General features: G+C 35.9%; 4 protein-coding genes and 1 non-coding gene across 6 annotated transcripts; 2 read left to right on the forward strand and 3 right to left on the reverse strand.

Annotated features, from left to right (window-relative positions):
* Window positions 1-20,413: 20,413 nt before the first annotated feature.
* Window positions 20,414-21,588, reverse strand: LOC117781627 (angiopoietin-related protein 7-like). Of its 2 annotated transcripts, none has more exons than XM_034618412.1 (2): window positions 20,622-21,588; window positions 20,414-20,551 (listed from the first exon to the last, which is right to left on the reverse strand). In XM_034618412.1, exons 1-2 carry the CDS (start codon window positions 21,536-21,538, stop codon window positions 20,500-20,502), a joined length of 969 nt encoding a protein of 322 aa, XP_034474303.1. In that variant the 5' UTR covers window positions 21,539-21,588; the 3' UTR covers window positions 20,414-20,499. The 2 variants fall into 2 exon arrangements, with proteins under 2 accessions (XP_034474303.1, XP_034474304.1); XM_034618413.1 differs by having other exon boundaries at window positions 20,414-20,541; window positions 20,621-21,588.
* Window positions 21,589-21,794: 206 nt separating this feature from the next.
* On the reverse strand, window positions 21,795-22,901 carry LOC117781628 (fibrinogen C domain-containing protein 1-like). The gene is made up of 2 exons (XM_034618414.1): window positions 22,068-22,901; window positions 21,795-21,998 (listed from the first exon to the last, which is right to left on the reverse strand). Exons 1-2 carry the CDS (start codon window positions 22,826-22,828, stop codon window positions 21,836-21,838), a joined length of 924 nt encoding a protein of 307 aa, XP_034474305.1. The 5' UTR covers window positions 22,829-22,901; the 3' UTR covers window positions 21,795-21,835.
* Window positions 22,902-43,859: 20,958 nt separating this feature from the next.
* On the reverse strand, window positions 43,860-44,785 carry LOC117780773. The gene is made up of 2 exons (XM_034617422.1): window positions 44,746-44,785; window positions 43,860-44,674 (listed from the first exon to the last, which is right to left on the reverse strand). Exon 2 carries the CDS (start codon window positions 44,625-44,627, stop codon window positions 43,926-43,928), a length of 702 nt encoding a protein of 233 aa, XP_034473313.1. The 5' UTR covers window positions 44,628-44,674; window positions 44,746-44,785; the 3' UTR covers window positions 43,860-43,925.
* Window positions 44,786-60,316: 15,531 nt separating this feature from the next.
* Window positions 60,317-117,464, forward strand: LOC117781383 (protein sax-3). The gene is made up of 14 exons (XM_034618135.1): window positions 60,317-61,021; window positions 93,608-93,798; window positions 96,171-96,273; window positions 98,394-98,690; window positions 98,768-98,908; window positions 100,674-100,805; window positions 100,882-101,819; window positions 101,907-102,026; window positions 102,101-102,527; window positions 106,924-107,019; window positions 107,086-107,332; window positions 108,415-108,578; window positions 110,651-110,909; window positions 114,687-117,464. The coding sequence occupies exons 1-14, from the start codon at window positions 60,661-60,663 to the stop codon at window positions 115,840-115,842; spliced, it is 4,632 nt and encodes a 1,543-aa protein (XP_034474026.1). The 5' UTR covers window positions 60,317-60,660; the 3' UTR covers window positions 115,843-117,464.
* On the forward strand, window positions 65,926-66,018 carry Trnay-gua. The gene is made up of 2 exons: window positions 65,926-65,962; window positions 65,983-66,018. It is a non-coding gene; the product is annotated as a tRNA-Tyr (tRNA).
* Window positions 117,465-131,713: the final 14,249 nt, after the last annotated feature.

Raw genomic sequence — 131,713 nt, forward strand, 5'->3', positions numbered from 1 at the left:
AGACCTGGTAACACTGTCAACCCCATTGTTATTGGGTGCCAGCAAGGCAAATGGGAGAGCGACAACTTTTATGCCATTTGATTTTGCAGGCTCAGCTGCAAAGCTTGAAACTCACTACAAAAAAGGAAAAGAATCAAACAAAGAAAGTTTTGCTTTCTAATAAAACTTTGCTGGAGCCAATTGTTGTGAGAATCTCAACGATACAGTTGTTATGTGAGAAGAGCACCAGATGGGATTGTTCTGAGATTAAGTCAAAGAGTTAAGAGAATTGCGGGTCGGAGATGTTGAGATAGTAGGCATAGATTAAACCCAATCAACTTATACAAATAAGGTTGATTCCGAGTCTCAGCTGGGACAAAATAAAAAGTGAAAAGCAAATTATATTAAGGAATTCAATAAACCGCCATGTGAACTACTTTGGTTGATTAAAAAATTTTATTTTATATATAAAGAGTATGTATAAGATGTGTTAAGGAATAAACCCAATATAGAAGAACAAGCTTAACCACTTGAAAACCGTTTCACTCGCTCCTATTCATCATTTATTTTTAATATTTTGCATTATTATCTAGCTATATATTTTCTTAGGTATGACAAAAATAAATCAAAGTTGTACTGAAAAAGTTGTACTGAAAAAGTTTTTGAAAAACAAGGTTTGAACTTCGTTACATATAATTTTAATTTTTTTTTTAACACATAAATATTATTTAGTAATTTTATTTATATTATATAATTTGGCTTCCGTTTTTATACCCTGAGCCCATTGAAAATGGGCAAAAAAGGGTATAATGTGTTTGGCAGAATGTATGTAACAGGCAGAAGGGAGCATGGTAGACCCCCCTAAGTATATATATTCTTATTCTTGATCAGGATCAACAGCCGAGTCGATTGAGCTATGTCCGTCTGTCTGTCCGTCTGTCTGTCCGTCTGTTTGAACGCGTCGATCTCAGAGACTGTAAGTGCTAGAGACTTCAAATTTGGAATGCAGGTTTGTGAATACCATACGCAGGTCAAGTTTGTTTCCAATTTTTGATGCCACGCCCCCACGCCTTGAAAAAAATCGATTTACAGGCGCAATTTTTGACATTGCACTCCCTAACTGAACAATCAGTTGAGAAGTATGCGTATTGAACGACCCTGAAAATTTCAAAGCGATTGACCCATAAATAAAGAAGTTATTTCGGAAATTAGATTTAGTTGAATAATTACATTTGGATGGCAAATCAAACGTGCGAGCGAGACAGCATGTTCACGTTTGTATGCAAGGCGCGCACAAAGACAGAACGAATTAGTACCCATTTTTTTTTGGTACCAAATAAGAATTAAGCGATAAGCAAAAATATTATCGATATCATGTAATGAAAATGTTAATGTACAATTTATGTATATACAAATATACAATTTGATTAAAATATAATTGTGTTAATATATAAATATGTATTTTTGCATGGCAAAAATCAGCAGATGCTGATAGCTATGTATGAAATTGCACGAGAGAAATAGCGATCATTTTGCAGCACTACTCTTGCATCTTTGCCGAGCACTGAAAGCTGCAAAATAATAATTTTAATTATTACTATTTTCGATTCCTTACACATATATATAATAAGTATCTGCTTATTATCGTTGTAAAAAAAAACTTAGCATTTTCCGCTTTAAGAATCTCATAAAATTAGACATTGCCTTTTATTTCAAATTTCGCGCGCATTGCAGCAGCCTTTGGCAGGCTTGAATTTGTTGCGTAAGAGGGAGAGAGTGAGAGAGGAAAATGGGTGCTGCCAGATTGCAGGCTGAGCAAAGTTGTAGTTTGTGGCTACTCTTGACACACGCTACATCGATTGCAAGCGATTACGATTACGACTTGCATTTAATATAATAAACTTATTTAAAATTAATTAGAAATTGATAAATTGGTAAATCGCAAGTCGTAATCGTAATCGAGTGATGTATTCGTTCAGTGAGGCATTAATAACGTAGTCTGCAGTGATAAGCACAGTGACTTCAGAAAACCGAAAGTTGTTCATAGTTTCGCGTGTGTAATTTTTGATACCCTGAGCCCATTGAAAATGGGCAACAATCAACTTTTATAAAAGAGTACATGGGCTCAGGGTATCAGGGTATCGAGCGTGCTCGACTGTAGCCGCACCTCACCGCGAGCGAAGCGAGCAGGGGGCGGAGCCCCCTTGTTTAAATTTAAAAACTTGTTTAAGAAAGAGACTTGACGCTCAGATTATTTTCTGAAATTGAGGTAATTAAATGAATTGCATAGTTATATTTCATATAATCAAACTAGCAATAATAATAGCAAAATACAATACAATGAAAATGTTTCTACATGTTGCAACATAAATCGAAACTACAACTGCTTAGCCACATAGCCACATTAATTAGCTTTATGTACATTCAACAAGAGTCATATTTAACAGTCATTGCCATTGTTACAGCGAGCAACAGTAACTGTGTGGCATGCAACAAATATACCCACCTACAAGTGACACACACAGAAAACTCCCAAACAAAACCCCAATTGAACCATCAAACTGTTACACGAGTTGGCAAGCAGTAACTGTGTGTGCATGCCAACAAATACAAATACCCACCTACAAGTGACTACACACAGAAAATCCCAAACAAAACCCCACATAAACTGAAACGCACATTCAAATCCTGACATTGCACGAAATCCATCGAGTCGCTGAAATGTGCTGGTGCTATTGTTACTGTAATGAAATTATGGCTACAAATTAAATATCCTATTCCCGAACACTGTGATTGCGCTTCTATTTGCGGTGCTTCCATTTGCCAAACGGATTGCGGTCCTTTTGGCCAGCCACAGTTAGCCAAACTCCACAATCTTCCCACTCGTATTTTGGCCATTCAGTAATACACTTAATGAGCCAACTAGTTAGCAGTCATAGCCCAATCAATGACCTAACTAGGTCACTAAAATTGCTATATCGGAAATAGGAATACAAATGTGATAGCAAAAATGTGAATTCCGAAATGAGAGATTTTTAAGATTTTTATATTAAAATCATAGGAATAACTACTTCATTTAAAAAGTTTACATTACATCTTAATTTTCTTAAAAACAATGTGAATGCATGTTAGCAAAACTGAAATGCACTTGGAGCCTCTGCCGATCGTTTTAAAACCGTATATATCTAAAGCTTTTGCAGATATCATTACAAGCGACATTATTATTTCTTCTCCGACTTTTTCTGACTAAAAGCTCATAGAACACGACCCGAAGTTTTTTAGAGAGAAACTATTAAATGCAAATTATATCAGTGTCATTATTGTACACGCCTGGACAACAACAAGACTGGAAGCCGCCTTCGATGCATACAAATGAAGATTAGACGGGAATACCGTCAATACTTGTACAATAAAGTTGGCCCAAAGCGTTGGATTTTTTCTTACGCTTACAGCTAATTAAATTGAATTCAATTGAAATTTAGAACGTTGTGCTTGGCACGTGATTCAGAAAGAAACACTGCGACTTCTTTGGCTCTTTTGTTTGGGTTTGGGTTTGGGACTCGGATTCGGATTCGAATTTGGGTTTGGGGTTTTGTTTTGGTCTGTGGCCCTTTTTTGGCTTTAATATGAAACGTAATTAAACGAGAGGCAACGGTAAATGCGTAATAATGAAAACTTTATGGCTTTTCGATAAACGTTTCAGATAATAAGGGGTATATATGAAGGTATATATATATATATATATATATATATATATATATATAGAGAACAGCGAATACGTGCTTTGAAATTGAATGAAAAATCGTGACTTTTGACTGGGGCTAAGCTTAAAGTCAGTTAAAGTTGAAATCCCATTGAATTAGATCGGGGAATGTCCACTGAGGGATTATATCGAATTCGATTGATATGGTTTCAATTCCATTTGTAAACTTTTTTAGTTGGGCTACACGCACATTTTCCATTTAGTTGAATATGTAGTTGACTTTTCCGAATTGTTTACAATTTCCAACGAATTTCCCATTCAAAGCGAGTGTTTCGTATATTTTTCGCTTTTTATTTTCGCTAGAACAACAAATAAAATTCCGAAAATACCAAAAACAAAAAAACAAAAAAATGAAAATGTTAAAGAACTAAAAAACTGAAAAACCGAATAACCAAATTCAACCGGAAGCCAATGTAAATAAAGTGCAGGGCGATGTTTTTTCTGTCAAAAAAAAGAAAAAAGAAGTGAATACTTTGATCTATACCCCCCCAAATGCGTAGCATCCCCCTTCCCCCTTCAGCTAAACAGCTGCCCAACGCATCAGTCAAAGGCATTGAATCTCTTTCATTCTCTCTCTTATTTTATCTCTCACTCTCCCTTTACCCTTTACTCGGGTTTAAAGTTACTTTTAAAACATTTTGGTTGTATCTGAAGAATTGTTTACACATATTGTGTGGCAGGCACATTTGCGGGGGGTAGTTTCCACAGATAATTAGCGGATGCGCCACGTTTCTTCAGTTTGCATTTCAAAGTGAAATTTAACTAAATGAAAACCCAAATGAAAATGAAATGGAATAGGAAATTGTGAGAGGGCAAGTAGTGCTACTTTGAGACTTGTTTCAAATTGATTTATTTATTTGATGTTTTTATTTGTTTGTGTTTGGCTAATTTTATGGCGCTTACCCCTCTTTTCAGTCTCTCCACGTCGCTCCCTCACTCAATCGTCACCTGGCGGGTTGGCTTCAATTTTCGGATGGACTCCATGTCCAAATGTTGTATAACAAATGAAGCTGCGCCAAAGCGTTGAAAGATGCGTTTGTGCCACATAAACTAAAACTATTTTCAGGCCAAGTGGACAGGAATAACAAAAATATGTTATAACTAGTCGGCCGGTGCTACAATCGAGCATACTCGACTGTCGGAGACCCCGTACTTACTATCCAAAATCAGTCACTTCTAAAAACTAAATAATATTTAAGATTACCATAAACTCTTATATATTAAATTTGTCGCCGCTCGAATTTGCTTCCGATATAATTAAAAATTTTATCGGCACCCAGGGAACACCACGTGGAGGCCATTACACTTGTAATGGGGTCCTTTTTTATAATAATAAAAAATATAATTTTAAATATAATAATAATAATATTAATAATAATAATAATAATAATAATAAATATACTTATAGTATATATGCCTTAGAGTCTTATGTTTAACACTATTTAATAACACTAGTCACACTAATTATCTTAAAATGGAACACTTGGTAGCACAACAAAATCAAATTTCAAAATCACTTGTACACAGCGCGCACAAAAGAGTTGAAAAAGAGTCAGTTTAAAGTCAAATAGACATACATATGCATTAATCATTAGGAAGAGCAGGACATCCATATGTGCAATTCAAAGATCTGTTAAGTGCACACATACATACATATGTTGGCACGCGCCAAAACAAAAGAAGTTTCTAGCTAAGCATTCATATATATAAACATGCGTTTATGCATATTTGGTCATGTTAAGCATAAGTGAAACCTTAACAGAGAATAAATTAAAACTGCATGTTAAACATGCTAAATGTTAAATCAAATAGTAAAATAATTGAAAACCAAAAAAAGACAAATTTACTAAAAACATAAATTTACACAGTAAATTTATAATAAACATGAAATTAAAATAGAATTTTAACTTAACGTTTATATAAATACCAATGTAAAATTATTTAAATGAAATTTTTTAAACATGTATTCAATATTAAATGTCAGTATAACATTCATAAATAACAATTTCAATAAATTGTAAAAATTAAAAAAAAAGCTTAAATTCAGCTGGAAAAAAGTTGTTCCCGCCGGAATCGAACCCGCGACAAAATTGAAAAATTTTCAAAGACAAAGGCTCAAAGTGTTGAGCCACTCACTTATGTCTTTATCCTCCTAAATGGCCATATTGCTTGTTTTAGTGCTCAATTAAAAGTAAAAGAAATAATTTATATTTTAACATTTAATGTTAATATTACATTTTAAATAAGCACTGAGTTTGTTTTAATATAAAATGAAATTGAATTCGAACATAAATAAATTAAAAATCTTTCGCCCACGGCAGGACTTGAACCCACGAGCACTGTCCGACTCCGCGACTCAGTACACTGCGCCACCGAAGCTCACGTCTGGATGGACGCCAATTTGTTATATAATATGTTAATATAAATTTTTTGTTTTATCAAGATATTCAAGTTTTAATTACTGCCAACGCGCCATCAACGAATTTAACAGCAAAATTTATTATTTGAATATCTTCGCTATTTACTGTGCGATCAGAATGAAATTTTCAGCAAAAATTTAGGACAATTATATCTTCATCTGTGCAAAATCTGGAATTTCTGGCTTTCAAAATGCTCTTATAATTTGGATATGAAATTTTCAATGTCGATTTGCAGGCGGTTAAGGGGGCGTGGCTGATTTTTGAAACAAACTTGATCTGCCTGCAGTATAGAGGAACCTACATACCAAGTTTGGTGTCTCTAGCTCTTATAGTCTCCGAGATCTAGGTGTTCATACAGACAGACAGACAGACAGACAGACGGACAGACAGACAGACGGACATTGCTATATCGACTCGACTATTGATGCTGATCAAGAATATATATACTTTATAGGGTCTGCCACGCCTCCTTCTACCTGTTACGCACATATTCGGTAAAACAAACCCAATAGACCCCTGTACTTTTTTTAAGTACGGGGTCTAAAAAGAGTGGCAGCTAATGCCAAACAAGTTAAGACGCCCACAACGATCCAACATGCCCCAGACACCTGGCACCTGAGTTTATCTTTTCCCTTTGGCAAATCCCCAGCTTCCTAGAAGTCCCCACGACAACCAACTAATGCCCTGACATGGCCAAGACTTTTGCTAAAAGAAAATATGAAAAAGTGTAAATTGTAAATCGATAAAGCTACACTAAATTATGCCCTATAAAAACTCAGAACTCTTGACTCTGCTAAGGAAGCTAATTCGAAACCTTATTTTCTTAGTTGACGGATAGTTATGAAATATTCAGAATAGCTATATAAAATATTTAAATACAAATTTGTGGAAAAGCAAGAAGATAGCATATTTCTATAAAGCCAAATAGAAAGGTTATGAAGAAAAAGTAAGAAAAACTCAACCGATTTTCATGCGGAATACCACTTTGGTCATTATTTGGCCTCTTAATTCATTCTGCAACAAAATTTTATTTATTTACAAAATTCGGTTTTTCCCCTGTCACTGTCTATGTTATCCGTACTTTCCCTTGACTTGCCCTTTGACACACTTACTCATTAATTTCCAAATCCCACAACTTTGCTAAAACTTGACTGATTTTCATGCGGAATATCAGTTTGATCATTTTTGGGGCTCTTCTTTTATTCTGCATCAAAATATTATCTATTGTAAAAATTATATTTTTTTCCTTATCACTGTCTATTTTATCCGTACTTTTCCTTGATTTGCCCCTTTACACTTTTTCAAAAACTTCAAACTCTCATAACTTTGTCAAAACTCAACCGATTTTTTTTTTAGAAGAAGATCTTTCCATTTTTTGCATTTCTGTTTGGTTCACATCCTATTCTTAAATTCCTCTGCCTACAGGGTATCAATAGTAGTAAATCCTCATCATTATTATTACTTACTCCCTCGCAAGAGGAAGCTGGAAGGAAGCTGTTCACTTTGCAGCTGCTGTGCATTTGATTTGAAGCGCTTCTCGTTTACGTTTAATTGAGTTTATTGATGCATGTTGGAAATCACTCAGATAGAGAGAGAGAGAGAGAGAGAGAGTGAAAGAGATGGACTCTCTGCATCGATGGTAGGCGGTGTTATTTTTGAGGTTTGGGCCACCACTCGAAAGTGCAAAAATGCAATTAATTAAGCGCATTTATTTGCACACTCAATGGCCCGTGAGGGAATCGAACGCGTGCTGCGATTCTCGAGTATCTCATGAATACATTTCTATAGCTAAACTGACAATTGAATATTGGCATAGAGTAGCAAGTGATCTATAAATACTTGAATTGAGTTCAACAATAATTTTCACAAATTTATGTCAATTCTTCCATGTAAAGTATAAAAATAATTTATTTTTTATAACTTTAGCTTCAATTTAGCTCAATCTACCGTTCAGCACATCTCAAATGTCACTGTATGTCCATAAAACAATTTAGCTTGAAGTTTTTAAACCAGTTTGGTTCTTAAGTGGGACTTAATCGACATAAATAAATACACAACCAGCTTAATAAAATTGCAAAACTCGTATTGTAGGATTATAAATGAAGTCAAATGTCATAATTTACAATCATTAAGAGTCAGTTCCATTTTTTGTGTAATAATCTATCTTTTACATATTTAAATAGCTACTGTTAACTGAAATTATTTCTATGAAGATAGACTTTTTATGTTATAATCTATCACTGCGGACGGCAGTTCGCGTTAGTGACGAAAGCAGCACGAAGGTGCGAAAGGCGACTAACTATATATACAGCTAAGTTGGAAAATTTGCTACGACTGTCCGATCAGATCGAGTTATATACCGATCGAAAGGTTTAGTCCTAACTTACAAAATTGCATACTAAAACTTTTTCTAATTAACCTGGGCCATGAGATACGGGGTGTAAGTGGGAGGGGAAAAATTTGTATGATCTCAGCTTGTGGAGCCGTTGGGGCTTTTTGGTAAAATTATTTATTTTTTAAAAATTTTTATCAAAAATACGCGTCGATTGATACCTCGATGACCAAAATCCGTTAACTGGTTCAAAAGATAAATAAATTTGAAATTTTTAGTGGACTTTTCAAAATGAAATGAAAAGTTAGTTTCTTTGTTTGTCTGTTTGTCTGTTTGTATCAAAGCGCTAATAAAGCTAAGATGTAATGATGGGAATTTATTCCTCTTTGAAAATCTAGAAATGTTTGTTTTACGACTTTTTCAATTTCCCGCTAGTTTCCCGCTAAAATTGAAACTCCAACAGTTTCCAAACCATAGAAGCTACAGATATGTTCTATATATCATTGGAAAGGTATGTTTGAGGGCTTTTATGCGTACCTTAAAACTTTTTTTCTAAAGTATTCAGGTAACATTTTACAGGTGATATTATGTTTTTAAGCTTACATTTTTGGGATTTTTGACAAAACGGCTCTAACGATTTCTGTTAAATTTTATTATGTTGTAAAACGTACAATTTCGAGCTTTTTTGGTTGAGGGGTTTGGAAGATATTACCTGTTAAGTGAATAAATACATTTTTCTACCGGTCGAAAATCATGTTTTAGTACGAAAAACTTTTTGGTTTTATGAGATATCTCCACCAATCTGATACAATATGCATTTAACTTGGTTTTATATATCCTGACCGAAGTTGGTTCAAATCGGACTACTATATCATATAGCTGTCATAGGACCGATCGGGTCAAAATTAGGTTTTAGTATGAAAAACTTGTTTGTTTAGTGAGATATTTTAACCAAATTGATAGCATTTGCATTTAAGTCAGTTTTAAAAATCCTGACCGAAGTAAGTTGTTTTCGGACCACTATATCATATAGTCAATCGGTCCAATATTAAGCCTTGGTATGAAAAACTTTTTTGTTTTACGAGATATCGTAACCAAACTAATAGAATATGCATTTAAATTAGACTTATATATTCTGACCAAAGTTGGTTCTAATCGGCTAAACGGCAACTATATCATATAGCTGTCATAGCACCGATCGGGCGAAATCCAAGTCTTAGTATGAAAAACTTTTTTTTTTCATAGTAAGTACGGGGTCTCCAACAGTAGAGTATGCTCGGCTGTAGCAACGCGAGCAAAGCGAGCAGGGTGCGGAGCCCCCTAGTTTTTGTTTATAATTAAAGAACAATTTTTTTTAAAATATGAAATACGTTGAACAACTAAATTTATATATTTTACTATTTGCCTGCATTAATGATAAAGTTACAATGTCAAAAGCAAAAGCAATTGCAAAATTTCTGATATCCCACAAAAAAAACCTCTACACGAGGTAAAAGTCTAGTGACGAAAGCAATTTCTAGCCCCAAAATTTCTGATATACAATTTTGACGACAAAATTCAGTTTAATCTAAATTTTAATAAAATATAAATTAATAAAAAAAACGCGAAAATTGGCATTCGGCACTGCGCAAAAGTAATTTTATGTACAAAGAAGCTCACCCTTTTGCTCACAGTGCACAATGCCAATTTTCGCTTTTATTAATTTTATTTGTTTATTAAAGAATAGTTGAGTTTAATTACAAACTAGAACTTTTCGCTATTTTTAAATTTTGTTATTAATTAAAGTCATTAAAGTCTGAAATTAATTAATTTCATTAATTTCTTCAGTTTGTATAATTAACCATCACTGTTTCAAAGTAAATATTTTTGTAACATTTTCTCAAATTCAGAATATTAAACTGAAGTATGTATTCTGTTATCGTCACACTGACAATATCACAATTTCTATTCTGTTATTGTCACACTGTTAATACTCTATACACTGTTCTGTTATCGTCACACTGTTAGTATCGGTTTCTTAACATTCTTTAGACTTAACATTCTGCTAAGCTCATGTTACGCTTCTGAAATACCAGAGACATAATTGTGGTTATAATGGATGGTTCTAATGAATGACAACATGTAATCTCTCACATGACCCCGCTGCATGACTGATGACGATGTTGATGACCAGACCACAGTTGACCAATTGTGGTTAGGCCTAAAAACTGTAAAAAAATCTCCGCACACACCCCCACACACTCACACACAACCACACACACTCACACATACGGATGCTGGGTCGCACAGAGTTCATTAAACGCAGCGCTTCTAATTAACGCGCAATCGAGTTAATTTCTCTTCTAACCGAAGCGGTTAATTGAGAGCGCAGACGAAGTTGCAGTCGACACTGTAGATTGGAATGGGAGGAGCAATAGAGGCAGTCTGGATTGGCAAATTATGCGCTAATGTGTCAGCAATTGAATGACTTTTCAACTATTTTCGCATGATTGGCGTCTGGCCTTTTTTTTCATTGGCATCCGATATGCGATGAATGTGAGGCGAGAATGCATCTCGGATCTGGGATCTCTGGTCAATGGTAATTCAATTAAGTGACGCCAGCGGTTGGTCCATTGTTTGGTTTGTTGAACCCGTCGGGTCGGCTTTGGTTGCGGCTTATCGTCGAGGCATTTGTGAGAGGCGGCAACTATAAACTTGCTGTCGACTGACTGATCCGCTTTAATGCTAATGCCCAGCTATGAGACGAGACAGTTAAAGTGAGCGGGAGCCGGAGAGGAAGAGGAAGAGGGAGCTTAACCCGCAGCAAAAAGTGCAAATGGAGCGCCCGCAGTTTCACCGCGTCGTAAACCAGGTGACTTTAGTGGCTCAGTGGCACAGCAGCAGCGGCAGGTGTGCGTCTATCCAATTGGTCAGCTGCACACGCATAGCCAATGGCTTAGCGAGGGGTACTTAAAAAGTAACTGATTAAAGTGTTGCAGAAAATTTGCTAACAAATTGCGACTAAAATTAGAAACTCAAGTTTTCCTTTAAGCTTTATTTAAGAAATATTGGAAAATTTTGCAACGAAGATCGTTCAGAAATGTTTTAAAATAACACAAGAAGAGTTTTCAGAGCTTAAGAAAAGTATGATTATAAAAAAGCTTAAAATTCAATTTATAAATAAGGTTTCAATAAATTATCGTAAGCGACATTCTTTCAGAAATTCAGTTTTTGATTAAAAATGGTTCCAAAATCCTTAGCTAGTCAATCCAAAAAATAAAAAAAAAGTTTCCTAATAAATTAATTTTTTTCCGCTTACGATCATTTCGCAAAAAGGGGTAGATACCATTCATAGAATCAGTAGAAAATTTTTCTATACTTATTATTTAGAACGTATTTAAAGAGAAAATGTGAAAATAAAATTGGCCTCAGCTTTATTTTTTTCTTATTTAATGAAAGATGTTTCTATAATGAGTTTTTCTGAAAAAAGTTCTTGATATGGTTAGATTAAATTTTTAATTTAAATGGTGAATTTTGTCTTTTCTACAAAATCTAATTGACTAATTAATGTTAAGAGCTTTTTTTGTAAAACCCAAATTTTATAGTTACTTTACAGGCAGCCCTCGCTGAACACTCAGCAAGTGGCTTAACATTGACGCCTTTCAGTGCGTCCTGCTTATCAACGAAGCGCCATAAAAACGACTAATATGACTAAAGGTATTTGCATGCAAAATGAATACACTCAAACACTCAAACCCTCGAAGAACTCAAACTCAAACGTGAAACTGAGCACTCAACACACAACTCACAGCAAAGTGTGAAAATTATAATAGAATTCAATAAAGTTGTCAGATCTCTGACGTCTTTTCTCTTAATTGCAGCCTCTTGACTAGTGCATAAAGTAGCAAATCTTATGATTTCAATTAAAGAGTAAAGTGATGCGTGGACCAGGAGAAACAGCACCACCATCACCACCAATTGCAATCATTCCGTTCCATGCGGCATTAAATTACGCTTTTATTTCGTTTGCCGTAAACCGGAAATTGCGACATACGCACGGAAGTCAAGTCAATAAATGGCCGACGCTTCACTACACCACTTCAGCCACCCGAAAGGCACCACTACAACCACCTCAATGCTCCCTTCCCCTTTCAATCTCCACTCAAGTTACAGAAACTAGTTACACGAATCATGGGAATAAAGCAAAAATAAAACTGAACATTTATGAAACTTGAAATGTCCAAAAAAGCGCACTGCAAGTCAAAATGAATTGCCTTCCTCCGCTTTCCTCTCCTTCCACAACTTCCCCTCTTGCCTCTCTCCAGCTGAAATAACCAAAAAATTGATCAAGAAATTGCAAAAAATTGTTTTTCAATTAAAAAGTTTTTGCTGTGTGCAGACAAATTTGCCATTCAATTTGCCCACAGGACAGTTCAGTTTGTGAGTGTGTGAGTGTGTGTTTGTGCGTGTGTGCCTGACAGACGAACAGAGTTTTGAAGGCGCAGACCAATTTCGTTGCATTAAAAAATATATTTTCATATACAATTTGCAATATTTAATTCTATGGATTTGCTCCTAAATTAGAAATATTTAAATATGATAATTATGTTTTCGTATTTTGGCCTTTTTTGAGTTATTGATAAATATCAAAGTATAGCAAACGGTTTATAAAGTGATCATCATCCAAAATTTACTCCTAAAGACATTTGGGTATTTTTTTTTAATTTTCATTATTTTCATTCTCTTGTTCATTTAAATATTTGATATGTAACTTTCCAACTCCTCTTTTACTTGTCCTTTTCTCAACAGCTATTACATAGTAATCTACCATGATCAAAGTAAATCTTCTTTAACCGATTAGCTCATCCAGTGTTATCTCAGCATTTATTGACTACCACACACAACGTTTTCAAGGTGTTAAATACCCTACACTGTCCGAAACGAAACTTAAAGGTACCTCCGATAAGGTTGTCTTGAAGTTTGTGTATCATTTAGCGCCGAGTTTACTCAATTTCATGAGTTTGTCAGATGGATATGGTAGGCTATAAATTAGGCATAGTGTGAGCATATTTTATGGCACAGCTTGGGGCACAGCACCTGCGCCTTTCCCACTTCCTGGCGGTGTCATTAGGCAGTCAAGGAGCATAGCCAAAAAAATAAAGAAAAGTGTAGAGAAAAAGGAGGAAATATTTTAGCTTGTTGAGTTTGTTTGCCGATAATGTCGCCCGCATGCCATTCGCTTTCAGTATTTGTAATGCCGTGCACGTAGTTGAATGATTAGAAACCGCAACCCGAACTCGAGTTCGAACAAGAAGTCCAAACCAAACCTGAATTCAAAGCTGAACCCTTGCCAGGTTCCCCCATTCAGTCGATAAGCCGCTTTTCTGGCGTTTGGCCATTGCTAATCTTAACACAACATTTAACTTGGGTGGTTGGAGGTGGGTCGGCTATCTTGGAGCACCCACCACCCAGCGGGGGAGTTGCAGGGTCCATTCAGGCCACGTGTGCAACATTAGATTCGTCTCATTGCAGCGACAGTGCGATGTTGCACGCGCCACTCGCCAAGGTCTCAGTACAACTTCTGGCCAAGATGCAATTGACTTGAACTAATCCAAATATTATCGCAACCGTGCAAAGACAACAACAACAACAACAGCAGCAGCAGCAGCAACAATAACAACATTCAACGTCATTAAAAAATTGTGTGCTTTTGATTAATAACAAGAGAACTTGGCACGCGTTGCCCTTTCCCTTTCTCCATCCCTTTCTCCATCCCTTTCTCCATCCCCTCTGCCCTGGGGCGGTGCTCGGCTTTTGATCAGTTTTTGGTAAATATTTGCGAGAAGCGATAGGAAATTTACACTGTCATCTGGCAAAGCGGACAGAAAGGGATTTATCAGTCAGTGATATGACAATTTGTAATTGCAGAACTGTAAAATCGAAACGAATGTAAAACCCGCAAAGTGAAAGAGACAGAAATACAGAGAGAGACAGAGAACATTTCTAGCGTTTACTCGCAAATTGCGTGGGCAGGTGACAAAAGTGCTGGAAATTAGGAACTGTTTACCTTTTGAGATATGAAAGGCGGAACAAACGAGCCAAGAGGTGCAACAAATATATTCTAATGAACAGCTGAAAATGGAACACAATGATAAGCAAATAGATTGTTTTCCTAAGTATACAAAAAGACACCCATTTATGTGCTGAAGTGCAATATAGTTTTTTTTTCCCCCTAATTATTGCAAGTTGGGAAAGAAGCAGTGAAATTTATTTAGATATAAATTGTTCAATTCATTTTGATTTAATTTTTATCTCTAACAAGTTTTTGTAGTAGTTATTGGACTATTTAGTTGTAGACAGTTTTTATTCCAATAAAATTAATATAATTATGTATGTAAATAACTTAACAACTAAAACCCAAGTTTAAGATTGACAATAAAAATTATTCAATATAATTTAGAATTTATATCACTAATCTCGTTTCGCCAAAAAGAAATGTACACCGATTTTTATCAAACGGATATTTCTTTAGAGCTTAAATCTCATAATTTAAATCAGATCTTAAACCAATCAATAATCAATTAATTAGAACCAAATATAGATTTTTGTTCTTCTACTAAAATTTAACTTAATTCAATCCTAAAGCGTGTTCAAAAGTCTTTTTCTTTTAAGTAGATGAACTATTTAATTAATTTTTAGAAACTCGTGTTATAATTATTTCACTTTTGACAATTCGTATTTGATAAATAGCGGATTTAGGTTTTGCATTAGAGCTACGCTTCATTGCACATTCCATTTCAATTATAATTTCATACCATTACCAAAGTTGAGGAACTGTGGTAATACAGTAAACTCTCTGAAGGCGCTGTGGCAATGCCGGCTCATTAGGCATAATTTATGAGTGCGACATCAATAAAATGCGGAGAGCTTCGGTACTGTATTGTCTCGTTTATATGGCGGCTTCTCTAGATGACGACAACTTTCTAAATTTTTGTCAAAATCGTAGCTACTTAGGCATGCGCACAATTTATAATGCAATAAATCAGATGCAAATGGCTTTTACACAAAATGAAGTCGACGCGAGGCAATTATTTTAATCGTTTTTCGTCAAGGCAAAGAATGTGAATAAGAGAGAGAGAGACAGAGAGAGAGAGAGAGGGAATTGAGCAATTCGGTGTAAAGTGCTGAATGCTCTTTAGAGCCAAAGAGCTTTCAACACCCAGTCAAAAAAATGTTTGACAAGCAACTCACTAAGAAGAATGCAGTCTTAATGGCATTTCTCTACCTCCCCTCTCTCTATCACTCTCTTTCTGTCGCTTCCCCTGTCTCTTTTTCCCTCTATCATAAAAATACCAAAAATTACTTTCACTCTACAAAGTATAGCCCCAACCCATCATCCAAAATCAACTCGAGTAGCGCGTTCCATTCGTAAAACCAAAAAAAAAAAAAAAAAAAATATGGAAAGAGGATTTAACATGGAGGCGGAGGCGCCACTCAAAAGGTTCGATCCAGCGATACAAACAAATTATAAAATCCATTTATTTTATGTACCAAAAGCCCAAAACAGGTGAACATTTCGAGGCGCCGCTTAATCATCAAGTGTAAGATTGGGCCCAAAAGAAATGACCAAGCATTCAAATCTAGTTAGCAGAAGAATACCAAAGGTTTAGATCTACTTCATGGCATGTGAAAATCCGTTAAAATGTAAAATACCGTCAATGTGGCATCTTTCAACAATAATCCAACTATTGTACATTGGAAACGTAGAGAATGAATTAGTTCTACATTTCGATTTGCCTTTAATATTAAAAGGTAAATACAGAACTTTTTAATTAGTGATAACAAGAGTCAAAATGGCAACACTCACGAGTAACAAAATTAATCAAAGAATAGGTTTAATAAAACTTGCCTGACTTAGCTTAAATGGATTTCGGAGGGTCTTAAAAAAAAAAAATACGGCAAATATCTTAAGAGTAGTTTGAATTTCCGAAAGACACAATGATTGCCTACTTTCAAACATACCAAATGAAAATGATAGCTAAATTATTAAATAAAGAATATAAATAAATTCACCCAAATTAGTTAATTTGTTAATTAAAGATTGAAAATAGAGAGGCACATTTGTTCAGAGATAATGTACAATAACAAAGAACGCAATTGCAATGTACCACTTCTCTAAATATTTGAAAATCTTAAAAGACTCTATGACTCAGTCTTCCACTCTTCAGGTATTCTCTTCCACAGTTTACTTAATTTTACCTGCCTTTTGCTTTCCCATCATCTCATTATCAACTCATCTAGTTCAGTTCTTATCACAAAGGTACGCCTTAGCAAGGTTAGATTATTTGACTGAAAGACAAATTGTCAGTGCTTGAATTCTAGTTAAAGGGGCACAGTCTAAGCCTAAGCCTTTTTGGCCAACTGCTGATGGCCATTTGAGGGTCGTCGTTGTCGTATGGCGACAACAATAATTCAAATGAGCGCCACATTATTCAAAGTCTTGTGACAGTCAAGGCGGCGTTAACGAATCGAGTCAGTCACACATTCTTCTCTCTCTCTCTTTCTCTCTACCTCTCTCTCTCTCTCTGCTATCTGTGCTGCTTCTGGTAAACTTAGTTTTGATTCATGGTGGGCACTCATTGTAGTAGTTTCTTATATTGTTGCTGTTGTGGTTGTTGTTGTTGTTGTTGTTGCTGGTTGCCTAATCGCCATGGCGACACCTATGCTCGTAGGCGCACAATATCCACATCATCAAGAGGCAACTCCAAGTTGCCAGTTGCCAGTTGCCAGACCGTAACTAAAATGAGATGCCAAACAAAATGCAATTACGTCTTTTGCCTGAGTCGTCTCTACACTTTAAGATCCCTGAGTTAGGGTCTGACCAGCGAATAAAATTCCTTATCGCGCTGATAGTCTGCTCTGGCAGAGACAGAGACAGAGAGAGAGAGAGAGAGAGAGAGGAGGGGAGAAACAAGATAAGTGCCGGCAACAAAAGACGCTGCTGCAATTAATCTTCGCTTCTCAGTTGCCTTCAAGGTGAATTGTGTGGCATGCGCCCCCGGGGCAGCACACACACACACACATACACACACATGTACGCATGTGTGTGTGAGTGAGTGTTTGAGTATGTCAGAAACTGCGCTACACTTAACGAAAATAAACTTACTTATAAAGTATACAATACTTTAAGTTTTCGTATTATAATTACTTTGTTTGATTAATATGTTAACTTTGGCGGAATAAATTTTGAACTATTTATGAATTTGCAAAGCTGAATTCTCTTTTACCATTTATGGCATATTATAATCAAGAATCTTCAAAGATCTTCTAATGTTTACATCATGACATATCATATTTTAAATATTTTTAAAACATACACATTCATCATAGGTCTTGCGAAAAAGAGAATTAAATGAATATTTTAATAAAGATCTTTATTTTAAAAATTATTTTTGGTTTACAGAAGACACCTTCGCGAAAAGAAAACTTTACTCAATTTCATTGAATTTTGTCAATTATTTTCTTTAAGTCTTTCTGAAGTCTTTTTTATCCTTGTATTAAAGGAAGCCAAAATATTCTGTTAAATACGAGTACTAAGCAGGGAATAACACCGTAACCGGTATCAAAACCGCAAGCCGAAACTAACCGGTACGGTTGTGGTAAAGTTGCTAGGTCAAAGAGTTGACAAACTTCCAACTATCATTACTTGAAGAAAACTGACCCGATTTTCATTTGGAATGCCATTTCGATCATGATTCGGTCTCTTAATTCATACTGCATTTAAATTTTGTTCATTTAGAAAATTTTATTATTTTTTGAACACCATAGCCATGGTTTCACGTTGATGGTAAGGGTCCCCCCTTTGAAATTTTAAAAATTCAATATTTTAAATCTCAAGTTTTTACTCTTAATCAACTCCTTATATCGTTATTAATATAAAACAACACTTTAAACTTGATTCTGACGCCTTTCATTTTCTTGTAAAAAAAAATGTCAAAATGACGAAATATTTTGACTTGTAAAATTGCTAGGTCAGAGGCTTGAGAAACTTCGAACTGTCATAACTTTGGCAAAACTTTACCGATTTTTAAGCGAAATGTCATCTTGTTTATGGTTAGCATTAATATTCATTTTGCATTCAAATTTTATTTAATTCATTCAAAAAATGTTTTTCCTCAGGATCAAGATATTTACCTCGATGTCATTATTTTTTATAAAACGATAGTTTATCATTGTAAAATGTTTCAAAATTGATTTGGTGTACCGTTACGTACCGGTACTGATACCGAAACCGAAAGAAGAAAACTGAAATAAAACCCTTTACCGAAATAGTTGTTTTGGAACATAGCGGAGCCGAAACCGTAACCTTTATTGGTTTCGGTTTGATTCTTTCGTATTAATTATGTATCATGTGTTTTTTTTTAAGTGTAAAAATCTGCTATCTGAAATCCTCTGATGTCGGATTGCATTCAACTTTAACTCATTGAATTATAAATTATTGTTGCTTTAGCTGCTCTTGGCAAGCGTGTGGTAAACGTGGCCAACAAACTTTGGCATTGGCCATTGACAGCTATTTTTGGCTGCTAACCCCAAGCTCCAGCAATGTCGTGTGACCCCAAAGTAATTTGCCTTATGATTTTTGCCAACCTGAATGCCGGCATGATGGCAACGTGTGAAAAACTCAGTCAGGCGTAAGTGCGTCCAGAGTTGGCAACAGGAAAGGGATGCCAGAACGTATGTTATGGATTTACCTTTTGTGCATAATTTGGCCAGAATATGCAGTCGAGTGTAAGACATGGACATACAAGCACACAGACAACTAATCACCTGGAAGTAATTCCTATCTATGAGATTTATTGATTTCGTCTGACATTGAAAACGTTGATAAACTCACAGCTGTCGCTTAGCTCGTAGTGTTTACTGTGATATGATTTAATAATTTTGTAGCAACAACTTGAATTCAAAACGCAACTTGACCCACATTTTTGGTTGCGTTTCATCTTGTGGTTTGACTCCCCACTTTTATCTTAAGTGCACTCTGAAGTATTTTATTTATTGCACGACTTTTTCTTTCTTCTCTGTCTGTGTTGTGCTCATCTCAGTTCTTTCTCCCCGAAAGTGTTTCATAACTCAGAGCTGAACTCCCAACTCTCTGTCTCCGATCCCCGATCCCAGATCGCCGATCTCCTATCTCCGACTCCCAACAGCCAATGGACCACACGTCGTAGTCATTGTCAAGTGTCGCCGCTTTTAGATATGATGGTACCATCGTCTTTCATCTCATCCAACGAGCAGTGGGCAGACGGGCAGGCTGCGTGTGTGGCTTGTATTGTCTGGTCATAAAAAAACACAACACAATAACAAAATAGACTAGAGAATAAAATTAAATTTTGTCTATTTGTTACAGTTTGTGTTTTGTCTCTTCCCTATTTTTTCTAATTCCATGGACTGTTTCCTCATCTAATAGCATTTTTTGCCATTTGTCAAGATCTGTTTGTGTTTTGTATTATTTGTGTTTTTGTATCATTTATAGCTCACAAGTTAAATGTATATGAGTCTTGGTGGTTTTAAAGCTCTGAAGATTTATTTGCGATAAGAACGTAATTCGTTTTACTCATCACCCTGAACTTGACCCCATTTGATAGACAAGAAGCTGAGATAGTATTCCCAAAAATATAATAACACGACCAATATTTGATGAATTTTGAATTTAAAAAAAGGTTTTATTAAAATTTCTATATTTTACTTTTATTGTAACGCTCACATTCTTTAGTAAAGTAAAATTAATTATATTTAAAAAAGCACATAAGAAATATCAGAAACTGTTTGAGTATATAAAGTTGTTATACGATTAATTTACGGAAAGAATATTATACAACAATATTATAAGAATAAACACAATGTTTTTAGTTTATATCAGTTGCAAAGAATAATATCAAATATATTGCTTACAGAATTTATTTACATGAATGTCTGAAAATATTTTTTAATTAATTCTTACATTTAGTTCAGATAGTTCGAAGTATTCATTTAGGGCGAATGAACATTTTTGTAGCCTTATAATGATTAGGATCCATCCTAAATGGAATAAATTAGAAGAATAACAGAATAAATAATTTTCCACATTTTTAATAAGGTTTTTTTTTACCATAAATTCATAATATCAGACCACCAACCGCCAGTATGTTCATCAACGAACCATGAGCCATACATCCAAATATAAGCAAACTCTTTGTTCATAGAGATGTTAAGAACGTCTCTAAAAGTGCCAGAGTATTGACCCAACGATTTAAGCTTGTAGCCCTCTATCTCGTTACCAATAACAATATCATCATATTGTGCAAATCTTAAATTTTGCCAACGGTTCTCAAACTGGATGTAAAGCTCATGTGGCTGTGAAGAGGTCATTTGATGCAAATGTTCGAGACCTATAAAGAATTCTTTACGAATGAATCCAAAACCAGCTTTATATTCGTTCCACTTGCGAGCAAAATTGAATTGGCGATTATGTCTCCAATTTACTATAACTGTCCAGCCTGATTCACAGTTAACTGATAGTGGGCCAAAGTTGGGTACGTCGATTTCATGAATACCATCCATGTTTTGGAACTGCAGACAACCTCTGGCCGTAATCTCAGAATACATTTTTTCACATTTGTCTGCAGCATCTTTTGTTTTACTATATTCAAACTTAAGTTGGTTTAATTCTGTGCTTTTTTCAGCTGAGTAATTTGAAAAAGTCTCATTTAATTTTGTTAGTTTACTTTGAAGAATGTCAACTGTAGACTGCAAACTTTCTGTTTCCAAATAACACGTAAGTAGTTCAGTATTCTTTTGAGATACTACAAAATTAAAATCATCTTGGGGATTCTTTTTGTTTGATGTTGAAACTACACTGAAATCAATTTTCTTGAGTTTCTCTTCAATTTCTAAGTCTAAATCTTGTAGTTTCACATTATTTTCTTGTATTTTCTTTTCCAATTCACTGATTGTTTCACTTGAATGCGCCAGAGATTCGCTGCACAACATTAACAATGCCACCAACAGTGTCCAAAAATTTTGCATTATTCTAAAGTTTTATTCGAACTCTTCCCGCTTTTAAACGTATCCCAGAAAACAGCAAAATATAACTGAGTCTAAATCTAACAATTCGTAGTACTTAGCTGTATTATCAGCATATTCAGAAATGCTCTCAATTATGTACATAGTCACCTCTCTGAGTTTATTGATAAGATTCAATATAACGCTTCGAATATTTGCTAATTTCAATTTATAAACCACAAACAAACGTGAACGTATCAAAACTATAACAAAAAGGAAATAAAATATCATTATTACACTTTATTAGTTGCTCGCAAATCTTCAAGATGTATATTTTAACCATTTCCAAAATTGAACAAGAAAATTATCATGTTTTGGTTCACAATTGCTTAGAACGCTGTTCATGACGGGTCGTATCATCATTTGCACAGATCTGAAAACTTTGGGCCAGGTCTGCCATTGGCTATAAGCTGCATTCAGATTGCTAAAAACAGAGTAAAAAATAGAGTTAATTTATTTATTTGTTAAGGAGTGTTTTCAATTGATAGCACACCTTCCAATTCCGCTTTGATCGTAAGAAATCCACCATCCAGTTTTTCCAAAGAAATATCTATTGTATTCGTTGGTCAGGAAATCGTTTCCTAAAGAATCGGCAAATGCATCGCCAGCAGTGCCGTTATAATCACCCAAGGATATTAATCTGTAATTTTGACCTTCAATCTTAAAATGATTGTAATTGGCGAACCGAGTCTCTCCGTTCAGACTTTCAAGGTGTATATATAACTCGTGAGGTACAAACGAAGTCAGCTGGCGTAATTTCTTGAGACCTATGAAATAACTTCCTCCGATATTACCAAAACCATTTTGGTACTCTTTCCAACCTCGATTAAAATCTAAATTATCGTCGCTGCGTCTTTGGATCACAATCCAGCCAGGTCCGGCAATCTTCCCATCGCAGACGACTTCAAAAGATTCATCATTAAGTTTTATATCATATAATCCTGTAACGCTTTCATTTGGCAGACACAATGTTGGATATATTCCCAATAATGCTGATCTTAATACGCCAGATAAATATGAGTTTTTATTCAGTTGCCTCAACTCATTTTCATGGCTTATTTTCATATTAACATCGGCGATTTCATTTTCCAGTATTCGCATCTCTGCTTCGTTCTTTTTTATGTTTTCTTCATAGTTTTTGATTCGTGACTGTAGATTCTCAAAACTCATTGAACCTCCCTCGTCTGCAATGTCATCAGCATTGACTCTCGCAAGCAACAGCAAAACAACAACAAGCTTCGTTAACAATTCCATTCTAAGAATATATATTCGATGGATTTGTGTCAATAATTCTGTTTTCACTCTGAACACAGCAAAACATTTAATTGAACTGATGAGAATCAGCGTGTTAGAGCCTGATGTTTTTATTAAATATATAGACCATATATACATAATCAATTCTGCCCTGTAATTTTGAAATATTTTTTTGGTATACGGTATTATGTATATCTGCATATTCTTGGACAGCCGAGTCAAACTTTTGTTTGTCCCCCTAAAACCTCAGAGAAAAGTACTAAATAAAATATTATTGTAATATTTATTAATCTGATTGGGTTTTCCCAATTATTGCTACAAATGTTGGAAAAGTTTATTTTTTTTGTGACTAAATTAGCTGAAGTTAAATAAATAAAAATAATTATAAATTTACATTTAACATTTTTTTATATTTTTTTATGTTTATTTAATTAATTCACTGGCCACAGGGTATTTGCTAGTTCAGCTTGCAATAGCTATAATTTAGAAATCAGTTAACAGTTCTTAAAATATTGATAACGTTATTGTTTTATACCCATTACTTAAAAAATAAGTAAAAAGGTGTATTGTTTTTTTTCTTTCATTTTTTTGGAATTTCACTAAGCTACAGTAAAAATAACTTTATTTTTATTTATTTCAAAAAAGTAAATATAAAATTGTTCACATTGTATAATATATGAATGTTTGCATTTTAAAGAATAATATTTTTAGGGCGTATCATCATTAAAACTGATTTTAATGAATACTCCCAGCCTAGCCATTCCTCCCAGAAGATTCCATCGTTTGAGTTGTCATAGTCGACATCCGCTAAAAGGTATTTTCCATTTAAATTACTAGAAGTATATACAAAATTATATATTGTGTAATATTTGTTAACTTGATTAATATACCTTAATCCACATCTGGAGTACCACCAGGCACCGGATAGAATCTCGGCACAATTGCGGTCATCAGAGTCTCTATCATGATCATAAGTACTGAATCTCTGATTGACATTGTGCTGCAGTGAATTTCCAGCCGTCCCAGAATATTCCCCAAGAGATTTCAGAGAATAATCCTCATCCGCATTGCCTATCTCAAACTTATCATATCGGGCAAAGCGTTGTTCATTGTCAAAGCTTTCGAGCTGAATGTAGAGCTCATGCGGCTCAGACTTTGTGATACGATGCAGTTGCTCTAAGCCCAGAAAGAACTCGCATTTCTGGTCGCCAAAACCATACCGATATTCCGTCCAATTGCGATAGAAATTCACACTGCCATCTATGCGTCTCTGAAAACTGTCCAACCGGGTTCTTCAACCTGTGCATTGCTCAGAACATTATTGGGTTGCACATCCTTAGATTCTTGATTTCGTAAATTCAAAACATTTGCCTCAAAAGACGAGTCTTTGATATGCTGTTTGTGTTTTTGATCTTTTAAGGTTTGCATTTCTTCGGCCTTTACGTTCAGTTGTTTTTCCGTTTCCCCAAATTTTATTTCTTCATTCCTTGAGTGCTGTTTCAATTCATACAATTCTTTTCTTAGCAATCTTATAACATCTGCACTATCTCTTTCTTTAGCTTTCAGTTCTATTATCTCAGTATCTTTTTTGCTGATATTGGCTTTCAAGATATTTATATTTTGTATTACTTTATCACCATATTCCATTTGCCTTGCAATATGATTCTCAATAGTATTTAACTTGTCCATAGAGTTCGCAGTCTGGACTTGAAGTTGCATTAATTGTAGAGTGTTATTATCGCACTTCTTACAAAATTGTTCATTTAATTTCATTAATATGTGTGGTAAATCATTTAATTCATTTTGTATGAACTCGAACTTGACATCCACCGACTTTTGTTTAATTATCTCTTTTCTGGCATCTTCTTGGGATATCAAAAGTTTATTTATCTGTTCATCTTGTTGGCGGATTTGTGATCTCAGCGCTTCTACAAGTTGAGCCTGATTTTGATGTGCATGAAAACCACAATAAAATTTGCAACTAGCAATGGAAATTTGACTTGCTACAAGCAATGAATAAAATAATATTCTGTAAACTAGATGATTCATATTGAATCTCAGTAAAACACGCACTTTGTTCAACAAAACAAGTAACACTGAAGGCAACAATAATAATCGGAATATAACCGCCGTTTATTTTAATTTAATCTCTCTGTACACTGAGCAACATGTAATTGAACAAAAATAATGATACTAGTGACTCAATTCTTAAGTTATACATTTCTCTATTTATGAAGTTAATATTACAACATAGTTTTCTTATTTTCTAAGTTTTTAGCAGAACGATTTATTCTTATTAATTTTGATAAGAAAGCAGAAAGTAGATTCTGTTAAAAGAAGAAAGTATGCACAGTTTTTTTTTTCGATTTAGAACCTCAAGTGAATCGTTCTTTCTACATTTCCCATATATATGCTCAACAGTTTAATAACCCTTGCTCAGATTTTGAGCTGTTGTGGCCTTCAGTTTAATTACAATAATTTTATATATTATTTTCTGTAGCTGTAATAATATTGCAACTTTATCGCATACACTTTAAAGATTGTTACAAAACACATTTTATATATTTATACATTTTTTTTGTTGCTTATGTGTGGCCGTTTTTTAATGGGCCACTTCAATTGAAATTTGAGGCTGGATGTTGCCAGTTCCCCCAATTCTCAAGTGACAAGATGAGCTCAATATATTTAGTATTTTTTCGGTACTGTCAGTTTTAAAAGATTTCGCCTTATCGGCACTGGAAGCGTCATGTGCTGATAACCTTCACGAGTTTTTCAAAATCAAATTGAAATTACTTTTATTTCATTTTTCAGTTTACGCTGTCGCCTCAACTGAAACAAAAATCGATGTGTATTTTCAACCCTGAGCTGCATTGTTCCCACAAACTCGGCCTGCAATTTGCCAAATGTGTTGAGCATCTTTGAGATTAAAGAGGGATAACGGAATAGAGGGGAAGGAGATGATGAAGGGTCTATACAATTGATTGATATTCGAGCTGGCCGCTTGGGTAGCTGCTGTTTACCAAAGTGATAACGTGGCCCAGATTATGTTGTGATCCGATCACCGTAGCTGCTACTCAATGAGAGTGTGTGTTGCATCATTTTTCACATCACGTGCCACATGCGACCAAGCGACTGCAAATTGCGACATTTTGCAACATGCGTCGCGGCCTCTTAAATTTCAGCTATTGTCGCATCGAGTGCCACTTCCCTCCCCTGCCCTTTGCCCTTCTCCCTCACCATGCCAGCGGGAGTTGGTCTAGACTCTAGAGGCAACTGGTACCTTCCTCTACCCGCCTCTCTTTGGCGGCATTTCAAAGCAGCTGCCGCATTTGGCAGCCTCCGAATGTTGCCAGAAATATTCGCAAAGCCTTCGCTTTGTCCGCGACTGCCACTCATAATTCTCCTAGCACTACACTACATATACATATATTATAACCATATACCATTACATTTTCTTTATTTTTTCATCTCTTTTTTTGGCAACTTCTCTGTGCAGTCAATGCGGCAGTAAACGAAATTAAAATTCCAAATTAGCTTGTTGCAGTTGCAAATTCTCAAAGAAAATTCAAAACAAGATTGACTACTTCGACTACTAAATACCCTCTATTAAACTATTGCACTTCAAAAATACATTCATTAAACTAGGGGCTCCGTTTCCTGCTTGCTTCGCTTGGAGCGTACTCGACTGTCGGAGACCCCGCACTTACTGTGGCAAAAGTTAAGACTGGTAAAAAATACTCGACTATATAAGACCAATATAAATTCGTATTCTATTAGTTTGGTTATGATATTTCAGAAAACAAAAAAGTTTTTATATACTAAAACTGGATTTTCGACCGATCGGTCCTATGGCCTCCATATGATAAAAAATGCGTCGACAACATGAAATTCTTAAATTAAGAAAACACATTTTGGTTTTAAGAACATTTCAAATAAGACCAAGCTCTTATATTGTTTAATTTTGATTTATATAGATTTTATTTTGTCTTGGTAATTTTATAAATGTTATTTTAATTTATTACGAGTGGGATTCGAACCGAAAGGGTCCGCAATTTGTTTCATATAAAATAGTACATATTTATACTTTGCGAACAATTTAAGATTTTTATTCTTGCATTAAGAATAAAGAACTTTGATTTTTTAGATTAATATTCTTAAATTTAGTAATGTGGTCTTAAAAATGTGCTTCTTCTAAGAACAAAATATTTATGATGAATGTTTTTCATATTAGTAGTTGGTCTTCATGGTCTTATGTGTCAACTTCTTCGAACTTTGATCAAGAATACACACATATGATAAGCTCAAAGATGTCGTCTACTGACTGTTAAATAAATTTGCACAAATTTTTTATTAAACTTTAATGTGTATTATCGTTTGGGAAAGTTGCGGATCTCAAATGTGAAGTAAAAATCTTATACAGTGACGAGAAATGATTTCAAATATCAGAGTTATCCCAGAAATGCCCTCCAGACCGCAACCCTGATCGCAAATCCTCCCCCCGCATTCAGTTCCTGGCAATCAGTGACCGTTGAATGCGATTGCCGTTGCCGGATTTATGCGTCATTATTTTGTTTAATCTCCTGGGCCGCTGACCCATGTGAAATAGGGGCAACCAACACGCAATCGAAATAGATTTTTGGGTTTCTTTTTTCCGATTTTTGGAAATGCGTTCAAGTGCGAAAAACAACAACAACTTCAAATTGCTAATGGAAAACTGCGAAAACTATTCAAGTTGGATGAGAGAGGGGGATGTGTACTAAGGTATGGAATTGTGTGTGGATTGCTCACATTAGCCGGATGTTCGTTATGGTTGTGACCAGCTGCTCCTCTCCTACCTCTCCTGCGGGCAAATGAAATTTGCAAACAATTCAAATTGAATTTGTAAATCGAATTTGACTTTTGAGTGTGTTTCGTGTGTTAGGGAGAGATGATGAAAATGAAGACATTTGACAACTTGATTGCTGCGTTGCATACATACATATGTAGTTGCCGCAGGGCCACGCCCACACACACACACACACACACACACACATACACACACACCTCCAAAAGTGTGCAAATCACTCAACAAGTTGGCGGCTGTGGCGCATAAATGTCTCGCAGTGAAACTGCATTTTAATTGTCCAACAACAATGAGAGGCGCTTCGGGAAGTGATGTTCAATGCCAGCGGGAGAATAGTAAACTTCAGAGTAGCTAAAGACTGTCTATGCGACTAGGAGATACCCTCTACACTGGTCTTAAATTCATATAAATATAATATTTGTCAGTTTTTTTTTAACTTGATTTTTTAATCGATTAGTAGAATGAGTCTGAGTGTGATCGACTGAAAGACACTCTGCAGTCAAGGCTAAAATTGAAGATATCTTACGATAAATTTGCTTGCACTGCAAATAAACATTTATTTTTAGCAGTTTAGTGTGAAAATGTGTTCTTTTCAATAAAATACATAAATTTTTGTAAAATTATTTTCTGAAATATTCTTAAAAAAGTAGACCTAGATCAACTATATTTAAATTATTTGTTGTTTTTTTTCTGTGATACTCCTTTAGATGATTTTAATTGCTTGCAGGGTATAAAGCGGCACAGCAAGATAGGCTCATAAAACAGCGGCATAAGCCAAAAGGTTTTGGGTCTTTAAAAATTATGAGGTAAACAGACAAAAACTTGGAACTTGTCATAGAGTTCATTCGCATAGATCTCCTGCCGACCCGCTGCAGATGCAGCCCACATGTGTTCCGGGAACGGAACGGGAACGGGAAGGCGAACCGGGAACTGGAACTGGAAATGGGTACGGGTATAGTTATGGGTTTTTGTTTGGGTTTGAGTTTGAGTTTGAGTTTGGGAATGGGAATGGGAATGAGATTGGGGAATTGTGCCGCGTGCCGCATGCCGCGTATACACGTGTGCCATAAATTTTATAGCGTGTTGCATGTAGTTGTTGCATGTTCCTTTGAGTATGGCCTTTCCTGGTTTCTTTGAATACGTCCAGTCGAGTCCGGTCAAAGGTCTTTGCATCATAAAGCCGCTGACATTAACGATACTCAGCTCTGTCCAGCGCTGTTGGGTGAGAGATTCGACTTATGTCAGTTCCAAAGTATGTCGAGATGCTTGTACTTATACATATTTGGATTATTTGTCGCCAACATTTTGTGTCGCCCCCACAAACTCGCAATTACGTTGTTTATTCTAGATGACAAGAGCCAAATGGGAAATGCAAACAAATACTCGTATTCAGAGTACTCGTACTCATACTTCTATTCATATTCGTACTGGCACAAAAACCAAGTCACAAGCCAAGTCTGGCATTCCACATCATCATCAGCATCATTATCATCATCACCATCATCACTATGAATATTATCCTTTGTCAGTGCATGCAAACATGCAGACAAGGAAGAAAAATGGAAGGAATCAAACGGCAAATAATGCAGACAACGACAATGCCAACAATAACATAAGTCCAAAGTATATATATAAAATAAAAAGTAATACAGCACAACAATCAATTGATACCCTTTCAATAAAATAACATGCATAAACCAGGGAACGTAACTGTTATAAGTTTAAAAAATTAAAATTGCAACTTAACAATTATTTCCAAACTTTTATTTAAAAGTTACGACATAACACATATTTTTGAATTTTTTGAAAGAAGTAAAATATAATAATTAAATAAAATTTTTATTTTAAAGTTGAAAAATAGAACTTATTCTGATTTTTATTTTAAATGTCACAAATAAGAGTTATTCAATAACTTTTAAGTAAAAATAAAAAAAAAAAAGTTTAGTTGAATGTCTTTGGAACCAATTGGTGTGTTAAAAAAATTTAAATTTTGTTATTTAATTATTATATTATACTTTACAAAAATTAGAATTAAAAATGATTTTTTATCATTTTTGATCGGAAATAAAAGTTTTTAGCTTAGATCTCTAATTATGACAAAAATAAGAAATTTTGGTGTATTGCATGTTATTCTTACATAATTCTATCTTACTGATTTATTTAGTTAAAATTTGCTAACATAACACTTATTTTCGGTCCCTGACATAAACTGAATATTATATTTTTCTGACATACAAATCATAAATTTATGCATAAAATATCAGCGAATGTAATAAAAATCAAAAATAAATTAATCACACACAATAGTGAAAGTAAAAAGGGTAGTTTAATAGTTGCGTATTTATACTGATGTACATATGATATAAGAATTTTAACATTAAAATCAATTAACACTGCTTTTTTTTTGAATAACAATTATTTTACTTGGTAAATTATTAATTAGTAATGTAAAAGATTTTGAGAAATGTTTTAGAATTTTTATAAATGGTATAATAAAGATTGGAATACCCTATGAGTGGTCTTATTAGAGTGACGCCAACGTTGCTGTCTTGTGCTAGTTTCATTCTCCTCTTTTCCTTTTTTTTGCTATACATTTTTGCACAAAATGAAGAAATAATTTGAAATCACACACATACATACACACACACAGCAGCTGTAGTTGAATTTCTTAGTCGTGGTGTCAACACAATGGCACCAAATTATTTAATACTTCAAGTGTATGCATCTGAATCTATGTATCTGTATCTGTAGTTGTGTGTAAGTCGCCGCTTTGACTGTCGTTTGCTTTTTTGTGCTCACCCAGCAATTGCAAGCATTGTCAAATGTCTTTTGGGTGGAAGGGAAAGAGTAAGGAAGGATAAAGTAGAGAAGGATGTTGTCACCATTCCCACTCCCGCTGCCTTTCCTTATGCTTCTCTTGGAGTGCAATCTGCAATTGCTTTTAGTTTGAATTTCATATTTAATGAAGCTGCATTTCTATTGTTGTGGTCCGAAAAATTTGACATCAAATTGATTGTATGTGACTGGATTTTTGCCTATGTAACAAATGAGGAAGTTCAGCTTTTGGGTGGCAAGCTGAATATTAGATGCTCTTACAGCCATTTAAAACAAATAGATGAAGAAAACATTAATATTTAGAAAGTATATTTCACAATTTGTTTTATTCTGTTTGATGTTAAATGTGTTTACCAATTCATAAAAATGTTGTACTTCAATTGAATTTGACATAAATTCCAAAATGTTCTATTCTTTGACATACTTCCATATTTAACAGACTCTTAAAAATATCAGCTGGAAAATTGTTGTGAGGATACCCAGTTCCAAAGTCAATTTTAACTATTCCAACTGAGCAACGTTGTTAATACTGAAGTTGCTCTCAAGCTGCTGTAAAATCAAATTTCAAGCAATGCCAACTACTCGATTATACTTTATCCATGACCATACCTCCCCTCACTTTCCTCACTTCCCTCACCACCCTTATCGCAACTCTCTGAGCACTTTACAGGCCATTGCAAGTCAGCACATTCCTGGATCATTAACCCAACGTGCAATGGCTGCACAATTCGCCTTTAACAAGCAATTAAATCGAAACAAAAAAGACGCAAAGCAGTCAAACCCCTCCAGGGAGAAGGGTAGAGACTGCAACCGAGGGGAGTAGAGAAGGGAGTTGAGAGGTGAGAGGTGAGAGAAGCACTGCAGCGAGTTGAACAATGCAGTTTGGGAAAAGCGCCATGACATTGATTTATTTAACAATTACAACAAAATAAACGTAAATTTTATAATTATTGCGCATGTAAACAAGCATTGTTGTTGCACACCGGTGTGCTATAAGGAGGGGTGTATTAAGAGACCAACTCAGATAGAAAGAGAGGGAAAGAGAGAGAGAGAGAGTGAGAGTTACTGCCTGGCGAAATGTCAAAGTGAAGTGACAGCTGCAACAAAAGCAGCAGTCGAAGATACAAAAATAATAAAAAAAAACCCCTGGCGCTTTCTTTTGCTTGAAATAATTACTTTTTGAGAGCGCAACCCCCTCTAGCAACCCCATACCTTAGCCCAAGTCCATCCCCGCCCCCATTCCCGCCCCTGCCCCAACTCAGGACACACCCGCTCGCATATGTCGCCGTTGCGATTTTAATTTTGAAATTTATGCTAACAGCAGTTTGAGAAACTGCAAAGCAAGTGGAAAAATGACAGTTAGAATAAATGATACGAGTAGGCGGTGGTAAGAGGGTTTTGCCAGACCGTCAAATACTCTGCAGTAAGCTTTAAAACTTTTTTATGCCGTTTGTCGAAGTAAAATATGTTTCAGTGAAATAATCCATGTCTTATGATATTGAAAATGCACATGTGTATGGTTAAGTTTAGTAACCAGCTGATATTATGACTAATTCTTTTTCTGGTTGAATAAGATTTTATAGTCTCATTAAGTTATTCATTGATAGTGACATACAAATGGAACTCTAATGAATTTAAAAGAAACAGATTTTTCATGATCATCGAATTATTTTAATTGTTTTGTAGATCAAAATAAAGAAGTGACAATTTGCTTGTGCATAAATCGATTCATCGATAACATTATAGATTTTTCGTAGTCTTTTCTGACTGTACTTATCAAAAGCATTCCGACCATAAACCGAACCATAGAAACTATTTACCCCGCGAGCCCAAACCATAACCGATCCACATTCTTAATTAAAAGGTTCGGCTCGAAAAAAAATAATTACATACTTTTTATGAATTTCTATTATTATTCAACTATTTGAGATTTGCATAAGAATAAGTCATATTTAAACCTCCGAAATTTGAATTTTAGTAATAAAAATTTTAAGTTTAAAAAAGTTTTAAAAAAATAAAACAAAAATATTTTTTTGTATTAAATTGAACAAAGGTTTGAACACAAACCTTGGGTTCGCGAACTGAACTTAAGTCTTGCTCTATGGTTCAAAGGGCCGAACCGAACCGAACCTTTACCAGAGTTTTTGTAATTTGCAGCTAATACCTCTTTGTCATAGCTGTTTGGTTACAGGGTATAAAAAAACGCAGTCAGCAGGGTGCCAAGGGGTTGCCAATGGAGAAAGAGAGAGAGAGATGTTCGAGATGTGGCAAGTGGGTGGGGGCAGTTGGGGTAGTTGGCAAAGCAAATGAGGCAACCGTATGACATTATTTGTGCAGCACTTTTTGCGTTTTACCCCCTTTATGCCGAGTGGCTTCATCAATGGACACATCGCCTCAAATGGCAACAACGGCATTGGAAACGGCAACGGCAACGGCATCGGCGTCCTGTTCATCAGCCTCATCAACGCAAAGTAAATATTTGCATAATCTGCAGCTGTGTGTGTCTGCTCTGTATGTGTATGTGTGTGTGTGTGTAATTTGTGGGTGGCAATGGGCGACAGCAGCACTTGGCATGTTTACTTTACAAAATGCAATAACAGCAGCAACAGGAGTCTAACAGCAACAACAGCAGCAGCAGCAGCAAACGTCGATGAAAGGAAAGAAGAGGGCAGAGAGTGAGGAAAGAGTGGAGAGAGAGAGGAAGTCTGTTAAAGATGCTAAACAAAACAACATTCGGTTACCCACACAAAGTGTAATACAAATTAATTGAAAACCCATTCAAAATCCATTGAACACAGCCCAACAATACGTTCAATAATTACACATAAAACCAAGTCCTCAAAAATATGAACAAGCGCTTTAAAAAGACTCATCAAAAACTGAATACTCATCGCTGGGAACATGAAGATATGACAGGTTAATCCTTTGAGCACCTTTCTGTACAATACAAGTACAAATAAACAATGATGAAATGTGCGATGAGCGATGAAATGAATCATCTACAGAAGTTACCTGGAAGCGAATGAAGTAAGGCATAAGAAAGTGACTTTTAGATACCCTTAATTATAAAAAAAATTAAATAATAAAAATTAATCTAGATAGAAAATTAATAAGATGCGGATTTAAAACACTCAACAGATAAGTCATAGAGAGAAAGATAATGCATTAATTTAAATTATTTAGATCATTAACAAAATATGTTCTGTTTTAGTCAGAGTTAAACTTCCATTTATGTTAGAACTAATCAAATAGAATAAAAGCGTATTTAATAATTATATCGCATTTTTGTAAGTTTTCGAGCTAAGTAGTTTTTGATGTTGTAAAGTCGGAACTGCTAGCTAGAAACTAAATTTATTTTATAAATTAAATATTTGTAGATCAATTTTTAGTTTTGATTTGCATTAGGCTTTTCTTTGGATGAGAAATTAGTAAAACTCATCGAAAGCAGAATCCCAAAATTTTCTCTGTAATTGAACAATTTTTAAGTTAAATTTTGAAGAAAATATAATTATGCTGGAACTGCAAATGCTCCCAATTTTTGTTGGAAACTCTTAGTCAATTTCTCCATAACAGCTCGACAACCAGTCCAATAATTTCGAAAAGCCCTTTCGGCTAGTGTATAGGAAACTGAAGAGTTGTTAACATCATCAGCCGCTTCCTGTGAGTCCCCTGTATTTTGTCTGAGATTGAGAGTGTGCCTTCGATGCTCTTAGTTATCTCTCAGTTTCATTGGGTTCACATTTATCAAATGCAGTTCACAGCTGTCCCGGACTTTTGGGTAGAAGTCACAACATCTTCAACAATTGAGTTGGTTGATAAACCATATCCATAGCTAAGTGTCTTTTACTGTCTCCAAGTATGCGACCACGCCCACAACCCAAGAGAGATAAGGAGAAAGATAGAGACAGAGACAGAGAGAGACAGAGAGAGACAGAGAGAGAGAAATGTGTCCTGAAACTCGAATTGCACTTCAGATTCGTCACATGTCATTTGGACTTATGTAAATAGCATTTGCCGAAGGGTGTCCAAGTGAAATTGATAGTTTGTGAATGCCATCGACACGCTGCTGCTAATTAAAATAGATGATCGATGGTCGCCAGGGGCAGGGGGTAGATATAAAAAATAGCGAGCAACCCTTGAGAACCAGAAGAACTGGATTTTGTGAGGGGAGGCGAGGCGAGGAGAGGAGAGCGAAGGGATGACTCGTGTTGCTCTTAAGCCAGCTTAGCCACACTTCTTCAAGCTTAGCTCAAGCCTACAGCATCCCAGATCCAGAAAGAACTGGTCCAAACCAGGAAACAGAAACAAAAAACGCAAATCTCTTGTGACAACATAAATAGAAACATGATTTAAGATCGGTGCAGGATCCGCGGCATATTTACAGCTGGGATTACAACCGGGCACACAGCACGATATGAGTTCAAATCAAATGAAATGAGATGAGTTCGGATGTGCGTCGAGAGTGGAGAGTGCAGAGTGGAGAGTCCTCTCCCCGGGTGGTTCATGATTGAGTTCATCTCTGCCAGTCCTATCGAGGGGTTAGAAATGTTGATTAGCCTTCTGCGCAACGGAAATGGGCTGGCATTACGTATGGCGTATTCCATTTGTAGTTGGTTTTTTTTTGTTCCTCCTTTCTTTTTTGTATTTCGTTTTTTTATGTGCTGCTCTCATAAATTATAGCTAAACTTGCTTCGGCCTTTGTTGGTTGCCATGTAATTTGGTTTGACACGGCGGCTGTAAAGGTGCAAAAGAGGGAAAGTTCGGCAGATCGAGTGATCGGAAGGGGGGTTCATAATCAAAAAATAACAAACTGCGCAGGATAATTGCAGCGGAGAGTTGTGTAAATTGTGTTTAGCTAAACAATGGAAATCGGGACAGTTTTTCTATATATGTTGCTGACCTATGTTATTTTTTTGGTTACAGGAAACTGAAAGATCAAAAACTGATTTCCTTTTGGCAAACGAAATTAAGTGGATTGAAAAGAAAGATTGTCCAGGCAACTTAAGGGTGGAATTCTAATTATATAAAAAAATAATAGATTCCAAAGTTTAAAGAGATCTTGACATAACAAAGGAGTCAAATTCCTAGTAGTAAATACGCCGAGCGCCCTTTTTTAAAGTTGCTAAACTAACTTATCGATTATTTACACTTGTTATACCAAAAATTCTTGGACTAACTGCGATTACCACATGAAGATCAAACGATTATAATAATAATCTGCCAAATTACCTTTTTCTGTCCATCTAGCTAAAAATAAATTTTAAATAAAAAGCAGAAAAAATATATCACATGTCAAAAATCATAGACAGATTTATATAAACATAAAAGACTTTTTAAAAAAAAAAATTTTTTTGAAAAGTTTTTTAGTAGGTTTGAAATTTTTTAAATTATTTTTATCTGAAAACTTTTTCAAAAATTCAGCCACAAGTATGAAACCTTAATCATTCCTTCCTTCTCAAAATTAAAAACTATCATGCCTGTTTCATTATTCACTTTCAACAAGATTTGTCGGAAGTGATCATCTGTTCTTGTATCAATCTGAAAATATTTTGCGTATTGAATTCACTTTGAGTTGGTGAATTTAAGTTTAATAAATATAATTTTAAAATGTTCAGCCCAAATAGAACGAGAAAAATTAAATTTTTTGAAATCCGATAAAATATGAAGTGAAACCCGGAGCAGGCATGTTTGAAGAGCTTATGATATGAAAACTTGCACAAAAATGCACTACAAATCAGCATTACGAATCGTACTCTAAGTGAAGAGCTATGAAAAGCTTTTTAAGTAGCTTTTATATTATTTTGATTTCATCAACAATATCAATTTGAAGCATCAATTTGAAGCGTAGCTCGTAAATTTGAGAACACAAACAGCTGCAGTTGCTCCTGCTGCAATCCTCTGCAACTTCCCCTTCCCTGCAACTCCCCTCTCCTTGGTTGCAGTGCGTGCCAGCAGATGAAACGACAACTGCAGAGGGTTATCAAAGGAGTACGAGGGGGAGTTGACATCGAAGGGGGCAAAGGGGAAGGCGACACAAATTTGAATTATGTAAATACGGCAAAGAGTGGGACTATAAAATTAGCACGAAGTGCGCCCTAAACTAATTGCATTAATATGTCAACATGCCGAGCGGTCTCTGAGTGTGTGAATATGAATATGAGTGTGAGTGAGTGAATGTGAGTGTGAGTGCTGGCTGAGTGCATGGCGCACTACTTAAGATTACACAACGGCCAACAGCAATTTCGAAAAGTACTTAAAGTTTATTTATTTTGCGTCTGCTCGACACGCAAACATTAAAAACAACAAAAACAACAACAACAAAAAGAAGAAAGAAAATTGATGAAACTGCCAAGGCAAGGGGAAATGAGAGAGATAGCGGAGAGAGGTTGAAGAGGCCGCAAATTAATTCAGTTGCCACCCACTTGGCAATGTTGTCGAGTAAAAATATTTTCTTTTAGATTTCAAATTTCAAATTTTGTATTTGCTTCAAGTGTGCAACGTCCCCTCTCCCCTCAGTATCTTCCCCTTGCTGTGCCACTGCATTCGGTATTTATGATTTATGCCACGACGATCACCCAATAGCAAACACATTAGGCCAGACCAAGAGTATGGCCTTTGAAGTGCCTCACGTCCGCCCAAGGATAAATGATGTGATAATTTGGCAAAATATTAAAACAACAATTAAAAATGCATTCGAGTGTCAATTGCAAATGCTTTTTTTAAGCGTTCTATAGTTTCGAAAGTTGTTTCTGTTTCTTTTTTCGTATACCGTGTAAACAGAGAAGTGAATAAAAGGAATATAAAAATTATCATACAATGGTAAAAGCTACTATCGTAATTTATTTCTAAGCTAAACAATTTTAAAATAAATTATTTAAGCAGCACCATTGTTATATGCTAATTAAAATATGTTCAGCACCATTGTTATATGCTAATTAAAATATGTTCAATTGAATTTTCTATAATTGAATAAAAATAAATGACGATTTTATTATTATAACAATTATATTAATATTAATACAATTTCGCATATTCAAATCAGACAATCAAAAATGACTTAATAAATGTGTTTTTTTGTGTAGGGTATCTTCAAGTGCATCACACTCAACTGCATACTATGTTCTGGCTATGTTTCTGTTTCTGCTTTCAGCTGGTGTCTCTGACACATAAAACAACATAAGCATGAAAAATGAAATTTATGCATTTTGTTGAAAGGGTTAATGGGGCGTATGCGCTACGCGTTTCGATACGCTGCATTTTTAGTTACGCAATCGATCATGAATTTAATGTTTTTCTAACTTTAGATACGTGCAATTGAGATAAATTTTTTATCAATGTTTGAAAGAAAAACAAATGTAAAACAATCAGTGATTTTTAAAATAGAGCATTTTTGAAAACTGTTCTAACCCAAATGAAATACACAGTGTTTAATTCTTTTTTTTCATAAATTTTAAAAATAATACAAATGTATTTACTATTAGTTACAATTAGTTTTCACAATTAAATTTAATTTATTAGCGAACTTCCAAGAATTATTACTGAACTTCGCCTTGACTACAACATTAACATTATATCAAGACGTTTTGGGTCAAATGTATATCTGAATAAATCTGTTGAGCTTACAAATTCTCGTCTGCAAATCGAAATGAAAATAAACGATCTTTGCAGTCGCCCACAATCAAAATGAGGAAACTGGATGCTGACTTTGATGGAATTTAATAAAACAAATTGTTGTGAGAGCAACACTAACACACTAACAAATTGTAGCAAGTAAACATTATATACTTTATAAAGTATATATGGTATATTTAAGTTTATATAGATTTCTCTGAAATGTTTATCTGCATAGCGGCTGCGACCAAAAATGTTGCTAATTAAAGTTAATATTGACAAATGATGGCATTGGACAGTGTCAAGAAGCTGCCACGAGTATGTCGCGTTGGGTTTCCGTTACTTTACCCCTAACTCAGTGTTGACAGATCTGTGGATCCGTCTGCCGCATGTGTCGTTGTTGCCGCCTCCGCTGAAGGCGACGCTGCCGTCGCTGTTGGCGTCGCTGTCGCTGCCACAGTGACTGTAAATGATGCATGTTTAATTGCCGGCGCATAAATTAAATTTCGGCTGAGCGTGCTGTATCTTCCATTGTGTATACACTGTGCATGTGTGTGTGCTCTCATTTGCATACACACAATGGGACCACACAGGCATTGTTGTTGTTCTTGGTGTTGGTGTTGGTGTTACCGATATGCCCAATAAGTCTGTCAATGCTAAAGCCATCAATTGATTTGACAAGAACTTTCATTATTCCCTAGAAACTTTAGTTGTTTTAGTTTTAAAATCTGTTTTTTAATTGGGGAAAAAGTGTCAAATACAAAACGACAGACAAGCAGATACAATTTGAAATAAACACTGGAAATAACGTAAGCTACAATTTGATTACTTCGTGGAAAATAGAACTTGCATTTTTTATGAAGATGCTTACGATTATTTAGAAAATCTTTATTAAGTGATTTTTGTTAAAAATTGACTCTTCCAGTCACATTTAATATTAATATTTTAAGGTAAAAATTATAAAAAAAATAAATTAGTTTTAAAAAACAGCACAAATAAATTTTGTAAATTAGATTTAAATTTAAATAATATAATAAATTTAGTAATGGATAAAGTAATAAACTTAATTACTAATAAAAGTAAGGCTAACTTAATAATATAAATATACCATGGACCGTAAATAATGATAATTTTTTTTTTTTTAATAAAAAAAAAACAACAACTTATAATTGTCCTAGAAAATAATGATTTACACCAAAAGTTTTATAACTTTAAGATCTCTGCATTTCGACATGATTTTTAAATTTCTGATTACTTACGTATTTTTTTTAATGAAAATTATTAGTTTTGATTAAATGAATAAGACTTACACCATAATTTTTTATTTTTTTTTTGATCAATAATAATAATTATTTGTGATTTTTTTTTTTATATTAAAAATAATGATTATGGCTTAAGTTTTATTAAATTACTCAAAAATAATGATAATTCTTGATGAAAAACATAAAAAATCTACATATAATCATTACTAAGTAATTTTTATAATATTACTTATAATGATTACGGTCCCTGAAATATACAGATCATCTTCTTGGGTAGAGAAATTCGTAATGATGCTAATTAATGATCTCTTGTGAATTTAAAGAGTTTTCAATCAGCCTTTAAATTAAAAATTACAAGCAAAAGTCAAAGATAACCTAAATTAGAATACATTTTTTGCTCATTATTCAAGAAAATTCCATCTAAAATACATTTAAATACAATTCAATCAGCAAGTGCCAATAAAAGTATCTGCTGTTCAAACAACAACAAATTCGCAACATCACGACGAAACTTGAAGATTGACAGTTGTTGGTTATTGGTTGTTGGTGTGAAATGCAGTTTACTTGTTGGACATGGCCAGGTCTGAGGTTTTGTGGCCACAGCGAAAGCAAATCAGATGATACAACAACAACAACGACAACAACAACAAAATACGAAAGCTCAAATGAATTGGTAATTTATTATGCGCCGTCATGGCGTGGGCTAATTAATGGCCAACGGATCGGATCTGGCCATGTCAGCGCTTATCGGACGCGTCCGTTCATCGACAGCATTTCGCCAAATTAATGCAAATCATGCGACCAGCAGAAGATGCTTCTGCTGACAATAATGATGATAGTAATGTTGATGATGATGATGCTGATGATGATGATGCAGGCCATCGTATCAATGTGCGCCTAATGAGTCAAGTGGCCGAAAAGGATTTTGTGGGTGCGTTCTGGTCTGGACACAAGTCCGGCTAATCCAACTCAGATAAATTGTATAAATTCTATACCACAAAATGAATCACAGGCCAAGCACGCAGACAGACAGAGTCACAGCAACAACAATCACAACCGCAACAGCAACCACAACCACAACAATAACAATAACAATAACATTGTTAATGTCGTCTTAGGTTGGAGACACCGCGATAAGACGAGAGATGAGTGTACATTTCCAGCTATTGCCATATGCTGCTTTTGTGGCTCTATCAATTATTCATGCAGTCATTCATTTATTCATTCATTTATTCATCCCATTCGGGGCGTGGCACTTTCAAGGTGTTGTTGCCGACTATTGTTGTGCCTGTGGCTTCTGATGCGCATTATTTGCTTAATTAATCATCTGACAATTGCGCTGATAGTCGCATAAGATACAAAAGTATCTATGAGTGTGCAGCGGCAATCGCGGCCTGTGACTTTGGTCTGACAAAGTTAACGATTAAAAGACCAAGTCTAATATGAGAGCAGATTTTAAATAGGCTATTGTCGAATGCTTTTAATCAGCGATTATTGTTAGCGATATTTTTGTATCTGTGATTATCCAATTAAATCATTCCATTGCTGTGCAACTTTATTTTATTACAAATAATGCTCCATATTAACATTACTAATTTCCTCTTTGGTCTACCTAAGCTATGGTTATCAATATTTTAATTTTCGTATATGTATATGTTTATTTGTCTCGAATTTTCAACTCAATAGTGTCTAAAGCTAAAATATAATTCAAATTTGTTATCTACCAATCCATAACTCTTCCAAAATGCTTACAAATTTATAAAATTGATAATCCATTAGATATTTATATCTATATCTATAACTGTAAAAGTATCTGCATCTTTTCTTTATTAGCAACTTCCTTTGCTATCTATGTCTGCATGTTTAGTTGTATTATATTTATGTAAACGCTGATTTTGAAAATCAGATGTATTTGTATCTCAACATTAGCTTGAATGTAAGTTTAGCTACTTCATAATATGTAGACCCCGATCAAATGCAAATTTATATATAACTTCAAACAGTATTTTTATTTTAAACGAATATTTATTTATTCATCCGTCCATTACTAGATAAAGTATATTTAACTATTCTTGTATCTTAAGCATTTTCAGCATATCATCAATAAAATCTTCGTCTCTATATGTATCCTTTAAATGAAAGTTATTTAAAGCCTGTTTATTAATACCCTCTATATATATGTTTTAATTTATAAAGAGAGTATCTTTACCGTTATAAGAATCTGTTGATGTATAGGAATCTATTTGAGTATCTTCAGCTGCATATGTTCAGATCATTGCACTGATCGGCAAGTTTCAGATACTTTTATAAACTTTCAGATACTTTGTGTGTGCGCACATAAATCAATAAGGCAAAAATAACGGTATATAAAAAAAGGATGCACTGGGCAATAAACGTATTTTATCTTTTGGCCAACAGAAAACTCATCTAAACTGAGAATTGAGACTAAGACTGAGACTGGACTGAGAACTGAGACTGAGGCGACAGCAAGTCGTTGATAAGAACTGCAGCTAGACAGACAGATCTAAGGATACTTAAACATGCTCTTTAGCAAGGAGATGTTGTGCAACGAATTGTCATTGTTAACGGTTGAGAACGAACTCTCAGGTAGCAGATTTTAAGGCCGAAACTCATTCATGAAACGCTGTCGCAGCACAAAGATGCCACTGGCAGGGATTCAAGGAAGTCAAGGGAGTCAAGGGAGTCAAGGGAGTCAAGTCCGCAAGGAGGCACGTACCTGCCTGCTGTGAAAGTGTGAAACGTGTCCGAGGAATGCCAATGAATTTCTTTCTCTCTGGTGAAATGGCCTGACACTTGACGTTGCCAAACATGAGACAAACTGGGGAAAAGGGAGGAGGAGTAGGAGCAGCCGGAGGAGTTGAGTTACGCGCATGCAATGGCCATAAATAAATGCGAAATGCATTAAACGGTGAGGCAGCAACAACAACAACTGCAACAACTGCAACAACAACAACAATATGTCAGGCCCAACGCACGTCGACGTAATTAATTAAAGCATTAAGTGCTAATTTTACGACAACTCGATTTGTGCGTTGTGCCCGTCAGATTCCACCCCTACCCCCATTACCAATCCTCTCTGCCTGCCCCTGCCCCTTGCCACATGCCCCCATCCTGTTGCCACAGTCTCTCAGTTCGCAAAACGCATTGCAATTTGCATCGCCATTGGAATTTGGCAGTCGAGTAGGAAGCGAAACGTCTCGGCGACTGTCAGCGTCGACAGGCGACAGTCAGACCCAAAACTGAAACAAGTTGCCCCCATGCCACTCCCCCTTCCCCTTCCCCGTCTCAGATCAACGATCTGCGTTACAGCAACATTTGTTCAACTTTTCAACTGTCGCCAAGATTTCCATCTGAGTTTGTTGTTTGTCGTCTTGTTGTTGTTGTTTGTCTTGTTGTTGTCATTGTTGTTGCTGTTGCATCTTCCTTGTGCACATCGTCGCAGTTTGCACTTCATATTTTTCATTGGCCTTTGTTTGCTTTGATGTTATTTTTGGGTTTTAGCCCAAAAGGGGCGGGGCAGCATAAAGAATGCTCGTTTGTTGTTGCTGTCACACTTAGAACTCAACCAGCAATTAATCATATGCATTGCTTTCTTCGCCTGTCCAGACACTCGAGACTCTAGAGTTGTGTCTTTCTTTTTTCCATATATCTCGCATATTGATGCCAAATCGAATGGAAATGTGAATGAGAAGACAACGATACGAAAAATATAAAAAAAATTAACAAAACAACTGTCTGACGCCCAAACAGGCATATTTAAAAAACATAAATAATATATAGATATTTCCGAGAGCTGCTTTTATATTATTGAAATTAATGATTGATATCTTCCAAGTTTAAAAAATACCCATTGTTTTTTTCTTTTTAATATATTCCATTTTTAAAGAAAGAAACTTCATTTTGCAGCTGCAATAGTAATTATTGCCATGAAGTTCTTAACATGTAAATAATTAAAATTACTAATATAACAATTAATTTAAATCAAGGCTGCAAACCTCCAAAATTGTGTTAAAGGTTCGGTTCGGGGGTTTGAGCCATAGAGCACAGATCGGTTCGGTTCGCGAATTGGTTTATACATATATTTTATAAAAAAAAAAATATATTAATTATTTTACTTTTTTCCCGAAATCTTGAACTAATTTCATTTTATTTTTAAAGAAATAAAATTTTTATTATAATTTAAATATATTTGAAGATTTCAATATGATTTATTTTAATCCGGAGTCGCAAATAACTGCGTAATATATTTTTTTTTTCGAACCGGACCTTTAATTTTTAGAAAGCGGTTCGGTTTAGGTTCGGGTTCGCTAAGTAAATAATTTCAAGGGTTCGGCTCATGATCCGGTTCAGGCTGCTTAAAATCCGGTACGGTTCAGAACCGGTTTGCAGCCTTGATTTAAATAAGTGCGAATCTTAGTTCAATGATATTTTTATCTCGACCTGAGTGAAGATTACAAAGTTTTGCATATATTCAATATTATTTACTATTATTTGAAAACTCGTATTATATCAATACAGACTTATTTCAATCAAATAATGGTTTTGTTTGTTTTGTTTTTGCATTAGTTTTCATCAACAATAATATTTCTTCTAGCTTCAATTTCTGGAGAACTTCACACGGAATAGCATCGAAGCTAATCTTACTGTTAATGATATCATCCAAGTAAGTTTTTGCTGTAGAAGAGCTGCTATCATTTAAATTGGTGCTAGACGCCAGGTTGTTATTTTGGTTTGGAGTTTTGCGCTTTCTACCTGACTCAAAGTAACTGGGATCCAAGATCACTGGAAAACTCTTGTTTCCATTTCGCAAAATGAGAAACTTCTTCTCTGGCAATTTCTCATCTTCCAGCGGCGTCAGCGATCCGCCCGCCATGGACATCATGCCAAAGTGTCGCATCATGGCAACCGCCTCCTGCTCCACGGTGCTCTGGTCGTCCCAATCTGCCATGGTAGCATGCTCACCCAACGGCCTGGTTCCGGCAATCTGCTGAATGCGTTCCATCAACTCCAGACTGTCGCTAATTTGCTTCGTCTTGGAAATGTTGGATTTCTGGATCTCTTCGTTGCGTTTCTCCCGATTGGCCAGATGCTCATACGTTGACTTTGGTAGAGGAGTGTAATTCTTATTGCGATTTGCCTCGTATGCCAATTGACCATGTATTAAATTGAAATCGGGTTGCAAGTTCACCAAATCATCCTCAAAGTTTGTAGACGGAGCCCAAGCCATAATTGTCAATTGTCAATTGCGTTAAATATCGGTATAAACAAGTTTTGCTAGCAGAAATAAAAATACAATTCTTGCAAAATGCAGTCTACTAATTTTGATGCAAATGTCTTCTACTTACCAAATTCCTTAAAAATTTTATATTCTCACAATTTTTTACAAAAATATTTTCTGCGAAAAAATTAAATGCCTTGTTGAATGTTGAATATTGACTGAGTCGTTTGAAAATATTTAATATATGTGTAATGTATTCAAGTAAGTCAAAATTCAAAGCTTGCTTTGATTCCCATTAAGACCCTTGACTACGAAAAGTCAGCCTCAAAACACGATAAAAAGTCGAAAGATTCAATCGAAATTTAGTATTTTTGGCATATTTAAGTGTGAAAGTATTAAGTGACGTCACGACACAAAAGCACTTTATTTTGATAGTAGGAAAACTTTAACAATGAAACAAACAAATTAATTTGCAAGACGAGACAACAAACAATGAAAGGTATTTTAATTTTTTATACATATTTAATCGTTAAGAATAGGCGCATCGAATAAAAATTAAAGAAAAAGCATTGAAAGAGTTTCCACATTTGAACCGGCAACTTTTTCACTTAGATCCTTAACTCTAGCATCTTGACTACCAGGAAGCTCTAACATGGTCAAATGAAATTATAAAACCGAAATACAAATCCCTGGGATGCTCACGATTTCACGATTTCATAAATGAGTTTGATTGGGATAAAACAAGTTTTTCTTACATAAACTTCATTTTCCTATGGCAGCTATATGATATAGTGGCCCGATCAATTGGACACTCCTATCAACTACTAAATTTGTATATTTATTAAATTCATTTTTAACTTAAATTTATCCAGTTTCGTGCAGGCACATTTTAAAAGATAAAGTTACTTTAAATTATATTTTTTATTTTAGTTTGTATATACAGTGAGTCATATCTATAAATATATTTGTAGTGTAAGTGCTCTGCATATTTAAACTTAATTCAAATGTCATTGAAACAGCCCGCACATTCTTGACTATAAAAATCTTTTGCGCTTTTTTAGACTCATTGACATTTTCTCTACCAACAGAAAACAGCAATAACAACTTGAAGTGATATGTGCAACAATGGTTCATGATACTAAACCAACAAGAAAGGCAAACCGAAATAAATGATCAGAAATTTATCAGTTGCATTGTTTGATTTTATGTCTTTTGGACGCCTATTAAAGGATTATAAATGATGGGCTATCTTTTGAAAGGGTTCTTAAGTTTAGCTCGGATTTTATTATGATATTGCGGTTGGAATTTATGCGGCTTATGGGAATTGAAGCTTAAAGTCATTTGTTAAACGAACAACTCGTCTGGGATTTTAAAGATAAACGAGTTGCAAGTATTTTTTTTTTTTTTTTTGCAGTTTTTGCATTCTCATCGATTACCACAAAATGGAAATTTCCATTATTTTGCAACCATTTTAGCAGCGTATTTCGTTCATTAAAATGATTTCAGAGATATTTCGCTGGCTCAGGTAAAGGTAAACCATTAAATTGTTGTAACACAATAGTTGCGAAAATGTCTATAATTACACAAAATGGAGCTGAGCAGGGACCAGGAAGAACGAGGGGGTTGCTAACGGCACATCTTGAATGCATTGACTGCATTTCCGATTTTCACATTTTCCGATTGTGCAGCTATCCACAGGATGTGCAGGACATGACGACGAGTGTTGGTAAATAATTGGTTATGGGTATGCCAATCCTACAGCAAAATCAATCATAAGGGTAGCGAACGGAGAGGGGGGGATGAAAATCAAATACATTGAAATTGCCACTCGACTTTTCCCACCGATTTGTCCATCTGTACGTCTGTCTGAATGTCTCACTGTCCAGTTGCCTGTCTGTCTTTGATTTCTCCGTTTTTATGCACGCATTACGAGTTTGACGTCTGTCAGATACAGATACATTTTATATCGCTTTATGTGTGTGTATCTTTTACTTAATTATTGCTGTAAATTCGTTCAGCAATAACATAAATTTCCCACTGACACACATAACAAATTTCTTGATGGCCGTCATTTATTTTAGAAGTGCCAAAGAAAAGTATAAGAAACACACTAAAGTTTTAAAAGTCATACCAAAAGCTATAAAAAGCTCAAGAAATTAAAACAAAAATTAATAATTATTTATAGAGTTTATAAAATTAAATTTCAATTAGATTATAATTTTAGTTAAGCTAAAATTAGACAATATGTGTATGTTGATATTGTTAGAAAACTAATTAAGCAGTTTTTATAAAAATAGTTTAAGTAAATTTGTTCTTTAGCAGCTTTATTTATATTTAAAAAGTTTTAAGTAAATAAATCTGTTTTAATACAAACAGTTAATAATTTTAAAAAGTAAACTAATAATATAAAATTTATTAAAATACTTAATATGCATTTTGGAAACATTTTTCATTTCAATTTTATTTATCTCATCTGTAAACTTGAGAAGCTGAAGTTTTTCTTCTGGAACGCCTTTGTAGTTACTGCTTAAATTTATAATTATTAGTTTATAGAAAACTTGCATTATTTACATATATTTTTATATTTTCTTTAACTTTTTTTTTTAATTTTTAGACATTTCTTTCATTTCCCCTCTTTTGAAAACAACCCACACGAAAGATTACTTCCTTTTGCAAAAACATTGAGATATCTGCAATATTCATTAATATTCATTTAAAATACACGAAAAATGAATGTTTTTAAAACGCAACATTTTGTGGCATATGCTTAAGTGATCCTCAGTTGTACAATATTCCTTGGGGACGATCTTTAAAGTGGATTAAGTAATCGTACTCGGATCTTATAAGAGTGTGTGGCAAGTAAAGCAAAGTAGCTGCTATTTAAGAGTCGCCACTTAAGCTGTTGTGTTTGTGCAACACCCCCAACAACAACAACAACAACTACGACAACAAGTGAGGAATGTTAATGCGCCAGCCCAAAAGCTACAAACGTCGCCGAGTCATTAAGTGCCTGAAGAGAAGGAGGTGGGAGAGGGGAGAGGGGAGAGGGGACAGAGCACGCTCGTGTCGCTCTCTGTCACTGCGGAAGGTGGCAGAAGGTGCACATCAATTTTGAAACATTTTTTGAAACATTTTCGCCTCAAAAACTCAATGACACGCCCCCGCGCATTAGCTGTTTTCCCTCTCCCTTTCCCACTCCCTGCGAGTGGGGGCAACACGAGATTTCAGCTGTGGCCACACAATTATCTACATCATCCGTCAGATGGCAGATCCTCTATGTAGAGGCCGAGATGTGTTGCCGGAGAAGTAAGGAAGGAAGGAAGGAAGAAAAAATAAAAGTGTTAAGTAATGAGTTAATCTGTGGAGCCTTCGCATGATTAAGTGCTTCAAGCGGCACAGAGTTGGGGCATGATGATGACGATGATGCTGATGGGGCCTCTAAATAGAATCATTTTGCCTAGTCTTCAGTTGCGACTGATGAATTATGAAGCTGCCTGAAAATGTCTGCACATTTGTTTGTTGACTTCAGCACTCGGTGTCTTGGCCTTTTCATCAGTATTTATCGCACAAATTAACTTAAATGTGGCTAAGATTAAGCTGCGGCTATGATCACACAACTGGAAATGCAACTGGAATTGTTAAGTGCAACTCAAACTGGAATTGTTAGTGCTGCAATCTGAAGGTATCTGGCACAGAAACTGGTAGCTAGTCTAGCTTTGGGCGGAGGGGGGCAACTAAATCAAAAGCCGCACTGACATCACAACATTTACCTTATCAATATGATAAATTACAATACAGATATCAATGTGCCGCACTCATACGACTACTCTTACTTCCACTCGCACTAGTATTCGTATTCACACTCGTATTCATACTCCTACTCGTATCTAAGTAGGTGAAAGTGAAAACGGTAGCCATTGGCTCTGATTGACATAATTGGGCTTAGCATAAAAAACCCGCAAGACACACACGAACATATGTCGAAAACAATTACGATTACTTGTGTCTTCGTTATAAATCTAGAAGATACCCTGTAGATAGCTATTAAATTGGTGATTTCTGCTTACAACTTCAGCACAGTTATTAAGAATTGCCTTAGAATTAATCAATGAATAAAATATTAAAGAACTGTAAAATATGTTGTTAATATATTTGAATTGAAATATGTAATTTAAGTCATTCACGGAATAAACTTCTTTAGTATATTAAATATTTGAAACAATATTAAAACATATATATAGTTTTCTTTTTTCTTTTTTTTTTGTTTTCTTTTTTCTTTTTTTTTTGATTATTATAATACTTTCTTACTTGACAGAACCTATTTGTACAACCCTCTTGCACACTTTTTAAAAATACAGGGTATCAACATAGAGATATCGCATTCGCTTATAGTTTATGATCATACAGACAATGATCAATGACAATGAGCAATCTGTATCATAAATATTGTCAGTTTGACATTACGAACAGCAACAACAACAACAACGACAACAACTCAAAATGTGATGCGTTTTTTTTATTTTTTTGCCTTGTTTCGAGCCAAACCCCAATTAAAAACTGTGATTATGATGAAGCACACAAAAGGCAGAGAGAATCAGAGACTTTACTCGTATACTGTTGATTTGAAGTAAAGTCGTACTTGTATTTTTGAGGTAGGTGAACACACATCGAGCCATAAATTATAATTATCGACGAGATTAGCTCTTTGCCGTGGCACTTAACGCCGATGACACATGCGCTGAGAGTGCTATGTCCAGAAACCCCAGACCTCAACCCCATCCCCTAGCCGATCCCCAAACCGAGCCCGAAAACCCAAAGCAGTGAAGAGTCTCCGTTTGTTGTTGCTATTTTATTTTTGGTGGAAGAAAGCAAACCACAGATAAGCAGCAAAGACGACACTAAATCGTATGCGATATCAGAACAACAACAAAATCAAGAAAATTAAAATCAAAAGAAATATGCTGCATGTGAACTAATGATCAAATTAAAGATGCCCTGTACTCTCAATTTAAAGATTTGAAATTTAAAAATATATATTGAAACATAGTAAAGCATTATAAATTTATATGACTGCTGGAAAACCAATAAAGAGATATTATTAAAAAAAATATAATAATTTATAGTAATAAAATATTTAATTTAAGAACAGCTTAAATAAAGTATTTAGCATACAGAATTCTAAGAATATTTTATATGCAAAATCTTCTATTTTATCTTATGCTTATATGCCCTTAAATTTAATTATTTTTATTATTGCTATAATATTTATTAATAAAGTTAATTTTCATGTTTTTTTAGTCTCTAAAAAAAATAATTTCTTTATGTCATCTTAAGAACTTTCAAGAGCTCCTCAAAACTTCAAGCCTTTGATATACCCTGTAAAATAATTTCCTGATAATTTCATATGGCATAAAAACATGACACATGCTTGCTTAAAAAATGAAAAAATGAAATCAGAGAGAAAAAAACTAAGTAAATAATGCATTCAAAATGTTGCAGGGACTGAACACAGAGAAAAAAGCTGTCTCATACATTGCCAGTTATTGTTTTTGTTGTACGTTGTAGTTCCAGTTGATGTTGTTGTTCTTGTCGTTTTTTGGCGATAACTTAAGGGGAGACAATGTGGCAAGACGGCAACGTTGCGTTGTCGGCTTTTCATTGATATCTCTCGGTGGCAAACAAAACGCAAGAAGCTCAAGAATTTATGACCCCCTGTGGCTTTATCGACGCCTCTGTCAAGGCAACCCTCGGTCTCTCAATCTGCGATTCAAAAGCGGTTGAAAGATTCAACAGAAATGTGGAATTGTCACAGAAGAAGTCAAGGGTTTGTTTTTTTGTTGCTCTTGTTACCATTTCCATTCCCATACCGAATTACTTGTACTTTGTACCCAATACTCACTGTACCCACTTCATTCAGCACTGGATTTCATTCATCGTCTGTGTGATTTGAGACGCCTTCGGTCGTTTGTCTGTCTGTCTGTCTGTCTGTCTGTCTGTCTGTCTGTCCGTCTGTCTGTCTGTCTGTCTCGTTGCTTTGGTAATTTTCAATTTTTTATAGTCGTCGAGGGTCGCCGGCGCTCTTGACCCGTAGTATCTCTAGCTAAACTCCCGGTCTGTCTCCCTCCCCTCGCTCTCTATCGAGAGTCGTCGGCTTATCAGGCAGCCACAACAAATGTGTGATTTGTGCTAACTTTTGTTGGGTTTTGAAGCAGACCGTTAAGGCGTTGCAATTTATGATCCACCAGATCCACCAGATCACCCAAGCTAATGCTTAATTATTGCAAATTGCATATTGACAGCGAAATACAGAAAGGACAAAGAGAGTGAGACGAAGATGAAGACGAAGACAAGTCTCAATAAAAATTAACACGAATTTCGTTGACTGCATTTCTGCTAAATATTTTAATTAGTGTAGCAGCCATAAAACTCTCGTGTTGCGTGTAAAAATAAACCCAAAGATGTGGCAACTTAACGACCTGGCAGTAGCAGGTCTCTTTCTCTCTCTCTCTTTCTCTCTATATACATATGCTCGTACTTCTTAAGTACCCCAATATCCCCATAGAGGGCAGACGACTGCAAATAAAATGTTTAAATGCGCGTAAAAAATCGTCTTAAAAAATGAGCATTAACTTTAAAACATAAAAGCAATCTTAGGGTTAGAAGTTAGGCATTTCTTTGCTCTACCAAGCACCTCAAATCTTCGCTTACAGTTTCCATTTTATGCACTAGTGACACAAGCTGAAAGTCTCAATCATGAAAACGTAAATACTTACTTAAATACAGCTTTGATTTGTTAAATAAATAGCTAAAGAAATATATCAAATAAACTTATTCAAATTTTGTTTTTATCTTTTAAATATCTTTGAAATAAATAAATAATAAAAAAATTCGTTAATTTTTACTTGCTTGTACAGTTAATGATATCAACATATTTACCATCACTATAAAGAAGAGCTTCATATTTGCTGTATTTCTATTTTGAGTTTTTACTCTCTTTTGCACATGGTGAGATATGATGATTGATAAATCGCTTCACTATAAATGCCAATATTTAAAAAGTAACATTGAAACCTTAGAAAATCTTTGATTAGTTGTAAGTATTGTATTAATTTAACATAAATACAAAAAATTCCTGATTTATTGAAAGCTTTATAAATGAATGGGTATTTTTTAAAGCATTTCTTCGATAACAGAGCAGAATTATTTTAAAAAGCTTTTATTAAATTTAATTAAATCTTACATTTTAGCGCTACAAGGATTTCCTTACAAATTAATGCACAATAATTGTCATAGCCATGGTTCCATGTTAATGGTAAGGGTCCTCTTTTTAAAATTTCAAAATTTCAAAATTTTAAAAGTCAAGTTTTAACTTTTAAACAACTCCTTATATCGTAGCTAGCATAAAACAACACTTTAAGTTTGATTCTGAGACCTTTAATTATCTGTAAAAAATCAGGTCAAAATTAAGAAATATTTTGACTTGTAAATTTGCTAGGTCAGAGGTTTGAGCAACTTCAAACTATCATAACTTTGTCAAAAATCTAAAATCTTTTCAAGCGGAATGTCATTTTAGTCTTGTTTTGGCCTCTAATTTCATTCTGTATTCAAATTTATTTATGTGCTTTAAGGAATAAACCTGCCTTGCATGCTTAAATAAATTCTATACTTTAAGCCATTGTCATTGCATTCTCTCGTTTAACCTTCACTTGTTTTAGACCATTAATCCCCGTTTAACGCATGAACTCTTTTCAATCCTGAAATACTAGAAGCGCTTTATGGCGCATGCTCTTACTTCTTGGAAGTCCTCTAACAATCCAATAGTTCGACGGACTGTTTGTCAGTTTGTCTGGCACTCTTTTAGACGCACTCAAAGCCCATCATCGTCATCGTCATCGTCGTCATCATCGTAATTATGATTAGCAAGATGAGCGCTTCCTGTCTGCCAATTTGGATTGGCACACAGCTCGTCGATTGACTCGATCGGTTGTCGGTTTCAGGTCCCCATATAATGCCATGTCTGCGTTTTAAATTTCTAAATTCTCAAATTATCAGTTTATGGCTGCTTTTAGTTTTATGAACCGATCACGTACCAACCATCAACCATCAACCGATGCCGATCCTGATCTTTGTGCTGCGTGCGAATCTTTTTGCCAGTTCATTCTTTTCTTTTCTTTCCATATTTCTTTCTTTCCTCATTTTTTTATTATTTGTTACGCTTCGGTTCGCTCGCTTCAGTTTCAGCGCATTTTTATCGACTGCACAACTAATTAAAAAACGCTTCAGACTCACATTCGTATTCAGACACCATACTCAGACTCATACCCATACTCACACTCGTACTCATACTCATAACCATTCTTGCTATTCATTGAGTTCGGGATCAAACCCCGGAGGGTCTGTTGCGTCTCTTCGTGGCGCTTTTAGTTTGAAAATTTAACAAATTATTTAATGATAGATGGTTGTTAAATTGTTGGCTACGCTTCTATAACTCGGCCATCATTAGATCCACGGGGGTATTAAGTGATTATAGGACTTTGCCAGATCATTCCACAAGTTCACTCCCCAACTGCATTTAATGTAATGAATTGAGTTCAAACGGGTCTCTCAACCTCTATGTGGGCATATCAGTAGCCAACTTCGGGTTCTCCCCATCGATAGTTTCTCTTTATCAAATTTTACGTTAATTTCTTAGCAATTTTTTGATGTTAAACATCACAGCATGTGGTTAATCCATTCATTCCTCTCTTGGGACTAATTCGCCATTTTTTTAATCACACAATAAACATTTTAAATTAACTCTCAAATGGGCCATAAAAATAAATACAATATGCAATACCTAATTAAAATACACAATATAGCAAACAAAACTAATGAAATTAAAAGTCAATTTAATTTTCAACTTGGTCACATAAAAATCGTTGCACAAACATTCATAGATTAAACACACATCAGATCAGCATTTCAATGAGGCATTAGTTCATTTATAACTCGTATTATGTTGCATAATTAAGCATTAATATTTACATTGGATCCAAATGTGAAAGCAAATAAAAACAGAAAATAACGAAGGACTAGACGATACCCTGGCGATAATTATGGGTTTGTTTTGTTTAAAAACTATAATATATAAAATTTATACCTATTATGAACAATCGGGAAAACTGCTAAAAATTTATTTAGGTTCAAATTTCCGAGTTATCATAATTTGACACTGTAGTGTAACCTCAGATAGGCATATTTCAGATTGTAGGGTATATTAAAATTATTTAAAATAGGCCATAAATTATTGGCATGGCTTGTTACAATTTCATGGGTCTTTAATTGAATACAATGTTGTTAACTATTTATCAATATTTGTGTTTTATGGCTTTTAATTAATATTTTCGGTAGTCAGCGACCACCGGCAGCGTTTGATAACATGCATTCATTCATTTATTCAATGAATCGCGTGGGTGAGTGTCTCATTTAAATATACTCACACTCAAAAAAAAAGTGTTTCGAAATCTAGATAATCATAGAGTGTGGATTCATTAAAAACGAAATATGAGCAACAAACAAAACAAAAGGCCGCCACTTTCATGGAGCTACAGCTGCTGGCGTTCCCTCTCCCTCTCACCAGTTCCTCTTTCCTTCCACTCTTTGATCAACGCTTCTGTGTGGCAAATAGTTTTGTAGATTCCTATCGAAGTTCGCTGAGCTGTTTTTGGTAGCACAAAATGAACAGCAGGCGGCAAATGGAGCCTGTATCTAGATATATTTGTTTGTAAATTGTAAATTGTATTTTTCGGTATAATTAATTACATATTTCAATTGTGTGACATTTGGATTACGAAATTCTCATTTTTTTTCTCTTTTCTACATATTTATTTATTTACGCTTTGTTTGCTGTCGCTTTTTGTGGGTAGGCTACTACGAATATTACGCAGCGGGTCGCATTGTATCTCGTATTGGGTTTCTTTCTATCCACACAGCGCATTTTTAAATAAACTTTTCGTATAATAAACAAAATACATAGAGTATATCATTGTTTATTGAAGAATTTATAAGCTATGCATAGAATTCGAAATTGAAATGAATAAAGTCAAAGGCAACTCAGTCTCAAAAATAAATTATGCTGCTGTTTTAGTTTTAGACTCAACTTGATGCTGCGTTTAAGCTTTGTTCTTTTCCGCAATTTAATTGTCTTTTCATAAATTTTCGTATATTTTTTGTACTTTCTTTTTAAAAAATATTAATATACAAAGGATGTAGTTTTTTAAATGGATCAATTCAATTTGCCACGGAATAATATACATATGTACCAGCTTAGGGATTTTCTTTGTTGTCTGTTTCATTTTCTGTAAATTTTGAAAAAAAGATTTTTCCCGAAAACTCAAAGGGGGGGAGTACATGTTTTTTTTCGCGAAAAATAGCGAAAATTAAAAATTTGTTAAAGTTAAATTAAGAGACTAAATAATGAACAAAATGACTTTGCGCTTGAAAATCGGTTGAGATCTGACAAAGCTATACAAGTTCGTAGTTTGGAAAAACGTTGGACTGACATCTTTATAAGTCAAATTTTTTGTTAGTTTCGGGCTGAATTCTTACAGGAAAATAAAGCCTCTCAGAATCAAATTTAAAGTGTCGATTTATACTAATTAGGGCACCAGGAGTTAATTAAAAATGAAAACTCGAGATTTAAAATTTTGAAAAAAATATTTTTCCAAAAAAGTCAAAGGGGGAAAATAGCAAAAATTAAAAATTTGTTAAAGTTAATAATTTTATACGCAGGATAAATAAAGAGACTAAATAATGATCTACATGACATTCCGCTTGAAAATCGGTTGAGTTTTGACAAAGTTATACAAGTTCAAAGTTTAAAAAAGCGTTGGAATTACATCTTTACAAGTCAAATTTTTTGTTAGTTTCAGGCTAAATTTTTAGAGGAAAATAAAGCCTCTCAGAATCAAATTAAAAGTGTCGATTTATACTAATTAGGGACCCAGGAGTTGATTAAAAATGTATGTTTTATGGTAAAGTGGAAATTTATTAACAAATTCTTGTTACCATCCTTAAGACATGTCAATGTTGTAATGCCTAATTCCAATTTATTTGCATTGTTAACTTTTTTCAAGTTAGATGATTGAGTTATGTTCTTAAGGTGTCTTGTGTTGGCTTCGACAAGTAACTAACCATTGTGTTTCTCAATCAAAACACGATTTGTTGTGTCATATATCAATAGAGTACATAATTTACGCATAATTCATTTTCCAAACTCAAACACACACACACACCAAATTTTAATTATAGCCATCACTCTTTTTGGCTAACTAGAAGGGGCAACCCCTTAGCCAAGAGAGAGAGAGAGAAAGAGGAGTTGAGAACACTCCTGTACATAAATTTCACACTCAACTCATTTCCTGCTCATTATCATATCCCTATACACATTATACAATCTGTGGAGTTAGATGAGCATGCGCTATACGCATATGCCACAAACCAGACACAAGACACAGGGCAGAGTAAAAGACAGACAGATGGACAGACAGACAGACAATCTCGTCATGCGTTGGGGATTTGAACAGACCCTGAATCCTCTTTGGTGTGTCCAAAAAACCCACTCACTTTGGGTTTGGCTCTGCGTCTTTGCGTCTTTGGGACTTGAGAGTGGGCGTCCAGTCGGAAGAGTCTTTACAGCCTCAACTCTCATGCGTGTGGAGATTTGTGGTGCGAGGTTTCCCCTGGAGGATCGCAGAAGGCAATCAGCCTGTCACAGCCGCTAATTTCAATTATCTTGAGTGTATGCGTACAAGTAATTTGTTTACTTTTGAAAGCCTCAAAGCTCGAAATCTGCACAAATTTAACCAATAGCCTCACTGGTAAACTTAGTTTCAACTTGAGTTAAATGCGGAAACACTTTTGGGACTCTTGAGCCAGTTTTCTGGGTATCTTTTTTTGTGATCGGCGTCGGCTTTTGCCTTTGCAGATTCCCGAATTCCGATTAAAAAAGTGATGAAGCGAAAGGTTTTTATTAGGGATAAACTGAAAATCAAATGCTCTTAAGAAGAATGCCTTATAAATTAAAATATGCAGTTAGACGAACTATTGGAATGTTATTTGTTGAATAATTAAATTCCCAAATATTCGGATTTTTATATAACATAAAATATATATAAATGCAAGAGAGTCTGAAGATAATACAAACGGATTTACAAACGGTTTCTAAAATCATTGATATTGTCTTAAAATTTAAAGAACAATATACAAACAATACAAACTATTAAGGTTTTTGTCTCCTAGAATGTTAGGCTCATGCCGAATGGTTATAAGATTAATGTTTTCACACCAAACTTAGAATTTTTATCTTAGTAATTTTCTCGTGTATAGACTTGGAAATAAATCTCAAAATAAATTTAAAAAAAACAGGAAATATTTATTCAAAATCAGCAGTTTTTTTCTAGACTGACTTGAAAAGGCATCTTATTAAATATATATATCGCTAACTGTTTAATGGTTATTTAAAGACTTTTAATTTAAAAATACGAATTAATATAAAGAATTAATAAAATAAAAATCAATAGTAATAATTATTTTAAATTTTTGTAATCACAAATAATTATAAAATGTGATTTATAAACCTAGTCTTTAAATAACCGTTAATAATGATATTTTTCTTTTATAACTCAAATAAAAGTTTATTAACTGTTTGCAGAGATATTGAAATAACAACAATTTTGGTACATTCGAAACCATAATTGAACTTCTTCTTGTTGTGATTTTTTATGTTGCTATGTTAAACAATAAGGATTATTTTCAGTCCCTGAAATAAATTAACTCTGACAAACTGATTCACATAGTTAATAAACTTAATATTTAAGTTTATTCGAAGACCGCCCGCAGCTGCCATTAACGCCTTTTCAGTGTTTTTGATTGGCAAATTAGCAGACACCATAAATTAATAACGAAAGTAAAAGTCAAATTAAAGCCAACTTCTGTGAGTATAAGTATGAATAAAAGAATGAATATATTGAGGTACATATATATGAGTACCCAATAGTATTTATCGAGCTCTGAGTGAACTTTTGGCTGGCAATCAAAATGTCATTTCATTGTTGAAGTAAAGTGGAGCTGTAAATCCGCAATTGAGACGCAACTTACATGTCATTAACATGGGCTTAGACCCGAATACCAACAGACATGACAACAGACAGAGCGAGCGGGAGAGATAAAGAGTGAAAGAGAGAGAGAGAGAGAGAGAGAGAGAGAGAGAGAGAGAGGGGGAGAGGGAATCAGTCAGACAATGACAAGTTACGGCTAACATAAACATTTAAATGCGTCCAATGTCAGAGCTAAGCCATGTCAATATTTAAGCAAGTTGTGCTGCGTTGTCAAACTTCACTGAAGTGCGGCAACGGCGCACAGAGTCCCTAGAAATTGGCCAATTATCAGCATTTGAAATATGTTTTACCTGAGCGCTGTTTTACCTGTCTTTTGTACACACAAAGAAAAAGGCATGTACGTACGTGCATTGTATGCACTCTGACCTTTCGTGTAGACAATGCATATTGTTGAGGATCGCTACGAGACGAGGCAGGTGGTGGCATGAACCTCGACATGAACCTGAACCCAAACCCGAAGCCGAACAACACGCACAATTTTCTATAAAAGATACACACCTTTATTTTACACTTGGTAAATGTATCTGTATCTACAGCTCCATGAACTGCATTAATGAACAAAGTTCACACTCCAGAAAGAACTACCTGAGATAGTTAAAGAATGAGTGGGAGAGGGAAATAGAAGTTATTGATTATTTAACAATCGTTGGGAAATTAGGCAGCGATTTATAAAAAGCCTCTTTTGGATATGCATTTTTGATAAATTAATAGAATATCGTTCGTTTATTCAATTGATTTTTTCTTTTAAACCAAAATTCATTAGCGGCTTCTAACGGAGCCGAGACGATATGGATATGGATATGATTTCGAAAAAAATAAAAATAAAGGGGTCTATCGCTGTGATTCTGTTTCTCGTTTCGATTGTTGTGAAATGCGTTCAAAGTTTGTCAGTTTGTTAGTTTGTCTGTCTGTCTGTCTGTCAGTCTGTCTGGTCTGGCGTTTATTGCAGTTTGGAAGTGGATGAGCTAACAGCTGGAGAGCGAGTGCGGCACTCGTTGAGATTAGATAGCAAATGGTCGCCACTTAAGAACCCAGTCTTGGTACTGGGTTGGAGGGGGGGATTGGTCAAAAGGCACAGCCAACATGTTGCCAATGAGCTAACAACAAGACGGCACAACAGCAAACAATACAACAATAGAAATACATTTTTATATGTCAGACGGCCAAAGTATATCCACAATCGGCGCCTTAATGAGTTAAGATACCAAACCCCGAATCCACTCTAAAATACCGAATAAAATATTAATTGAAATTAAACAAATATGAAGGTATGAGGTGTCAAAAAATTGACTGCGCTCACAAAACAACAGCCTTTAAATTTGTATCAATTTAGTGCTCATTAAAAAAAATATATGTTGAATTTTATACTTTTTAGAATGTTTATTTGCTAAAGTATACACTCTACTTCTTAGTAGCATTTACTATATTAATTTAATTTTTAAGCATATCATATTATATCCCATCCTTTAATTTATTTTAATAAAACAAAAAATGATCTATTTTTGTATTTTATTTCATTTTTTTCCTGACGTATGTTATTTTGAGTAATTTCGAAATGAAAATACAGTTAAATATCATAATTTCTTTTTATTCTATTTAACAAAGACGTTATTTTTTGGGTTTTTGAAGATTATGTGCAGGGTATTACTTGGTCGAACATACTCAATTATCCCATTAATGTATACATATTATTTATGTAGATATTTTCACTTTGTTAAGGAACTTGGTATGCAAAATGTTGACAACATTTCGTTATTTTTGCGTTTGCCGGCGAAATCTAATCAATTTTTTATCCGGAAAACGCTGTCAGCGTCTTCGTATTAAATTGGTAGTTCCCCGAAATCAAAATATATATATAAATAGAGCAAACAAAAAGAGGGACTCTGAAGAAGTTAAAGCAGTTGATTTTCTGTTGAAATCAGTGCAATATAGTCAATTTTATATAGTGATTCAATTTCAGAATAATTGACTAAAAATAACTAGAGCATGCTCATTATGTTCACCTTTTGTCGTTTTAAATGACAGCCATAAAAATGTATTTGTTTGCGTCGACAAAAAAATACACGAGGTCGCAATTAAAAAATTATTCTTTTTAAAAGACAGCTTCAACAAAATAGATTAATTAATAATAAACGTTTTATATTTATTATAATAAAATGTGTTGAAAACAACAGCGTTACATCTGTTATCGTTTTGCATGTCTTCCACATTCTGCTTGAAACAAGTTCCATATCAAATGTTGCTCAACATTTGTCGGCGCCGCATAGAAACAAATGGCAAATGGAACAAAACAAACGATGTGCAGTTGTAAACAAAAGTAAACGGGCCAGAAAGAGAGCTAGTTAACATCCACAGCATGCAACAAGTTTAACAGCGGCAAAGCATTGGTTAGAAGAGAGCACACCAACCTAAATAACAGTGCCATATTGAGTAATGCATTGACATAGTGCTGTGGACTGTGTGGATTGTATGGACTGCTATGGCTGTTAGCTCAACAGACGCATCTTAACAGTGGCGCTGTGGAAGTGAGTTCAATTTGCTGCTGGTTCTCGGTCGCATCGGTTGTGCGAGCGGTTCGTGCGTTTCTCGTTCGTAACGTGTTCGGTATTTTTGGCGTTCTTGGAAAAATTCGCATGCCACAAGCGAGTTTTTCTTCGGGTCGCGCGAGCGTTCGACTTTCGTGCCGTAAAGCCAACGTCATTGGCTGCCTTGTCCGGTTCCGGTTTCCGGCTCTAGCGCCATGGCATAGAAAGGATTTAAAATAATAACAAATACGAATATATATATACATAAATAGTGCCAATCAAAATCAAGTGAGTGCTTAGTGAATCCCCCAACGGATTATTTATTCAGTTTGCCAAAGAAGTGAAACAGATTTTGACAAAATGCATTCAAGTGAAATGCGTGCCACAACGCATTTATCTAACGAATATCAAATTAAAAATGAAATTAAAAATAATAAAATTATAAATAACAACGTCAGGGAGATCAAACAACGACACAGAAACAGAAACAGAAACAATCAAAATGTCGCCGCAACGTCGCCGGCAGCAGCCAAGCATCTAAAAATACATGGGGACAGTCGGGGAAAGCGTCAGATGATGCGTCAGTCACCTCCATTGTCAGTTGATGTGCATCTGTTGCAGTTGCAGTTGCAGTTGCAGTTGCAACGCTTGCCACATTTGTTGCTGCTCCTGCTGCTGTTTGCTGGATTAAATGGATTAACACAAGTTGCTGCGCTCAAGGGTAAGTGTCGAGTTGCCAAGTTGCCACACATTTCTCCCGCTACCCATTTTTTTTTTTTGAAGGGCAACCCTGCCACAATTCTAAATATGATTAACTATTTCCGCGCTCTAATGGCCAACAAATCCTTTGTGGAAATGCATAGCTTTGCATCCATCCCCCACTTCCTTCATCCAACTCCCTCTCTAGATATTTATTATTGTCATTTGTTGTTTCCATTCACGCTGCCACATTTGGTGCCTCGCTTTGACTATTTTTGGTGGCGACACGAGTTGCAGCAGCAGCAACAACAACAATGATCTTAAATAAAGGCACTGCGGCGCGTTTGCTAATGGATTTTAATGCCGCTTTATAGACACGACATCGAGCATAATTCAACTTTACATACATATTCTTTTTTCCAATTTTTTTCTAGAATTGTTTTACCGTCGGAAATGATATATGGGCTGCCTATGAAATACCTATTATCTCTTATAGATAGATTTGTTAATAGCGCAGCTTAACACCGAATTTCAACTAGAGAAACCCAACATAGATCATATTACAAAGCAAAAACTGAAAGGTTCTTTCTTTTTCTAAGGGTTGATCTTCATCGAGAGAATAGTCTATCTAGAGTTTCCTAGAAAAAAGCATATTTTCATTTAATTTGAAAAAATACATTTCTGTATAGCATTATTATAAAACTGATTACGCTAGTTTCCATTTTTTTTTTTTTTTTGACTCAATTACATCAAAAGCCAAACAATAACAAAGATCAGAGCGTACTTAATAATAAAAAAATCATTAACAAATAAAATAGTCTATGATATTGTGGCTTTTGCGGTTAGTTTTTGTGTGTCTTGAAAATTTCGAAAATATTGCTAAATACATTGTCTAATGGCTTAGTTCATAATCATGTTAATAGACTTCATCATTTGCTGCGGTTAACCGGAAAATGTGCAACTTCACATGCTGCTAATCAGCTCGAAATTACACTAGAAAATTAATGGAATTATTTCTGAACAAATTATAAAGAATTTGCAGTTGTCTACGCTTGTTATAGAAACAACTTTGATTACGGATTTTTAATGGAAAACTGAATATTTATTACTGTCTTTAAATATTTTTAAAGTTGTTTTTACACTCTTATATTTATAAGAAAATTTAAAAAGCTTCTACAAATGAAAAAAACTAACTTGAATTTATCCCCTAAAAATTTAATTCTTTGAATACCATGCTTAAGAAATTTCCGCAATAAATGATAATACTTCCTTGCTCCCATTCCTGTCTCCCTCCTTGGGCTATTACTTCCCAGTCAACTACGTGATTTAACAATTTAGTTAACCAATCATGTGATTGTTGAAATAACATGTTGCAGTTGCAGCTGCAACAATAGCAGCAGCACTTGACTTCATTTACATGACTCAAAGGTTGCCCCAAAAAAAAGGAGAAAAAAATAAGAAAATGAATCGCAACTTTAACCGAACCTAACTGAACTGCTACTTAGCCCAATTTTGCATAATGCACATGAGATTTTTCCCTACAATCGACAGTCTCCTTTCTCCCTCTGGTTCGGCAAAATTACAAAAAGGCCAACGGGCAATGTTCGGAAAATTGAGCCGCAGCAATTGTAACACTTTTTTCCACTCCTCCAACAACAAAAGAAGGAAAAACTTAACTAGGCAATATACAAAAAAGTAAAAAAAAAAATAGTTGAGAAAAAAAATAGACTAAAATTGTTCATGAAATTCCCTCGAGACAAACTGCACGCCAGTTGCAGCCTGTCGCTGCGCTTCTCTTCTCTCCTTCTCTCCTTCTCTCCTTCTTCATAATTTTCTTCTCTCTGCTCAATGCTGAGCAGCTTGTGGAAAACTGCAGACTAGCTGGAAAAACGCTCCCCAGAGTAACATTATAAGCATTTTGTTATTTGCCAGAGTTGTCGTTGTCGTCGTTGTTGTTGTTGTAGTTGTTGTTGCTACTCATTTTCCGACTCAGTGTCAACCCTGGTCAGCATGTTGAGGGCGACGTTTAGCAGCAGATAATTTTTATGACCCACTTTGCTGCGTTGTTATTCTTGAAAGTGTTGCACGCTGCCACAAGCAGCCAACGATTGACCCACCACCCGATTGGTCATGCCACCACCCCTTCCTCGGGTGGAAAGAGGGGTAGTGAAGGGGGGGCAACCCTGCAGCACAGGCTTTGTCTGGCTGCCGTGTGCCGTTGAGATAATTTTATACAATTTATTATCAACGTGCGACGGCGTCGCGTGCAACACTTGCCACATGGCCCACACAGCTCATCAGTGGCAGCTTCAACACCATCGTTGTTGCCGTTGTTGTTGCGTGTTAAATGTTTTCACGTGGCACATAATCGTTTTTGGGACTCAGGATTCTCGAAATCGCTAATCGGAATCCCCAATTCAAATTGTTGCGTGAGTTGCCGCATGTTGCAAGCTTGCTGCTTGTTGCATTAAAAATCGTTTAATAAGCATTAGATTACACACATTTCACTATTTGAGCTTATACTTAACGAGACCTTTGCCAGCCGTTGGGAAGAGATGGGTTAAGGGTGACCAAACTGCCAGATTTGTATTATCTCATTTACGCACTGCAGTTGCGCCAATTTAACGCACGTTATAGATAACTCTAAGAGTAATAGATTGGACGGGCTATAGCTTTATCAATTGCAAGTTATGGCTCAGATTTTAAAGGGAAAACCTGAAGCAAAGTCGGAATATTCGAATTTATGACTAAATGAGAGCAGAGTTGATTGTTATCTGATTTTTTCTAAATTCATAGTTAATTTTGTTTTGCAGCCTATGTGAACTAAACAATTATTGCAGTTTTTAGTTGAAATTTTATATCTGAGTTTATTTTTACAACACTTCTATCTATAATTGAAAAACTAACGAATTAATTTAGTATGTCTTATAAAAATTTGGGTTTAAACAAATTATTAAGCAATAAAAATTTAAAAAATGCAAAATTTTAGTCGAATTTGCCAAAAGAATCGAAGTAAACATGGTAGTAATGATATTATTCAACTACTAACCTATGATAACTGATGTTCTACTTATGCTACATTTCTGAAATTTGGTATCCAATTTATTTTATACTTAACTTCAAATTTTAAATTGATATCATTTAAAAATTGAGTTGGCAAATTTATATACTACATCGCATATATGAAGTCTAGGGTATTTTAGGGTCGTCTTAATGTAGTTATTAGTATTTGCTTTCCTTTTAATTAAGCGCTTGCATATTCCTTTTGCTTTTCTTTACTCTTCCGACTGAGTTATTTGATCTGCCAGGGGTATTTTCCAGCTAAATTATAATTAATTATGAAAGAAAAAAAATTCAGAGCTAGCGAGCTAGTCTCTCAATTCTCTCCAGTCTCAGTCAGTGTCCTCAAAATGCCCCTCGTCCGCTCTCAGTTCTCTGTTCTCAGGGTGCATCTCAGTGGGCAAGACAAGAGCCAAGTTTTGCCTACGCAAATACGCAAGAGTTTTGCTTCCTGGACATGGACGTGATTCTGGACATGGACTTGGACCGGCTGCAGCTTTACATAGCCGTGGGTTTTTTTCATGTCTTTTTCAACTATTTTTCTTGAGCTTTGCGATATTAAAAATAAGGAAAAAATTAAGCCTGGCAGCCGCGTTAAATGCAAACTTGCAGTCGCTTTTCTGCCTCTTCTATTTTTTTTTTTTTTTGGTTGCCCAAATGTTGTAGTTATGGCAGTTGGCGTTTAAGTTGTTGTTGTAGTGTTGTTGTTGCAGCTTGCCACATTTTTGCATGCAACGAATGCTCGGAAAATGGGTTTTTCCACTATTTTATTTTATTTTTCATTTTTTAAGAGAGAGAAGGCGTTGCTGCTGCTGCTGCGGGCAGCTCGAAGCGTTTTTGAGCTGCTTTCAAAGTTGAAAGGTGATGTGGCAGCTAGATTTATGCTAGCTTATAACGGGAGTAGGTTGCAACTTGCAACACAGACAAATAGAGTTCCCAAGCATCGAAATACATAAGCTTAAGCTACAACTTATTTCTCTCTGCACTTAAAGAACTAGTTTTATTTCTCATCGTTGAGTTGCGATTGGATTTTGACTCCAAGGATTCCAGTACTTGTGGTTGCAACTCCTGACGCACTGCATGCGGCACTAGAGCCTGAGCTTGTGGAATAATCTCTGCTGGCAACTGATCATAACTGAAATTGTCCCCAACTTTCTCATCCAACATCTTGCTCATCATTTGCCCAATGCTTTTACTCCAACCACAATCATCCAGACGTTGTTGCAACAAATCCTCAAGCTCTTTTATATTTGTCCTTTTCAGTTCAAGTATCTCAATATATCCTTCATCGCTTAAATTGCCCAACTCTGCGCCAATTTTTATTATTTTAGCAAAATTATTTAGTTTTTTTCTTCTTGTAATATTATTATTTTGTAGTAAATTAAAGTATAAGAATATTATAGCGTTAGCTTTTCTATGCCAACTTTTGTGGGTTTTGTTTGACCCGAAGCTAATTTGTAACAATTTTGCTTAGATCTTTGGCTTGTGATACATTTATTAAATTGTAAGCCACCCACAAGCCAAATAAATCTGATAGCTAAGTGTAGAAGGTGGAGGTAACAAATACTTTTGTAAGTCAAAATCAAAAATCTTGCATTATCAGTGATTATTAATCACAATTTTAAGTAATTTTCAATGGTTACTCAAATTTTGTAATATATAGTTGTTTTTTATTACAATTTCTTGCTAACTGAAAAGTTGGGAAATTTAACCGACTTTTAGTTGTAATATTTATTTATAAAAATGTTTGTAACGTTTGTATTAAAAATACTTGTATAATTCGAAATTATTATAGTCAATTTATTAAGCATGCAGAAACATCATAAAAATTAAACATAAAGACGAATTAGAATTCACATTTCCATGCCTTCGATAGCTCAGTTGGTAGAGCGGTGGACTGTAGTGCGAAGTGAATATGTAGTCATCCATAGGTCGCTGGTTCAAATCCGGCTCGAAGGAAACAAATTTTTTTCACTTTTTTTTAATACAACAGCTTTTTGAAATTATTTTTAATATTGTATGCTATTGTTTTTTTTTTTACCTTAAAGTATATTTATTAAAATAAATTGTTAGAGGAACCGGAGACTGTGAGCAAATTTAGTCAGATATAAATCTTTCCTTATATATACAATTAAATTATTAAGTAAGCTATCTTTTTCTTATTTCTGTATATAATTTCTGAAGTTCAAACTAGAATAAGTAAACTATAATCTACTCAAAATATGAAAATTAATTTATTTTTGAATTATCTTAATAATTCTTTTCTCAAATTATCTCACGAATGTCTATAAAATGTCTCTTTATTTTTAAGTCAGCCACATCTAATCAGAGTTGATATCTTTCAAGCCGATTTGAGGCATAATTTCTGCTGAAATGAAAACTAATTTCCGTGGGGACTGTGAAACAGATGCCAAGTGGCAGGTAGATTTGCCAAGTTGCAACCTGAGTAGGTTTTTCGTCTGTCTAAAAAGACCTGGTTAAACTAAGCTGAAACCAGAAGATTTGCATATTTGCACTTGATGAAGTTGAAGTTTGCCGTTTTGCAGTGAACTGAGAGAGTTGGAAGTTAGAGAAGTTGCCGCCAGCGGTTGCAAGTTGCAAGTTGCAAGTACCAAGTTGCCAGTTGAGATTTGGAGTTGGATTTGGTGCTGCCTACGCGTTTCACGAAAAGAATTATGAAAAATTTCAAATGAATTGCCTTGAGTCATAGTTTGTGTGCATGTTGCAACGTTGGCGTTGCTGCCGCACGTTGCAAGCAACGTTTATAATTTGCTAACAAGTCGATCGACGGCGCCGTCTGTCTGCAATTATGACAAGTTGACAAACGGCTTAATCCTAATCTCTTTTCCCAGACTCAAGCATATACATATATATATAAACTAAGCGATTTGGTGGCCAAAATGAAAAGATGCAGTACAACAACAGTAACAACAACAACAACAACAACAACAACAACAACAACAACAACAACAACAACAACAACAACAACAACAACAACAGCGACATTGCAATGGCATTTAAATCAATAAAAGATGCGGCACATGAACGTTTATCGCGTTTGTGATATCTAATACCAATGACTAAGACCTGTGGCGTCTTTCTCCTTACCTGTCTCCCTCTCTCGCTCTCTCGCTCTCTCGCTCTCCTTGTCACTCGCTGCCTCCTCGTTGAAGCCATCTTCCGCCTCGTCGAGTGCGACACATGCAAATTGGCCATGTTGGCTAAAACAAGTTTGGTTTCTGCTTTCTTGTAGTCACCTGCGTAAGCGACAACGACAACCACAACCACAACGATCAACGTGCAACAAACGGGCAACAGGCAACGGCCAACAACTTGCAACATGCAAAATTGGACTGCGCTGCGTGCAAATAAGGCTAAAATGGCAACAACTATAATACAACAACAAGTACTTCGCTTGACTGCCACGCAGACAATCAGCCATAAATCTAAATGACTGTCAACCCAAGCAGCAACGACAACAACAACAACGACAACCTACAATGCAACATGTTGCCCACAGTCTCTGAGACATTGAGACTCTGTCACTCTGTGACTCGCGAGCCTAAACTCATTTGCCGCCTGCCTGATAAGACACTGAAATATGTTAAGAACTTGATATTGATATTGCGCCGGCATCGCATTTACCATAAATATTCAAACTTTAGTTATTATATGCGAATTATTGTTGTTGCAGCCTTTTTTTTTTTGCTGTTGTTGTTGTCTTTGCTGTGAGGGCGGATTTAGGAATAGTTAGATAATTAAACTAAATTTATCAGGTGTGTTCCAGAAATCTCTAGATATTTACAAATGAAATGTTTTTGTTTCAGAAATCTCTAAAGATTTTATATTTTCAAACATTTTTAATTTTTGCATTTTTATTCAGTTTAAAGATATTTAAATTAAATTAAATTAATATTTAATTTTGTCAAATCTCTCAAGAATTTCTTAGACATTTGATAGCAATGGTTTTTTCAGGAACACCAACAATTGCTTTTGGGTTGCTTTAGCACCGTTAAAGATTTGTATAGACCTGTATAGTTTGATTGGAGTTGAGCAAATGGGAAAGGTGGGAAAAATGTTAAGAGCTTGAAGGAAATTTATTACTAAACATTAGAAAATTTATTTAAAAAATAATAATAAAACTTTTATGATATGAGATTACAATTAAAAATAAATACATAATTCATTTTTTAATGGATACTGGGAAATTGATATAATTAAAATGTATAAAATAAAATTATTGCATATATTTCGACTAGTTTTTACATTGTATTGAAGTGAGTTCATTTTATTAATAATATATATATTTAGTATTATATTGTTATTGAAGTTTTTCAACTCTATAAATGTATTAAAATATAAACTTGCATCTTGTTAACTTGTCTTTATTTTCTAAATACTTCTTACACTTTTTTCGGCTGCTCGACAACTTTATTTGAAACTACTACAACTTTCGAAACTACCCACGTAGTGTAGGATAAAAATAAAAAGCTGGTAGCGCTCTTAGCTTTAAATTCAACGAGTTTTGTCATCAAATTCATTAGTTTTAGACATTGGAGCCCAAAGTCTGTCAAATGGCACTTTATACTCCATACTCCGAGTGAGAGGCGAGTTTTTCCCTCTAGTTAATTTATTGCACTTTTGAGAGAGAAATGCGATAGGCCAATCACTTGAGAGTGAGTGCTGAGACACTTTGCAACGCTGCATGGGACAGTGGCAGGGACAGGGACAGGGGCGGAGGCAGGGGGACAACTCTCGTTGAGGCATACATTTAAGATAAGGCGTCACTTGTCGCTGTGCCTTAAGCATTTTCTTTCTCTCTCTCTCTCTCTCTCTCTCTAAAATTGTTCTCTTTTTAGCATTATTTACATTTTAAGAGCCATTTTGAGTGACAGCAAACGGTTTTGTTTTTTTTTTATTCCTCTTTTGTTTTTCGAGGCTCAAATTACAGCACTGACATTTATTTAGAGTGTTGCGCTGTGGAATTGTTTACATTCTTTTTATTTTATTTCTATTCTTTTTTCCATTCTCCTGTAAACATTTGCAATAGAAATCAGAACTGGAAAATGGAACTGGGTTAGCCGGGTGTGGCCTTTGAGCTAAAGTAAATATTTAATTAGTGACGCACCTTGTGGGAAATAATTTCCACATCGAGAGTGAGAGATATTTCTTCTTTTTTTTTTTTATACGCCCATGCAAATGTCGGCATGTCTTTGAGACGAAATATTCTCGGAAAGTCTCTCGAGTAAATGCCAAGTCATGTTGATGTTGATCATCTTCTCTTGACTTGCTTACTAATTGATTCAGCATAATTCTATATTAATTGTCAGATCGATTAGTCGATCGTTTATACGTTTATTGACTGTCTACAGAATTTACGGGCTAATTAACCATTCAGCCAAGCAAAGAGTAGAGTTGCCAACGTGACGCGACTGCAAAATTGCAAAATTGGCTTTGGGTTATGCTTGCTGCTTCATAAATTATTTGTGAAAAATTAATTAATGCCACAGCTGCAATTTGTGCGGTTAATTAATCAAGACAAGAATTTGCATGACGACGATCGAGACGATCCTCAGCGCTGTCGGGACGATCGGACAGGACAGCTGAGTGATCCTGAGACAACATTGATGCTCACAGATTGATGTCTGTTGCGGCATCGCGTGTTTGCTGCAAGCAATCTGCTTCTTCACAGTCTACTCGGTCTCAGTCTCAGTCTCCTCTTGCTCTGTCTCCCTCTCTTCAGCTGGTATCTGGGGCAAATCTCTCTGAACCCAGCACGATCATTAATAAACCGCTGTGAGCTGTCAATAAAAATCAACGTCTCGAACGTCTCGACTGAAGTGGAGATTGTTGCAAGCTAGAGATCTAAAGACATGGCGGATAGGGGAGGGTAGTGGAGGGTAGAATCTGTTGCAAGCATCCAGTTGATGATCTCACTGATCTTCGCTGATCTCGCAGCAAGAAATTGACATTTGCTTGACACTTGCGCTGTGATTTGGCCACTAGTGACAATTGGCATTGGCATTGATGGCTCAATTGCATATATGCAACAACAACAACAACAACAACAACAGCAACTGTGGCAGCTGTTGCAGGTTACAGCTCTCGTTGCATGGGGTTTTTTTGATGAGTTTTGTAAATATTTAGAAGCTATAAACATTCCCATGCTTTGCCAAAGTAAACAAAAATGCATAATTGCGCGACAACAGCAAGAATTGCTGCTGCTTCCTCTGCAGACACAGCAGCAACATCAACTGGGGGCAACATGTCGCATTATAAACAAAATTCAATAACGCATAAATAAGACAACAAGACGAAAAAAGAAGTGTGTGTAAGCATCACAAGGTAGAGAAGTTGCCTTTACTTTGCCAGCAACATAAAATAATGATGATGAAAATGTTGCACATGCTGTCGACGACAACGACAACAGCAACAGCAACAGCGTTGTCGAGTAGGAACAGGAGGCATGAGGCATGAGGCATCTACCAAGCGTCGTCCAAGCGACTGACAATGATGAGGCATGATGACAGACCAACAAATCGAAGGGACCGCGCTGAATGCGCCCATATCCAGAGACTGAGACAGAGAGACAGAGATACAGAAACAGAGACTGTCTACTGATGTGAGAGGGTTAGTGAGAAAGGGGCAGGGGCAGGGGCATGCCTGCAGCCAAAGTTGCCACTGATGTTGGTGGTGGCAATCGTCATCGTTACCGCAACAGTGGAATGTATTGTTAAACATTCACACAAAAGCGCAACTAAGGGTAAACTCAAGCGTGATCTTTGCATTTTTTGTTGTTGCTTTTGTTGTCGTTCGATTCTTTCTCAATCGAGAGGTTTATACGTCAAAGCTGTTCACGATCTTCAGCTGCATGCAAAGTAAATTTTAGTTGTTAAGGAAATGTAAAATGCATGTTTTAAGTGAAACCATTGCATAGGTTGGCATTATGATGCTTATAGTGCACAATATGGCAAGGCTGTCTAATTTAGGCTCAACATTTTAACGTAAATATATTGCTATTAATAGCAATTAACTATAAATTAGCTAAAAGGTTCTCAATATTATGTCTAAAATGCATAAGGATGTGTTACTAAAAATATTTCAAGATTTTAGAATGTAAGTAGATGACTTTATTGACCAACTGGCAACACAGTAGCTTATAAAAATATGTGAACACCTTTCGTAATTCCTTAGTGAATGTTTGTAACTAACGAGTTTGCGGAAACTTATCTATAAGTTAAACACCAAGTACTAAATGGCATTGATGTGGCAACGCTTAATAGCTTTTTTAAATTAAATGTCTCGAAAAATATTAATATTGTAATTACTATTATGCGTTTAATATTCATTGATTCTCTTAACCCATTGACTAAGCTTATTTACCTAAAGCATTATTAACTTTCATTGACAAACTTCGGATACTTAATAGTAATTGAAAATTGCTAAACTACAACGATATGGTAACGCTAATTTAATTTTATTGTCTACATCTAAAGAAAACAGTTTCTTTTATTGTAGTTTCGGTTATATCGTTAATTCTACTAGCTGGCAACGCTGCCAGAAAACTCCCCTAAATGATATTCTCTCTGCTGTTGTTTTAACTTAATTCATTTTGCCATAAAAGTATTAAAACACATTTAACACTCATCTCGCAACATTTTCGTGATTCACTTCGTTATTTTTGCCACGCATAAACAACACAGGCAACAATAACAATACGGGCAACAGCAGCAACAACAACAATGGCAAATTCCCTGACCCTGCGAATCACTTTCCATGTGTCTGTCTGCCCCTTTTCGCCCCCTGCCCATCACAGTGTCTGCCGTCGGCCAGAAATTAATTTTTCATAATTTTTTTGCGCCCCTTTTTTTTGTTGGTTGGCTGTTGTTGTTGTTGTTGCTGTTGTTGTTGCTGTTGTTATCGCAACTTGTTTCCCTTGGCCTGTTGTTGCCCCCTTGCGTGGCATGACTCTGCTCCCTCATCGCCAGAGTTGCAACCATGTTTGCCGATTCCTGTTGCCCATTTATTTTCAACGCCATTTGGCAGTCGCCTTTGCTTGGGTCAAGGTTGAGTCATGTCAGGGTCGAAAGGGGGGTGGGGGCAGTAGAATAGGGCGGGAGGGTGGTGTGGGGAGGCCATTCGTGGTCTTTATTAAAGTTGATTGTCAAATGCGGCCCTCTTAAGTGATTTTTATGGCACTTTAATTGGATCTAGGAATGCGTCAAAGCCGGCAACGACTTTTGAAGCCGCCACAGGAGGCGGCAACTTGAGGCAAGTCGCCAACTTGGCAAAAGGCATGCGGCTTAATTACTCACGGTAGCTAAAAGCGCAAAATGAAAGAAAGGAAAAATGATCAAGGTGATGGGAGACAAGGTGGGGAATGAGAGGTGGCAGCCTGACTTGTGGGGCGTGTCGCAGTGTTGCAAGTGTTGCGAGTGTTGCCTGTTGACAGAATGACGTGACAACATGCAATGTAAATCGTGTGACACGATGAGGCAGCCAAAGGGGTTATTGTATAAATTAAATAAAGTCAGGCTTGAGGTTCAGGTTCATGTTCAGCACAAGACGCACTCATATCTCTATTAGGTAGTAGTGAGAGGAAGCAGCAGCAGCAGCAACAGATACAGATACAGCTAAAGATATAGTCAAAGATACAAGTCGCAGATAAAGAGTCCTCGTCTTGGGTCTTACAATGCCGCATAAATTGTCGACGCAGCGGGAAAAAGAAAGAAAAAGGCGACACTCAGTGGCGAGGGTCAAACGCAGTATTGAAAACAATGCGTAGGGGTCAGCAACAACAACAATAGCAACAACAGCAACAACAGCAGCAACATCAGCAGGAAGCAGAAACAGCATCAGCGACAGATCCCAAGAAGAAGTTGCATTAAGTTGGCTTAGCAAATTTTCACGCTTACCTGCATTCACACAATACAGAGTAAAAGAGAACAGGAGAGACAGAGAGAGCGAGAGAGATAATAAAACAGAGCAGCGGCTTAAACGCTGAGAGCCCAAAAGCAATAAGCAACAATTTCGTAGAAAGAAAATAACACAAAAAAGAAAAATCGAAAAAAAAGGGAACCGAAAACAAAGGCCAAAGTTGCCAAAGTTGTATAATTTCGCATTGGCAGGAATAATCCCACACAGAGTCAGGTAAAACCCACACACACACACACACTTATACACACAGCCAGACACATGCGTGTGTGTAATGCCACAACTACAAATAAAAAAACATAAATAAAGCGTACGCAATTGCAACAACTACAAAAGCCAAACAGAAAGTTACAACAGCAACAAATGTTATACGCATTTATGATTATATTTGTGATACCCTGTAACTATTACAAAACCACAAGAAGCGGTACTTGACCTGTATCTCAGTTTGTCAATATTCCATTTGTTTTGTATAGAGGATATTATACTTATAAAGTATATATATCTAATATATATTACCAACATTTCTATCTGTCTTCCATCTATTTGTATTCCTTTATTTAATTACTAAGAAATTTTGTGATGTTGACTTTATATACTGTTACAATTACAACGTAAATCATATTCCATACGTTATTTAATATTTTAAGCTGTTTGTCCTGACTGACTGACGGATATTTGTGCAGTCCAAGCGGTTAAGCCGAGGACGATGAAATTTTGGCACAACATAGCTGAGACAATTTCAATAAAAATATATATATTTTTATGTATTTTAAATACAGTTCCCTGCATCAAGAGAAAAATATAGCAAATTTAGGATATCAATGCTCCTTCTTCAGAATCGTTCTGTTTTCATGCAATTATTGTGATTTCTAACTTTTGATTAATATCATATTTTATAGCTTCATAAAGGGTATTTGCTAGTCGCACACACTCAAATTGCTCCAACTGATTTGCTTTTGTTTGTTTCTACGTGGTTACTGGCCCAAAGCAGCTGCTTTTGATGTTCGGCGAGTGTTACAAATTAAATTTTTGGTCATATATAAAAATGGATGAAAAAAACAGACCAGAAAAGTTTGTTAATAAAATTTAACAATTTTCATGCTGCTAAATTTTTATGATTATCTGTTTTTACAGCGGGAATGCAAAGACAGACAAATAAATTTTTATGATTATCACTGCGGACGGCAGTTCGCGTTAGTGACGAAAGCAGCACGAAGGGTGCGAAAGGCGACTAACTATATATACAGCTAAGTTGGAAAATTTGCTACGACTGTCCGATCAGATCGAGTTATATACCGATCGACAGGTTTAGTTCTAACTTACAAAATGGCGTACTAAAACTTTTCTAACCAACCGGGTCATGAGATACGGGGTGTAAGTGGGGGAAAAATTTTGATAATTGCAGCTTATGGGGCCGTTGGGGCTTTTGGTAAAATTTTTATTTTTAAAAATTCTACTTAAAAATACGCGTCGATTGATACCTCAATCACCCAAATCCGATAACTGGTTCAAAAGAAAAATAAATTTGAAAATTTTAGTGGACTTCTCAAAATGAAATGAAAAGTCAGTTTGTTTGTCTGTTTGTCTGTTTGTCTGTTTGTCTGTTTGTCTGTTTGCATCAAAGCGCTAAAGAAGCTTAAATGTAATGATGGGGATTGATTCCTTTTCAAAAATCTAGAAATGTTTGTTCTAACTTTTCAATTTCCGCTAGTTTAGCGGGAAAACGCTAAATCCAAAATTGAAATCTCAACAGTTTCCAAACCATAGAAGCTACAGATATGTTCTATATATCATTAGAAAGGTGTGTTTGAGGGCTTTTAGGCGTACCTTTAAACTTTTGTTCTGAAGTACTCAGGTAACATTTTACAGGTGAAATTAAAATTTTTAGCTTACATTTTGGCGATTTCTGACAAAACGGCTCTAACGATTTTTGTTAAATTTTAATATGTTGTAATACGTACAATTTCGCGTTTTTTGGTATATGAAACATAAATTTTGGTTGAGGGGTTCGGAAGATATTACTTGTTAAGTGAATAAATACATTTTTCTATCGGTCGAAAATCACGTTTTAGTACGAAAAACTTTTTGGTTTTATGAGATATCTCAACCAAAATGATACAATATGCATTTAACTTGGTTTTATATATTCTGACCAAAGTTGGTTCAAATCGGACCATTATATCATATAGCTGTCAAAGGACCGATCGGGTCAAAATTAGGTTTTAGTATGAAAAACTTTTTTGTTAAATGAGAAATCTTAACCAAACTAATACAATATGCATTTAACTTGGTTTTATATATCCTGACCAAAGTTGGTTCAAATCGGACCACTATATCAAATAGCTGTCATAGGACCGATCGGTCCAATATTAAGTCTTAGTATGAAAAACTTTTTTGTTTTACTAGATATCGTAACCAAACTAATAGAATATGCATTTATTTAAGACTTATATATCCTGAACAAAGTTGGTTCTAATCGGAACCACTATATTATATAGCTGTCATAGGACCGATCGGGTGAAATCCAAGTCTTAGTATGAAAAACTTTTTTTTTCATAGTAAGTACGAGGTCTCCGACAGTATAGTATGCTCGGCTGTAGCAACGCGAGCAAAGCGAGCAGGGGGCGGGGCCCCCTAGTTTTTCTTTATAATTAAAGAAAAAAAATTTTTTAAATATGAAATACGTTCAACAACTAAATTTTATATTTTACTATTTGCCTGCATTAATGATAAAGTTACAATGTCAAAAGCAAAAGCAATTGCAAAATTTCTGATATCCCACAAAAAAACCTCTAAACGAGGTAAAGTCTAGTGACGAAAGCCATTTCTAGAAATTTCTGATATCAATTTTGTGACGAACAAAATTCAGTTTAATCTAAAATTTTAAATAAAATATAAATATAAAAAAACGAAAATTGGCATTCGGCACTGCGCAAAAGTTATTTTATGTACAAAGAAGATCACCCTTTTACTCACAGTGCACAATGCCAATTTTCGTTTTTTATATTAATTTATATTTTATTTAAAATTTTAGATTAAACTGAATTTTGTTCGTCACAAAATTGGATATCAGAAATTTTGGGTCTAGAAATGGCTTTCGTCACTAGACTTTTACCTCGTTTAGAGGTTTTTTTTGTGGGATCTGTTTTTACAGCGGGAATGCAAAGACAGACAAACAAACAAACAGAGACTGAGAGACAGACAGACAGCCAGACAGACAGAAAGACAGAACAGTTAGAGCAATTTCCATTGCCATTTCCCATTTCCATTTAATGTGCAAAGTTTTCCTTATTTTGCCTCAAATGCTGCCTAATTGAAGCAACAATGCAAAGGCGGCAAAATTATTTCAATAGCCTTTTCCTCCTCCGACATCTCCATCTTTAAACTCCAAAATGGCCGTCAGTTTCCCTTGATACTTAGACAGAGAGAGAGAGAGAGAGAGAGGGACAAGGTCAAAGGCAATTTGTGCCGCCAAATAGAGTAGAAATTTTTGGTCTTTGGATTCGGTTTCAGTTTCGGGTTTTCTTGGTCTCCTAAGTTTCTCCTCGTAAATGCGTAGGTAGAGCGGGGAGATTAGCTGCAGCACGCTAAACGAATAACCAAACAATGGAGACGTTGAAGAGGAAAAATGAAAAGGAGCGGGAGAGAGGAAAAACAAGAAACGCATTCTCAAGTTGAATGCAACACATGGCATGGTCACACTATGAAACTGGCGGCAACGAGTCATAAATTTAACCAAAAATAATAAAAACCAAATAGTCGAAAAACGAAATAACACACAATAGAAAACAGGCAGAAGCGTAGAAGGAAAATAAGTAGGAGTAAAAGAAATGAAAACTAGACATAAAAAAAAAGAAAAAGAAAAGGTTCTCCCATAACAATGGCATTTGGTATGTTTCATGAGAGTTAGGTAGACAATTTGTGCTGTGTTGCGACTTCAGCTCAGTTCAGTTCAGTTAGGTTTTTCGTTTTTGTTTCAGATACAATGCATTCGATAAAGTTGAAATAGTTACAACAAGAGAAATTATGCTGAATGCAAAGGCAGCAGGTGCTCAGTTTTTGGCTAAAGGAAACAAGGACATCATTTTGGCTGAAAGGCAGATGAAAGCAGTTAGATTTAATACTTTACAGCAGGAAGTTAAAACAATTCAACTGGATTTTGGCATCATCATAATATTTGTAGTTTTGTAGAAAACATCTATGTACAAAGTATCTAATGTTCACTAGTAATTTTCCGAACTAAATAATCAAATTTCAAAGTAGTTTAAGAAAATCATATTGTATAACATGATAATTAAATAAAATTAAATTACATTAAAAGCTATAATATTCATTAAAATATCAAATTAAAATTAAAACGAAAGATTTCTTTTAATAGTTTTAAGAATTTTGAATTCAACATGCAGTTAACCTTCTTCTTCGAGCGATTTTCAATCGTTTAGCGGCAGATCTTAAAATATTCATTATAATAATGAGTTAAATAAATGCGCAACACGCTAAATGGCAGTGAGCTTATACCTGGATGGGAGTATAGATAATCTTTGGACTGAACTCGATCTTAAACACATCTTAATTTAGCTGATAATAGCTGCAAATACCAGTGTTGGTATCTGCCAGATACACTCGTTGCTGAAAACATATTTCCTCATGTGCGGCACCACTTAGTCAGGCAGTCAGACGGACAAACAGACAGACAGACAGACAGACAGACAGACAGACAGACAAGCGGACAGGCAGGCGAAATATCTGTGTTTAGTTAAATTGCAGTCTTAAATCGCTGTGAGAGACGCGCGGCTTAAAATCGTCTAAGCAATTTTGAGCTAACGTATTTGGCGCCCACACACACAAAACAGAGAACAACAACAAAGTAAAAGATACAGCTAAAAAATCCGAAAATGGCAAGTTAATTGGAAGTAAATCGAGTTAAACTTTCTTTGCAACTTTTGTTGGAACAGATTACACGCATGACGCTGCAGGCATTTTGCAAATAACATGCCAAAAAAAAAAAAAATAAAACAGTAAAAAAGGAAACCAGCGAAAAAAAAAAGAGTTTAGAAAAAAGTAACTAGAAGATTTGCGCGTATCTTTTGCTGTGTATCTCATAGTTTGCATAGCTAATTAGCCAAAGCCGAGTCCAAGTTGCTGTTGCTGATGTCGGTCGCTGATCATTGATCAAGTCTTGGCTAACGAACAAAATGTATCTCTTGGAACGTTCTCACATTAGTCACGCGTTTAACATATTTCGTTTCGTTTCGTTTCGTCTGCGAGTTTTAAATTTAATATTGTATCTTGTAGCTACAAGAACGTCGTTCGGCTTCTCGTTCAGTTGCTGCTGTTGCTGTTGCTGTTGCTGCTCCTAACGTATGCAAATAATTTTCTGTGCAAATCAAGCATTGCGTAAAGGCAAAAACCCATCCTAACTATCCCAACTAACCCAAACTGAGTTACCCATCTGCATATGCTAAACAATCCCAAGACATTCGCCCACTAGAGATGAGCGCGTGTTGCACGATTTGTGCCACCAATTGTGGCACGACTGAATGTACGATTTCATTTAAATATTTCTTTTTGAGAAAATCTACATTAAATATTGCTAATGAACTAAATATTTGTATAGGTAACTGCACTTTGTTTTTTTTATTCTTTCAGATTAGAGCAAAGAATTAAAATTTTGATATTATTTTATTCGATATTACGTAATGAAAATATTCTGAAAAATTCTATAGATGCATTCATTTTTCTTAATTTATTGAATATTTGAATTAAATAAAACAAGTAAGCTGTGCTGAATACTTAAAAATATTATAAGTGTATTTATTTATTATATTTATTGTATTTTAAAAGCAAACACTTTCTTCTATTTTCCATAAGTAAAAAAGAATGTAAAAAACTTATAATAATCACATTTATTTCACATTTATATGTGTCCATTTACAAACCTAAACGCTTTTTAAAAAAAACTCTCATTCCGATTTATTAGCTACATTTTAGTATATTCAAAAACTCTGCAAAAATTCTAGACCTTTATCAACATATATTGAAAGTAAAGATATATTTGGCATTTCAACTAGTTTTCTGTCACGTTGCAACACGACACGCGTCCAACTCTAATCCGTTCATTGTGGTACCTTCTGGTATCTGATTTGCGACAGTCGAGCGGTTCGCGCTATCTGCTGAATATGGTAAAGTTCTTAGAGCTTGTGCAAAATGCTGGCGAATTAGGAACGCGGAATGCGATCGATACGTGCGGTCATCTCCTGCAGCTAAGTAGTAGCAACAACAACAACAACAACAATAATAACAACAACAGCAGCAGCAGCAGCAACATGTTGCACATGCCGCAATGTTGAGTGGCGCGTCTGGTCAGCGATTCGTTTCCCATATTGCAAATGCCCCCAAAGACTAAGACACTGGGCATTGGTAAAAGTCGTGCTGCAAATGTTGCTGTTGCCTCAAATGGTTGCCAGTGGACATTGCTGGCAATTAAGGGGACGGCAGCGGCAGCAGCTCTGGCAAAACTCCTAAAATGTTCTGCTTCTGCTTCTTCCTCTTCTTCCTCTTCTTCTTCATCTTACTTCAGTCCTTCTTGTTGCACAACGCGCAATTCTTAACGGTAATTATGTTGTTCGTTTTGGCAGCACAACATTTAGCTGCGTAGTTGGCCATACCCTAACAAAACTAGGGACATGGACATGTAGATGGACCCGGATCTGAACTTGGAATTGTTGCTGGAGCTGACAGCAATACTCTTGACGTTTGTTCGTTGCTCGCAATGTTGGTTGCTTGTGTTAAATTGGATTAATTTGACAGTAAAATGCAAATGAGGCAAATGCCAACTGCTAAATTAAACTTAAAGACGGACGCAGCAACGTCCATGTTGCTGGCAACAAATTATGTTGCTGTTGAGGTTTCTGTTGCTGTTGCCGTTGCCGTTGCGTACGGCAGCAACAAGCGCCTGTCTGTTGCCTCCTGCCTCCGCCTGTTGCATTCACTTGTCATGCACGCCTCGGCACATTGCACGCTGCATGTTGCTGCTAAATAATCAACATGTTTTGGGGGCAGGCAGCAGACGCAGGCACATGTTGCCGCCGTGCATCGAGCAACGCAAGTGCAGCAATAATTTTTAAATTGAATTTTTTTGTGTGTGTGTGCGCGATCGCGGCATAAAGAAAGAGACTAAATAACAAAAAAAAAAAAAAGGAAAGAGAAAAAAACAAACAAATACGAACGAAGGCAGAGTCAAGTTGCTGCAGAGGATGCTGTGGCAAGTTGCAAGTTGCTGTTGCTGCTGCTGTTGCCCTGCAGCAACATGCATCAAAAGCCGGCCATCGTTTTTCATAGCTTTTTCACATGTTGTTTTTTTTCTCTTGTTGTTGTTGCGTTTTTAATTCATTTTCCCTCAACTCACAGATAGCTTAATCGATTTGCCGGCAACAACGTGCAACAACAACTGGCTGCTGCAAATGGAGCCCAACAAATAACATGCCACTGATAAATTGTGGGCAATGTGTTTATTAATTATTGTGAAATAAATAGAAATGCAAGCGACGGCAGCAACAGTTGCTATGGTATTTGCCTCAAAGGTGGTCTCGACTGCAGCACTGCCACATGTAGCTGCCTCCAAATTGTATGCAACATGACTGACAACAATTGCAACTGCTTCTTGCAACGTTCTTTGCTTATTTTGGTCATTTACAAATAGAAATTGCATTGATTTTGCTGTTGTTGCTGCCGTTGTTGCTGACGTTGCTGCAACATTGGCAACAATCTTTGCCTGTTGCCTGCACTTTGATGATATATTGCCGCCAAAGATACTCTTGTCTTGCCTCCCCCTTCTTCCTTTCTCCCTCTGCCTCTGCCTGTTGCAGTTGCAACCATATTTGATGTGCAGTTACATGTTACATGACGTTCTCGTCGTCGTGTTGTCATTGGCCAAACGAGCCACAATGTTGCAATGTTTAGAGTTTCATTCTTTCTATTTATTTCCCTTCTCCTTTATGTTTCTCTTCATTTTTTTCATACTCTCAGCATTTATTAGCATTTTGCCCTTTACTTAGCTCTCTATATGTGGTCGCTGTTGCTTGTCAGTTGTTGCTGTCATTCCTGCTGCTGCTCCTGTTGCTGTTGCTGCCGTGTGTGGCAACATTTTCAATTCAATTATATTTCATGTTCATGTTGCATCAATTTACATTATAATTTGTGTCTGTAACGGAAGTCATTTGTGGCGCAAGTCAGTTGACTCCTCGTTTTACTTTTTGCATCAGGTTACGTCTCCTTACGGACTATCCTGTAACTCCGACGTAATCTCTGAACATTCCCATCTATCAATTCCACATGGGAGACTTATCAACTCAATAATCGATTATTTAATCAGCAATGGCATATTAAGCTCTGCGCTTTAATTTTATGTGCTTTGCTATTTGCTCAAAGCTTTCAAGTGCTTTTAAAACTGTTTATAAAATAGCAATATAACTTTAAAAAGATTAATCTTTGTGCCGTGGATAAAGTTTGCTTTAATTGCTAGAAACTCCCTTAAAGCTTTCATGTGAAAGCTGTTGACAATGTAAAAATACAATATAAATAAAAATAAAATAAAATAGAAAGGTCGCAAAACAAATAATTTCCATTATAAAATGGATTTTTACATTTGTTATTTTGTAAAAAAATAAAATTCAATAATATGTTTATCAGTATGCAATGAGGATTTAACTATGATTTTGTTTTTGTGATATTTAATCTTGCAATTCTCTAAAAGATAATGAATAAGACATAAATTCAACAATTTACTCAGCAATTAAATATTAATTATAAAAAATGTGAGTTTTAAGAGTGCTTTATTGAATTCCACAGAAAGTTATAGAAAAGCTTTCATGTGCTTTCAAGCCTGTTGATAGCATAACAATTGAAAAGCTCTTCAAACACTTAATCCACATTCAACATGATCTGTTATATTTCTCTGACAACTATGTTATTTGGCTCTTATCTTTTTTATCCATAATTTTGATTGTGTTTTTGTTCTGCCCGCGCCCACATCTCAATCAATTCTTTTGCTTTCATTTCCCCCCCTCCAAAGACATTCGTTCTATAGGAAGAAGTTGAGGTTCTTGTACTCCAGATACTCGTACACGCCCTGCCAATGAACTTTGTAGTTGGTGTAACAAATCGTCTCATAATTTTTTGATTAGTCAGGCTCCCAAATAGGCCCGGGCGAGTATAATAATGATAATAATATCTACGTCAAGTGTCGCTTTCATTAAGCGCATCGAATTTACCCCTCCCTCTCTCCCCCTCTTTCCCATTCCATCCATTCGCTCAATCACTTAAAAGCAATGACAGCTGCGAGATTTTTTCTGAACAAGCAAATGTTTTTATTTTGAGAAAATTGTGGAAAATATTTCAACAGGCTAAACTAAATATTATTTGAACGACACCTTTTGACATATGGCGGCTATATGGCTAAGTCAGTTAGCCAGGCAGTCAATCACACTCAATACATCTATCAATCAATCAGTCAATCAATCAATCAATTAGGCTAGTTCTCTCTAACTTAAAGTGCATTTTTAGTTGGAGCTGTTAAAGTTGCCTTCGTGCCTTTTCCTCTCTTCTTTCCCTTTGGCAGCTGCCATTTTCCCATTTTCTTCATTTAATGTTTATAATAATAAGCAGAGTAAACAGTTTTCCACGACTAATGAGCTGCTGCTGCTGCTGCTTCTTCTCGCCTGCTTCCCCAGACATGATCTAATGTTATGACAGCTCATCAAGTGTCAGAGAACCCCTCACCTCCTCCCAGACAATCCCCATATCGTTCCAAAGTGCTCCATGGAGCGAGAATCTCTCTAATGACATTTACTTTCAACGTTTATTAAATGTTGTGTGAGCTGCTTAAATCAGTTTGTGGACATGCCTCGAGAGCAGTAGAAGGAGAAAGGGGAAGGGAGGGGAGAAAAAAAAGCAGAAGAACGGATTCAACTATCTTCTGAAGTCTACTTGCAACATGTGCCAAGCATACACTTGACAAAATTAGAGAACAACTTTATCAAAATTTCTTTCTCTTCATCTGTCTAAAATTTTTACTTTTACTCTATAGTTTTTATTTTTCACACTTTCGTTATCACTCTGATTCTAAATCATGACTCCACGGTTGATCTTACGATTTCATTTCTTATTATTTAAGAACTAAATCTTCTCTCTTCGTCCTTTTTTTTATCCTTGACTCCAAAGCTCTGTATTTCTCTTTTTATCTCAGTCTGTCCAAAAACTTTTCGATTTGTAATTCATTCTGTCATACTTTCTCTCTACCTGTCTCTATTTCTAAATTATTTTCCTGACTCTTTTCATTCTTTACGTTTCTGGTTACTCTCTTTTCATAACTTTTCAATTTTTTTTTTTTTTTTTTATATTTAATTTATATTCTCTACGCACTTTCAATTTTATTTTAATCTTACAACGACACATGTATCTTGCCTTTATTTTTACTGTATATCTTTTTTATTTATAATGATCAAAGTCCTGGGTTCGAATCCCTCTTCAGAAACTTTCATTAAAAAAAAAAGATTTTTACAATTTTACTGTGACTCTCTTTTATAGTAAAGCTCTCAATCCGTTAAAATTCCTACATTTTTACCACATCTTTTCTCTCTGTGTTTAATTTCTTAGCCATCATATTAGCTTTAATTTGATACACATATCTCTCGCACAACCGCTCTCCTTTTCTCTCTCTTTTTTTGTCTGTGCTTTACCTCAATTTAATTTTTTTCAGGCTTATATCGCACACTCTTTCGTAATAGCCGCAATTTGTAGCATCATCAGGCTCAATAATAACTTTACTAAGCATTTTTGATTTCGTTTGTTCTGCTTTTATTTTCTCTCAGTTTCTCTTTCATTTTCAAGGCGATTTCATGCTTCTTGATTAAGTTTCTTTGCTGCTGCTTGAACAATGGGCCAGTTGCCAAAAAAGCCTATTAACTTTGTCGATTCTCTTGGGTTAGGTTCAATGTCCGTTGCTTTAATTATGCGCTTTTGGCAATTAAACGACAGCAACTTGGCCCCTCGATGCCCAATCGTGCAGATAGAGCACTCCAAATATGGATAGTGTCATAATTCTTGTCAGTTTGCAAACCCCCAAGCGACCAACAAAGCGTCTTGACTCCAACGACAAAACACAAAACAGAAAACTGCATAAACATTTGCTGATTGAAATCAACTTTGCCATGAAATCAATCATCGACGTAGACGGCAGCCCTTTTTTTTTTTTTTTTTTTGATCCAGGGTCTGCAACTGAGCCTGTCCCTGGGTCTGAGTCAGTTGTCCTGGCCCTGGCTCTGGCTCTGGCTCTGGTTCTGGCTTCCACTGTGCTTATCCATTGCTAAAATCTTGCCCTGGCGGCATTTGTCGTTCAGCCGTGTTGAGTTTCGCGCTTGAAGTGGCCCGAAAGAGTTTTCTGCGATGACGACAACGATTACGAATACGAATACGAGTACGATTGTTGCCTGCAGGACATTCCTGTTTCACCTCCTCCTTCTTTCCCTTGTCAACAGTCATTACCATGCAACATGTGACATTGAAACCAAAAACCAAAAGAAAAGGAAAAAAAATATACTTGAACTGAAGTTCACTTTATTCACTTCCCTCTTCTTCGAGTCTACGAGTCTCGCTGGTATTTATGATATGCCCGTTTTTCAGATCATTTATTCATATTTACATTTAACATGCGTTCTCTTAACTTTCCTAACGAACTCAACGTAAATCGATATTCAATAAACGACATCTGTGTGCATTTTTTTTTTCCTTCTTTCCTCTTTTATTTTTGGCCAGCCCTTGATAATGATCTCTTTGTTGGGCACAGAGAGCAGCTGGGCAGCTGGAAAAGTTGGTTGGGATAGCTCAGATTGTTGGATAGTCTGGGTAGTTGGATAGTTGGGTAGTTCAGGGGCGAGTTGTCGATGCATATCTGTCAGTCATGTCAAAATGACGACAGTTCTCGACAGAATGCAAAAGTTACCCTCTATAATATGTTATGCACAACCCACAACATGATTTCACATTAATATAATATCTACTCTCTTTTCTCTTTACTTGCAGGTAAGCCAAGTGTTCCAGTGATCTACAAAATAAATGAAAATATTATAATAATATCACGTATGTGAGTAGGCAAGTTATTCTTATGTGGAGCATTTGGAAACTGTGTCGAGCCCATAAATCAGCCAAGCGGCATGTGACACATTCAACAATTTCCAAGCTCCAAAAACATTCCCCAACATCTATCAAAAATAATTAATAGAAAAGTTGTCGAAATGTCAATGGGAATGACAAATGTAATTAATTTCAAAAAAAAAAATTTTTTTTCTTTCCTCATTTATTTATTTTTTTTGACAAATTATGAAAAAACCTAGAAACAAAATATGAATTTACGTGTCGGCGGGGGATTTTCGAATTTAAGCTTATCGCTTTGTGAACTATGAAATTTGTTATTTAATCGGCTTACGAAATAAACAAATTAAAATCCAAATAGAATACAATTAAGAGATTATTCAAATGATTAATTGCATTTGTTTTTTTGCCTTTTCCCTTTGATGTTGTCTTTTTGCTGTCAGTTTATTCATACTAAGTATAATGTTAGGGTAGGACTTATCAGTATCATGACTGACAGTCTATATTTGTAGTCTTGTCTTCTCTTATCGCCTGTTGTATGTCAGCTCTATATAAACAAGCCTGTCAGGCATATCATATATTAAATTTTAATAATTAAAATAATAACAATTGTATAGAATATTTTTAATATATTAAGTTGGGAATTCTCGGTTGAAACTTGAAAATATGCGAAGTGTCATCAGATAATCTCCAGAGATATAAATTAAAGATCAGAATTATATTGTAGTATAGAAGTATTGCTGCTTATAATCAGCATTATTTTCTAGATTATCTTAAAAACTGTTGTAAAATTTAAACAATTTGGCTCAATTTAATTTAGGTTCTCCACAATCACTTTAATTCGATGGCTATTTCCGAACTTGGGATATTTTCATTTTTACATAATTTCAGAGATATTTATAATAATTGTCCATCATTGCACCTTTATCTAGCGTTACATTTCAGTTGTTTGCTAATAAATCGAGCTAATAGTCATTTTTAAGAATCTCACTGTTTTGAGAATGATGAGTTTTTTGCAAAAAATGACTTTTTAAAAATGATTATTTTAATTAATATAATATTGACTAGATTATTTCATAACTAGTAGATCTTTCTTACTCTCTCACCCTATTTGCCTTTTTTTTCTCTTGCTATTTTTCAACCAAAGTGTCACAGACTTTAGACTTTTAAGTTTTAAGCATTTGTCAGTGCCACAAACTCAGCTCTTATCATAATAATTATTCATTTTCAAAAACTTTTGACAAATGAAAGGGCGCATTGTAATGCAGATTTTGACTTAACGTAACCCGAAACCAGCTAAGGCAACTTGGCCTAAGCCAAACTGAGCTGAAATCTGAAATCTGTAGACCAATGTGACAGAGTTACATCATTTTCAGGGGCTTCGTTTGCCATTTGCATATGGCATCAGATAAAGCACTTTATAAGTTTATGGCCATCATCAAAAGCTAAGCAGATAGATATATAAACGGAACGTAAGTTCTTAAAAGCCTCCATCCATTATGGTTTTTGGCCATGGCCAATGCCACTGCAAGTTTTCAATATGCCAAAAAGTTGTGTAAAGATATCATACACAGGGAGATAGAAAACAAAGATATAAACTATAAAGAGTTGATAAAGAACGAAGCACAAAAAACGAGTTGCAAAGGGAGCGAATATGACATTGATCGCTGTCCCATGTGTGTGCGAGAGTGTGTGTATGTGTGTGTGTGTACTATGGGTTGTCCTTTATTATTCTGCATTTTATTTTGTTTTGTTTCGCGCATATTTATGGGTCGAAAGGGGCAACGTTGTGGCTTTTAGGTTTTTGCTGGCAGCTTTAAAAGGATTTCAATGTTTTTCACATTTATGAAATTATTGATAAGCGAGAGCAAAGCAAGAGCTCAACCTTTTTTCTTTTCTTTTTTTTTTTTGTGTGGCAGCTGTTGCATGCCACCGTTCATACATATACTCATTCATTCATAATAATAATAAAAAATGGAGCCAATGCATATTTTAACTTGATAAAGCATAAAAGTGCCTTTTCTTCATGTGTCGAATTTAATTAACAGTTGAAAAAGTCACTAAAAGTCGCGGGGGAAAACCCGAAAGCCAAAGCTAAAGAAAAGCGATTCCTTAAGGGCTTTTTTTTTTGGTTCACTGCGAACAATGTGTGAAAATGCAGAGTGTGAGAGGAGGAGGAGGGGTAGACCCAATCCTAATCAGACTCTCAAGATGATGATGATGATGATGATGTCTGTTTGCCGTCTGTAGCATTATTGCCAGCACCTTGGGGCGTTTTGGCTCATTAGCGTGGCGTCAGCTACTCCCAGACATTGTCCAGGGTTGCCAGACTTTCTGCGTGCTCTGGCATAAATTTGACATTGAAAATTGTTGAATGGTTCTTCGCACAATTGCCGCAATCCCCTCAGAGAGACGGAGTCACAGACCGCAGGCTGTCTTGTGGTTTACGTGTTTTTCTCTCTCTCTCTCTCCCCTTTGTCTAATCAAATGATTCGAGTGTGAGCCCTTGGGCTATCTCTGCAGAGGATAGGGCATAGGAGGGGGTAGGGGATTATTTGTAATATATCCGATCCTTATGTTGTTTCGGGGTTTATATTAATATCCAGGGAACATTTGAATAATTTATTTGATATTTTGATTTCTTGCATTTTGTTGCAATCATAAAAACAATAAAATTGAGGGTTTCTCTGTTTTTGTTTTTTTTTTTCTGTCTTTTCCTAACATGTTTTTCTCGCCCTTACTGCCGAAATGAAATCCCCACATTATGGCCGTAATCCCCGTTGGTTTATTGCGGTTTTTATGGCCTCGTTGCTTGGTCCTGGTTTGGGTTTTGGTGCCTGGGCAAATACGAGTATTTTAGTCTGTTCTTGTCTGTGTCCTCTCGACTCCTTGTGCATATTACATAAATGTGATAATGATTTATGCGCCTTCGTCGCCGTCTCCGGTTTTGCCTTCTTCTTGTCTTGGCCCACATCCGAGGTGGTCGCGTCGTGTTGTTGGGTAAATACCAGCATTTAAATAATTGGCAGCCAGGCAGCTTCCGCTCTAGGTTCTCCTCGTCTCCTTGTCTCCTCGAGTGCGCCTATCCGACCCCCCCCTCCCCTCGCCTAAGCAAACAAACAACAAGCGTGGCGCGCAAATACAAAGACAAACACTGTAAACAGGAACAGGAAGAACAATGCGCACTTTGCACCATTTTTTCTTACACTTTGCAACAGCAACAACAACAACAAGAACAATCCACTCTAACACACACACACACAAACACACTCGAAAAGTTTTATTGCACTCTGAAATACTCTGCAGTTTAGCAGAGAAACTTTTGCCGGATTGTACTTTGTTTTGGTTGTAATGAATGTGGCATGCCACATTTATAATACGGGATTCCCGGATAACTCTAAATTATTCATGCTCTAATGCTGAAATGTAGTAAAAGAAATATATTAAGCTAAAACTATACATATATCAAGTGAAATAAGCTAATTTCAATTTCTTATTGAATTAAAAAAAAAGTAAAAAATCAATGAAAAATTCATCCAATTAATCATCATTATAGAATTCTCAATTGATTTCAAATAAATATCTTTGACATACGTTTTCTATCTAATTTTGCTCTATCAAAATTTAAAATTTCATTACGATCGGTAAATAATCAGCAAAGTTATTCAATAAATTATATTGAAGAGGTGCAAAACAGCAGTGGCGCCATCTATTGCTCAAAGTGTACTCACTGCAAATGCACTGCTTCGAGTAGAGGCGCTGAACACAAGTAGGTTTGGAAGCTGCTGATGTTTTTGTAGAACTCACTTGCAGAATTTGACTGTCTACCTTGGTGTAAAACTGTATTATGACTGATTAAAGGGTATTTCTCAGTTGAGCACTCTCTTCTCTCTGCTTCTTTTCGCCAATTCTTTGTTACCAATTCGATCGCAATTTTTATCTGCTCAATTTGAATACATTTTGATCGACTTAAATCACAGAAAGCGGGTTACAAATTATAAGCTCCTTCGCATATTTATGTGCCTCATAACAACATAAATAAGTAAACACACACACACGCATATATACACTTGCACTCACTCTCTTTCTCTCTCTCTCGCACACTTTTATATTTACTTACACAAAGCTTGAGTGGCAAAAGTTGTGCAAAAGGCTTACAAAACTCCAGAAGCTCTCTCACAATTCCCGCCTTCCACTTCCAATTTCTAAGGCGACAACCCTTTTTCGACACCCCCTCCCCCACCCCATCACTCACGACGCCCGCAGCTTTTGCAATGCGTCCCGTTACCTTCCGTTGTTGCCCGCAAGCCAAAGTTCTCATAATGTTCGCGAAAGTTGCATGCACATTAAAAATTAAACACTCAACATAAATAAATAAATGGTACGAAAAGAAGAAATAGCAACAACAACAACATCTTGGGTTTTCTACACTGATAAAAAAAAGGTGCGATTATCAAGATTTTGGTCTCAAAACTTAGAATATTGCGTTGAGATCATAAAATTATTAAAATTAGAAAACACATCTTGGTTTTAAGAACATTTTAAATAAGAGCAATTGAAAAACAATGTTAAAGATGTTTACAAAGAAATATAATGTATTAAATGTTGTTTTATAAATATTCCGTTACTATAATATTGGGACTCGAACCCGCGCTTGCTTTCAACTGAAGTGGATAACTTAACCACAGCGCCACGGAATCCAAATATGACATTTTATACTTTCCTAAGAATTTAAGAATATTTATTCTTATAATAAGAACTGCGATTTTTTGGATTAATATGCTTAGGATTAGTAATTTTGTCTTAAAGTGGTATTATTTTAAGAACAAATTATTTAAGACGAATTCTTTTGATTTTAGAAGTTGGCCTTTTTTTCAGTGTACTGTTTGTTGTTGTTTTGGTTGTTGTTGTTGTTGAAGTCACTTTACTATTGCACTAAAAGCTTATAAATTATTGTTGAGTTAGCCATGTTGAGCCATTGCAAAAAGCAACTAGAACAACAACAACAGAAACAGCAACAACTCGATTGTCAAGCTTTATTAATTCTTTAACAGCAGCGACGCTAGCGTCGGCGTAAGCAGCGATGTCAACGATACAGTTACTTGATTCTTAAGAGCTTTTGGAGATGCCTTTGTAATGTTGTCACTATTTGACTTTTGCTTTCCTCTTTAATTTCTTCGCTTGCAAGAATAAGGAAATTGTGTAAAATATTCAAGGGAGACAAGGAGGCAGAGAGAGGGAGATAGACACATCATAATCAGTGGTTTTACGGCAGGCTGCGTTTACAGTTGCGTGTGTGTGTACATTAACAGCTGTTTGTCTGCACAGTTTCCAGCAGCAAATAGGGTCCACACTTGGGCTCCATTTGCATCTTACTCACACGTCTTGCATTTGTTGTTTGTTTGATTACAAGCTGTCTTGTGGGTGCAATAACAAGCAAGAGTACAGAATGACAAGGAGCGAGAGAGCTGAGAGACGGAGAGCGGGAGAGAGTGTGTTTGCATTTGCATTTGTGCACCTGCTGGACCTTCTTCTTCATCTTCTTCTATTACGTTTGCCGCTTCCTTTCCCACTGTCTGTATGTCGATTCATGTTGCCGTCAGTGTTTGTTGTTTGGTTGTTTGTGGAAAGTTGTGATTTTCTGTGTGTGTTGTTGCTGTTGCTGTTGTTGACATGCTAATAATGATCATATTGGCGCAACTGCTTGAGAACGCAACTTTTAGCACCCAGTGTACAAATAACAGCGACAAATTAGCAGAGAAACGTTAGGACACATGTTAAGCGAATGGTGGAGCAAGGAGTGCAGTAACAACAACAACAACAGCTGCGGTTGCTGCTTCTGTAATACGCCTCAAAGGCGGACATTTTTATGCTTATGCCAGACAAACAACAACAACTGTGCGGCCAACAACAGCAACAGCAAACAACAACAAAGCGCGCAAAAGCACATAAACTAAGAAAACATACGCACAAACATCGAAACAGCAGTCGCAGCAGAGATAGAGACAGCGACAGAGGCAGAGTGCATCAGCAGAGCAACTACAACAGCAGTCGTACATTTCTTAACAGCAGCAACAACAAATGCACTTCCTGTTATTATTGCTGATGCTGTAGTTGCTATTGTTGTTGTTGTTGTTGTCGTGCATACAGAACAAGCGCATTATGAGCTGGCACATGCCTAAGACTCTCTCTTCACTCCTGCATCTCAGTGTGTGTGTGTGTGTGCGTGTGTTTGTGCTTGTGTTTGTGCTTGTGTGTTTGCTTAGGTGTATGTTCGCTTGCATGACTTCAACGCCAGCAGCACTTTGCTGTTTATTTACACAGACTTCTTTTACATTATTTCATATGCATAAATTGCCAACGCATGCAGCCACCCACACACACATATACGATTATACACCCACAATACGCATACAAATGAAGTGCGTGCGCCAAATGAGCGTAATTAAGTGCCAAGACTTTCTCACTCTCTTAAATTCCACTCTCTCACTCACTCGCTCGCTCTGCATCTGTGCTGCCCGCAGGCAGCAGCTTTGACGTCGACTGCGCTGCAGCAGAATATAATATGTCTGTAAAATTTTTGCAGCTTCTCTGAGCTGCAGTTGCAATTTCTCTTAATTTTGCCTTGAGCCTGTGTATTTAAAGTCAAGCTTGCTCTTACGTTTTTACGTAAAAGCAAATAAAAACTTGCGTCATTCTGACTTAGTGTGTGTTCAAATTCTTGTGTTGTAAACTTTACATATTTTTACTTACCTGATTTACAGTGGCTGCCATTGTTGTTGTTGTAGCTCTGATGCTCTGTGGCTTATCGAAGTTTTTTGCTTGGCAATTGTTTACACACACACACATAGATGTATATGCATGTGTGTGGTTAGCTTTACTTCAATTTTCTCTTTACATTTGTTAAAATGCAAAAAATGTCTGTGTTGATTTTGCTGCAACATATTTTTGCTTAATTAAATATTTTGTTAGCTGGCAAAGAATTTTCTTTTGCGTTTTTTTTTTTTTTGTGGTCACAAGGTAAAGCAAATAAAATTAAATGAAGAAAACGGAAAGAGAGCTTTGCTTTTTATTTGTGCAATTTTAATAATCAACTCCGACTGCAATGCTGTGCTTTATTAAAAAGCGAGAGAGCATCTGCACTTTGTGAAGCTCTTCAAGTATTTCATCATTTAAATTAGCGCAATATCGCCTAGACAACAACAACAAAAGGATACGCAGCTCAAATCTGACAATGGTCAAAAGCTGTGGATCAAACAAAGAGCACAATAGACGCATGACGAACAAAGCGATTGACAAATGTCCAAGGTGCGCTCTCTCTCTCCCTCTCTCACTCACCTCTCCCCACATTTTAATGGTGTCGTGGTGAAGCTCAAAATGAAATCACTGAATGGTGATTTTTCATAGTGATAACAGTGTCACGATGTGATTTGATTTGTATGCAGATTCGAGTCGCAGTTTCTGTTCACATTTCACTTTTCATTTACCAAAGTCTTTCTTTTGACTTGAACTCTCTTTTTACTAGTACTGTTGGTTTTTATTTGCTTGTTTTTATCGTTTCTCATATTCTGCTCGCTTTAAAGCTCCTCCTCCGTCCTCTCTCGTGATGTTGCTTCTTCAATCACTGTTAGCTTTGCCATTCATTCTCTTTCGTTCAGCTGAGCTCTCATTACTATCCGCTTTCAATAAATCTGCAGAACTTAATTTCCGGCTGAATGATGGGTACAAACTCCCTACCGAAAATCACATTGCATTTCTACCATTTCTCCATTTCCCCATTTTCATTCTCTCCTACACACACACACACACACACACACACACACACACATTTTTCACCTTTAAGCGCTTTTTGTAATTACATTTCATCTGTTCTCCATTTCGCTGGCCATTGCTGTACTATTCGTTGTCGTTGTTGTTTTAGCTGCTGCTTTTAATAAAGTTTATCTAACGTTGTCCTTTGTTTTATGCTTATCGACATGCTGTAAATTTATGTTTTGTCTCCATCTCGTCTATATCTCCTCTCTCTGTCTCTCTCTTTCTGTCTGTCCCTCTGTCTGTCTGCACCGTGGGCGAGCAAATATTTTCTTGAACTTAATTGAATTTGAGGCGAGGACAAAATTCAAGTGAATTTTTGTTGCTTCTTAACATAATTTCTGCTTAGATTTTCCTCCTGCGGGGGTCTTGCTTTTCCATTTTCCTTCTCTCTAATGGCCGCATTAATTGCTAAACACTGAGTGACAAAACTTGTTTAAAGAGAGAGAGATAGATGTATTCTTAGTCCCTAGAGAGTTTTCCACTTAAGAACACACATGTTCGATCCTAACTCAAGAAAACTGTAATATTAGAAGACCCTCTTGGCGCTAGTAGGACCTCTTAAGTGGTTTCGTTACTTAAGGTTCAATTTTAAAGCTGAAATTAATGTCTGAAATTATTTTCTTCTCTTTTCCATTTCATTCACCAGGTGAAAATCCGCACATCATTGAGCATCCGATGGATACGACGGTGCCAAAGAATGATCCATATACGTTTAATTGCAAGGCCGACGGCAATCCAACACCAACGATTCAATGGTTCAAGGATGGACGGGAACTGAAAACGGATGCCGGCTCACATCGCATAATGCTGCCCGCGGGTGGTTTATTCTTTTTAAAGGTAAGTTCCGACCCAGAGACCCGAAACTGTATCATTATCGTGAGTTGCCTTTCACCGTGTATCATTCGAATTCGAAATTCAATGGAACTACTCCCCATTGATGTTTCTTCCTCCTGAGAAACGCAACATTTGCGCATAAATTTGCTCATATTATTTTATGCGCTTCCGAATGGTTGCATTTTGATCGGAAAGCAAAACAAAACGCAGACGGCATAACAAGCATAACAATAATAAGAAACTAGGAAGGGCAGACTGTACCCCTTTTTTTTTGTAGGTTAGGCCTGAGAAACACTTTAGCATTGTCTGGTGTTAGTCTATGACTGGGGCTTAGAGATGGAAGTATATTTCAAATTGGAGATTTAACAAGAATTCTTCAAAAGTACTGTAAAAGGTCTTTGAATATGCAGTGTCAATGCGAAAATATAAAATATTATTAAATGTGTATTTAGAAGTAGAATTCGAAATTTATATTCAAATCAAGAAATTTCGATATTTTAATACAGGGAATAACACCGTAACCGGTCAATGGGTCAAATAGTTTACAAACTTCAAACTATCATTACTTAAAGAAAACTGACCCGATTTTCATTTGGAATGCCATTTCGATCATGATTCGGTCTCTTAATTCATACTGCATTTAAATTTTGTACATTTAGAAAATTTTATTATTTTTTTGACCATCATAGCCATTGTTCTATGTTGGTGGTAAGGGTCCCCCCCTTTGAAATTTTGAAAATTAAAAATTTTAAATCTCAAGTTTTTACTTTTAATCAACTCCTTATATCGTTATTAGTATAAAACAACACTTTAAACTTGATTCTGAGGCCTTTCATTTTTTTGTAAAAAATCATGTGAAATTGAACAAAAATTTTGACTTGTAAAGTTGCTAGGTCAGAGACTTGAGCAACTTTGAATTGTCATAACTTTGGCAAAAGTGTACCGATTTTCATTTGGAATGCCTTTTCGATCATGATTTGGCCTCTTAATTGATTCTGCATTTAAACTTTTGCCATCTAGGAAATTTTATATTTTTCAATTATAAGCCATCTATCCTCCAATTTTCCATACATACCCCTTAACATTTTTTCAAAAACTTTGATCTCTCGTTACTTCATCAAAAATTAACCGATTTTCAAACGGAATGTTATTTTGTTCATGATTTGGCCTCTTAGTTTAATCTGCATTTAAACTTTTATTATTAAAAACTGTCTGAATAACTGAATAATTCTTTATTATTAATTGGACTATAATTACCTTTTTTATCATCTTTAATAATTAATCATACTTCATTGTCGTGCCGTGCTGCTAAAGATATCGGCTAATGCTCATCTCTAAGAGGTAACCCCGCCCACTAAAACCCTGCGTGCGTGCACATTTCACAATTTCAGCTAACGAGAGGCAGTGTGGGGTTGGAAAGGGGAAAGGGGTGCGAGGATTTTCCCAGTCATCCAAATCTCCTTTTCCCGCATTGCAGTTGTTATGTTTATATTAAATTTGCTGCCACCCCCCGCAAAGATTTTTTCATTAAATGCAACAAAATGTAATTTTTTTATATATATAAATTGTTGTTTTTCCTTTTGAATGGAATTCAACAAATTATTGCAGCCTGAGTGCGTTTTGAATTGAAATACTGTTAAATTGTTAAAATAATGTTAAATGGATTGCAATATTTTGGACGCCAGTGTCGTCAAGCCGGACGTCACTTTGAGAGACCCAAAGTATATCCGGAATGGGGTAGGGATGGCAATTGAGATGAGTCTTGGGGTTGAAGTAGGGCTTGAGGTTGGGAATATATCATTAAAAGTCGCCTCGAAGCACTTTGCATCATATATATGTATATATATGTACTATATTTATATATATTAAGTGTGTTACGCTTGGGCATATCTCGGATGAGGCAGACGGGCAATTTTTTCCTCCCTGCTCGTTTATTTTTATTGTTTTCAATGGCATTTTGAGATTGCGGGGGTATTGCAGGCATTTTTGGAATCCGTCGGACGAATCCTAAGTGACTTGTCGGCGAGCTTACAGTTTGTTGCCAATTAAAACTGAAGAGGCCAAGTGATTAAGGCACAAACACAGACCCTATGGGGTTGTAAGTGTTTGTATTTGGTATATATTTTTTAATTAAATTAAATTGCGTATACGCAACATACTGACCCGGGTCCAGACAACGCACGTTTTCACTTTTCTTTTCCCTTTCCCTTTCGGTTTTATTTGATTTCGGTTGAGCAATTTCGTTACTTTTTGATCTTTGTGAGCGTGACACGTGTCGACTTAAGTCCTCAACTACTTAATACCCATCCGGTTTACACATAACATATCTCTAATAATGTCTCTAATCTCTTCTCTCTCTTGCTCTATTTTTGCAGGTCATCCATTCGAGACGGGAGAGCGATGCGGGCACTTATTGGTGCCAGGCCAAGAATGAGTTTGGTGTGGCGCGTTCCAGGAATGCAACGTTGCAAGTCGCATGTAAGTAGATCAAGTCTGACTAAATACTCCTTACCAATCTTGTTTTTAGTATCTAATTAAACAATTCTGAGGATTTTATCAAAATCGTTTGCAAGATAGGGGTTGCAATTTCTAACAAATGGGAAAGGCTATAGTCGAGATTCCGACCAAAGGATACCCGTTACTTATTTCAATATATATATAAGTACTTTAAAGAAATTAATATCTTATAAAATCTACTGCATACTTTTAGGTGATTATATTGAAATAATCACTTTATTAATTACTTTGGTTAGCTATTACTCCCGCTCTACTTGTCCGACCTTTCTGCGGTGAATTGATATTATATATAATATTAAAAGATAATAAGCTTCATCAAAATTGAACGAGGCGTTAGGGTTGCAATTTTAAAAACATAGGATTTTAATTAAACTGAAATCGAATTGGCCTTGACTCGTGCAGTCGACAGCTCTTGTGCTTTTAATGTCTATTTTTGTCTGGTGCTCATTTAATATTGTAAAGCCCACAATAGGCACATGCTCGAAAAACCAAAAAAAAAAAAGCCCTTCAATGACATTGATCGATTGACGTTGCACATTTTCAGCTAATAAAATGTTGTGGCTTGCATTTCAGAAAGTTTGCGAACCCCTCCAAAAAAATAACTGCATTGCATGTCCAGTTTCAGTTCCTGTTTCCGTTTTTCTGTATCTATGTTTGTGTTCGTGCTCGTGTTGCCTGTGTCATGTATTCACGTTATTTTCTAAATAATAAAATAAAGCACTCGCAGAAATGTTTTGTAATTGATATAGCAACAAGATAGAGCTAGAAGGGGAACACAAATTCATTTTTGGGGCTGCTTTGACCCGTTGCCAAGGGCTGTTCCCAAGCAGATTAATTAATAATAATATGGCGCAAGAGCAGCAGCCCAAAAGGGATATTAAATTTGTGCAACAGTTCTTGAGCTAATTTAAAGGGTTATCAACTTTGGCATTTGCTAGACTTCAGCTTTTTATCTTTCATCTTTAACAACACTGTACGGTATGAGAATCTATGTAGATTCTTTGCACAACTCTAAGTTAAGGCTGTCTTTGTTGCTTTTGGCATCAACTGAAGCGCTTTATGCGTCTTACTCAAGTGCATTTTCCATTTAATATTCTACATTTTTATGCCCTGTAATACTTGGATAGCGATATAAAGAGTGAATTAGTTAACTTATTTAAGAGACAGATGAAGACAATTCGCAGTTTTAGGCGTGAATCATTTATTTTTTCTTTTTGCATGAAAATAGCCTCAGAGAACTCAGAACTTATAACAGCTAGAGTTATCAAATTTGGTATGCAAATACTTTATGCTAAGTAAATACAAATTTAATAATTAAAATATCTCAAGAAGCCTCCTTCGGGTTGAAAACTCTGAAAGCTCAGGAACTTTCTTAACTAGAGTTTTAAAATTTGTACCATTAAATTAATTAGCAAAAATTTTTTATGTATATACATTTTTTTTAACAAAGTAAAAACAGACCCAGAGAACTCTGGATCTATTTAAACTATAGTTATAAAATTTGGTATGCAGTTTCATCTAGGCCAAAGTAATAAAGATTTACTATTTTTATATTCCGCTTTATTTTCTAACTATTACTTTTAACCTCAATATATTTTGTTTTAAAGTTAAGAAGTTATAATCTCCTTATTTGGCTTTAACTGCAGAATATCTGCTCGTTGAGCATACACAACTCTAGTATTTTTACATTTTTCAATTTCTGTTGGAGCAATAAAAAACGAAATACGCATTGCAAATGGCAAAGCTTATTAATATTGCAGCAGATGCAGCTCAAAGCAACTGGACAGGCATTATTATCAAGCTTTTTATTGGCATATCGAGTAGAAGTAAGGGAAGAGAAAGGTAGAGGTAGATATAGAGAAAAAGCAAGAGGGATATCAAATAGCAGACGCATTAAATATGAAGAATACTCGAGGCAGCAGGCACTTGGTCAAAAGGGATGAACCAAGTTTCCTGGCGTTTCACCTGAACATCCATTTAGACAGTTATTAATATTGAATCAATCAAAGCTTAACTTGCTGGCTATCCTTTTTATTTACAATATCTCCCTCTCTTTCTCGCTTTCTCTGTTTCTATGGCAGTTTTGCGCGATGAATTTCGACTGGAACCGCAAAACACTCGAGTTGCCCAGGGCGAGGTGGCATTGATGGAATGTGGTGCACCACGTGGTTCACCAGAGCCACAAATCTCGTGGCGCAAGAATGGACAAACATTGAATCTCAATGGTGGTAATGGAGGAAACAAGCGCATTCGCATCGTTGATGGTGGAAATCTGGCTATACAGGATGCCCGTCAATCGGATGATGGACGTTACCAGTGTGTGGTCAAGAATGTGGTTGGAACACGCGAATCTGCAACAGCTTTTCTCAAAGTGCATGGTAGGGATTCGAACTTGTGACTCTGTAAACTTGTAATGCATTGCTCCCTCTCTCTTTCTCTTTCGCTATCTTTGCAGTGCGTCCTTTTCTCATACGTGGACCGCAGAATCAAACGGCTGTCGTGGGCAGCTCCGTTGTCTTTCAGTGTCGCATTGGCGGTGATCCTTTGCCGGATGTCCTCTGGCGGCGCACTGCCTCCGGCGGAAATATGCCTCTACGTAAGTATCGTCGTCCATCTCATGGTCAATTAAACGGAAGTACTTCTTCGGCCATTTTGCTAGTTTTTCGTTTCAAATAAAATTTAAGCTTTTTGTTTACCATATTTGCATTCCCTTTCTTACCCGAAAAAACGGGGCGTAAAGGCTTTGCACACACGACTGTTAGCAACAACAACAAAAAACAAGCTGCAAAAAAATAGTTTGCTTTTTGCGGTTGCTTTGGCCTTTGGCCTGTGGCTTTTCATGTTTGAACTGACAGTATTTGCTGAAATACACTGTGCGAAATAGTGTAAGGAAACTAAAAGAAACATTAAGTAAACAAGTGACCCTGGATGATGGAGGAATTTTTCTAGAAACCTACTACACTGGAATTTCCTGTAATCAAATTAATAGAATATTTGGAATAGACTTTATCTGAAGATCTTTCTCCAGATTAGGTTTTTTCAGCACAGTTGAATCTCTGAATTTATTCTATATATTAAAAATATAGTACTCAATCTTATTTGCTTATCTTATCTTATCAATTGTCGTTTTGATATTTTGAAGTAATTCATTTAATTTCCAAATATCATTTTCTTAATAGCATCTGGCTTATTGGAGAACACTTTTTTCTCAAGCTTAACTCATGACAAAGATATATTTTTTTTTATTTGTTGGAACTCCCTTTAAAGTAATTCTCGTCTAGTTTGATTATAGTTATATTATCTCAATCTTTTCTTTGAATTACAGTCTTCTGTAGTTTTAATACTTACATTTTTTTAACTCCCTTATTAAATATCTACAGCTAATTTTCAACTTTAATTTTTGTTTATGTAATTTAAATTTATACGTTTATATGGTAAAAAAATCAATCTTTTTTTTTTTTATTAGTATATGTCTTAGAATTTTGCGCCGTGTAATAAACACCTACGATGTCAGGCTGTTGGTAACTGCTATAGTTAGTCTGTTATTGTTGTTGTTGTTGTTGTTGTTGTTAGTGTGGTTGGCTGCTGTTGTTGATGCGGTTGGGGTTGGGGAAGTACTGCCAACACCGTCCAACTGGACAAACACAACTGTAACTTTTAATTCCGTTAATTGCCAATCTCTGTTGGCAGCAATCAACAATTTTGCTTGCACAACACTCGACTGACTCGACTCGACTCGACTCGACTGTTGCAATGTTGTCCTTCAGACAGGACGCACCCTAGCCTAGACCAAAGAGTGCAACACACACACACACATACACAACAAGTGGAGAAGGGGAAGTGGCGGTTGTAGCTAGACAAACCCTCGCTTCCTTAAACTGCCCTCGCAGTCAGGCAAAAGGAAAATACTGGGGGGAAAAGCATTTTCTCTGCTCTGCGACGAAGCTAAACTTTTGTTAAGCAAACAATTGGTACAGTGGCCACTGAAGAAGGAGGACAACAACAACAGCAACAACAACAACAACAGCACATTTAAAACCTATTTCACAGCGAGGCAACGAAGCAAAAAGAAAGCAAAGTTGTTGTGCTTGTTGTCTTCTCAATCTCTTATTGTAAGGCAAGAAGAAGCACCACTAAAGGTGGACTCTCACCCCCACAACTTCTTGGCTTACTTTGCTGCGGTTATTTGAGGAGTCCTCCCTCCTCTTGGCCATTTTTACGCTACTTGAACTACTAACGAAGTTGAAGAAGACGATGTCGACGTGTTTTAGTTGCTCGTTTTTTTTCAAACTCTCACAAACTCACATGAATCTTTGCTCACTTGCTCACTCTCGCTTCTTCTTTCTGGCTGCTTCCGACAGGTCGTGTGCACATACTTGAGGACCGCAGTCTGAAGCTGGACGACGTCACGCTCGAGGACATGGGCGAATACAGTTGTGAGGCGGACAATGCGGTCGGCTCAATTACGGCCACGGGCATTCTCACCGTTCACGGTAAATTAATTGACCTAACCCTCTAAAAAAAAAATATATATATATTCCTTAACTTGCTCTCTCCCTTGCCCTTTAGCACCCCCGAAATTCATTACCCGCCCCAAGAATCAGCTGGTGGAGATTGGCGATGAGGTGCTCTTCGAGTGCCAAGCCAGCGGTTATCCTCGTCCCACTCTCTATTGGTCTGTCGAGGGCAATAGCTCGCTGCTGCTGCCGGGTTATCGTGACGGTCGTCTGGAGGTCACGCTTACTCCCGAGGGTCGATCGGTGCTTTCGATTGCGCGCTTCGCTCGCGAGGATTCCGGCAAGGTTGTCGTCTGCAATGCCCTCAATGCGGTCGGCAGTGTCAGCAGTCGCACCGTGGTCACTGTGGACACACAGTTCGAGCTACCACCGCCGATAATTGAGCAGGGTCCGGTAAATCAGACACTGCCCGTCAAATCGATTGTGGTGCTGCCTTGTCGCACTCTGGGCACTCCGGCACCACAGATCTCCTGGTACCTGGATGGCATACCCATCGATGTGCAGGAGCACGAACGACGCAATCTCTCCGATGCCGGCACTCTGACGATTTCCGATCTGCAGCGTCACGAGGACGAAGGACTCTACACTTGTGTGGCCAGCAATCGCAATGGCAAATCCTCCTGGAGTGGTTACCTGCGCTTGGATACACCTACCAATCCCAACATTAAGTTCTACCGCGCTGCCGAGCTCTCCACCTATCCGGGACCTCCGGGCAAACCACAATTGGTGGAGAAGGGCGAGGATTCGGTCACTCTTAGCTGGACACGCAGCAACAAAGTGGGAGCGTCCAGTTTGGTGGGCTATGTGGTGGAAATGTTTGGCAAGAACGAGACCGATGGCTGGGTGGCTGTCGGCACTCGCATACAGAATACGACGTACACCCAACTGAGCCTTGTGCCGGGTGTTAACTATTTCTTCCTGATACGCGCCGAGAACTCACACGGATTGTCCTTGCCCAGTCCGATGTCCGAGCCGATTGCTGTGGGCACGGTAAGTACTAACCCTGCTGAAGCTGACTACTTTGCTTACTAACTGTACCTCTTCCCCCTCTTATCTGCTTCCCCTTCCGGTCTGCAGCGGTATTTCAATAGCGGATTGGATCTGAGCGAGGCACGCGCCAGTTTGTTGTCGGGCGATGTTGTGGAGCTCACGAATGCCAGCGTTGTGGACTCGACCAGCATGAAGTTGACCTGGCAGGTAAGTAACTAAACCCAGTACTCCTTTTTGGCATGCAGCTCTCAATTCGCATGCACTTCTGTTTCCACATGCAGATCATCAATGGCAAATACGTCGAGGGCTTCTACATCTATGCCAGACAGCTGCCCGATCCCATGGCAAACAATCCACAGTCTGTAACTGCCAATGCCAATCCTCTATTGGCCTCAGTCGGTACCGGTACCGCCGTCGCCGCCTCCGCTTCCGCCGCCGCATCGGCATTGATTTCGACAAAACCAAATATTGCCGCTGCTGGAAAACGTGATGCAATGGAATCCTCCCAACAACAACAACAACAATCTCTGGCGTCCTTGTTTAGCAACAAATATCGCATGCTGACGATACTGAATGGCGGTGGCGCCTCGTCCTGTACGCTGACAGGATTGCTGCAGTATACGCTCTATGAATTTTTCATTGTGCCCTTTTACAAATCCGTCGAGGGCAAACCTTCAAATTCGCGCCTCGCACGCACCCTCGAAGATGGTAAGTATCCGCCATTTTACCCCCCAATCTACCACCCCCATTCCAGCTCCTCGTCCTTTGATGTAATATTTATGCATGGACAAAAGTGGGCAAATATTGCAGTTGCCTCAAGTCTAATGAACCATGTGAGGAAATATATTCAACAAACCATAAAAATACCTTTACAAGCAACCACCAAAAAACAGCACAGCAGGGGTGAAAAATAGGGGGTAGTTGTGACAAATGCATTGCAACAATAAACCAATTCAATAAAAGGATATAAATGCCTTTGCCTCTTTCTCTTTTTCGTCCTCGTTCTCGTCCTCTTCCAGGACTTATCCTTATCCCAGCTGCCATGCGGGTTCCAATAATCGCATATAATTTCAAGGGGTCGCATAAAGAACACAACAAAAAACGGCGAGCAGGCAAATCAAATGTATGTCAATCATTAAAGCAATGTCAAAAAAAGGCGAATCACAAAGGGATATCGACAGGATATCCACTCGGCACGTAGGTTTAATACACGTGGACATATTTGAGGATGAGTTGCTTTACATGTGTCACATGTGGCTGACATTTAAGAAACTACCTTTTCATTTATTAAAAGCTACAAGTGCTGTGATCTAAGGTTGCAAGTCAGTCTTGACTAATTAAACTTTAAGAGATTTATTTATAAATAATGTTAGATATATATATTCGAAGATTAAATGGCTTTAATTAAATTATTGAAGAAAAGAGGTATTGCAAGATTTCTAAGGAGGGGTCAACAGCAAGTAGAACAAGTGGGCGGTTAGAGACGAGCACGCTCGACAGTAGGATACCCTTTGCCCAGGTACTCTGCATGAAATTTGATTTTCGACCGATTGTGCCTATGACAGCTATATGATATATGGAACCGAAATAAACCAAATTTAGTTGGAATCTACAAAACCAGCTTAAATGCATATTCTAACAGTTTGGTTAGGATATCTCAAAACACAAAAAACTTTTTCATACTAAAAGCTGATTTTTGAGCCATCGGTCCTATGACAGCTAAATGATATAGTAGACTGATTTGAACGTTCTTAGGCCAAAATGGACAAAACCAAGTTAAATGCGTATTCTATCAGTTTGGTTAAGATATCTCAAAAAACAAAAAACTGTTTCATACTAAGACTTCATTTTCGATTGAGCGTCTCTATTGCAGCTATATGATATAGTGGACCAATTTTAACCAAATTTGGTTAGGATGTATATTACCAGCCCAAATGTATTTTCTATTAGTTTGGTTAAGATATCTCAAAAAACAAAAAACTTTTTCATACTAAAACTTCATTTGTCGATGTATCGTTCCTATGGCAACTATATGATATAGTGGTCCGATCCAAAAATAAAAAAAAACTTGATCTGCCTATGGTATCCAGGAACCTACATACCAAGTTTAAAGTCTCTAGCTTTTATGGTTTCTGAGAACGACGCGTGCAAACAGATAGACAAGCAGACGGACAGACGCAGAGACAGAAAGACGGACCGACAGACGGACATGGCTCAATCCACTCGGCTGTTAAATCTGATCAAGAATATATGTACTTTGGGGGCTCTGCCACGCCCCCTTCTACCTGTTGAATACAATCTGCCAAAAACATTATACCCTTTTTTTTTTGCCATTTTCAATGGGCTCAGGGTATAAAAATCACTATACTCAAACTTCTAAGCTTACTTGATAAAATTATATAGGTTATGGATATTTAGATTATAAAATATATTTAGTTAATTTCTTTAAGTACTTTTATAAGAGCAACCTTTGTAGACTGTTTGACAATTCCAAATGCAAATAAGATACTACTTTAGGGCTAGTTTAAATATTCTTCGAAGACAGCAGGAGGAATTTTTATGTAGTTCTAATTCAATCTCCCTCATTAAAATTAGTCTGCTTCAATATAGATTATTTCGATTATTCCTTCATTTGAATAAGAGTGTATAAAAAACTTCTCCTTACTATGTCCGTGTTTTTTTTTATATCAAACTTATTGGCAATTTGTTATCCACCCAGCAACATGTACGTTATACTTCGTAAAGCATACTCGTATCTCAACGAAGCTCTTGTTGGATTACTGAGTTTCTAGTTGTTGCCACTTGACTAAGACACATATTCCACAGATGCCACCTGATAAGAATGTCCAGAATTTCAACGAACACACGTATTTTTGCAGCTATTCTCTCTGTCTCTACTTTTTATCATTAGTTAAATACAAAAATGCCAACTCAACAGTCGAAACTTTGCAGACAGGTTTATCACTTCATTTTATCACCGAACACTTCAAAAGAGCGCAACCAAAAAACGAACAATTCCCCATGAGGCGACTTTTAGAAAAATAATTAAATACAAAAAACGAAAAAGTGGAGTGAATAATAAAAAAAGAAAAGAGCTAAAAACAGAAGACAGATTCTGGAATTTGAGGCAGGCAAATGTCAGGCGAAGCAAAAGTAAACAGAGAGAGAGCGAAAGAGAGAGAGAGCGAAAAGGGAGACAGTGCCGCAAATAAGTCAACAAACGGTGTGGCAGCTGCAATATATAAAATGCACAAACGTCGCGCTTATGCCACGCGGCAACAAAAGCGCCCTCTGTCGGCGGTTTCAGTTAGAAGGGGATCTGTCGCGGTCTGCGGGGATTGTCACTATGTCTGGGCTCTTCAAATCAAAACTCATTTCGTATGCATCACATTTCTACTTGCGCGTCTGACTTTAGCTGACAACAACAACAAGAACAACACGAACGACAACAACAAGAACAACAACTCAAAGAAATTGTCAACGCATTTGTGTAAGGATAAACAACAATTATTGCTGCTGCTGTGTTGCATGTGCCACATCCCCTAACACTCACTCCCACTCCTGTCTCTATCCCACTGTGCACAGTGGTTCGAAAATTGCTGCAGTGCCTTGAAATTGCAAATTGGTTACACGTTTGTTAGTCCTCTGAAGGAATCAGCCACACAGGAAGCATTCGGCACAAGTCCTTCAGCTAAAACGGAAGTCAGCACACAAGGATACAGGTACAGAAAAATATCTAAACAGAAATCGAGTCTCAGAGCTTAGACGACTAGCAAATGCACTGCAAATTATGTTAGCAATAAATTTGACAAAGAAATAATAGTACTAAAAAGAAAGAGATTAAAGTTTGAGAAGACTTATTGGCATTAAAGACTGTAGAGAATTTGAATTAAATGGAGGGAAAGAATTGTATTTAAAGTGGAAGTTAAGTTTGAATTTAAAGGAAAGCTGTAGAAAAATAATTTGACAAGAAAAAAAAGAGAAGGTTATAGAATAAAGTTTGTAGATAATTTTAGATAAAGTTTCCTTTCGATTTTCTAAAAATTATATTAAACATGGCGAAATGCGTTTAAAAAAAAAATTTACAGAAATCAAACAAACTTGATAGGTTATAATTTTAGACTAGGGTCGATTTCTAATCGACAAATTTTGTATTAAAAAAAAGAACAAATTGTTGATGGAAGTTTTCTTTTCTTTTCCTTAGTAGACTAGATTAAACTGACTACGTTTTCTTCATAGATTTTGTTTTTAACTCTTCAACTGATACTGTAATACGCGCAAAGAGATTTCAATGACCAATTTGGCCAATTGGTTTTCGCCAAAATGCAGCGTGCAACAAATTTGTACAGCAATTGCCTCAGGGTCGTAAATGCCACACAATGGTAGATACGTGTTAAGCGCGTCATCATGGAGAAAATGAAAGCAAACAAAAAAAGATAGAAAAAGTAAGGGAAATCCCCCGAGAAACAGACAAAAGCCTGACAAGCACTTTAGCATGTCGCAGAACAAAGCCAAAAAAAAGAAAGAGGAGAGTAGAAATGAGAAGAGATGGAGTGAAATGAGGAGCAAGCAATCTGGACTCCTAAGTATTGCTAACCCTATAGATATATACCTAGACGTTGCACCTATTTAGAGACGTGTTGTTCGTGTTGTTCTTGTTTTGTTTCGCATTCGCACGTGTGTTTATTTAAAGAAATTGCTTCAACCAGACGAAGACACTGAGACTGAGACTGAGAACTGGAACGGTTGTTGGAGTGGGGAAGGAAATAAATAAACAAATGAAGATGAGCTTTTGAAGTGTGGCACAACGTGAGTTGCACTCACTTGATGTATGCAACTACCTCTCTCAGCTAAAAATAGAAATAGACCCTGCCATGTGTGTCACCAGATACCCGGAAACTGTAAGAAACTATTTCCCGCTTTAAGTCTAACCAACTAAATGGCAATTAATTAGTGGAAAATGGAAAGAGAGAGAAAGGTGACTCATTAGTTGCCAGCTGCTGGCGCAAAACAAGCAAAAACGCATCTACAACCCCAAACTTAACCCCAACTGAGCCGCAAACCATCATCAAATCATCATTTCATATTTTCTGTAATTTTTTAGTGCCCAATGATGCGCCATTTGGCATGGAGGCAGTTCTGTTGAATGCCTCCGCGGTGTTCTTGAAGTGGAAGGCACCCGAACTGAAGGAACAGCATGGTAAGTTCCCTATCACTGCCTTAATTAAGCACTTTTTGATACCCTTACCTTTCACACTTTCTCCAGGTCTGTTGCTTTATTATCACGTCATTGTGCGTGGCATCGACACGGCTCACAATTTCTCGAGAATCCTCACAAATGTTACAATTGATGCGGCATCGCCTACTTTGGTGTTGGCCAATTTAACTGAGGGCGTTATGTATACGGTGGGCGTGGCAGCGGGCAATAATGCAGGCATTGGACCCTACTGTGTGCCTGCCACACTGCGTCTCGATCCGGTAACGAAGCGTCTTGATCCTTTCATCAATCAGCGGTAAGTTACATATATTAATATATCTTATTTTTTTATTTTTACTTCTATGATTTCAAATATATATTTAAAGTTGGCCTCTTAATTCATTCTGTATTCAATTTTTGTTCATATAGAAAATTTAATTATTTTCGACCAAGATTCGATTTCGATGGTAAGGGTCCTTTGAAATTTTGAAAATTCAAAATTTTAAATCTCAAGTTTTCACTTTTAATCAACTTCTTATATCGTTGTTAGTATAAAACGACACTTTTAACTTGATGCTGAGGCCTTTTATTTTCTTGAAAAAAATCAAGCCAAAATTAAGAAATATTTTGACTTGTAAAGTTGCTAGGTCAGAGGCTTGAGCAACTTTGAACTGTCATAGCTTTGGCAAAACTTTTCCGATTTTCAAGCGGAATGTCATTTTAATCATGATTTGGCCTCTTAATTGATTCTGTATTTAAATTTTTATCATCTAGAAAATTTGATATATTTCAATTATAAGCCATCTATCATCCAATTTTCTATACCCCTTGACATTTTTTTAAAAAGCTTTGATCTCTCATAACTTCATCCATAATTTACCAATTTGCAAACGGAATGTCATTTTGTTCATGATTTAGTCTCTAAATTGATTTTGCATTTAAATTTTTTGTCATCTAAAAAAATTGATATTTTTAGATTATAAGCCATCTATAATCCAATTTTCCATACATACCCCTTTCAAAATTGATTTGTAGTACCGTTACGTACCGGTACTGATACCGAAATCGAAAGAAAAAAACTAAAATAGAACCTCTTACCGAAATAGTTGCTTCGGACCGTACCGGAACCGAAACCGAAGCCTTTATTGGTTTCGGTTTGATTCCTTGTTTAAGAATATTTTATAATGTTAATTCTAAAATTCTAGATTGATTGATTGTAATTTATATTTATAACCTGTTTATAGTATTTTTTTTTATTTGTAAGACTTATCAGCAATATTTAAAATAATTTAAGAATACGAAAAACTTTTAAAGTTAAAATGATAAATTTGTTAAAATGTTAGTTATACAATTTCAGATTAATTCAAATGCTAATTTTGCTGTTGTTGTCCTTTGCAGCTATCCCATCAATCAGGAGCATGTTAACGATGTGCTGACACAGCCCTGGTTCATAATACTCCTGGGCGCCATACTGGCCATCATGATGTTATCCTTTGGCGCCATGGTCTTTGTGAAGCGCAAGCACACGATGATGAAGCAGTCCGCACTGAATACCATGAGAGGTGAGTACCACATACAGAGCACTCTCTCTCTCTCCCTCCCCTCTCGCCAGTGGATCTGCCCGGGGAAGCTGCTGGGCTGCATCCGTTGTGGGCAGCGAGTGGAACTTCCTTCCTACACACACAAACACACACACACACACAGGGACATTTACATATATAAATAACGCTAATTTTGCATTGTTCGCGAGACACACTCACACACACACACACTCGCACACTACCGCACAACAAAATAGGTGCGAATAAATATTTTAGCAGCACGAATTTTCGTGCGCTCGGCATAATAGAAATTAACATTTTGCACGTGACGGTCGTAGTGCCCCCCTCTCTCTCCCCGTCCCTCTCTCATTCTTTGCTGCAATTATGCATTTAGTTTTGTGTGCATTATTAACCAACAAGTTGGCTGTGCGTCCCTGGCATGTTCAGTCTTCCGAGCTGTTGTGGTCTAATTGAAATTAGCAGCATTGCGGGGAAATGTATAGAGAGGGTTAACTGAAAGGGTGGAAAGGGGGTAAAGTGTGCCCTGTGTGCTTACTACAAAATGTGGCAGTGTTGCCTAGGATTTGGGCTGCTTTGGCTTAGCTGGTTGCACACAGTAGTAAACGATTGTCAGAGCTTGCGGCAGATCCCCATATAAATTTAATTCAACAACTGTTGGGGCATGCAACATGGAAGTGAAAATTGCAATTGCAACGAAAATTAGATTAAATCAATTAGTTGTGATATGTGCAAATTTGATAATGGGTTAAAGAGAAGCTTGGAAATTATCGAAAGTTGAAGTAGACTTGAAGAACTTTTAACGAAAGTGAGCATAAATATATAGAATTTCTATAAATATTTAAATTTGTATGTAGTAATTTTATTTTTTATTTATTAAATTCTGCTGATAAGTGACTTTTATTTATTACGCAAACTTGTTGCATTATTTTTCAAATCATTTTCAAATCAAGTTATGATTTTCAATATTTATAATACCAGAACTACTATTTATCTTTTAAGTTAAACTTTCAGTAACTGTTTCTAGACACATGACACTACAAAAATAATTCAATGCATTTTTTGACTGTTGAAGAAACTCTAAAAAGTGTGCTCTATTAATATCAAAAGCGAAACTCAAGCGAAAGCGAATTAAAAACAATGCTCGTTAAGCTCTGCCAACTCGACCGTCTGTTATTTTCAATTTCTATAGTTCACAATATAGTTGTAATGCCATTTTTTCCTCGCACCCATTTAAGGGATAAGGGAGTCGAGTTTTTCCTTTTCAACTTTCGGATTGTTGAACAAGCCGCAGCTAACCGACAATTTAAACAAACGTAAAAAAAGGCGTTGCTATTCATGGGCGCCACTTGCCACATAAACTAAGCAGGGAAAAGCGCAAAGCTCCATAGACAATAAAGGTGCAACAACAACAACAAAAGAGAGCACAACAATAGCCATAAAATAGTCGCCTGATGTGCAGTTATAACCCGGGGACAGTTTAATTGGTGCATTTTTTATGCAATATTTATTTATACTTTTTACTCTTTTTCTGTGTTCAGCTCGAAAGTATGAAAGTATTTGTGTAAAGTAGAGGAGTGCGACAACTGGAAAATTGACAATAATTTATTTGATTTTTCACCGTGTGTGTGTGTGTGTGTGTTTCTGACAAAGTGAGGGAAATTGCGCATACGCCCCGTGCCTCGCACTGACATAATATTATTTTAATGCGCTGAATTTATAGCTTTGCAGCGCGACATTTAAATCCCAAAAGCCAGCGCAAAAAACACTTTCGCTGCAATTTCGCAAATTTTTATGAACTGGAAATTGCACAATAAAAAATGATGTCTCAAGTGCAAATAAATTAAAAATATATAATCGTTTTTAAATTTGTTTAAAGAGGCAATTTCCGAATGATTATAAATGTGGTAATATTGTTTTTGGGAACATCGAAGAATGGCTTTTGTATTTTTTGTTGTTGTTAATTTCCGGCTACAATTCATTTGCTTCACAATTTGTTGCAAAACATTTAATTGCTTTGACTCAACCTCCTTCTCTCTCTCTCTCTCTCTCTGTGCCTCTCTTCTCACCTGCAGGCAATCACACCAACGATGTGCTGAAAATGCCGAGTCTATCGACGCGCAATGGCAACGGCTACTGGCTGGATGCCTCAACCGGTGGCATGGTGTGGCGCACCTCGCCCAGCGGCGACACCCTCGACATGCAGAAGGATCACATTGCCGACTATGCCCCCGTCTGTGGTGCAACTGCAGGCGCTGGCATCGCCTCGGGCAGCGCCAACGGTGGCAACATCGATGATATTCATGGACACACCAGCGAACGCAACCATCAGCGGTAAGTTTTTTTGCAACAAACCAGAAAAGAATCATCAAAAAACACCAAAAAACACCCAAAAAAAAACAAGTACTGAATTTAACTGGGGACCCACTCAAAGCGACGACAATAAAAATTCACCAAACTGTGAAATTGCATTTTTCTGGCGCGTCGAAAAATTTTCGTAGCATTTTCACTTTTTTTTTTTGTTGTTTTTTCTGCATTTTTTGTTTTTGCCGGCGCCAACAAAATCAAGTTAGAAATGGAGATGTTGGCGCGCTATTTATGTTGATTTTTGGTACAGGAAGCGCACACCTCCCAACGAGTGTCCCAATGGACACTTTCCAGAGTGGCTCCATAGTTTTCAGCTCCCCGTGGGCACAAATGTAATTATCAGGGCGTTGAGTAGTAGTTGGAACAGCTTTAACTGGTCAGCTTTAAGTCTTGTTTGCCTTGTAGAGAATGTGTTACTTGTTTACATTTAAATGTATTTTAAATTTATACGAAATTCCTGTGAAAAGTTACTATTAATTTGTAAAAGGAACTTACATTAAAAATATAAAAATAAAAATATTTGAATGGCGGATTGAAATATAAACATTTTTATTTTCAAATAATTGTTTGGAGAGTTGAAAGTTATTTGTTTGATCGAAAATATTCGTACATGTTTCTGATTAATTAAGAAAATGCAAATAATATAAATGCAATATATATAAAAATATGCTATTCGTATCGATTGATATTCATTATCAAATAATTGACATTGAAAAGCTGGGAATAAACAAAGTGTTTGATTGGCAAAATATATATCTTTTATTGATAAGAGCTATACGATTTTATGATGTGATATAACTTTAAACAAATTATATGTGTGGCTGTTGATACCATTTATAATCTTTTAAAAGTTTCCCATACACTGCCTAAGATCTGATTGTTTTTTTCTGTAGCCATTCTAGCCATTAAATAATATAAAATATTTACATAATTTTGCCTTGCGAATGATGCATACTTTTTGGGGTCTAATCGAAATATGTTTTGCATTTTTTATGTTTCTGGCATACTCGTAATTTATTTGTTTGAATTGGCCAGTGGAATGGCTAATCAAAACAGGCTGACGCTGTGTTTGGAGTCATCTAGCAATTGCAGGCATAGCTAATTTATTTGTCTGGCAATTGAAATGCAGGGAAAAGCACGCATATAATAATTGTTTGCGTTCTGCACATTTGTTTAGTGTGCGCAAATGTTTGTGTAGTTTTCCAGCTGAAATTGCCGAAACCGTAATTGTTATTTATTTGTGGCCAATTTAATACTGCCCACAAAGCTGCAAATTACCAAAGAGCAATAAAGGTTGTCAAATTCTCAAATATTGTCGAAAGTGCTATTAAATAATTCAATTACTTTATACAAAATACATGTATTATTAAACTACTTTAAATTCAGTTTAAATTATTTTTTATTAATTTCGCATTTTCTATTAACATTACAAATGTTTAAGCTCTTGTAATAATTCCCATCAATTTATCCAATTTGAAATCACGGACAAATCAATGACAGTTCAGCTGCTGTCTACCAAATGGCAATTAAATGTCAATCAAGCGCGTAAAGCTGAACAGTCGACATAAAAATCACAAGTATAAAAAAACAGGAACGAGAACAATTTATATAAATTGTCCACATTTTCATACATATTTTAAATGCTTTTTTGCCGGGCGACTTCTGTACATAAATTTGTTCGAGATAATTATAATTATTTTCGCACACTTAATTAGTCATTAAAAATCCAAATTGAAAATGTGCGCAATTCAACACAAATATTAATAAAAAATTATTGCAACAAAGTTGTGAGCGAAAAGTCCAATAACCATAAAAGTAATAATAACAATAAAAGTAATCACACTTTAATGAATATCATATGTGCAGGGGTCACTTTAATGCATTTATTAAGCGCCAAATTATGTTGTAATTTTCGAAAGAATTCCAGAATTCGAAAAAGCTAGTGTACCCAATTTGTAGCAAGCAGAATCGTCGAATTAACTCGAACTTTTCAATAAGAAATTGCTTAATAATTCCTTTCAGAAAATAGCTATAAATATAACTCATGATTAAACGCTTGCTCGTTAATTGTTAGTTAAAAGATTTCAATCACAAATTAGCTATAATTATTCTCTTTTTAGATGTATCTAACTTTTCTCTTTGAGCTAACAGTTCTCCTCTTAGCTACTTACTGCTATTAATTTATATATTTTTTGTACACTCGTAGTTTTCACTGACATTTAACCTGCCCCTTTTCCGTGCCACAAACGGCGATTCATTCGTTGCAGACATTTCCCTTCGCCAAATGAAAACTCATTAAAGGCATTAAAAGCGTATTTTGAAATGCACGCACCAAAGTTTTTCACTTCGACTGCACATATGGAAACTCCATCAATACGCCGTATATCTTCTTTTTTTGGCCAGCTTTTGGCTGAGTTTACGCTCTACGGTTTTTTTTTTTTTTTAAACTGCTTTCCGGGACTGTAGCTTAATCCGCTTTCAGTATTTAAATACGAAAATTATGCTAAAAAATTCGTTTGGGGTTGGAAATTTTACACCTTTTAATACTACGGAACCATAAAACTGGATGGAAAAGGGTATCTTGAGTGTTGGACGGATTTTGTTTGAATGATTAACAGTTGAGCGTCGGTTTATTAAACTTCTCTGTGTGAAATGGATATTGAGGAAATTTAAGAGTTAGTTCAACTACTTTTTTTAGTAAAAGTTTAGTTAGTAAAAGTAATTATATCTCGACTTTATAATTAAATTGCATTTTTTTTTTCAAACTAGTTTCCACTTGGGAATTTGATTAGCAAAATTTCATATCATATTACAATTGAATTTTTGGCTTTCAAGCCTGACAAAAACTTCTCTGTGTGAAATGGATATTGAGGAAATTAAAGAATTAGCTTAACTTCTTACTATAGCAAAATTCTCGCTAAGCGAATTATATCTCGACTTTATAATGGCATTTCCACTTGGAAATTTGATTAGCAAAATTTTACATCATACTTCAATTGAATTTTTGGCTTTCAAGCCTAACAAAAAGCTATATATGCAAATTTTATCGATTTAACTTTAAAAGATGACAGACTTATATATCTTAACAAATAAATTCAATATCTTTAAAATTTAGCAAATATACGAATGTCTATATTAATGAAAAAATACATGTTTAAAATAGTCCTGTTAACAGGGAATTGGATAGTTAACAACTATATTAATTGTTGCTTTTCCATTAAGTTGGTTTTGGCTGTTAATTTGTTTAAGAGCGTAAGCGAAATATTTGGCCAAGTTGTAGCTGTTGATAAGTCTTATCTCTGCTTAGAGCCAGATCCATTTGCAGCACATTATAAAGAGCTGAGTACCGCAGCTGCAGGTGTAAATATGTAAAATGTTAAATCCGAAATAAATTTCATTTTTACACATGAGCACGCGCCTGTCCAAGTGTGAGTGTGTATGTGTGTGTGTGTGTGTGTGTGTGTGTGTGTGTATGTGTGTGTGGATCCATGTACGGATCTGCTTCCGGCCGGGCCAAAACGAAATGCAAATTTCCGTCTGTGGCGTGTAGACCGCACGCCATAAATTCCATTCCCCTCGACCAAATTTATAACCGAAAACTGGGCAGCTGAAAAATTTGTTTTGCCTGCTGTCCCTTCCCCCCTTTTGTCGTCGCTGTGGGCGTGGGAATTTTTGTAATAAACAAGCAACAGCAATAACTGTATTTTTCTTCATTTTGTTTTTGTTTTATCTCTTCATTTGCAGCTACGTGGGCGAATACTCCAACATACCGACAGACTATGCGGAGGTGTCCAGCTTTGGCAAGGCGCCTAGCGAATATGGACGTCATGGCAACGCCTCACCAGCGCCATATGCCACCTCAGCAATACTCAATCCCGGTCAGCAGCAGCAACAACAGCAGCAGCAGCAACAGCAGCAACAACAACAGCAGCAGCAACAGCAGCCGCGTTATCAGCAGCGTCCAGGTCCAGCGGCATTGCCCGGTTCCTATGGCATGCAACGACCCATGCATCCGCATTACCAACACCAGCAGCAACACCAGCAGCAACATCCGCAGCAGCAGCAACAGCAGCCGCATTCTAGCGCCAACATCTATCAGCAAATGTCAACGACTGGCGAGATCTATCCGAGCAATACTTCAGGTGCAAGGTCCGTCTATTCGGATCAGTATTATTATCCCAAGGACAAGCACATGCACATGCACATCACAGAAAATAAGCTAAGCAATTGTCACACCTATGAGGCAGCACCTGGACACCAACAACAACAACAACAGCAGCAGCAGCAGCAACAACAACAACAGCAAGCATCTTCAGCTGGCGGCAACTCGTCGCAATTTGCAAGTGTGCGACGGCAACAGTTGCCACATGGTTGCAGCATTGGCAGGGACAGTGCCCGCTTTAAGGTCGCCACACAGACAACACACTTGGATCAATCGCTTGCCAAGGGTCAGCATCAGAATTTGCTTGACTTGGATGGTTCCTCCTTCTGTTATAATGGGCTGGCTGACTCGGGCTGCGGTGGCTCCCCCTCGCCAATGGCCATGCTGATGTGCCATGAGGATGAGCAGGCGTTGTATCACACAGCCGATGGTGATCTGGACGACATGGAGCGTCTCTACGTGAAGGTGGACGATCAGCAACAGCCTTCGCAGCAGCAGCAACAATTGCTGCCATTGGTGCCGTTGGTGCCACACTCGCAGCAGCATCAACAGCCCTTGGAGCAGCAGTCGTGGCGTGCTCAATCCACACGTGGCAGCCGCAAGCTGCACGCCGAGGAGCCGCTCACCAAGGAGGCAAGTGAACTGATCTATGCGCCGGGCAGTGTGGCAAGTGAGCGCAGTTTGTTGAGCAACTCTGGCAGCGGCAGCAGCAGCCAGCAACCCTGCCACAATGTCTGACCTCTGGCAACAACAAACAAGCAGCCGGGTCCGTTGTCCGGGTCCGACCAAACGCAGGATCAGCTCTATGCGAGGGAAGTTCGAGAGTTGCTCGCGTGGTGTGAACGCTTCAACAACGGCGGCGTTGAGAACTTTGAGTAAACAATGAGTATACTGCACACAGTGACTGTAGACAGTGCTTAAAACTGAGTTCATACGATTTACAATAGATTAATCCAACTACAATAGAATATACAAATGAAAATATCAAGATATACACGTTCTACGCAAAGTCTTAAGCACAAGTATAGTTGTAAGCTGAGCTGTAAAGTGCTTTTTTAGATTTTTGATAAACTATATACAGTTGTGCTTTCTGAACTTACATCTTGTTCAAATTTCAAACTTATGAACTTAGTTTTTTTGTGATTCTTGAGCATTAATTTGACTTTTGGTTGTTATAACTTGATTTGTCACTTAACTGTGACTAAGACTGAGACTAACTGTGTGTGTCTATGAGTTAAAGGATTAATTGAAAATATGAAATAAAAGTTGTATTAAAGAGAATTTATTCGTATAGGTTTCGTTCTTCAACTACTCAAATAAAAAGCTGAATTAATTAAATCAAAATGTGTGCCAATCTATGCGGCGATTGATTCTATGCTAGTGATAGACTTACTCTCTTTCTCTCTCTCTCTCTCCCTCTTTATACATCCTTTTATTTTCTTTCTCTACAATTGCTTTCCTAGGCTTAGTTTTAGCTATAGATGATTGTAAATGTTAAAGAAAAACGTATGATAAGTTCCTCCAAGTATGCAGGCAGCCAAAAGCCAGCGCTTATATAGATGGATAGTTAGATTGTTACTTAACAGCTAAATGATAATTATGATAATTAATAATATGCCTAAATATTAAAAATGTAAAGTTAGAGAACATTAATATATATCGTGCACTTGAATAAATGTTTAGTTACTAAGTGTAAATATTTAAAAAAGGCTAGACATACTCGAAACATCAATTGAATATTCATTGAAAATGCGAATAAATATGTTTGGAGAGACAAACAAGTGAATTAAATTGTGCATATAGTAATTTAGAAAGTCTTAGTCTACTTATAGCTTACCATTATATAGTTGTTGTTTAAATACATACATACACATACATAAATATAATTAAAATATATATATAAATATAGATCATAAATACCACCATTAGGCATATGGCAAAAACTCCTTCAATTTACAGTCCAAAATCAATTTTTAACCCATTTCTCATAAATATTAGCATATATATAAATAATTATAACTGTTACTGTAACAGTAAACTGCCGCACTAATGAACTGCACTTTGCATTTGGCAGACAATTAGATATGCATTTAAATGTGACTGCTCCCTATACCAATATACCATCTACAATATACCATACACCATATTAAATATTATAATACGAATATTAAGTGCATACATTATGAATACTTGCATACAGATTCAATACATAGATACATATATATTCGTTCTCGTATGTTGTTTAACCATTAGAAATTACTCAAATTAAATGTATGTCTATGTGTAATTATTGATATTGAATACGCGTATTTACAATGTAGTAATTAAAATGCAAATAAAAATGCCATAATTATGAAATTCAAAGCAAAACAACGGATATTTTAAATTACTGAGAGGGTGGGGCATTCATCAGTTTTGAATTGTTTTCTATATTTGACTTCAAGTTAACTAAATAACTGCCGAACGAATTTATACATTGAAAATGACAGGACTAATAAAAGCAACGGCTTTAAAACTTTGTTTAAAATTGTAAAGAAAGGAAAATAATTATATCAGCATATAAGAGTAGTCTACAATATTTGCCTTCATTTATGATATTAATCTTCGGCATAAGAAAATAATATCGTTGTCTTTAATTTTACAGAAGTAAAATAAATCATTTATACTCAAAGAAGGATTTTCTTGGACACAAGCGTAGGCAAAAGTAATATTATCTTTAAGAAAATGAAATTCAAAATGATTTTAGTTATTTGCCAAACGAAATGAGCGAAAATCACATAAATTAAACAAGTGTTAATTAAATAAATTTATATAGAAGCTAGATAAATTCATATATCTTTCATATTTAAATTTAATTGAGTTGCTTGTAGCACATAAAAGGATGCAACACTAATATTTCTTTAAAGTCATCTCCTAAATGTATGCTATTACAATTGCAAAATTAAAAAGAAATCGTTTAGGCGCACAAAAGTAGGCAATATTAATTTAAATGATTTTTACAAAGACGTGCAAACAAATGCTAAAACATTGCGCTAATTGAATCACAACTCTCCACCTGTAACTGACTCCCTTTTCTTCTTCCCTCCCTATCTCGATACTCCCTTCCCCCATAAGCTGCTCTTCTCGTCGATTTTCAACAAAGCAACGCGCTTTTAATTAGCTGCAAAAGCACCAAATTATGCATGGACTATGCCAAGTGTGTGTGTGTGTGTAAGTGTGTCTGTGTGTGAGTGTGTGCATAACCGCGCCCATTTTAACTACAAAATAATTACGTGCTAGGCAATTAATTGCCAAAGGGTTAGAGTACCATAAAAAAAGTAGCAGACCCACGTGCAGCATGTGGCAACATCCGGCAGCCATTTGTTGCAAATCGACAGGCACTTCCGGTATGCGCGTATGCGGGCAGGAGTTAAATAGAGACAGGACTCGAGGGTAAGGGCAAAACAACGTTTGGTTATGAGCGGTGTTCAGTAACATGTTGGAAAAATGAAAAGAAAAACGCATTACAAAAAAAATACTTAATGTAAGTTTAATCATTGGGTTGCTGATGCAATGAGGATTTTAGAAGGTTGAGTTGAAGAAAAGAATAAAGTAAATGAAATGAATCAAAAGTAATTTAAATAATATAAAACATTTTTTATCAGGAAATAGAAAGTGACAATTGCATGAAATTTAAGTTAAGGTAAGTTTATTTCAAATACTCCAATTAAATTTTATTTAAATCTTAAAGATAAATTGTGTCATTTCTTAGTTTAAATAAAGATGAATAGATAAAAATAATTAAGTTAATGTAGTTTTTCAAACAAAGTCAAAGTAAGGATATACAAAATTTAAAACAATTACAGAGCGATTTCAATTAATATAATGTTCCCATTTAACACATCACAAAACTAATTATTTACCAAAAATAAAATAAATTAAGAAATTGCAGCAATTTGTGTCCCATTTGCTGGTGTGAAATCCTTTTAATATCCTGGCAATTGCTGTCAATCAATTATGTAGCTGTAATGTTGGCAGTCCATAAAAGTTGCTGTCGTCATTAATATGTAAACAATCGCAGCAATTGTTTTGAAAGTGCCCAGAAGAGAGACAACAACAACAACGACAATAACAAGAACAAACTGCCTTATGAGATGGCTGTGTTGTCCGTTGCCTGATGTCGTGGCAACAATGTGACTGGTCCTTCTGCTCCAGGCGAGCATAAAAACAGCATATAATCATTTTATTAGCTGCAAGGCGAACGCACTGAAACGTGGCCAAAGGATTCCGGCGGATTGTTCATCCTGTTGCTGCCATTCGAAGTGACGGAGCTGCTGAGCTGAGTTCAACTGTTTGGAGTACGTGTTGGCCATGTTGCTGTTGCTGTTGCTGTTGCTGTTGCTGTTATTGTTAACGCTACTTGAGTTAACATGTTGCAGCAGTGAGACCCCATCATGTGTCAAGTGTGATGTTAAAGTGTGTGTGTGTGTCTGTGTGTGTGTCTGTGTGTGTGTGTGTGTGGGACCAGCACGTTGAAGTTTTCTCGTTAGCGAAACTAATTATCCGTTGTCGCTGTCAGCAAAATATCGTTAAACGGTAGGTGACATCCACACGCACGTTTATATATGTGTGACTAGTTATAGTAGTAGTGTGTGAGTGTGTGAGTGTATGTGTGCGTGTGTGAGTGTGTCTGGCGACCCACGTTGACCGTCATTTGCTTCTGTAAGAGCATCAAGTGTCAGGGTAAATGACCATTGATTCAAGCGCTGTACAAGCTGAAAAAGTCTTTGATTTTGAAATGAGTCTAACTGTGTTTTATCTACAGGTAAATGTACAGTAGTAACTCGATATGATGTATGCTAAATTAAACTATCTGTTATAAGGAAATACTGAAAAAAAGTATGCAACATATTTTTCAAAAAGATGATTTACGAGTAAAGTGCGACTTAAAAATAGTAAGTTTTTTAAATTGTATTTTAGTTTTGGAATACTTGAAAAACTATTTGATATTTTAGCCATATTACTTAGAAAAATGAGAAAATATCTCAGATTATAACCCCCCAATTATATGAAATTAATATTTAAGGTAAGTATAAAATGTATGGAAAATTTGTTTGGAATCGTTTTATGTATTTTTTAATTCTTTTAGTATCAATTGTGGTTAAGAAAATAGAAAATTAATAAATAAAAAGAAATGAAAAATTGCAATTTTATCCACAGAGACATAAAAGACTATTGACTGGGAAATCTATTTTCTAATCTAATTGTAGGTGAGGTAGGGCTATTTGAAACTGAATCATTTTAAAGCAACTGCAGCTTAGCTATGTGTATTTTTATCCAAAACATCTTATCCAAATTAAACGCCAACCTATCTATTTTTATAAATCAATTTAATGAAATGTAACTGCAGCTGACATTTTGGCACAATGTTTACTTAAAGACATATATAGTTTAAAAGACTTTTAGCCCCAATAGAAGGCAAACAAATATATTGAACTGCTATAACAATAAGATTCTACAATTTATATGGAAAGCTGAGCAACTCAGAGAAATGCAATCAACGTAAATGTCATCTGATGGGCTGAGCCTGTTAAGAAGTCCGTCGTTAGGCTGAATGAAAAGTCAAGGAGAAAAGTGGAAACTGTTTAACTAAATTAACAATTCATTGCATGAAAAGTTTTCAAGTTGCGTTTACCGCCCTCATAAGGACACAGTGGAATCTACTACCTGGACCCCCCATGGACATGGTATTTTTATTGTTAGGCGAGAAGGAGAATACAAAAAAAAAAAAAATGAACCGAATAGAACTGAACAGCGAAGTAAACAAACAAACAAACAAACAGAAACAGAAACGGAAGCTGGCAAACAAGCGGAAGGCTCTGGCACTCAACTAATGGCAGCATAATGCGTTTATTGTGGAATCACAAACAGAGCAACAGACAGGGACCAGTCCATACAGTTTATGTGGGGGAATGGCAGTGGAAAATCAGGGAAAGCCCCGTCAGAAAAGTCCCCAAACAGGCAAAGGGCGTCGCGATAACCGAGCGCAAATGTCAACGCAAAAGTCAATCAGTGCGAGTTGCAAAGAGAGAACAAAGAGGGCAGACGCAAACTTTATAGAATTCTAACCACCCTCAGTGCTCCTCCCTTTCGCCATCTTCCTCCTGCCTCCTTCCTCTTCCTGTTTCGTCAAAAAACACGCACGCACTTTTCAATAGCCAGCAGACAGGCGGCAGACAGCGGCAGCATTCAAAATCAATTCAATTGAAATACATTTTTTTTTTCGCATTTTGGGAATTGTGGAACTTTCAATGCCCCCCACCCCACCTCTCGGATGACATTGTCGCTTTTTGTTTGCTGCCATTTGAAAAAAAACTCACTTGAAAACTGCCGAAAACTGTTCATTTTCATTTTCATTTTGACTGGCGGAAATGAATCATTTCCGCTGCATTCCGAGCCACTAATGAGACGTAATGTGACGTCCATGACTTTTGCTTCCATATAGCCCATGATACTCCCTATATATACATAGCAGATCCTACTGTTTGAATCAGCTTTGTCATGTTGCTGAGGTCAGAAATTAATTGCCATTGCGGCATAATGTCGTTTGTCAAAAGTTGTTGCATACTTAGCGGCGCGATGACAGCCCAAATGAGTGGTACTCATGGTACTCATTTCACTCACTTTGTGGTAAGAGAGAGAGAAACTCAACTCAACTGTTCCAGATACTTATAGCTCATTAAACAGTCGCATCAAGTGCGATAAAAGCGCAAGTCATGCCACGCCCCTAAACGCCTTAAGAGAGTGACGGACAAATTTACAGACAACCAAAACTGTTAAGCGTTTAATAAATCACAAAACGAGGCGTTCAAGAAAATTAACAAAACTTGAAATGCGTCAACAGGCAAGTTCTAATTAATGGTCTAAAGTATACATAACTTAGACTAATTTGTAAAGATTGTTCGTTATTTAAAAATTAAATTTTATTTTATTTGTTTGTGTAAGACTGTTGTTTATTTAATTGTTAGTGTGAATTTCAATTTTTAGAATACTATTAATTAAAAAAGAATTTAAATAATTTTGACTTTCTTTTATTTCTGCGATTTTGGTAGTGAAATATTTTATATTAAGAAAGCTAAAGAGTACAGATTCTTTAGTCATAGGAAGAGAAATCTAGACAGTTCTAAGATGGCAAAGAAATGAACTCATAGTGGGGGTGTACATAAATTAGATCTTCTGTATAAACGAAAGAGCACATCCAAGAATTTATTCACTTTTTACAAAGAAAATTCTTTACTAAATAATTGTGGTTTGCATTTATGTAGGCACAGTTTTAAATAATGCTAAAAATAAAGCTGTATTTAGTTTAATGACTTGACAAGACATTTAATCGAACTCAGTAAAACTTAATTAAATTTTTATATAAATACTTAACGCAAATAAAACATTTTCGTAGCATGCAAAATAATTATCAATACAATCCTGATTTACATTCACCTATAAAGTTATCAACAATTTGTAAAGTAACTGAAATCCATTAAGTTTTTATACATTTTAATGAAATCATTTTCTAAAAGCATACTTATCACATATTTATGACACCTAATCAAATTTGAAATTCAGCACATAACTTAAAAGGGCTGTTTATATACGTAATTACAATTATTAACTAAGTAAAGTAAATTGCAATATTCTATTTACTCAAATGACGTTGACCAAAGTAATTCCATTAAGTCAGACAAAAGATGACATTGCTGACACTTGTTTTGGTGTCAACGTTTTTGCTTGACCATTTTAAGGAAGTCCAAAGCAAAAGTTCAATTAATTAGCCTCAAGAAATTGCTAAGACAGATTTGTAAATCTTTGAACAGCGTCGGACATTTGTCACACGCTCGCTTTCATCAGCTCTATCATCTTCATCAAATCTATTCAGCATTCGGAGAAGGACTGCATGTATTTTTAGCTACCCCTAAGCTCATAACATCATGTTTTGTATACTGCTGAGCTTTTCAATATTAATTGCATAGCTTCAGATAGAGAGAAAGATAGAGACACGAGGCAGAGACAGAGACACGAGGCAGAGACAGAGACAGGGCAAAGGCAAAGAAAGTCCTTGGGGTCAGTGCAAACACAAAAGGCTTTGACCCATGTCCTTTTCCGTTGACTTTTGATGAATGGACAAGAATTCGATATGGCATGAATGAGCATTTTAAATAAATTAGTTGTATTACTGTTGCATTTCATTTATAATACCCTGTAGACATTAAATTTCATAAAGGATACTTATATTTTCAGCCATTTTAGAATTGATTTAATACAACAAGAAATTAATCTTGTTGTTGATAGAAACATTTAAAAGACACGTTTTTAGATAAGCGTTAAATTTAAAAATTATTCTATAATTTTTATTTTAAAAGTAAATAATAATGATAATCTTCAGGAGCTTCACATATGACCACAAGGTATCACCAAGTCAAGCACCTACTTTCATGGTTTTTTCTTTGATTGTTTGTGGACAAGGCGAGCATATAATAAATAACGTTGTCAAATTGATTGGGTCTTGGGATTGCGACTTGATAGAAAGCTATGATTAGCTGAACCTTAAGAAGTTATAAATCAAGAAATAACTGACATACAATGTAAGTAAAGTTATAAGCTCGAATAAAAATTAAATATACATAAAAGCGGAAAGTTCATAAATGAAATTCACTTGAAGTTGAATTAGAAACGAGAGATGAGAGAGGAAAAACGACAAACGATTTATGCCTTAAGGTTATAAATTAAGATAATAAACCACCAAATTGTTATAAGTTAATTAAGCTAAATGAAAAGCTTTTAAGCATAAACTCCAAGGAACTGAAGACAAATGTCTGGCAATTTGGCTAAATGGCAGAACTCGGATAAGTAAAACAGTAAAACATGCACAGGAGCATAATCAAGACAATAATTATTATTGTCATGTGTGTATTTGAGTCAAAGTTTTCCCAGTCTACGTATATGTGTGTGTGTGTGTGTGTGTGTGTGTGTGTGTGTGAGACAACTTTCCTTATACCAATTTCTGACAGACAACGTGCATAATTATGGCCATCTGCTAGACGCCAGACGCTCCTCAAATAGCATTAAGGAAATTGCCTTGAATCGCATACCTTTGCACACATAAATAGTTGTTCCAACAACCATAAGGTTGTTTGTTCTTGTAAATATAGTTGCTGTTGTTGCTGTTGTTGTTGGTGTTGCTGCTGTTGCCTAGCTGTCATTGTTTGGCCATCAACTGTCTGAGTCGGAGAACCGCTTAAAGGCTTTGCGCATATTTAAACTGATCCGCTTAATGTTGGTAACTAGCTGCTTGGGAACCTAAGTTGGACATTGTACTCCTTGTTATTGAAACACTGTTTGGCATATTGAACAGTAACTGTCTGATTGATAGTCTCTGGTAGTTATTATTCAGGTAATAGCCTTCAGCATTTTAATATAATTATTTAAGAAATTTTGTCTTGTCAAATGTGATAGAGATGTGATGTGTCAGAGATATCAGAGCACATTTAAAACAGAGCTTTTAAAGCTTGCTAATAAAACGATTATTATTAGAAAAGAAGTTTACAAATAAGCTTTAAAGTTGCATTAGTACTTTGGAGTTAGCAGCTTAAATTACCACATGAAAGCTCATTATTAAGGATTTTAGCTGATTTTTAAAGACATGCTATGGCTAAGGTTTTTCTAAACGAATATTAAGCTTGTGCTAATTATTTTAATTAACTCATTCCACATTGGCATAAATAAAGTAAACAAGCAGCTCGTTTAAATTATTTAATAGACAAGCCAACAATTATAAATAAAACGATGTACATGACCAAATGACATGGCAGAACATGTTTGCTAGCCATTTAAGATACACACACACACACACTAATGCAAAAGCAAACAAATTAAGTTGGAAATACTCAAACACAACATCTGTGCTTAAACAGATCTATTTATGTGCATTGACAGAAACATTCTCATTTGTCTAAGCCACATAATATTTGCTATTGACAGTTTATATTTAGTTGCAAGACAACTGACTAAACATTTAATGTGGCAACAAAGTCTCTCTCTTCCTTCTAAGGCTTCAGGCTAGAAACTCGTAGTATTTTGGGAATGGGTCTGGCTTCAGAGAATTTTGAGGACTTATACGGTACAGCAAATCAATTTTGAAACATTTCAAATTTTAAGATGTCGTTTTATAAATATATGACATTGAAATAAACAGACCTATCGCAAAAAAAATTTTTAACGAATTTATAAATACTTGAATCCAGAATGTATTTAGAGGCCAAATTATGATCAAAATGACATTCTGCTAGAAAATCGGTTCAGCTTTGATCAAGTTATGACAGTTAGAAGTTGGCCAGACTGCGGACTTAGCCACTTTACAAGTCCAAATTTTTGTTCAATTTCACATGATTTTTTACAAAAAAATGAAAGGTCTCAGAATCAAGTTTAAAGTGTTGTTTTATACTAATTATGATATAAGGAGGAGTGTTGAGATTTAAAATTTTGAAAATTTGAGATTTAAAATTTTGAAATAACATTTAATGAACATTTAATACAGAATGAATTTGGGGGCCAAATCATGATCAAAATGGCATTCCGTTTGAAAATCTATTCAGTTTTGATCAAGTTATGGCAGTTGGAAGTTTGTTAACTCTTTGACCTAGCAACTTTACCACAATCGTACCGGTACAAACGTTTCAGTATTCGGTTCTTGACAGAGAATTTTCATTCGGTTACGGTTTCAGTTCCGGTACTAAAAACCAAACGGTTAGTTTCGGTTAACGGTTGCGGTACCGGTTCCGGTGTTATTTCCTGATTTAGAATATATAGATATTTTTGAGAAATGTATTTTCCCTATTGTAGGAATTTAGTGAATATTAATATTAAGCCTTATTTAAGCCTCGTTATTCTAATGACTCTAAAAGGGCTTTTAAATGGGTGCTTAGTTACTCCCTCAGCGATTTGTTGCCAACTGTTGTTGCAAGTAGTGAGTACATATACTTTGTTAAATACACAAAATTAATTTGATTATTTGAATTATAAAGCATTTTCACAGCTTGAGGCGGTGATTGCTGGGGTGACTCGCAATATTAATGCTTACATTGAAGATGTGTCCAAATTATTGGAAAATATTTTGACTGGTCGTCGAGGTGTTGGGTAAGTGTTGCCACAGGCCACAAAGAGCGGAACATCTTTAAGAAATACAGAAAATGATTGAAGTGCCAGCTGATCGAGGACTCTTCAACATTTAATGAGTTGTTCGCTAAAGCACTTCTCATCTTGCCACATTGTCAACTTGCAATTTGTGTGCTTAACGCTGCCTGAAATAAGATTTGGCAGCGCCTGCTCATGTGGTTATTTGAGCTCAATGTAATGGAATTTTTAAGTGAATGTCACAAATGCAGAAGCAGCACAAACAGCTGCTCAAATATGCAAAGACTTTACTTACACACACACCTTAGCAGCTTATTACGTATACGACCTGCTGGTTTTTTTCTCTTCTTTATTTTTAGCACAGCTCGTTTACAAAGTATGCAACGAATATGTGAGGGGAGCATTTCTACTGTAGACAATAGCGATATTGTGTGTTTATTTGAGCTTATATGCACATCATCTATCATCAGGTTAACACACACACAAGTATGCAACATGTGATCACGCATCTGACATCTGCAGACAGCACGCACAGCATGCTTGAGCTGCATCAATTTTCATAGTTCCATTATTATGATTGTTATTAACTTAAATAGAAAATACTTGACTGTTTCATAAATCTTACCGCCCTGGGAACACCCACTGTGCATCTGAGCTCTGCTCGCATCTCTCAAAGGGACTTCTTCTTATGGAACTGAGTGGGGAAAGAGGGAGAGAGGAAGCTGGAGCTGTGTCTGGAGTTGGAGGCGTGTTGCGTCAAGTAGATTTATGTTGTTAAATGCGTGTCCTGCTATGAGTACTGTAATTTTCGGTGATGATTTCTGTTGTGATTTATATTTGACAACGAATGTCGTGAAGATTTCCATTTGAATTGAAGTGAGCGGCAAAAGGTAAATGCATAAAGACAGTAAAAGCATTTACAATGACTTTAATATTCGGCAAGCCTGCAAGTATGAACAAAGAAATAATATAGAATACGCTTTATTAATATTTTATGTCATTTATCGTCGAGGTTCAATTGTAAAATGAAAGTATAAAGTTATTAATTAAGTTTTATTATAAATAAATTTTAATTCACAACTGAAAGATACAAAATTTAAGTTTAAATTTAAGTTTAAGCTGTGGATATTTAAAAAAATATATAAAGAAAAAACAATTTTTGATGAATCGTTATTATAATAATTTATTAGTTGAATGTGATAGTAAAAAGTAATAAATCTTTTGTCGTAAAACACGTTTAGTTCTAAAAGGTCTATTACATCCATTTAAATAAAATATAAATTTTTTCAAAAATTTTAAAGGACATTTCTTGGAGAATGTACTAAATAACTACATACACATATATTTTTATTAAAAAGAAAGTAAAATAAGTAATTACATGCTAAATAAAAATGTATAGCATTTATTATTTTATATTATATACTTTAAAGAAAAGAACGCAAACTATAAATTGAAAAGAAATTAGAAAAACTATTTTTTTTATTATGAGAACATAGTATTTTGAAAATAACTCGGTAAATAAATCCACACAAAGAGTATTCGTACTATATTTAAATATGTAAATATAAAAAAAAATGCAAGGAACTAAAAATAATCATCGAAAGATTCTGTTTAAAACTTTGACGTTTTTTGTCTCGCCAAACCACAAAATTCAATTAGAGTTTGATAAGTTTTGTTAAAATGTTAAGCCATTTAGCGTTTCACCTAGAAAATTAGGCAAGTAATTGGCCTGCGAGCAATAGAAAGAAATGGCATGGGATGTGAAAGTTGCATGCAACAAAGAAGCGGTGACAAACAGACAGACGCGATGACAACATCACAAAAGGCGCAAAAGTTTTAATAAATCCGTAAATTACTTAATAAGCAAACTCATTTCTTACCCCTGTTGATGCTGACGGCCAAATGCGATAAGCGAAGGGAGAATAAAAGACGTGGCCATAAACAAAGCGCCCTAAACTATGCAATGGAGAGAGAAAGATAGAAAAGAGAACTACAACTTGAAATGGTACTGTGAACTGGTAACTGGGCTGTTTAGCATTAAGCCAAATTACGGCAGATGGCGGTTGGACAAAGCAACAATACGGATTGAAAAGGAGCGTAAACGAAAGAGAAAGACATAAGCAGAGTGAGAGAGAGAGAGAGACAGACACTCACACATATCACGATGCTTGGTTGTCTGGTAAAAATGGTCGCATAAGCGATTTTTATTTCGCTTTGTAAGTTAATTTGCGCACTATTGTCTACCCTCAAGGGGGGGAAATTGTATAGTCGGACAAGTTGTTGTTGTTGTTGTTGTTGTTATTGCTTTTGTTGTTACTCTTCTTCCTTTATTCCTACGCGTTGTTGTTGCGGATGTTGTTGCCGCAGCGTAAACGCTTTTGTGGCAACGTCGCCTTTTGCACTTTTTAATGTAATTCAATTTCAATGAAATTTAATCGTCCGTACATGTATCCTCCCCTTTCCCCCCCCCCTCTTTCTCCTTCTCTATCCCTGTCTCTTGACGCCTCTGGCTTTCATTTTAACATTATTTGCGTCATTTGTGGTGGTTAATTTCAGTGCGCGCTTTTACTATTCAATTATGTCCATTGCCGATCGCATTTTTTATGCACTCTTCTTTATGTTCCGAGTCCAGCGTGTATCCTCTGCTCCTTTGTGTCCTTATGGGCGGCGCTAATGCCGCGCCTGTTGTCACATTATGTGTAGTTGTTCCCATTATTGTTCCCATTCATGTTGTTGGTGATGTTGGTCCTTTCATTGTTATGAAAAATTAAATAGATGCAATCAGCCTTTGCTACATGGCGCATTGAAGCAAAATTTATTATGCTTTGCACGTTACATGTTCATTTATTTATGTATTTCTGTGTTTATCTCCTTTTTTCATTGCCAAAAATATTTCAAGTGGGTTCAGAGCAAACTGCACAATGCTTTTTATTTGGTTTTAGGATATCCTTTTCACCAGACAAACGCAGCTTTCATTGCATATTTTTCATACGCACACTACACGCCGCCAAGGCTACATAGATACAAATACAAATACAAATACAGATGCAGATACAGATACATTCGCTGTTGCAGATACAGGAAACAACCGCCTGGCTTTGAATGTGCCCCAAACAGTCTCTGTCAGTAGTTTTGGCTGGATTTGTTGAGCTGAAAGGGTATCAGAAAGGGCATATCAGCTAAGACCAGTCATTGATACGGAAAACTACATTTTCGATCGTACTAAGAAGTACATTTTCCCTAACCCAATTTTTAGTATCAATGAATTTTTTATAATCTTTGCAAATCCAAAATGTTGTAGTCGTTATCCTTAAGCACTTTTGATCTAACAAATTCCTTTTTCAGTTCTTTGTTTCAGTAAATCAGATTATAAAGTCTTAAGTGCTAATTTAAATTTTTAATATATAAATACTCTAGTCTGATTTGTAAGTCATTTTTCCATTCTTTTAATAAAGTAAATTGTTTTCTACTTTATAACGAAACAAACAAGGTGATTTAGCATTACAAATGAATTAATCCAATTTCTCTAGCATAAACTAAAATTATATTTTACAAAACTTACCGAATTTTTCCTGTAAAAATTGAAAAACTTTTCTTTAATAATAAATAAAATTTTTTTTCAAATAAAATAATATAATCCATACTTTTATCATACTTTCTATCATTAAATACATAATTATTATAGCGCATTTGATAGTCATTAATTTTTGGCTTCTGTATAAATCTTATTCGCATTGCTTTTTCTATTGTTTTGGCATTGTTTTTGGCCCGTGCTTTGCCCACCTATCTTTGCATTGTTGTTTACATGTTCATTCGCGGGATTTTTCACTTGAAATTGGAAAGTCGACGGCGACGTTTCGAGGCACACAAAGAGTTAAACACAAAGACTTAAGTCCGCCCCTCACATGATGCATTGTACGTGTCTCTATCTGTAACTATAGAGGGAGGAAAGAGTGAAAATGGGGGGTATTTGGAGGATGTTACTGGACAGCTTATTGTGTGGCCAGCATTGTAACTATAAATGAAGTTTTTGGCTTTGGTCTTGTCCTATGCTTTGTGGTTGCCTTTGCATTAAGCTTGTTATAGCTTTAATTTCGAAGCATCCTTGGGAAATCGCATCAACACAGCTGGAGATCGTTAAATAATTCATGTCAGGCCGAAGCCAAAAAAAAAACAGTAGAGAGGGAAAAATAAAACAAGAAAAGAAACGCAATGAAAGCCAAATTAAGCAGTTGAAACCGTTTAGCCAAGGCTAGAAAAAGAAAGCTCCGCCTCAGAGGACGCAGCTGGGCGCCTGGAACGCCTGATTTACGGTGCAATAATTTTCATCTCATTTTCATTACTTTTGGGCTTAGCTCGCAGTCCTTTAGCATAAGGACCTGCAAGGATAACCGAACCGCCGGGCATACTTCAGGCAAACTCCTGGCAGGGAGAGGCTATGCTCCTGTTTAACTCCAATGCTATTTATCATTTCCGTAACACTTATATGTATATGAGTTTCCTAGCTGATATGGGCTAGCAATGGTGCCAAAGCCAATGTCATTTGACATCTAACAGGCTCCTTAACTCCCCAACAGCTGTATAATTTCCGTGTTACGTTTTTTCCCGACCTTTGCCCAAGTTTCAAGTGCTATCAAAGTTGTGAACAAGTCGCAAAAAGGATCAACAAGGCACTTCAACAACAACAATAACAACAACGCGAATGCAACGGCTGTGACACTTCACAACAACGACAGATTTACATCATTTATTGCACAGACAGGTAACAGGTGGTAAAAACAGGACAGAAACAGCAACTATTACAACTGAAAGTGTAGTTGCCCTTTCAGTCCTTATTGTACACATTTATTTGGTCAAACATACTTTGTTTTTCCATTCATTTGATTGATGTGACTTCTAATGTCATTACATGCAATCGAACTCCCTTATAAAGTTCTTTAACTCTTAAAATCTCTAACAGCGACAAAGTTCCTAAAAACAAGCAAGCTTTGCTTTCAATTGTCTAAAAAATTGTTGAAAGATTTCACAAAATGAAATAATTATTTAATTAAACTAAGTTAATTCTTGAATTAAATAAAAAGGCAAAAAATAAATTTGGTATAATTTTTTAAATTATATAAATTATTTCTCAACCTAAAAATGTTATTGAAACTGGAAGAAGTCGAATTTTTTTTACTTCGAAAATATATCTTTGAAAAACTAAATCTCCTACATTTGAAGAGTACGGACATTTCGAAAGGTTATTTTCAACAGCAATTCTCTTCAAAAACTCCAGAGATTTCTGGAACACAGGTGATTGTTATTTTTTTTACTTTTACTTATTTACATTTGAAGTTGCTTTTTAATTCTTATTGAGTTTAATTTTCATTTTCAAAAATTAAAAAAAAATTGATTGTTTGTTAGAGAAATTAAATCGATTTTCCGGTGAAAATTTCTATGGAAA

This window comes from Drosophila innubila (assembly GCF_004354385.1).
Source record: "Drosophila innubila isolate TH190305 chromosome 2L unlocalized genomic scaffold, UK_Dinn_1.0 4_B_2L, whole genome shotgun sequence".
Classification (NCBI taxonomy): domain Eukaryota; kingdom Metazoa; phylum Arthropoda; class Insecta; order Diptera; family Drosophilidae; genus Drosophila; species Drosophila innubila.

Bases quoted from the DNA above. Each gene is read 5' to 3' on its own strand.
- LOC117781627 (XM_034618412.1), bottom strand. From the start codon at position 21,538: ATGCAAAATTTTTGGACACTGTTGGTGGCATTGTTAATGTTGTGCAGC. The intron at 20,552-20,621 runs GTAAAAAAAAAC...TATTCCATTTAG, and splicing joins TCTGATATTATGAATTTATG to GATGGATCCTAATCATTATA.
- LOC117781628 (XM_034618414.1), bottom strand. From the start codon at position 22,828: ATGGAATTGTTAACGAAGCTTGTTGTTGTTTTGCTGTTGCTTGCGAGA. The intron at 21,999-22,067 runs GTGTGCTATCAA...CTCTGTTTTTAG, and splicing joins GATCAAAGCGGAATTGGAAG to CAATCTGAATGCAGCTTATA.
- LOC117780773 (XM_034617422.1), bottom strand. From the start codon at position 44,627: ATGGCTTGGGCTCCGTCTACAAACTTTGAGGATGATTTGGTGAACTTG.
- LOC117781383 (XM_034618135.1), top strand. From the start codon at position 60,661: ATGCATTCAAGTGAAATGCGTGCCACAACGCATTTATCTAACGAATAT. The intron at 100,806-100,881 runs GTAAATTAATTG...CTTGCCCTTTAG, and splicing joins GGGCATTCTCACCGTTCACG to CACCCCCGAAATTCATTACC. The intron at 102,528-106,923 runs GTAAGTATCCGC...GTAATTTTTTAG, and splicing joins CGCACGCACCCTCGAAGATG to TGCCCAATGATGCGCCATTT.